This window comes from Cydia splendana, chromosome 8, assembly GCF_910591565.1.
Source record: "Cydia splendana chromosome 8, ilCydSple1.2, whole genome shotgun sequence".
Lineage (NCBI taxonomy): Eukaryota > Metazoa > Arthropoda > Insecta > Lepidoptera > Tortricidae > Cydia > Cydia splendana.
Window position 1 is genome coordinate 4341033 of NC_085967.1, and position 117191 is coordinate 4458223.

At 38.3% G+C, this 117191-nt stretch overlaps 6 protein-coding genes across 6 annotated transcripts; 2 read left to right on the forward strand and 4 right to left on the reverse strand.

Moving 5' to 3' along the window:
• Positions 1-740: 740 nt before the first annotated feature.
• On the forward strand, positions 741-8559 carry LOC134792690 (23 kDa integral membrane protein-like). Its single transcript, XM_063763958.1, has 5 exons — positions 741-1064; positions 4488-4685; positions 5870-6031; positions 6541-6798; positions 7300-8559. The coding sequence occupies exons 1-5, from the start codon at positions 939-941 to the stop codon at positions 7486-7488; spliced, it is 933 nt and encodes a 310-aa protein (XP_063620028.1). The 5' UTR covers positions 741-938; the 3' UTR covers positions 7489-8559.
• Positions 8560-8894: 335 nt separating this feature from the next.
• On the reverse strand, positions 8895-11416 carry LOC134792689 (alpha-ketoglutarate-dependent dioxygenase alkB homolog 4). Its single transcript, XM_063763957.1, has 2 exons — positions 10525-11416; positions 8895-9168 (listed from the first exon to the last, which is right to left on the reverse strand). The coding sequence occupies exons 1-2, from the start codon at positions 11277-11279 to the stop codon at positions 8958-8960; spliced, it is 966 nt and encodes a 321-aa protein (XP_063620027.1). The 5' UTR covers positions 11280-11416; the 3' UTR covers positions 8895-8957.
• Positions 11417-12353: 937 nt separating this feature from the next.
• Positions 12354-15532, reverse strand: LOC134793088 (uncharacterized). Its single transcript, XM_063764614.1, has 2 exons — positions 15518-15532; positions 12354-13148 (listed from the first exon to the last, which is right to left on the reverse strand). Exons 1-2 carry the CDS (start codon positions 15530-15532, stop codon positions 12354-12356), a joined length of 810 nt encoding a protein of 269 aa, XP_063620684.1.
• Positions 15533-24282: 8750 nt separating this feature from the next.
• LOC134793089 (uncharacterized) lies at positions 24283-25463 on the reverse strand. The gene has a single exon (XM_063764615.1). It carries the CDS (start codon positions 25441-25443, stop codon positions 24283-24285), a length of 1161 nt encoding a protein of 386 aa, XP_063620685.1. The 5' UTR covers positions 25444-25463.
• A 3963-nt stretch (positions 25464-29426) lies between these two features.
• Positions 29427-41061, forward strand: LOC134792708 (zinc finger matrin-type protein 3-like). Its single transcript, XM_063764005.1, has 11 exons — positions 29427-29502; positions 29639-29752; positions 29862-30124; positions 30311-30421; positions 32952-33040; positions 33840-33940; positions 36836-36901; positions 37625-37742; positions 38801-38897; positions 39555-39605; positions 40222-41061. Exons 2-11 carry the CDS (start codon positions 29643-29645, stop codon positions 40293-40295), a joined length of 1080 nt encoding a protein of 359 aa, XP_063620075.1. The 5' UTR covers positions 29427-29502; positions 29639-29642; the 3' UTR covers positions 40296-41061.
• Positions 41062-45761: 4700 nt separating this feature from the next.
• On the reverse strand, positions 45762-104308 carry LOC134792726 (echinoderm microtubule-associated protein-like CG42247). The gene is made up of 19 exons (XM_063764026.1): positions 103791-104308; positions 66487-66678; positions 63718-63834; positions 63374-63504; positions 62906-63036; positions 62475-62613; positions 61923-62072; positions 61442-61613; positions 60741-60836; positions 52058-52195; positions 49822-49953; positions 49078-49206; positions 48674-48802; positions 48162-48290; positions 47805-47967; positions 47313-47495; positions 46675-46770; positions 46475-46589; positions 45762-45964 (listed from the first exon to the last, which is right to left on the reverse strand). The coding sequence occupies exons 1-19, from the start codon at positions 104289-104291 to the stop codon at positions 45811-45813; spliced, it is 2997 nt and encodes a 998-aa protein (XP_063620096.1). The 5' UTR covers positions 104292-104308; the 3' UTR covers positions 45762-45810.
• Between the last annotated feature and the right edge of the window lie 12883 nt (positions 104309-117191).

Here is a 117191-nt window from a genome sequence, read left to right on the forward strand (position 1 = left end):
TTTCAAATTTGCCGCCTTTTTCTACTGACAAGATCTGCTTGACCAACTATATTTATTTACATTGGCATTTCGGAGGTGTTGCAGTTATAACGGTTTAAAAAAGAACGGCGAGGTAACTACGCTGTGTTTGACCTAATTTTAATAATGGCATACTGGCAGGCTAATCAGTAGGTACTAAGTTTTGTTTTGAGTTTGACAAATGTTATAAGTAGAACGTAGTGATTATAGGTATGCTCTTTGGTCGTTTGCAAACTAACTACAGTGGATCTGTCTATATATAAACCCAAAGCCTCGGACAGACAGACAGACATGGCGAAACTATAAGGGTTTCTAGGTGACTACGAAACCCTAAACAAGCGGTAACCTTGTTTGTTTATTGCCGCGCAGTTGAATTCAAATATCGAACGCCATTAACCGCACGTAATGAACTGGAACATTTCTCACTAAACTGTGACGAACCATAGACGCAGTTATTATAGTTTATTTAGCATTTAGCCATCGAGTTGTCTTGACCTTGAGTGTTTTGTAATTTGAATATTCTGTAGTCTAAGTGGCCATTATCTATTGTTTCTCATTTCATGCATTCGACAAAGGCGTAGGCGTTGACTAACTCTTATTACTACGGTGATAAAGTTTAATTTTGTTGAATCCACTTGCCTTCGTTAAATACTGTAGTGTCTTAGTGCTTGCAGCGGCGTAGGCAATTTAAGTGGTTGGTAAATCCAGTATTAAGTGATCTACAAATACATAACAACTGTGCGTAGTCAGAAATAGCTTTTATACTGGTTTTCTTGAGTTATCATCTCGCCTGCACTAGGCAGTCAATAGGAATAGCAACACGGCGCGCAAAGCTATCCACTTTATGCCCTTATCAGTACTGTCAGGACATTATCACCTCGATATCGTTTCCTAAAACAGGTGCCGTTCAGTTTATATTGATGCAAATGAACAGTGAAACGAAGCAACGCGTAAATATGCAAAACATGAAGTTCACGAAGACGGAGGCGGAGTATAACCTGAAGTCGATCAGGTTTCTGCTGCTCACCATCACAACTATGTTTATTGTGAGTATTTTATAAAACTCCTTTTATACAACCAGCTGGTACGTCATTTAACTTTCCATAGAGGTCGAGTTGTTTGTTAATGTTTCAATCGTGGAAGTTATGAACTTATAACCACAGGCGTTAACTATTAATTTATTTTGAAGTACCTAGTTGAAACCCCTCAACTTATTCTTGATGCATTTTTTGAATTTCACAAAAACATGTTGTAACTCTTTTAATTGACTATGGTTATGTTATGATTTAGCAGTCGTGACGTGCCTATACTATAGATATACCCAGGTAGGTACATATATAGCTAGGTCTAAAGATGTTTTTATGTATTCTCTCCAATTTTCGTAGCACCGAAACCACTGAGGACGATTGTGTGGAGACTGTAGAGTACCTATATATAGTCTGTTAAACCAATTTTGTCAGTAGAAAGCGCACAAAATCGATAGGTACCTATGAAAAATCGCCTTGTCAGATTATATTTTTCATATTTGGCCCCTTTTTCTCCTGACAAATTCGTTTACCAGACTACCTGTATTGTAAAGAAATAAGGGGTTGTGCACAAATCACGCGAGGTGTTAAACGACTACTTTTTGACCCCCCCTCCCCCTTGGTGATATTTGATAAGGTTTTTGGCTATCCCCCCTCCCCCACACAACCTCACGTGTATTTTTTTGAATTTTTTTCATTCGACTCAATTTTAAGATAAATAGTAGGTATTGTATATAGAAAATCTTGTTTATTTTTCTATTTTCGTCAAATAGACTCGCTATTTTGAAGTGCAGAGTGAAGATTTATGTTTAACGAAACCGAGAAAAAGTATCTACTCATGTGGTAGGTTTTTTTCTTAGTTTCGTTCACTGTAGAAAAATACACGTGAGGTTTCCTTATACCCCCCTCCCCCAACGTGATCTATCGTGATTTTTTCTTTATCTTTATCGTGATCTCGCGTGATTTGTGCACAAGCCCTAATAAAGAAGAATAAATAATAAATTTAATGGAGAATAACTAAGAATACAGTAGCAAGCACAAAAGGAACCAATAAATTCGTTATTATTGTGGCCCGGATGAATTATATTATTTTTTAATATTCGTTTGTCGATGTGTGTGAATATTGTCACGCGGGATTTTACTGTAGGTAAATAGGTGCAGGTTTGTGTACCTACCTTTATTGTGTTTATATGTGCACGATCTGAAACAATACCCGAGTCGACGAGTAAATAGAGGCGAAGATAACGATCATAGCGATTAACGATGGTAAATAGGTGAATTACCATGAAACTTGAATTATTTGATGGTGACATTGACGACATGCAACGCAGTAGGTACACGGCGCTAATCGTATCGTATCGGTAATCGTTACAATTTCATATCTAGTGAATGTCTAATTCATTTCCCGAATCGCGCCGACAGTCACCTGCAATAATATGTTACTCTTCGAAGGCCGCAAAAATATGTGACACGCTCTTATGGCTCTACAAATAAGAGTCACATATTTTTGCTGCCTTCGTTGTGTAACATATTATTGCAGGTGACTGTACCTACCTGATTGCTTGTTATACGAAAAAAGCAGGTACCTCTATTACTATCTAAATTTGAATAGGTTGGTATTATTCGTTTCTAATTTAATTCGAATTCATATTTAATTACTACCGCTCAATACCTAAATCAATAAAGATTCTAGGTCAGCGGAGACTGTCCTTCATGATTTGATGAGTTCAGTAGGTACCTACATATAGATGTCGTAGTCAGATCGTATAATCCGCCGTATTACATTACGGCTAGCCGTTATCAAAAACAGGGGCGTTTTGAAATGCGGCGGTTCGACGATTAGCCGGATTGTCATTGCGATACGTTCTTCAATAAGGCGGCCAACGTTTAGCCGCATCGTACTACTATTTTAGATTGTAGAGTGACCAGTTCTTTCGGTCGCCTACGTAACCGGAGTTTGACAATGTTTGCAATTTAATTTATTTTTACCATGGTCCCACCGCACTACATGTGTTTCTTTTCCAAAACATTTCCTTCACAACTTAAATCGGAGCACCGCAAGCGGGGCTCCTATTTCTGGGCGGTTTGCCCTTCGGGCATCTGAAGCTACCTAACGAACCTAACCTACTTACCTGCCTACGCTTTTTTCCCCAAAGTGTAATGTTTTCACGGACGTCTCACTAAATCAATAGGTAGGTAGGTTAGGTTCGTTAGGTAGCTTCAGATGCCCGAAGGGCAAACCGCTTAGAAATAGGAGCCCCGCGTTCGCGGGGCTCCGTCTAGTTAAGTTGCGAAAGAAATGTTTTTTGAAAAGAAACAGTCCGACGAACTCCAGATTTGATGGACACCCCAGCGTTTGTCAGGCAGCGCCACGGGTGTTAAAAATGGGAACTAAAAACTGTCAAAGCGGCGGCTAATGACTCGCTGTATTACATTACGGCTAGCCGTGTTGAAGAACGTATGGCGCCGAATACATTCCGGCGGATTCTCATTCAGCCGCATTCAATCCGGCTAATCGTTAAACCGCCGCATTTCAAAACGCCCCTGTTTTTGAAAACGGCTAGCCGTAATGTAATACGGCGGATTATACGATCCGACTGCGACATAGATATAACGTCTGGCATAATCTATAGTTCGTTTTTTTTAGCATTAGAAAGAACTTGAAAGAAGGTAAGCGATCTTATTGACATGTCTTTTAATTGAAAAACGCTTCTTAAAAATCAGTAATTTTTACTTATGAAAGCAGAAGAAATAGAAGAATATAAATTATTGTATTAGATTCATAATTGTTACATATTTGCCGTAACTTATTTTTAAAATGTGTTTTTCAATTAAAAGACACATCAAGATTGTTTACCTTATTTCTAATGCTAAAAAAAACGAACTATATGTACATAGCCTTATCTTGGATAAGATAGAATAAAACTAAACTAAGTAGAGTTAGACCAAGCTAAGTTGGCAGCGATTATGATAGCCCAGACAGTGCAAGTGTTATTTGAACGTCATAATTTCATAGAAGTTTGACGTTTATAAAATAACACTGGCACGGCCTGGGCTTACAAAATCGCTGCCAACTTAGGTTGGTCTAACTGTAGCTCGTCATACTCAGACCCCTTTTATTAGGTACATAAAATCTAGGTAATATATGTATAATATATGTCTGCGGACAGGATGTCTGACAGACCCGCCAAACATTGACATATATTTATCTGCCAGACAGATCAGCCACTCAGATCTGACCGCCACACCCGCCAAGGGCGTCGCCAGCGTGGCGAAGGCAGTTTAATCCCGCATACTGTCGCAACACATTTGTAAACCTTTAGTATGCTAGCACCGATCAGTGATCCCTACTTTCAACTTAAGCACGTCAATATTAAGTTCATGTTTTGAACAGCCAACGTTTATATTATATTAGTAGCATTACGTATCAATTTATATTTGCAGATAGTAGCAGGCCTGATGGTGGTTCTCGGCTTCTCCGTATACTCGGAGTACCACGATTTCTCCTTCTTCTACGGCGCGAAGGGCGGTCGCTTCGTCACCCTGTCGGCGCTGTCGGTTTTCATCGGCATGGTGCTGCTGGTGGTCACCTCATTCGGGTTCTTCGGCAGTCTTAAGCAGAGCACGTGCTTGGTCAATTTGGTAAGTAGGTAATACTCATACTCATCAGAGCAAAACGTGTGATTTGGCCCTTTAGCACTCACGCCACATCTATTTAAAAATAAGTACATAGGTACTTAGGCACCTATTGAACGAAAGAGATATGAGATGTGCTATCTTGTGAATTGATAAATTTAATATATGGTGCTTAGAATGACTACGGTTAGAGTTAAAACATTTGCAAAATTAGGTAGGCGTCTAGGTCAATTAAATGGTCAATACTCATCTATGACGACCGGTCTGGCCTAGTGGGTAGTGACCCTGCCTGTGAAGCCGATGGGCATTTATTTGTGTAATGAGCACAGATATTTGTTCCTGAGTCATGAATGTTTTCTATGTATTTAAGTACATGTATATTATATTTATCGTTGTCTGAGTACCCACAACACAAGCCTTCTTGAGCTTACCGTGGGACTTAGTCAATTTGTGTAAGAATGTCCTTATAATATTATTTATTTATTATATTACGATGATTCCATTGCACGACACGTATGTCGTGATCATAATAGCTTTCATTATAACATCGCCCAGTAGCGATCAGTGAAAATTAACACACTTTGCAATCTTTGCATTGGTATACAAAATGCAGTCGCTTTGCATTTGATCAGGATTTTATCTACCCAGTGGCGAATTTGCGGTCTTTGCCGCCCTAGGCCCCAGGCCCTGTAGCCGCCCCTTTCTCAGCACCCATTATTTTGACTAAATTTTGAGTGATTTCTTGTTATAATCTCTCTGCTTTGCCTTAAGGTTGACTGGTAGAGAATGCTTTTGGCATTAAGTCCGCCTTTTGTACGATAAGTTTTCTTTTGTGCAATAAGGTTTAAATAATAATCATCAGCGAATTTTTGAAGTGAAAACTTCTTTAGCGGCGCTGTGCGCTGTGCACTTTTTGGGGTGGGGAAAAAATGTTAAACTCGCGACAGCGTAAGACGTAATGTTACAATAACATTGAGTTTTCACTTCTGCCGGCACTCCCGGAGTGCAACCCGTTGTTTTTTGTCACAATTTGCCGCCCCTAATATCTTGGTGCCCTAGGCCCGGGCCTACTGGGCCTTTTACGCAAAAGTTTGATTTGACACTATGCCTAGGTACATGTTTTTGTGTGGGTACCTTCCTTATTTTAAAAATAAATAAATGTTTTTTTTTCATTATCTTGTTCAATCCAGTACGCTTTCTTCCTGAGTCTCATCCTAATCGTGATGCTGGTGGTGGTGATCCTGGCCTGCACTCTGGACTCCTCAACCGTGATGAAGTACTTCTCCATCCCCATATCCGAGTACACCGCTGATCCTGAGATCCAGGCTGAGATTGATTCGCTGCAGTATTCGGTAAGTTGAACATCTTATTGGCCCATGGGGGGTATTCTCCAGATTTGTGACTACGTCTAAACTCCATCAAATCGTACTAGACAAATGTATGGAAATTTTGACGGAGTTGAGGCTGACTGCAGTCATATAACTAATTTGATAACGACCCGGGGCTATCTTTATAGGTACCAGTGGCAGTGGTAGATGATATTGAGTACTGTCCCCCAACCCCTGGGAAACCTCTGTCTACCCTTTAGATAAGTTCCTAAATTAGTCAATAATCCTGCAATCAAAAGCGCTTGATTGCTTGAAGCAAGAGACAATTGTAATTTTCAGTAGGTTCAAGAAACTTTGTGTGGTTACAATACTCCAAAGACTAAAAAATACCATTTAAATCAGGCGAAGTAAGCACTTAACTTACAGTCGATTTACCCCAGTCTTATCGTGTTTGGTAAAACACCTTCTAAACTCATTTAATCTTCAGAGATTGTAATGTTACTGAGTTTAACAACATTTTCGAACACTTCCAGCTAAACTGCTGCGGCAGCGACTCCTACCTGGACTACCTGAACACCGAGTTCACCAGCAACCACTCCACCGTCATCACCACCAAGGAGACAGATGGCGACATCGTCACCATGGTCGTTCCTGCCTCTTGCTGCTCAAGTGCTGTGGATATTATCTGCACGAGGCTTAGAACCAATAGTTGCAAGGATGCGCTGGTCAACATGGTTATTCAGAACTCGACTGTTATTGGAGTTCTGGGTGTCTCTGTGATGTTTATCAAGGTAAGACTTAAGAATGTAGGTTGTAGGTTCTTTTAGCTACACTTTGCTAAGGACAGAGCTGGAATCATCGTGGCTATGAAGGTTCCTGCCTCTTGCTGCTCAAGTGCTGTGGATGGTACCTATATGCACGAGGCTTAGGACTACTAGTTGCAAGGATGCGCTAGTCAACATGGTTATACAGAACTCGACTGTTATTGGAGTTCTGGGTGTCTCTGTGATGTTTATCAAGGTAAGGCTGCTTTGAAAATGGCCACTTAAAATATGTCTAGGGCATAAACGCCTCTGCCTGTCTACATTCTGTCATACTTTGGCCATAATGACCATATTACCAAATGCAAACTGTATCCATAAAGTGGTCATCGTGGAAGGTAGATAAAAACTTGGCAAATTTCCTTACTCATGAATTAAATTATATGCCTCTATCTTAGCTGACCTGTCTCATTAGGTTTCCCAAGAGCTTCTGAGTTGGTATTCTTATATTAATCTACCTTCCTATTCCAGCTCCTTGGCATCATCTTCGCTCTCCTTCTGGCCCGCTGCATCCGCAAGAATAAGAGCGAGCGGGCGCTAATCCAGTGGAAGATTCGCGAGCAGATGATCCTCGCGCGCCAACACACTGATGAGTGCAAGGCTGGTCACACGGGCCTTATGATGGTGTCTTTGGAGCAACCCACTTCTAGCAACGCATAAACTGTTTTCAAAATCACAATAAACATCAAACGGCTTTTACTTTTATTACCAAATAGCGAGGTGCCCCGGCTTCGCACGGGTAACGCAAAATCTTAACAAATTATACACCTAAACCTTCCTCAAGAATCACTCTAGTTATCGATAAACTCGAAAACTACTCTACTCCGTTCAGTAGTTTTCGAGTTCAGACGCGGCGGGGGACTATGTTTTATAAGGTGTAGTGAAGTCAACCTCTAGAGTCTAGGTATTTGTGGTTCCTCCCAACCTGGGTAAAAGGTTCAAATTTCTATGATTCTAGTAAGAGGCTTATAATAATCGGAACGTAAATGTCTACTTTTTAGCCGACAATGAAATTTCCCGCTCCGCCTTGAAGGTTAAAATGAACCACTATAATACATTATCTTTACACCTACCAGAATTATGCACAATCTACTCACAACTATAGCAAAATATCTGAGGGCCTATCGCGAACCACGAAGTTTTGCCTCTCCGTCGCACTGACGTATGAATTTACAAGTGCGATAGAAAAGCAAAACTTCGTTTCTGGTTCGCGGTAAGCCCTCTCTCTTTACTAAATTCAATCAACTGTAAAAATGATAAAATAATAAAAAATATAGCGGTACAAAATGTGGAAGTGAGGGACAGTTATAAAGTAATGGAATTGTAAATATTATGGTAATTAAGTCCCATGTCTAATCCTTTATTGCGGATGTTCTTATCAAGGGACCAGCGTAACATACAGTATTTGGAAATGAGGTTGTAATTTATTGGTATTTTTATGTGTAAAATAAAATATTTGAATAAATAAGTTCCATATTAGTTTTATAATATTGTAGTCCTTGTGTATAGCATTAGGAACATTTAGATTGTATCCTGGTCATAAATATGTGAACAAGACTAAAATTATGCTAGAAATGTATTGATTGCACAAAAGTTTGTGGTTTTTTTTAAATGCAACATTTAATATGAGCACAGTACAATAAAAACACCAATAAAGAAGAGATTTTACTATTCAAGTCGAGAATGTTGCGTAGTTTATTGGTTCTAGCATCAATAAAGGGAAATAAATTACTCTGTTTTTTATGTATTTACCTATCTATTGATAAGATATTTGTTAAGGCTAACATTTCTAAGATAAGATAAGAATCATCAAATAATAACATGTGGTTTCAATTTCTCAATAAATTATATTTATTTCTTTTATATTACAACTTACAGAAGTCACTGGAATAAAATATCACTAGATGGTCTCATAATAACTGCGCACCAACTTGATAGCAAGAATGTGTGGTAGGACCATTACAAATTTCATATTTTCATAGACATTTTATGTTTGTAGTAGAGCTCTATCACTTGCTAGGTCAATGTAACAGATGGACTCTTAACCCGTGGAGCGCCCCAGTATCACAGTAGTATTGAGTTAATATTACGTTTGATAGTAGGGCGCTCCACGGGTTAAGTATTTCAACTTAAGTCTCGATTTGATACTTTAACTTGTGATCCCAAAATGACTTAGCCTGTCTGATGAGGTTGCCGGCCTCTTCATGGTAGCCATTTTGCATGTACGGCGGTGTGAACTCCCTGTACGCTATACATACCCGGCGGGATGAGATGTCCTCACGCAGCACACTGTGCTCCCAGTGGTATCTTGGCTCACCATAGAAGACTAGGAGGGATCTTCTGTAATAAGTAAATAATAAATTACTGATACAATACATGTATGCAACTAAATTTGAAATAATGATAAATTGGTCGGACATAAAGCCAAGTAATCAGCGGTGGAACTTTCAAACTGGAGATTATTTTGAACCTTTCCAACTGAAGTTTATTTAAAATGTTAAGTTCTTATAGCTCCCTGGTACTCTTGATTAACAAGATGTTTTTTAGAAATAATGTATGAAATATTACTTGATATTTATTTTACTAGTAGCTGTTTAATAAATAAAACCATAGCGAGGAAACAACAAATCCGAACAATACCTATTTCCCAATTGAATAGTGTTAAACATTCAATAAACATAAAACAATAATATAAGTATTATATTCACTAGACTTATATCGACCGGCACACGGGTAACTGATGATAGCGGGTTAGGGTGGTTCAAAAAACATTTTTTTTTATTTTCCGACGGGGCACCCCCTTATTTTGTTACACTTATTATGCTGATAAAACACACCAAGTTTCGGAATTTTATCTCACCTACAGGGGGTGCTCAACCACTTTGAATTTTTTGTATTTTGTATGAAAACCAAAAAAAAAATATTTATTATTCAAAATGTTATTTAAGTATCTGTTATCACATTATTTGCACATGTGATTTATAAGTTTTTAAGTAGAAAAACATTTTTATTTCTATTTTATATAAATTTTCAAAAGTAAGATTTTTAGAAATTCTCCTAAACAAGTCATTAAAAATAGAAATAAAAATGGTTTTTTACATAATAACTTTTAAATCACACTTTCAAATAATGTGAAAACTACTACTTACATAAAAATCTAAAAAATAATAACTTGATTTTTTTGGATTTCATACAACTTTGAAAAATTTCAAAGTGTTTGAGCACCCCCTTGTAGTTGAGATAAGATTACAAAACTTGGCATATTTAGTCAACATAACAAGTGTAACAAAATGAGAGGGTGCCACTTCTTCTAGCTAGAGTTTGAAATTTTCCCATACAAACGTGAACCACCCTATAGGGGCTATTCATAAATTACGTCATTTCAAATTAGGGGGGGGGGGGGGGGGTCTGGACATCGGATGACGGTAGCATGAAGCAGGAGGAAATGGGGTCATTTGAAGCATGATTTTTGGATGATTATAGGGGGGGGGGTCAAAAATCGTCAAAAATCGATGACGTAATTTATGGACAGCCCCATAGCGGGTGGTGTAGAACGTCCTCTGTCTACCGTCATTTGTGCGCGTCAGCTGCGTTCGCTTTCAACATTACCACCCATCCCGTCCATCAGGGTTCATATCCCGGTCAATATAAGTCTAGTAAAACTAACTGTGAATTCATCAAAAGTATTATATTTACCTAGGCATTGGTATTCTGACAACAACATCCAAATCATCTTTTGATTTACTTGCTTCAAAAGCCGTTTTATCAAGATCACTACATTCCAAATTAATACTGCCATCTGGTTTAACTATCGGACAGTATTTTTCTGCACAATGCAGATTATATTTCTTAGAATCTCCATGATATCTAGTCATAGTTAACACGGAATCAGACAAACAGTTCACAGTGATGATTCTTTCACCCCAAATCCAACAATCATCTATGTGAGGATCAATAGAAGCTCCTTTACTAGGATCATACTCTAAAGAGCACTGCTCTATCACATCATATCCTTTCAATAAAGGTACAGCTTCGAATCTATCTTGAAGAAACTTGGAGAATGCTGGGAAGCCATCAAAATTGCCAGCATTGATTTTCATCTTCTTGAAATTCGTTTTAGGACCATAGTTTTGCTTACGTCTCCCGCTCTGCGATATGTCCCAAGGTACCTCGTCTATGTTTTTCATGAACACATTTTCTTCTTCCTCTGTTATAAAGTCCAACTGAATGTAAACACCGGGATACTCGATCGGTGTTCCATCGTGATTGGGATGTTGTTTGTAGACATCGGCGTCCCAACCCGGCCAAGCTTTGTTGCAAAACGGGCAATAAACATAGCTTTTAGTCTTGTCGAACTCGAATTGAATTTTGTACTTGTCTGCCCCGTACTGGGTCTCGCAAATGAGACATGTCCTGCATCCTTTGCATCCACAGGGTCGCGGCTGTGTCATTTTACTTGTAGTTATCTACATCTACACTGGGATTTAAGATTTGCAGATTGAACTGTGCGAAATTCAATTACTTATATTCATTAAATTTAATCAAAAAACTATGATTGGTTGGCTTGATTAAATTCAATCGCTCAAAAATTCGACATGTTTATTTTATGACATTGACGTGCAGTGTCAATTTGACTGATTTTTTTTTTTTTTTTTTTTTTTAATTTATTATGAGCATTGGCAACTAGGCCATCAGCTCAAACACAAAACAAAAATAATTACAATGCATAGCTTATACCTAAAATCTAACTACTAATACACAATACAATATGATATGAATTTAAAAGTTACATTAGACATAAACTTAAAACATAAAACACAAAAAAGCACAAAAATAATTACAATGCACAGCTTGTACCTAAAATCTAACAATAATTACAAAATACAATGTGATAATATGAATCTAAAAGTTACATTAGACATAAACTTTATGGTTATTTCAATCACTTATAAAATATTTACAAACTGCCAATAGTGTGAAGAACAAATTCATAGATTACAGGATATAATTGTTTTCTCAAAAATGGACGGCAAAGTCGACTTTGCCGTTTAAAAAATAGGTTGCGAAGCGCGTAGTTTATGGTCAGTCAAAAATTAAATAGTTAAAAACATTGCAGTCTCGATTTTGGGACTGCAATGTTGCATACAAATTCCATTATTTGTCGAGTTCCAAACTTTTTAAAAGTTGAAATGGCCATATCAAATGAAGGCACAGGCCCATTAAACAGCCAAACAGATGATTAGTACCGCGACTATTTAGCTGTCTCAAATAGGTTGTCGTATTTTCGGCAGAAAAATAATCTTCTATTTTTTTATTAAAAAAATAAAAAGGCGGCAAAGCTAATTTTTTCAATTGTTTCTACTTTTTTCTGTGAAAATATATACGTAAGAAAGTTGCTTTTGTAAAATATTTCTATGATATTTATATTTCTTGCACCATTTTTGAGAAAAGCACTATATATGACTCGGCTGGAAGGCTACTTGCTGGCTTCGGATTCAACTAAACGGACTCCCAAGGTCGTCCGTTTAAAACGAATCCTCAGCCTGCAAGTAGCTACTTCCGAGCCTCGACAATAATGTACTATTATATTTCAAAAGGCCCTGTACGGACTTTGGCAGAACTTGCAAACCTGTATCCATACACATGGCAACAAACAATAGCCTTTGTAAATTAAATGCAGGACAATGGAAAAAAATATGATTGAGATCACATACATTAAAATTACAATGAGCACAAACAGCAGAATCACTTAGCTCTAATCTAAAGAGATGTGCAGGAAAACGAGCATGACCAATACGCAATCTACACATAGTTGTAATAAATGCCCTTTCTACATATTTTCTTTGGTATTCAAACCACGACTTGGTGCTAGGTGCTGGGACTATTTCAGCTAGCCATTTCCCTTTGACTTCTTTGGATTTAGACCACGCGTTGTTCCACCGTCTAACCATAAGTTCTTTTACAAAAGGCACTAAATCAGACTGAGGTACTTTTAAATCACAAACTTGGATATTTTCTGTGGATTTGGCAAGCTTGTCTACAAGTTCGTTACCAAAAATTCCTGAATGTCCCGGAACCCAGCAAAATTCAACAGTAATATTTCTATATAATAAAGAACTTAAACAACTTCTTAACTTATAAATTAAGTAATTTACAGATGCACTCACACATTTATTTTTAAGTGCTTGCAAAGCGCTCATGGAATCAGATAGAATTAAAAACTTATTCTCAGTTATATAATTATCATGAATATGTTCTAAAGCGTAAATTATGCCTAATACTTCAGCTGAAAATATTGAAAAGTATAGGTGAACCAGGATCTATTGAGGGTGCGCCATGTTACGGAAATTTGTTGGTACTAATTTCTAGCAATGGCAACAATTTTAATAATAGACAACATCTACCCTCTATGATAGTTGTCAATATTGACAATGTAAACATTGCTTTGTCTAGTTTCGTGTGAATTATTATTAGACTGCAATAATCATGCCGAAAGTTTTAGATTTTACAGAGAAAAAAGTTGTAAATAGTTATTTATTGAAAAAAAAACGTGCGGGAGAGAAATTTCTTCCATTAGAAAACATAACGAAATTACCACCTGAATTGACGGGTAAGTTTCAAACTTATGGACAAATGTCACTATAGTCAGGTCGTCACGATTTGGTTGATGTCTTGTAATAATTTGATTTGTGTATTAGGTGTATCGCATGCATCGGTATCACGGATTGCTAGCGAAGGGCGTAAGGGCGGAATTAAACGACCAAACCTAAAAAAAAGAAAACAAAAAAAGAAAATAGATTTGGATGATTTTGATTTATGTGTCATACGTCGTAAAATTCACGAATTTTATAGCGTAAAAACCGAAAAAATATCCAAACATCAAACTTCGCACTTATTAAAGTTGTCGGAATAAAATAAAACCGGGCAAGTGCGAGTCGGACTCGCGCACGAAGGGTTCCGTACCATAATGCAAATAACGGCAAAAAAACGGTCACCCATCCAAGTACTGACCCCGCCCGACGTTGCTTAACTTCGGTCAAAAATCACGTTTGTTGTATGGGAGCCCCACTTAAATCTTTATTTTATTCTGTTTTTAGTATTTGTTGTTATAGCGGCAACAGAAATACATCATCTGTAAAAATTTCAACTGTCTAGCTATCACGGTTCGTGAGATACAGCCTGGTGACAGACGGACGGACGGACGGACGGACGGACGGACGGACAGCGGAGTCTTAGTAATAGGGTCCCGTTTTACCATTTGGGTACGGAACCCTAAAAATCATCTGCCAATTTCCATTGTCCCCACTATACAAATTGTTGCTATATAAAATTCAAAACGAGCGCCCTCTTGACAATACTCCCAAAGTTCTGGTTTACCTATAACTACTACATTCGAAAACTTTTCCTATGTTCAAAAAAGAGTCGAAAAATGCAAAACTGGTCCTATCTTTAGTTTTAGAGCCGTCAGTATATAACTTAACAAAATCAGTCTTATCATCAAGATACTCCAAAAAGTCATATTTCGATTCAAATTTAACCAGTTCGACAACCACGTCTCGCATAATATCATTGTATTCATGTTCAAAACAGGGAAGCAAATTAGACCAATGCACTATATCTTGAAATTCAAAGTTCAAATAAGTTATAACATCTTTTATGGAAGAAGAATTGGGATACGGTATTAAATTATAATTTGGAATATTTACATTATTTAAGTATCTACAAGTAACTTCGTTATCACGACTAACTAACTTAAGGCCATACTTGTCAGTGATATAACATCTGCGTACAAATAAAGGAACAATGCCAGCCTCTATTTCCAAAGAATTAATTGGAGATGACATCATAGCTCCAGTAATAATTCGTAGCGCCCTATTTTGGAGAATATCTAGCTTCCTTAAAAGATGGGTATTCGCATCAGCAAAAAACATACAACCATAGTCGAAATGACTTCTAATTGTAGCAATATATATCGTTTTAAGGACCTTAGGGTCTGCTCCCCATTTTACTCCAGTTAACGACTTCAATATGTTTAAACCCAGTTCGGCTCTTTTAGAAATTGTATCAATATGAGTTTTCCAAGAAAGATCATAATCAAGAAATAGGCCAACGTATTTGACAAAAGACTGAGCAGGAATAACGTTAGAATTGTATAAAACTTGAGGATAATGTAAGCCATTTTGAGAAAAAAGAATTACAGAACTTTTGGAAACATTAACCTCGAGTTTTAGGGAATTAGTTAATATGCTATGAATATTACGCAGACAACTGTTCATAATAGATTCACCAATTTTTATTTCTTTACAATTTACATATAAAACCAAATCATCAGCGTAAAATAAGTGCTTAACAGAAGACGGAATTTGTTTCATGAAACAAACCAAACTTAGAATGAATATAAGAGGAGATAATACAGAACCTTGAGGAGTACCCTTTGTAGAAACTTTAGAACCAATTAACGTAGATCTAACTTTAAGACTTAGATAACGATTGTTAAGAAAATTGAATAACCAACGTAAAATATGACCAGGAAACCCTAATAAAGATAAACTTTTAACAAGGTATGAGTGATCTATGTTATCAAACGCCCCTTTAATGTCTAAAAAAACCGCCAAAGTATATTGATAAGAACGAAAACTATTCTTAATATCTCCAATCAAGCAACTTAAGTTATCTATTGTGCTTTTACCTTTCCGAAAACCATATTGAGTACTTGGAATGACTTTGCTATTTTCTGTAAACCACTCAAGCCTATTTTTTAACATGGTTTCAAAAACTTTCGCAAAGCAAGATGTTAAGGAAATAGGCCTATATGACTCAACACAATTTGAATCCTTATAGGGTTTTAATATCGGAACGACATGTTGCGTTTTCCACGTTGGGGGAATACAATTACTTTGCCACAAATCATTAAATATTTTACACAGTATTTCCTTGGCATGAAGAGGTAAGTTTTTAATTACTTTGTAAGAAATTAAATCAGGACCAGCGGGCTTAGCAAGGTTATATCATATTGCGCGTGGAATCTACTGTCGTCTTTTAACGATAGTCGTATTTTTATCGTTTTGCTGAACATGGTTACGGGTTACGATAAGAATACCACGTCGATATCGTATAAAGTTATCCACTATCATTCGTAAGTGACCACGATTGTCTATGCCTAGAGTTTATGAAAAATCCATTTAATGCCTGGCTTTATTAAAATGTCGGACGTGTGTCGGACGATGTTTGAAAACGAATAGTTAGTTTTATTACTACACTTCCAAATTGAAAAATGTTTAAATGAGTGACAGCTTTATACAAATTGACTTACATTATAACATGCACGGATAATCGTGTTTTCTCAACTGACAATTCACTTGACATTGACAAGCATCGCGTACGCGCATGATTCAGTGAATTTAGTGAAAATACAAACCAAGTCGAAGAAAAATACTGATTTGCTGTGTAAACTAAAGGAAATGCCACCCAAAATGTAAGTTTCTCTAATTTATTTATAGAAAAAGTTATAGTTCGTTTGATCATTAACTGGTTTTGTCATGAATATGTTTAATTTCAGTCGATGCTTCGGCGCACAAGAAAATGCTAGCCAAATATATAACTCAGCATCCCCTGTTCGCCTACACCTACAGGGAGATTCATGAGCCTCTCGGAACCCAGAGATACAAAATGCAATGCTGCACAGTGCACACAAGTTCTAAGATCTAGAAGAAAGGATTGAAGATGTAAGTACACCTTTCTTAAACTAAAATCATGAAAAGTTTCTGGTGCCTTTTAATATTATTGACACTTAATATCTATTTCTTCTCATTCTATCTATTATGTTCTACTAAGTGACAAAAGTTTGTTAAAAACCTGTTCTATCACTACTATAATTGCAGGAAGTTGATTTGGCAACAAGGATGTGTAAAAGTTACACTACAACAGTACCTATGCATAAGTACATTTATTCACACTGCATAAAAAGTGCATACTTAAGGGTTCTAACAAATATTAAAATCTTTGAAACCCGTAGACCTCACTTTAAAAACTTATATATTTTTTTACTCTGTTTGTATATTCTAGAAGCTGGTTTTGTAGCAAGAATAAAAGTTTATTGAAAAAGAAAAAGACACACTTTATGCCATAAATCTAAGACATAAAGATAAAATATTATTAATAAGTATTTAGTTTTTATGCCCGTTCCGGATGTCCCGCTCACTTAAACTTTAAGTCCTTCCTCTTCATAACCGTTTTATGTATGATTGTTTTGCCGTTCAGGCAACCTATCTATGGAATGCACTCCCTCTACCTGTAAGACAAGCCCCAAGAAAATTTGTTTTTTGAGTAGTCATGCTCGGTAGTTATCTGCTAAATGTCTCGTCTAGTGTCTATCATCCCATATACATATTAGTACATTTATTTTTATAACATATATGTATGTTTATGTTAGTATGTATATCTAAGATATACCTACTGCATTTGCTTTTTGATTGGTTTTTGCACCAACCTTTAGTGTTTATATGTGACGTCCCACGGGTAAAGGTACCTTATGGCGGTTGGCGCTTACGCTATTAACTATTAACGCCGCTCCAATATTATTGCGGCGCTATGCGACGTAAGCGCCAGCCGCCATAAGGTACCTTTTGCCGTGGAACGTCACATATTTGTTTCTATGGTTGACTAGTAGGTGATAGATAATGCCTTTTGGCATTAAGTTCGCCATTTTTACGTAATTCTATATTTTTGTGCAATAAAGTTTATAAATTAAATAAATAAAGTAGCCATACCCACAAGTAACTTACAAATTCCCTGCAAGAGTTAGGCCGGCGCCCCACTGCTGCCCACGCTATGTACACGACCCACGTTCCTATACAAAATTTCGTGGGCTTGCCCACGGTTTGTATTAAAACGTGGGCCGTGGATGTAGCGTGCGCAGCAGTGGGGCGCCGGCCTTATTCAATACAAATAAATTGTATTAGTATCTATTCTACTAAGATTATAAAAAATATAATACCTACTCGTACAATATTCTTACTTATAACATGTAGGTAATATAGGAATACTAGGAACAGTTATGTTAGCACTAAAGCTGGCCATATACATTTGACAGCTAAGTTTGACCCACTTCCCGATTTCCGATTGAGCTGAAATTTTGCATACATAACAATATGTAAATCGGATGACAATTGCAATATTATGATGACATGGAGCTGATCTGATGATGGAGACATGAGGTGGCCATGGGAACACTGTGATAAAACAACGCAAACTAATTGTGCTTGGTGTTGTTAGAATGGACTCATGGAGTATTAGTTGCCTGTTGAAAGAAAAGTACAGTCAGCGATAAAAGCTTGTACCAAAAATTATATTTTTGCCAAAAACTTATTTATATTGTTAGGGCTTGGGAGTAGAAGCTGGTTTCTTTACTGCTGGCAGCTGGAATATTTTTTTTGTGTTTGGTAAAGTGGTCTATTGTACCTATACCTGACTATGGGAATGATTTTAGCAGCCTATGTATGTGTGTGGGTATGTTTGTGTCGTATATTACCCTAGCATAGAATATCTGAGATACATTTTGATAAATAAGGTGTTGGTTGGTTTGTTTTTATGACGCAAGTGGTACAGAACTACACTTGATACATAATACAACTTTAATAACGGATAAATAATTACTAGAACAAAATTCAATTTATTTTCAATCGATAATTTGGACAACTGTAACAAAAAAATCCCCCTGGCTTAAAAACGAGAGCTTTCTAAAAGTGACATTAATTTCACATAATTTGCCAATGAACCGCTGTAAGTACTAGCCTGCGCCTGACCTCATCTAATATAATTTGTTTCTGTTTCAGTCATAACATATTGGAGGCTTGAAAGTGCACATACCCATAGATTGGACGTTAAGCTCAACGAGACCATGCGATGCATCTCAGGCACTATCCGATCTACAACCGCCACTGGCTGCCGGCATTGAGTCACATTGCCCCTCCTCACATCCGACGACTCAAGGCGTTGAAGAGGGAGGCTGAGAATATCACGAATAACCCCACAATGCCTGTCCACGAGGAATTCTGCCGCCCGACTGCCCGCCGACCCTGTGCTACAGCTGGGAGCCTGAGCAGCTTTAATATTTCGGATAGGTGGATAGCGGAATGGTCAGCTTCGGCAGCTCGGAGTTGCTGTATATCTGACCCAACTAAAAAACCAAAAGGGTTTGACCTTCCTCGGAAAATCTGGTGCCGCCTGAGAACCGGACATGGCCGCTGCAATTCAGCCACACAAATGGAGGTAGACGGCTTTCCCACTTTGCGAATGCAGAATGCAGACCACTTAGCATATCTTCCAACGCTGCCTACTCCACTCCTCCTCCACTCCTGGGCCTGTTGAGGACCTGAAGACCGTGACACCTGACTTGGTTGCTTGGCTTGGCAACCTCAAGGCTACACTCTGAATGCCCTCATCAGTTTATGATATGAAATGAAATCACTTTATTGGAGCATTCCACGAGCTGTCCCGTACAAACGCATTTTATTTCCTGTGTTGCGACTTTTTTTTTCGCCATTTAAAGCAAGCGATTAATTTTCCGTGCATGTTTGACCATTTGTCATAGAAAAGGAAACTCTTATACCTGCAAATCTCCAGAAAATCTGCATTTCTACGGGACAAACGGTAGACAATTGCATGGAATGCTCCATTGCCAAAACATGATAAGTTGATGGTAGAAAAAATATTAGGAATACAAACCATATACCTACATATAAATTCTATGATAAGTATGTACTAAGTTATTCTAGGTTAAGTACTAACTTATTGTCTACTCTATACATAGGTAATTACACTTAGCAAGACATGTTGGCCGTGGGTACCAAGCTCAGCATGTGCTAGACTGGCGTCCAGCGCTGGTTTTCAGTTTGGCCCCTTTTTGTTGGAGGTCTGAGAGGAATGTTGATCTTTTCTGCGCCGTTAAGCATTCTATTTATATTGGAAACGAAACTTATACATGAGCAGTTATGAAATAGCAATACTACAATAATATGGATATCAAATAAAAGCTAGTGAGAAGACCATTCCAAAAATATATATATGTGTCATACCTATCCACAAATAAAACAACAAACAACCTTTTCAGTTCATTAGTATTATCATTAAGCGTTTTACAACGTAAGTTAGGCCGTCGAATCAGACAGAATGGTAAGGGCCCCCGCTCAGTGGCGAAACTGAGGCAGCAGGGAAACTTTTGTCAGTCGTATTTACCACCACTGTGAAGTGTGAAATGCGGATGGTAATCTGGCCCACAGCGCAAAAGAGAAAGACGATCTTTTAGGAACTCTTTTTGCATCGAACTCGACCTTGAAAGACGACGGTAGCGCCCTACCGCCCACCATCCCGTAGTGTGAATACTCTATGCCAGAAACTTCTATCAAGCAGAGGGATATTCGGCGGGAGTTGCTATGCTTTCGTTTTATAAGGCGAGCGGGCCAAGTGCTTCAGAGTTGTGTCCAGTGTTAGCGCGTCTTACGTTAGGGGTCTCCTGTCGAAGTTACCATCTTATGGACTGTCCAATAGACTACCTATTATGCAAGTGGATCGCTAGCCCTTTGTCCGGCAGGCGCATATGAGCCGTAGTTGACGGAACCTGCTTCAATAGCTGCTGCTGCATATCTGTGACATGTTGTCTATCGACGACATTCATCGATATGTGGACTACTGAGGCTTCCTATACACTATACAGGATGGCTAAAAAATAACTACATTCCCGTTGCCAGGGAGGTTTTGGGATTATACTGAGTAACTTTTGCTACGGGACCAACCTCGAAATCGCGAAAAAAATAGTTTACCCTCCCATAGAAATTGGACCAGCCAAAATGTATGAAACAGCCAAATTTTTTTTCGCGACTTAGGGGTTGGTCCCATTTCGTTTCGGAGAGGGGGGGGGGGGGGGGGGAGGCGCAAATTTGGTGCCTGCCCCGGGCGCCATATGACGTTCCTGGTACAAAAGCTGTTCATACTTCATAGTAATCCAGCGATAAAGCTGCTGGCATGATGGGCACTTTCACACCGGGTACGGCAGCCAATGATTTGTTTGTACACCTACATTTAATGTGTAAATAAACTTTGTTTAATTTTTTGGCAATAGTTGTTTTATTTACCCATTTATAATATTCTCTCTAGCACAGAGCCGAAATTGTTAACTTATCTATAGAGTTTAGTAAACAAAAAAGACTTGACAACACCACAAGTGACGAGAATTGTCATTCTTGTATCTACCTAAATGGAATTTAACATAGTTTTTAATATTCAACATTAGTTATTGGCGTATTGAGTCTGACCGCAGTTATAGTCACTAAAGTAGACTTATTAGCATAATAGATCATTTAGGAATATTCTTATTTGACCTTTTCACCGCCAGACTCACTAGACGCGTCGTTAAGACGCGTCTTTTCATACAAACGTAGTCCACATTTTTCTCTCTGGATAATAACATTAAATATTTTGATACAATTTACATCAGCTAGCAGGTGTAACTGTTACACACCAGCAGCTGCTGCTGCTGCTGCTGGTGTAGGTGTGCTGCTGGTGTGGTGTATACTGTTAGAACCTAAAACAAATAAGTACCTAATTACAGTACCGGCCAATAATATATCACCTCCATGCTTTTACGGTATAACTTTTTTTTATATTTGTGAGTGACTTCCACAGCTTTAGGTAGTTTAGTAGTATTCCTTGTCCAGCGATGAGAAAAATTGGTCTATGTAATGATTTTTTCATAGAGGTTTTTTGTTTTAATGTATGGTCAACTTCATTATTTTTAAAGAGCTTTTTTAATAATATGCTGAGTCTCTTATTGTAGTTCACAGTATTTCAGTATTCATAATATCTTATACCTTTAAACGAGCAATTCTTGTATATTTATTTATTTATATGTATATATATTTCGGGGATATCGGAAACGGCTCCAACGATTTCGATGAAATTTGCTATATGGGGGTTTTCGGGGGCGAAAAATCAATCTAGCTAGGTCTCATCTCTGGAAAAACATGCATATTTATATAAAATGACTAGTAAAATATGAAATCTACAAACTAACCTACTACAAGTTCATACAAAAACACACAAAGGTGATATGTTATTGACCGGTACTGTAAATCTAATTTTGTCAAGTAGATTTTCCCCCTGGAGGTTAGGATATGAATGTTGAAGTAAATAGTAGCTTAAGTAACCTCTGTTAGTAGGTTAGTAGCATAAGTAAGAGATTGTACAACAGATATCTTAACATACTAACTTTTACATATAATAATGAGGCCGGTACCTAGTATTGAAGAGTTTAGTAGCATTGTCATTAAGACGTCTGTTTTACATAGAATCAATGATTTCAAATATAATAGGGTCTATGCATAGAATACATATTAACTTTATAAGAAACACTGCAATTTTATAGCTTTACCTTTGAGATGTTTTGGTAGGTAACCCATCACCGTTTTGAAGCTCGGCGTTAAATTCGGCACATAAGTAAATGCACTGCACACTCCTTACGCACTCTGTAAATATGCCGAAACTCTTCGTCCGTCATATCAAATGGGCTGCAAGTGTTTCTTAAAGCTGTTTACGATATTTTTCTTCAACAGCAGCCGCGAGTAGGAATAATAAAATTTGACTTCCCTGCGAAGAAAATATTGACAATATTATATACAGCGGAACATTGTAACTAATAACTCTCAATATAATCATAGAAAAACTGATATTTACCTGTAATTTATACCTTAAAATATGATTATTCACTACTTTTGCTTTCACGACAAGGCTTATCGTCATCTAAGAAGCACGTAGTTAAAATTAACTAAGTTGAACTGTCAAAATGGGACAATCTGTCAAATTATCCACATCTTATCCAACGACCATGTTATGCAAATTGTCTTCTATCATCTACCGCTGTCAAATGTGGATAACTCCATATATCGTCTGCAACCATAGTATGGATGATAAAACCGACGATAACGGCCGTTTTATCCACACCTATTGCGTGATAACTACCTTGTCGTACAACCTTGCTAAGCCCGCAGGTGAAGTGTCTTTTTTATTTTCTAATGCAGCTAAAAACTCACTAATAGAAAATGGTTTGACCATCCATCGAGCTTCCGGACAGCCACGACTCTCAAAGTACTCATTAAGGTCACAATTTGACATACAATTATTGTCGGAAGCAATTTTGTCTAAAAACGATGTCGCATTGTCAGGATTTTGAAAAAAATTAGGAGATGAAGAAACAGAATTAAGTTTTGCATGTTTAAATCTACGTATATAATCCCAAATAATTTTACTCGATGTCATGCGATTAAATGAGGAACAAAGATTCAACCAACTCATGCGTTTAATTTCAAATAATGTTCTTTTCTTTAAAGCATCTAGTTTTTTGTATATAATGTAATTCTCCATAGAAGGATATTGTTTGTAAGATCTTAAGGCAATTTTAGCTTGTAAAACTACACGGTCACATTCATCATTCCACCACGGGGTAGCTTTTAAGCATTTATTTTTATGATGGTAACATTTTTTAGTAAATGTCATTAATATGTCATGTAAAATACTCAAATACTTTGTATAGTTTACTAGAGGGTTATCAACAAATTGAAAAACTTCAAATTTATCATCACATAACTTGTTAAACTTAGACCAGTCTATTTTTTTTAAATTTACCTTGGCTAGCGAATTATCATCTTGTTGAAGATTAACAGCTGGACCCTTATATAAGTTATTAGAATAACATGTAGGAGTGGGCGAGTCAAAAACCATACTAATGAGCAAAGGGAAGTGATTACTACTAAGAAGGTCATCAAGAACAGATACTGAACAACTAGAACTAAGAGTTCGGGATGCGAATACCAAATCCAGAACATTACCTTGTTGGCCAAACGGAGCGAAAGTGGTGATAGTGCCATCATTTAAACATACTAAGTCAGAATTCTCCACATAAGCATGAAGAGCTTTACCCCTTCCATCATTGACTCTTGAACTCCAAGATGAGTGATGTGCGTTGAAGTCACCTATTATCAGACGATTATTACTTACAAATTTTGAACATGAATCTTTCAATGAATCTATAGTAAACTTACCATTAGGAGGTGGAGGAGCATATACACATAACAAATCTAGAGAAAAATTATGAATGTTAATATTTATTAATATATTTTGAAAATGGTACTGTGATAAAGTGTTGACAATACTGAACTTGTATTTGGAACGAATTGCAATTGCAACACCACCATGGGGATGGTTAGAGTCTCTTCTAATTACAGTTAACCCAGGCAATTTAATAATTTTGCTAGGGGTCAGCCAAGTTTCATTAAATAGTATGATGTCAACACTCTCATCACAGCCCTGCAATAAATTTATAAGTTGACCCAGTTTTGGAAATAAACTTCTGGAGTTCCAATGAAGTATTTTTAATTGTTTGATACCCAACCTGTCCATAATTTAAGTAGTAAAACTTGTTACCAGCAGCTCTTTTATAGTTTGGGAGGAGATTGCCAAAGGACCGGAGGTGGAGGAGGAAGTATTTTTGACATCTTTTCTTTTCATCAATTCTATTATTGTTTTTGTGATTGCATTCATGACAATATCTGAGTTAATAATTTCAGCAATCACAGCTCGTCCGTGAGGTGTTTTTGCTGGTGATTTTGAAATCTTACTGTTTAGATTATTACTGCTATTAGGTGTTACAGCTACTGCAGCTGCAGTTGCATAAGAGAATTTTCCATTTATCTTGTTCTTAATTTGTGCATTTTTTTCTGCCTTAACTGGACAGGTATAAGAAACTGCCGAATGGGGTCCACTACAGTTTGAGCACTTGAAGTCAGATGGTGTGGTACATTCCTTGTAAAAATGTCCCGCCGAACAAATGGAACATACTTGAGTGCTTTTGCAAGCTCCGCTGCCATGTCCAAACTTATAACACTTGAAGCACTGAAGCAGGGGTCTGATATATTCCTGTACTGGCATCCAGATATGATCGTAGATTACATGGTCGGGTCTAGACGAGGCCATAAATGTAACCAGGACGGTTGGGAGTGGTTTGTATTGCCCGTTGTCCTGTTTTTTGGTAAAGCGCTTTACACCAAGAATCTTACAACTCGCTTTCAAGTCCTCGAGCAATGTCTCTTCACTTAGATCCACAGGAGCACGAATAATTCCTTGGCACTCTATGCTGTCATATGGGATTGTTGCCTTCCAAGTATTTGCTTGTAGTACTGGTTTGTTTAGCAAAAATGCATTTGCATCCTTGGCACATCCGAAATAAACTTTGACAAAAAAGTTACCCGCCGCCTTTACATATTGCACCCCAGTAATTTCTTTTAATATTCCATTGACTTTGAGGATGTCCATGGGGACTTTATGAGTCAGATCATTAGAAGCAGATTGTAGCAGTACGGGGTACTCCTTTTTAGTCAAATCTTCATATATAGGGTTGTGGTCTCTGAAGAGACCGCGACGACTTTGTATGTATGTCATTTTTTGCTTACATGATGTGACTTCTGTATCGGAAACATCTTTATTTCTCCTTTTTGTTGTAGTTTTGGCGGTGTCTGTCTCCATGGGGGAGGGGCCGCCGCCCGCACCCCCGCGTCCTGGGCTCATTCAATGAATATAATCACAAATTCAATTACCAGCAATTATTTATAGTTAATAACGAAAAATATCTTGGTTTTATCAATAAAAAAGGACTTAAACACTATAATTGAAATATTTTCAAAAAATCCGCCTTGTCTTTTCGGTTTCCCGCCCTTTTTTTTTTCTCTGTCCTCAATTTGACTGACACTCGGATATTTTTTATTTTATTTTTGAGACATATTTGAGACAGTCGATGTCGGACGCATTTCATAAAGCCTCTACTACACGGTCAATAAAGCCTAAGGTGTTGTTAAGGTGGCTTAAGCACTGTATATTTGATAATTTGTCTTCGATTTCGATTACAATATTACTTAGATTTTATCCGCAGTAAGGCCAAGCGCGCACCACGACTTTTTGTCGCGCGATAATTTAGTCGCAGAAATGTAGCGTAATGTACAGCCTGGCAAAAAAGAGTAGAAATTAAAAAGTGGCAACACTGTATTGTCGTCCCGTTCTCTTATATATGTTGATTTGAAAGGGACGACACTACAGTGTTGTCACTTTTTAATTTCTACTCTTTTTTGCCAGGCTGTATGTGTTTATATGGCAGTGCGCGCATATGCGACAAAAAAATCGCAGCGATTTTAACATTGTGATTTGTCATATTTTTTCGCGACTGCTCGCGACGCGATTGTCGCAAAGTGAATTGCAGCATACGGAGTTGTATGGCCCTGCCAGTGTTGCCAGATGGTCACAAAAGTCACATTTTTCGTGACTTTTCGCCTTCACGTGTGACATGTGCGTGACTTACGATCTTGAGGCAATTTTGGTGACTTTTTAAGCTAGTCGAATTTTGGACAAGTTTAGTTCTGCAATTTGTATTATTTAGGAAAGCGGTGAACTCACCCAAGTTGACACTTGCACTAACATCTTGACGTTACATCCACCCTCATGTTTATTATAATAGTCGTGGCAAGATGAGACTTGTTACCTTGACATGACGGTGTCATTTAGTTTGATAGTAGTAGTTTTTTTTTTTGTGTATGATTCATTTCTTTTAGCCTCATATCTCGCATATCTGTACGAATAGCATTATAATTACTACGGACAAAAGTTTTAGAGTCGGACCAAGAAAAGTCTGCAGCGGATTTGATAGCCCACGCAGTGCAAGTGTTAAATATACGTGATAATTTCATAGAAGTTTGACGTTTAAAATAACACTTGCACTGCGTGGGCTATTAAATCCACTGCAGACTTTTCTTTGTCTGACTCTATCACAAAATTTTCTACAAATTTGGTTATGTTCATTTTTACTCTGCGATCAATACTTTAGGAGCTACAGGCTGTTAAAGTTAAATAAGAGATAAAAAATAGACGGTTTAAGAAAACGTCGTTTTTTCGTAATTGTTCATAATAAATAAAAAAAAATAGTTTAGGATAAGCAAGCTAAGCGACCTGCTGATATAATATTAAAAAAAAACCGGCCAAGAGCATGTCGGGCAATGTTCAGTGTAGGGTTCCGTAGTTACCCGTCCGTCAAAATAGACCATTAGCAAAAACTCAAAAACTGCTAAACCGATTAGGTTTGCTATATTTTTCCTTGAAAGTCTTTACTAAGGATGAATTTTTTTTCGCTTCCACCCTATAGTGTGGGATGTCGTTAGATAGGTCTTTTAAAACGAATACGGGTCTTCAAGAACCATTTTTTGATCAACTTAATATTTTCGGAAATAATCGATCTGAAAGAAAAAAAGTTGTGTTTTCCCCTTTAGTTCCCCTAACTTTTGAACCATGGGTCCAAAAAATATGAAAAAAATCATAAAAACATAGCTTAGTAAAGACTTTCAAGGAAAAATATAGCGAACCTAATCGGTATAGCTGTTTTTGAGTTTTAGCGAATAGTCTATTTTGACAGACGGGTAACTACGGAACCCTACACTGAGCATGGCCCGACTTGCTCTAAGCCGGTTTTTTTTTATATTTTATCAGCAGGTCACTTAGCTTGCTTACTCCAAACTAAATTTTTTATTTATGATGAACAATTACGAAAAAAACGACGTTTTCTTAAATCGTCTATTTTTTATCTCTAATTTAACTTTTACAGCGTGAAGCTCCTTAATTATTGATCGTAGAGTAAAAATAAACATAACCTAATTTGTAGGAAATTGTGTGATAAAACTTTTGTCCGAAGTAATTATAATGCTACTTGTACATATATTCGAGATATGAGCAAAAATAAGAAAAAAGGTACCTTTAACCCTCCCTGCACCATCAGCACACCCCCTACCCTCGAGGACTTTTAGTATGTTTATCTGGACACCACAAGGTATACCTGTACCAATTTTCAAAACTACACGAATTATTTCCGCAGATTTTTCTAATTTGCTTGGGTTATTGAAAATCTTAATTTTTTAACTTTCTCATGGACCCCCCAAAAGTAGCCCCCTTGCTTAAAATTCATTTGTTTACGTTACATGACTTACATGTCCGTCTTTGGGTCACTAATTTCCACCAATTTGTACCAAATTTCAACTTAATTGGTCCAGTAGTTTCCGTGAAAATAGGCTGTGACAGACGGACAGACAGACAGACAGACGCACGGGTGATCCTATAAGGGTTCCGTTTTTTTCCTTTTGAGGAAAAATCATAAAAGGTTAGTAGATTTTTTGTGAAATATATTATTTTCTGAATTTCTTCTAACAAAATCGATTTACCTACCCATACAATACAATAATATAAAAATGTGACTTGAGCAGCAAAAACGTGACTTTTAGGGAAACGAAACGTAACTTATGACTCCAGAGCCCTGGCAACACTGGGCCCTGCGCGCACTGCGATAATAAAATCGCACCCCGGACCTCAGTCGGCACTTCGCTCTCCAAGCCTCAACATGTCGGAACCTGCTTCTCCGATGAAGTCTCAAGATGAGACGCTAGATGTTGACCATTTAATTATGGAAATAGAAGGAGATCACCTTTGTGGTATAAATACTCAAAGTTATACGGCGATCGCATATTAAAGACACGTTTCATGACAAACGACTGGTACGAAATCCATGTTGACAATGAACAAATCGTCGACTTTTTCATCGCAATGCGCGCAGTGAATTTTCTGCGATATATTACAGCGCGATTCTAAAATCGTGTCGCAAAAATTAAAATCGTGGTGCGCGCTTGGCCTAACTCGTTTGATACACCTGATAATTTTTGTCTCATTCTAACTCACTATCAGTAAGTTTACAAATTGTAACCGTCTGTAGCAAGGGCCCAACGTTTTCTGTTCTCTTTCACGTCGCAGCAACTAGTATCATTTCTCTCTCCTCGCTCTTTTAAAAATGCCGTTTGTCAAAAAAGGACAACCATACTGTTGACAAGGTGGACTTCAAATCAAGTGTTGCCTTTCTTGATGCGCCCAGGCTGTGTATGTGTGCGTAAAAGCGTATATGTGTGCTCTTTTAGGGATGTGAAAAGTCGATTTTAATCATGTTATATATCGATAAACGCTACACAGCGGAACGAAATAGCGTTTAATTGAAGCTTCAATATCTTCGTTAAACATAAACATAATTGAAATGCTAATGGATAATGAATATATTATAATATAATAATATAATTCAATTATTGCGGAACACCTATTTTAGGACGTATTCATGTATTTTAATTAAATATCTGAACTTTCCCTTGGTTCCCTGCTGGGGCGTGACTATAAAATTGTGATCTGATAACCACAATAAAGAATAAAAGCGTTTTTGGTAATTTTAGGTATCGTTAAGCCTTTGAAGTAAAATTAAAATTGCAAGAAATGTCGATAGTTTATCGATATGACTTTATCGACATGGCTACAGCAACGTGGGCCTCATTGTTAATCGTACACTAAACAAAAGTGGCAACAGTGACAGCTCGCTGAGACACCGTCTCTATATATTATAAGTCTATGGTCTGTAGAGCCCATTTTATTGAAATTGCCTGAAAAAAAAGTGACAGACCGATTTCCTCTACGGACGCCGATTTGACGCCGACATCCCGACACGATACGCTGTCCAGTGCAATCGATCAATTAATAAATAAAAGTATTAATTTAATCCAGGTAAATACTACTTATTCTATTACAAAAATCAGTATGTAATAAATCTACAAGCACTCCGATGGCCTCAAGTCTGAAATACGTTGTATAACTATTACTTGGCGATCGCTACTTTACTCCACTTTTACTTACTTTACAGTGAAATGATGGGAGACCGTAATTTTGTGGAAGATGTAGACTTTGGTAACGACAACGGGTTCGCAATGAACAAACCAATGCGACCGATAAGGCCACCTAAACGTGGAATGCCCAAGTAAGTATACCGTTTAATTTTGAGACCTAGTTTCATAAGAATCTGTAAAATTTGTCATTAAAATATGCTAAAAACAGTTACTTCACACCTTCACAAATACTTTTTCTAGCAATGACCGCTACAACAATGCCTATGGCAGCTACCGTGGTGGCTATGGGCCTGGAGGCGGCTTTGGGTATGGACCAAGGGGCCCACCTATGGGCGGACCTATGGGTCCACCACCCATGGGCCCACCTATGGGTCCGATGGGCCTTCGTGGTCCGCGCGGTCCGCCGCCTCCCATGGTGATGTTTGGCCGGGGTTTTGGACCAGGGAGGCCACCTATGCCCCGTAATGTCGCTCCAGAGACTCAAGCTTTTAAATACCTTATACGTGAGTACACTATAACTCACACTATACTCTTTGTATGTGAACTAAGTGCTTCATAATGCGGTGTCTGTGTAGTCTGTAAATCTATGGTTGCCTGCATGTAGAAAAAAAGCAGGGAACACTGTTTATTGCAAATAAAAAAAAAATTGTATGTCAAAGGTGCTAAGACGAGTATTGTTTAAACTACAGGTTGTGGTGTTGCCCAGGAGAGCATAAAAGGTCTCCCCAAGAGGCTGCTAAAGCTCATGGAGGCTCACCACTGTGGCGTTTGCGGGTTGGACTTCGACTCCTTTACTATGTGTAAGTCTATGGTCATCCTTTTGGAAATCTTCTGCCTATTTAACATTTTAGGAGATGCTACAGATATATCTGATTGCAAAACCGCATCTTTACTAGATTGAACCAGATAGTGGCCACTATAATTTATTAAGATTATATGTCTATGGTTCTAAAGTTAATGTAATGACAATCCCATGATGAATTATCTGAATTGAATTGTCTGAGTGCCTGATTCTTTAACTTAAAACTACTATAATAACAATAATTCTTTGAACTATGATCTAGATCAGCGGTTGGCAACGTTTTAGCAGCCAAGGGCCACATAGTAGTTAAGGAAGTTGATGCGGGCCGCACTTTTTTGTTTATATGTGTGACTTTATCACACATTGTTCTTTGACAATATTAGATACAAAATAGCCAGGGGGGTTCGCGGGCCGCAAGTGAGAGGTTCGCGGGCCGCATGTGGCCCACGGGACGCTTGTTGCCGACCGCTGATCTAGATTCTAGACTTTTAGAGCTTTAGTTAGTTTTACTCAGCAGTTTTGGGAAATTAAACAGCCATTGTGCCTATTCTGTGCGAAATACGGGGTAGCGCTACCCTAACCAGTCCAAAATTTATACATAGGCTGACATTTGTTTTATATCTGACTGCCAAGTTCCAATTAGACGTGCGCGCCGGTCGAAAAAAATCAGGCGGCGGCGCGCCACGAAAAAATCCACGGCGGCGGCGTAACGCCGGCGGCGTGGGATTTTTCAACTTTTCAACATTAAGACGTATAATGAAAAGTTACGCTTAACCCTTAAGGGGCTACGCCAATGACCTTCGATCTGTATCCCTTAGTTTTCTAATGTTTTTTGTACCTTATTATATTAACAGCAAGGCTTTAAGCAATATAGTATCCCATATTTACTTCAAAGTTCATTGTCTTCGAGATATTTGGCATCTAAGTTGAACAATTTTAGGCTAAAAAACTGGTTTGCTGGCCATAACTTTTGTGTTAATTAGTTTAAAATTAAAACCCGGGACATCTTTTTCGAGACGTCAAAGACGAACCCAAATATGTAGATTTCGTACATGTAAGATCACCGCAAACTAGATACGAAAAAAGTGTTTTTTAGACAATTTTTAAAAAATTCTTAAAAAAATAAGTACTAATTCATTTTTTTCAAAATCCGGTGGACAAAACTGGAGATAAAAGATTGAAAAACCGATAACCGTTTGTCTTATAATTCTATCTGTAGTGCAAAAAAAGGAGATACGATTCAAAACTTGTCAAAAATCGATGAAAACCTCGGGTAGCCCCTCGACAAGGGAAAAAATCTCAAAAAACTGTGTTAGTATAATTTTTTTGGTGTTATTATCTTATTATGTGGTTGTTTATTGTAGGAAAATCATGAAAAAAATATATTTATAATAGTTCCGAAAAAAACATACGTATGTTAAATATGTTGGATGTTGCCAGGTTCGGTGTAAATAAAAAGATACGCCGCATAATGAAAAGACGTCCAGTATTTTGGATACATACAGTACTTTATGTGCATAAGGTTTTTTTTTTGTCAAATTCATGTTTTTAATAAATATAGAATAATTGCATTTTTTAATTACAAATACACTTACTGATAATGTCAACTTATATTATGAATTAAAGTCAAACCTATTATTTTTATATTTTTCCAAAAACTTTATAGCTCGTAGGTGGTAAAATTTTACTGTCATTTATCAAACTTAGCGGGGTATCGTAGGAGGACTAGGAGGCAGTCTGAGCAATGGTTTTTACAATAATGCATGCAATTTTATCAATATTTTCGTAAGAAATTTCTCAAATGAAATCGGGTCTGTCTCTTGATGTCTTGATGAACGCACAGGAAAAAAATCCGTAAAAATATTTTTTTATCTATTTGGTTCATTCGTTCATTACGTTGTAAACCGACAAGTAATGAATTTTTAAAACGTTTTGAAACACCTAACATACCTCTGTTTAATTTATTTACCATAAAAACTACCAGAAAATTTGATAATTTTACTCTTCGCATACTTGGCAATGTCCAACATACTGGACTTAGCAAAAGTGCCGTGTTATCGAGAACGGTTAAAACACTGGACATTATACTTTGTAAATGTGTTTTACCCATACATACAACACATTTTTATGTAAATCATACTGCCACATAAGAAATAGTTAGTATTGTGTTGGTGGGACATAAAATTGTAGAAAATAAATTATACAATAACCAAAAAAATTCCGTACTAAATTATTGCCAAGTAAGTAAGTATTTTCATAAAAAATGTGAGAGTTACGTAGGAAGTGGCGCCCGCAATAATTTTCAACTATTTCTTATTGGTCTATAACCTATTACATATTTTAACGCTGCATAATACTGTCTTATAAAAAAATATTCGGCGCGAATTTTAGACTACCGGCGGCGGCGGCGGCGCGCTGACTCTCTATGGCGGCGGCGCGCCGCGGCGGCGCGCCGCGGCGGCGCGCACGTCTAGTTCCAATTACAGAATTGTATAAAAAAAGGGAATTAATATGATTTTGTTTTGCAGCGCGTATGCATTATACTTCGCGAAATCACCAAAAGAATCAAAAGAAATGGCAGACGCAAAATGCTGAGAAGCCAACTCCCGGGAAACAGGTAACTTGTCTCTCGGTGGACTGAAAGAAATTTCGTAAGACAACATTCAGCCTTTATAAGGCAGAGGGAATATATTTCCCATCTAATTTTGAACGTTATTTCAAAGTGATAGGGTTCAATTTTATATAATTTCTGACACCCTGATGCCTTATAACTTACAAAGGGTTAAGAGATAGGAAAAATTGATTATAGAGATAGATTATAGATTACAGAGATCAGTATTTATCAAACCCATGATTTAATGAAGTAAATTATAGTTTGACATATCACCAGATAGAGTAGATTAATTTCTCTCAATTATTTAGTGTATAATAAGAAACCCCAACTAAAATGAATATTAGTTTTAGAGTAATAACATATTTTTATGGTGCAGGATGTAATACATTTCATTTTATATGTTAACTTGAGGCAATGGCTCACCAGACGCTTAGAAAACGTAGTTATTCGTTAAAATAATAAATTATAAATAAAGTCAAGTCAAGTACTGCAAAAAGTCTCATAATTATGGTGAATATTTTTCTAAATTAGTTATAAATTTCAATGTTTAACATATCTGTCCTATTTCTAATACCCCACTAACCTCTTTAAGGCCGCAAACTGGACGCATGCGGCCGACAGAGCGGCGAGCGCTAAATCAAACGTCTTTCGTACACTTGGTCGAGCGCAATGTATGAAAGGCCTTGATTTGCCGCGCCGCGCGCCGATTCGTACAGTCCGCGGGCTCAAACTGAAGAAGTTAGCAGGGTTTTAGACATAGGACAGTTTAATTAAACCTTTTCATGTACAATTATTTTTCTAGATACCGCTAAAGTCGCGCGAGTTGTACTGTGAACTGTGCGACGTTACGATAACGTCCACGGCTCACGCCGATTCGCACTATTCAGGAAAAGCGCATCGAGCGTAAGATATCCACTGTTTTCCATTTTTCGTGTTGATTGTTTGTTTGTTTCTTACTCTGCTGTGTTCACACAATGAACTACAGCTAGTATAGTATGTATGTAATAAGTGCTAGTGTACTTTGAGAGCTTAAGAATGATTAAATACTGTATAAAGTTAGACCTTGTAGAAGTTATTTGTTTACACTATTATCTTTTAATTTAATACAATATATATCATCAAATTGTTAATAAAACTGTAACCAATTTTGACAGTCGACAATTTTAGATGATCGTTATATAGGTACAGCCATGGCCCAACAAATATATATTTTTTTACCTTAGGAAGTAAAGACTACCCAAGGTAAAAATGTGTATATAATGTATACGGTCGAGACTGTCCCATATTTTATTTAAATTAAAAGTATATTAACTGTGCCCTCTCTGTAACATTCTCCAACATAAAAAAATACTTTGTATTATCGTGGCAGTGCTTACAATTATATATCATCTTTCTTTAAGCTCCAAGTTCTTAGTTAAATGTTGGACCACGCCATTCAATTCGAGTAGTCGATGCGACCGTGTTGTATGTCGAGTCCCACATTTTCTACCGGAAATGTACACTAGCACTCACCATTTCTGTACGAATATTTACATCAATAGAAATCGCCAAAGATGAAAAATTGTTGACAAATGAAACAATGATCGTTGTTAGTCAATGGTACGTACGATCTAATACACATGTATATAAATACATTAGATTGCTTTGTAATTGTTATATTACAAAGCTTTTCGGTAAAAAAGGTGCTAAATTAAAATTCTATTTTTCATATTGCTAATTCGTTTACATATTTGGCTCTTTTTATTGACGCTTAAATTTAAAATCCTAAGTGACCAGTACATATAGGTTTATGCTAGGAATAATAACTAATAAGTACCGCCTATTATGTATAAACATGACTGAGTCACTCGGGATCCGTACCGACTTGGATGTAAGCAACAAACAAATAATCACATCAATTTTACTAATTTTTGTTATATGAAATGTCAATCTGACAGTGAAGGCTATGAACATATATACATTTTTCTACCTTACTTCAATGCGGTAAGGGGCAAAATTGTATACATGTGTATAACCTTCACTTTTAGACTGAATGTGAACAGTCAAAGCTATAAACATATATACATTTTTTCACCGTATACCTGGGTGGCGTAAGGTGCAAAATTGTATACATGTTTATGGCCTTGTCTGTAAGATTTGGACAGTGAAGATCATAAACAACTATACTTTTTTTGCCTTATTTAATCAAATAAGGTACAAAATTATATACATGTTTATGACCTCGTCTGTTAAACTTGACTTGAAACAGTCACATTTATACACATACATACATTTTTTTACCTTATTCCTCTATGTGGCATAAAGTGCAAAATCGTATACATGTTTATGATTGTGACTGTTTCTTATTGATGTTAGAATAGTCACTACTATAAGAATGTTTTTCCGTGGTATAATAATTGACACACGTGAATGTGATAATATAGTTTAGCAAGCCATTTCCGTTAGTAGAAAAAGGCAGCAAATTTAAAAAATGTAGGCGCGATGGGTTGTACTTCCATAGAAAATTTGCATATTGCGCCTTTTTCTGCTGGCAAAATGGGTTGGCCAGAGTATATTTGACACAGCAAATATATTTAAGGGCCCGAGAGGCAAACCAGGGACATGGCTGAATCGGTCTCAAATATAGATATCATGTTAGGACACAGTTGCAAACCAGGAAATAATAAGTATTTCGCATAGGGAATGCTTATGTAATCGCAGGATACATATCTTGTACAGATTCCCAGATATTTGCGATATGTATCTTATATTACCTATGTTCACAACTTATCTTATCTTCATAATTAATAGTGCACGATTGGGAGCATGTTTTACATAAATATAATATAATTGTATCTTACATGTCTTTTATGTGTTAGGTTAGATAAAACGTAAAACGAAACGAAGGAAGGAGGAAGACGGTTTAATTGAATAGTATATTTACTAACGAACAACAAACACAGCTCAGTGTTGACGGAGTCGAAACAACCAGGGCCGTTTTGTTTTTAGTCAACGGTTTACTTACTTTGCTATTGCAAAGAGGGTGTGGTAATTCACATTTCAAATCTGTTTGACCTGGGTGATTATTAAAATTTGCCAAGACAACACATAAGTTGTAAATTTTATCGGAGTCATTGGTGTAGTTTATACATAGTTTATAAGAACCAATTTAGGTAAAAATATTGACTCATTGGCTTTCACGGTGTTCGTAGTTGTGTGTGTATTGACTATTGAGCTATCTCTAACAGTCTCAGATTATTTCTCACTTCCTCCTTATTTTTATTATTCCTTCTTCTCCTTATTCTTATTACACCTTCCTCCATATTTATATTAAACAAATTGTATAGTTGTTATGATAGATTTTGGGTGCGTGGATCCCAAGAATGGAGCGTCAATAAAAATAGCGAAACTCAAAATTTCCTTAGGTTAAAATTTCCGCACCGTGGATTTTCAAATTGGCCGCTTTGCTTATTATGGATAGTTTTAAAATACTATTTCATTACTTGTCTAGGGCGCGTCGAAGCACGGAGCAATGATACTTTTTATAATTATTATAAACTGATCGGCGATTGGTCCTAGTCACACCTGATGGAAAGTGAAGACAGGGCCTAAGATGGAGCTCACCGGCTCAGTAATAGCATATTCTCTCTTGCTTTAAAAATACCGAGGTCATATTGATCAGGGAATACAGATGGCAGGACCGCATTCCAATCTTTAGCCGTCCGTATATACCAAAAAAACGGAGGCAAAAAACTGCCTACTTACTATTTATTTCTTTAACCTGTTAAAATTTGTTTTATATCATAATGGATGTTTCAGGATTGTGGAAGGACGGAAGAAGCCGAAAAACCCGTATCTACTCCAAAAAGGAATGGAGGGTCGCACGTATGTATTTACAAAACCTATTTACGTTATTCCCTCAACTGTTTAACTCCTACGCTTGTCGAAGTATCTCTCTTATCATGCGGTATAAGCGTGGATCAACTATTTGTTGTTATTCTGTCCCATCAGCCAACGGACAAAAGTAGCAGTGTGTTAGAAGAAATGATTCACGTTCTACTAACATGCTCAACAGATGTACCATTTTGGGAAGAGCTTAAAACACGAATAAGAACGCATGTATGTAAAATGTTAATACTAAACGACCCAGGTTTCGGTGACCATGGATACGAGTGACAGGAAAAGTTGATTCACCCATAAACAAAATGTGGCACGACACATTCGAGCGGTGTTTTCGCATTTAACAAAACTAGCCAAGTGCGAGCTAGACTCGTGCCCCAGGGGTTAACGAAACTCAGATTACTAAGTCCCAATTTTAGAGCTATTCTATATTCTTAAATCTTATTAAATAAAACCGGACAAGTGCGAGTCGGATTCGCCCACCGAGGGTTCCGTACTTTTTAGTATTTGTTGTTGTAGCGGCAACAGAAATATAAATCATCTGTGAAAATTTCAACTGTCTAGCTATCACGGTCCATGAGATACAGCCTGGTGATAGACAAACGGACAGTGGAGTCTTAGTAATAGGGTCCCGTTTTTACCCTTTGGGTACGGAACCCTAAAACCACCGTACGCGGTAGCTCATTCAAATGGGTTTGCTTGTTCCAGTGAGCAGTTGATTAACCGCGAGAAGGAACATTTGCCGGCGATCACCGTGCCGAAGGTCACCGTGGGTGAGGGCGACGTCAAGCCTCCGCAGGCCGACCTCTACTGCGACATCTGCAAGGTATAATCACCCTTCTTGCTTAGATAGTAAAGCTGCTATTAGAATAGACTTGTCTCTCTAGTCAACCGATTAACCGCGAGAAGGAACATTTGCCGGCGATCGCCGTGCCGAAGGTCACCGTGGGTGAGGGCGACGTCAAGCCTCCGCAGGCCGAGCTCTACTGCGACATCTGCAAGGTATAATCACCCTTCTTGCTTAGATAGTAAAGCTGCTATTAGAATAGACTTGTCTCTCTAGTCAACCGATTAACCGCGAGAAGGAACATTTGCCGGCGATCGCCGTGCCGAAGGTCACCGTGGGTGAGGGCGACATCAAGCCTCCGCAGGCCGACCTCTACTGCGACATCTGCAAGGTATAATCACACTTCTTGCTTAGACAGTAAAGCTGCTATTAGAATAGACTTATCTCTCTAGTCAACTGATTAACCGCGAGAAGCAACATTTCATAATCATAATCATAAATCATTTATTCGTAAAACATAGGTACAATAATTTGGTCTTAAAATAAACATGTTGTGGAACACTATGTTTTGCCTTTAGGCGTACGAATTTCAATAATCTCATCATGCATAATTACCCAACATGCATGATTAACCGCGAGAAGCAACATTTGCTGGCGACCACCATACCGAAGGTGCTCTACTGCGACACCTGTAAGGTATAATCACCTCACAATCATATTTGTTATTGATATTTATATTTTATGCTTGAAGTGCATTGCTGGTCGTGTCATTTCAAAAATAAATCCAGTTGTGAATATTGTCTTCGGTTACTGCGATAGTTAGTCATGAAAATTAAACGGATTATGTTGCATATCACGCATTTCAAAATATATATCCCGACGTTTCGAACCCTTTGTACAGCGTTCGTGGTCTATGAGTTGGCTTAGAAAAAATGCACTGTGCAAAAATACCTATAAAATATAATCAGTGCGTGCTCCAACCTATACTAAGTTATCGACACGCGCTGATTATATTTTGCTGACCGCCATACTACCCATACCCACAGTATAAATTCAACATGAAGCAATTTGAATAAAACTAAATACTTTGTTTACAGACCTCCATGACATGCTCGGAGCAGATGACGATGCACCTCAACGGCAAGAAGCATCTGTCGAAGGAGAAGCAGCACATCATCCGCGTCATGAATGAACGTAAGTTGTTCGTATGTGGAACGGAACGCGACACACAAGCGTCTCACATTTTGCTTAATGAGAGAGTGAGACGTGCACATTTGGTCAAATATCGAACAGGTGGCATACCACCCTAAGATATGTCGAATTGTCTAAGTACAAGAATGTGATCGCAGTGAAACCAAAATAAAATCATGTTCACCTCAGCAGGTCGAACAGGGTTGCTTTTGATGTTTAAAAACAGTGAGTAAAATTCGATTTTGTGTGTGTTTGGATCTTTATCACCCCTTTGGGTGAGTGGGTGTTTAGGTAAATGGCTAAATGGGTATTCACTCATAGGAAAAAATGGGTGTATGGGTGAAGGAAAACATACACCGTTTTTCATCACTACACCTTATAAAACATAGTCCCCCGCCGCGTCTGTCTGTTTGTGTGTATGTATGTTCGCGACAAACTCAAAAACTACTGAACGGATTATCATGTGGTTTTCACCTATGACAGTGATTATTGAGGAAGGTTTTTAGGTGTATTTGTTAAGGTTTTGTGTAACCCGTGCGAAGCCGGGGCGGGTCGCTAGTTACCTATATATTCTAGTGCTGAGGTGAAAAGTTGTATGTGCCTTCGACAAGTTATTAAATCTTTAAAGGTTTTGTATTACATGATCTACTAATTTTTCAGAGTCGCAGAACAACGTCAACATTGCGGTTAAAGAGGAACCACAGACTGCAGGTAAACAACGAACTACAATATCATAACTTACGGTTCTTGTCAATTGATTTAAATAACAGTTCCATATTCTCGGTTTTTACCGGAACGTTATAACGTTCATAAATCAAAAGTCACAAAGGTATTTGAGCGTGTCTTTTATTTTTTGCCAAATTTATATATTGTGACCTTTTTTGCCACTTTTGTGTCATTTCTACTCAGAATCACGAGCTCTTTCGATCCTAATGGGACAAAAAAATGTCCCAGAGTTTTTTCCTATTGTGTTACCATTTCGCCATATACTTTGTATGGCGGTAACAAAAAGGAAAGTTGGAAAAATGTATGGAAATTTTAGGACACTTTTTCCCCTATAAGGATAAAAAGGGGCTCGCGATCCTGACTATAAATAACACAAAAGTGGCAAAAAATGTCACAATATATAATAATGGCAAAAAATTACAGACAAATGAGTGTGATCAAAGCTTGTCTATTTTTATCGATATTCTTTATTTTTGCCATAGCTATAGACGGGTAAAACTTGGCTTAGAACGCAAGGCTAGGTATATAAACTGCACAACTTCATATGAATCATATGATTTTACAATCCCATGCTTTAATTATTTGTTTTTTATTTTTATAGATGAGCAGACTGGAGGCAACGGCAACGACGACGGAGGCGATTGGGGAAACGGATCTGGTACCTGGGAAGACTAAGGGCTTTAATATTATATAGAGGAGTTATTTGATACACATTCATTGCCACTAAGTGTTACGGGTTACGCTCGTAGCGCGCAGCCACGTCTTTGCCGTATGTAGCGCGTAGTCGCTACGAACAGTGTACCCGACAGTCGGGTTCTTGGCCCTGAATGTGTTAATTTTAAAAACATGAGTTAACTGTGTAAGTTTGGGTGGTATTCCACATGTCCTATGTGTATTTGCGTCTCACATTTTGCTTAGTGAGAGAGTGAGACGCAATGCACATTGGACCTAGAAATTGGACAGGTGGAATACCAACCTTAGATCAAGTCAACAAGTTACTCCTTATCCTCCCAAGACCCACCATATAAAGTTTGAATTAATTAATTTGAACCTTATTCTGTAAGTAAATTAGAACGAATTTCGTTTGTTTTAAAAAGCAATGAAAGAAAAGAAATGCTACTTTATTTGGTTCATGAAAGGTTCAAATTAGGTTGCACGAATATGTACATTGTAATGTACATTTAGTCTCAGGAGGATAAGATGATTATGTTGTTACCCTTCGATTATGCAGTATCACACTAATTAGAAATCAGCAGTTGTCATCTTTAATCGTCTCAATTTATTGTAGTTTGTAGATTTAATTCGTTAGCAACATTGAACTTATTAATTTGTGATAGTTCTATTCATTTTAAAACTGGATTCCATTTTATTTTTTAACTCTAGAATGAAGTATTGTGTATCTTCATTTAAATGTAATATAATAAATCATTCTACGAATCAATTTGGGTTTTATTTGAGACACAAAAAATCATTTAACCCTATTCTTATTTACCAGGTGGCGCCACTAGCGCGTGAGTTCTCGAAAGTCAAAAGAAGGGTCTTGTATTGCAATAAGGACCCTTTTATCTGAAATTCCAACAGAAATTCTTATATAAAGATGGAAAGCCAAATGTGCCTATGTTTGGGTGGCGTTTTTTTTCATATCAACTGTATAATGTTTGACTTACAGGTACCTATACCTGTATCAACCTGTATCAAGTATCAAATAGAGAGTAAGAGCGATTTAAATTTTTGCGACACGATTTTATAATCGCGCTGTAATACATATTTTCTTGTCGCATGTGCGCGCACCGACATATAAACACATACGTTCCATTTCTGCGACAAAGTTATCGCACGACAAAAAATCGTAGTGCGCGCTTGGCCTGTCATGGTAAATAGGGGATATTACTGCAATGTTCTGCCGCCAGAGTGCAGCACTACCGACTCAGTAAATTCATAGACTAACTTATACATACTGTGCCTTAAACTGTTTTTTGACAAGTTTTCACAGACAATTAAATATGACATTGATGCATCAAGGCGGTTTGTTAACAAGGGCCTACCGGTAAAATCGAAATTTAGTTATCTGCCTCTTTAACGCTCGAATATGCAAGAGTGATAGAGAGATTAGATAACGAAATTTCGATTTTCTTGTTTCGCGGTAGGCCATGTGATTGACGTGACGTGTGATGTGTCAATGTGGTTTGTTTACTGTATGTGCCACAAGGGTGCCACCTACGCAGAGCTTTGCCTAATATTCCCTATTATCAGCTAGCTACAGTACATTTACTGCCATCTTTAAGAATAGGCTGAAGATTATGGCGCCATCGCTCGAAAAGATTGCACCATACCTTTGGCCTATAGTCGAGTAGATGGCGTTAATATTACTATTTAATAAGTTAACACATATCCCTGAAAGAATAAGGATCAAAGTCAAATGGCGTTCTTACTGTTTTATCGTCTGTCGTAAGATGGCTGTATGTACAGTGGCTACATAATTTTTTACTTTGTGAATCCGTCTCTATGCACTCTATTCTCTTTGCCTGTAGGTATGTATGTAAACAAAATTGGGTTATGCATTGAGTAAAATAAATGAAACACAGTGGAATGTCAAATGGTTTACTTTATTATCCACGTTTACCAATTGTTTTTCTTAAGCCTAGTGTACATTTTATGCCGATTGTTTTAATTTATAATATTTTTTAAGTGCACTTCGATTTAGAATTTTGTATGCATCTTAATCTTAGGAAATATAAAACAACCTTGTGATGTTCTCTGCGTAATCATTTGATAACCCTTTGTTGGTTTATAACTATGAAACCTTGCAAAAGTACCTACCATATATGGTACACATAATACCTATTCCGGTTCTTTTTTAGGTAAGAAAAATAATCACCAAGAGCCAAATTTTACCAAAGGCTAAATTTAAATCAGAAATATAATCTGTCATCAATTTACAATCAGAAATGTAAAATATATTATCAATTTAATATCAATATCGGTGCATCGGCTTTGGACATACGAGTACGTATATATGCGCGACAAACTTACAGCGTTTTCGTTTGGTATCGGATGTTGGATAGTTCCACAGAGTATTTTTTATTATTATTTTATTTTAAGAAGTAAAAAGTGTCTTTATAGATATTTATTCCTGATTTAAGTTCATTGTTCAAAAGATATTAATCTTAAACCAAGAAAGAATTGGACTTGATGTCATACGGCACTCTCTAAAGCCCCCTCCAGACTATGCGCGTGAATCGCGGGCGAAGCCGCGAACGCAAGTGTGGAGTCGATTTCGCTGTCTGCGAAAATCGACTCCACACTCGCGTTCGCGGCTTCGCGCCGTGATTCGCGCACGAGTGTGGAGGAGGCTTGTGAAGCTACTTTTCTCCAAGGATCATCCGATATCGGAACGTACAATGTGAAAACGCTGTTATATTGATATCAAAACATAGTATTCTGAGTATACCCCATTTAATCATATATTCTTTTGTTATTTCGTTCAAATAATTGTTATAAAGTTTACTTAAATTGACATTAACAGCTACAACTACGTAAAAATGTGTGAAATTGCTGTAAAATGTGTTTTAGTCATCGAGACATTTTATACCTACTCATGATTAGGTACTTGGATAATAATAAAATTTATTTAATTACCTACGGAAGCGAATCTTGGCCCTTAACACTTTCACTGCCAGCGGATTTTCTGTTCGTAGACGCTTTTCGCTACATACGGTTTTCCCGTGTTATCGGCTAGGTACGCTCGTAGCTCGCGCTGGCAGTGAATGCGCTAATATTTAATGGCTCCTCTTCACGTTGGGCCAACGCCAACGCCAACGAGGGACGCAGCCATGCGGTAGAATGATATAGCAATATCACTTGCTCCCTCTAACGCATAAATGCGTCCCTCGTTGGCGTTGGCGTTGGCCCAACGTGAAGAGGAGCCATAAGGCGGATGACACACGAACCTCCGCTAGCCTCGCCTCGCTCAGTCTTCTTCAGCCCGAAAATCTACGGCACTTGTAGTGATAGGTATAATACGAGTAGGTACCTACCTATGTGTGTAACCTAACACTACCTACTTCATGAGGATAGATGCGGTATCGTGTGTCAGCAACCTATAATACTAAGGGCCTATCACGAAAATTTACACTCTTGCATATTCGAGCCATAGAGAAGCAGATATTTTCGCGGTAGAGCCTTCAGGTATTTTTTTCTTGATGATTAGTAGGTAAATTATACTCGATCCCTGAGTAAAGATTGAATTTATTTTCGATTACACTACGTATTCTTTTATTCGTGATAACTCTGTGGAAAAATTCCTTTGCCTAAGTAATTTGTGTTGAAAATGTCTACTCAAGTTTTAAATAACTGTCAATAACTTTGATATTCTTAATTGAATTAACTATATTTGCGTGAAGTGTCGTTTAATCGAGCGATATGTTATTTTTTTTACAGTGAAAAGCATGATAACGTACAAAAAGTTGATCGTAATAATTTACAGTGGCCTGCCACATTTTGGAAGAAGTATTCAATCTTTCACAACGATTCATTTGGTCCGATATCTTTTCATAGCGGATTTTAGAAATAGGTAGGTAAGGTAAGATATATAGTTAATTCTTTGTATGTTTTTTTTATAGCGACTAGCGACATAGTTTGTAAACCCCAAGGAAATTCCAGATTTGTTGCACAGCAGAACTTAGATTTTTTTATTTCGACCAATACAATATTTTAAAGATAAAACCGGAGGTTTTTCTAAAATCCGCTACAGAAAAAGGCCACATGCACATAATTATATACATATTATACTGTTTTTAATATAAATATGAATAATGTACCTACCCAACAAACGTACGAAATACCTACTTAAGTTATATTTTCCTTTAAAGTATCATTTCACCACCATTTACTCGGTAATCGGTCGCTCAACAATAGGTAAAGCACACATGTATAGGTACCCATCTTTATCAAAAAGGAAGATGAAAGGTAGTAGATAATTAAATATCATATAGACATTATAGCCGTTTTCAACTTATGTACCTACCTAATACCTACTCACATCCTCATCATATCTTTAGCAGTACTCATTCAATGCCATAGAAACTTAGTAAACATACCGATTGCCAGATAGGATAGGAGTAGGATCTCCAACTTTAACATATCATTCGCTGTATGGCGCCAAATATACCAAATGTCCAAGAATCTTTTAAAGCCCAAGAGAGCAACTTGTAAGGTAAACGTACTAGTGATTGACATGCTAATGCCCACTAGATGACACCTTGCTGTCACCTCTATTGACAATGACGTAAGTTTCAAGATGACATATATGTAATGGGACCGCGTTTACCTTACTTGTAGTATTTTGAACAAAATACGAAAAAGTTACGTTTGTGTCGAAGATAACGTTCAAATTCCTAATAAATAATATTTATTCATGTAATTAACTTGCTTCATTTACCTACACGCTATTCCATAAATAGTTTAATGCACGTTAGAAATGGCAGTGACTTATTGTAGGTAAATACATTAATTTAATTAAGTAATAGATAAAAACTCTCCAATCCAACCCAATACTGGGTATGTCAAGAACTAAGTATTACAATTCATAATAATATTAAGAGTACAATTCCAGATTGCAAGTGTCTTAAAACAGTGAAAATCTATAAAGATTTATGTTCGTGTAAAATCAGGACAATTTTGGAATTCTTAAATGTCCCAAAGGTCACTAGCAAAAGGTGCCAGTGTGTTAGCGCCTTAGCTAAACGTGAATTCAGTATACAATTACTATTTTTCTAAGTTACAACGAATCTGGGCAGACGTTGGACAGGAGTAAAATGTGAACAAAAATTATCGTTCAATAAACTCCTTTACTTGGAAGAGCCAACGTCAAAAAGTTCCAGCCGAGATATGGTATCGACAACACAACTCCAAACTTTAACATAACGCTTGTCATCAAAGACTCGATGTAACTTATCAGCAGTATACTGAACTTCAGTTCCTCAAAATCCAGGATCCCGAACGTGGATCGTGATTAACAGGAGATGGCATGATCATCCATCTATAAGGTGCTCAATACTTCATTTGTTTCTACGTTGCTTCAATCGAGCTCATCAAAGTCCAGCACCCTGAAGGTGGCCCTCGCTTGGGGCGGGGAGGGGGAGGGGGTGGGGGGCGCGACCACGACGGCGGGCGGCCGGGGGGCCTCGTGCTAGTCGTCCACCAGCTCCCACAGCATCAGCGCGGCGTCGGAGCCCCCGGCGGTCACCAGGCAGCGGTCGTTGAAGAGGAAGCGCGCGCAGTACACGGAGCCGCTGTACACTTTCATCTCGTTGTATTCCGCTTTGGGACTGGCGCAGGGGTATCTGTTGGTGTAGGAATAATTGGTTAACGATGAAGCAGTTTAAGTGCCTACATATTATTCTGAAGACCTGAAGACGCAAGATATCCCACCACTGACAACACGGGACAGATTGTCCTGGCGGAGACGCACAAGAAGGCCTGACCCCAAATGAAGTTGGGGCAGGATGATGGTGATGATTATTCTGAATTCAATAAAAAAAGTCGTATTTAATTAGGACGACGCACTGGGCGTACCCCTTAGTAAATATGGTCATCAGCAGATTTTATAGTACCTATTACGGAAGGTCCTACTTTTTGACCCAAACTCGGCTTATAAAAGTTCAATGATAAGAGTTTGAAGAACTGACTTAATGTGGAAGAAGAAAAAGTCGTTACAAGGGGATTCCAAGTAGGTTTAGGTATCTGTTTCTTTGGTTTATATTGTTACATACCAAAAAATCTTTTAGTACCTAAACTATCATACTTAGAATACAAAGTTTAGTATGAAAGAGCCGAAGAACAAGCAGCAATACCTGAACAAGCGCAGATATCCGTCAGAATCTCCGCTGATCAACAGGTCGTGCGCAGCTGACCGACTAGCAGTCGATATCAGAGACGTCATTGGGTAGAATCTGTTGTTCCACATTCCTGAAACATACAACTCACTCAAGTAAACAACGATTATATTTCTCCAGATTTTAACATCTATAGACAAAATCAACGCAAATCTTACCAGAAACTAAAAATCCGACGGTAGAGTTAAACGTGGACCATTTGACATCCTTCATTGCTATCGGGCTCTTTTCTGGCGACAAGGACTTTATGTCCCCTGAAAAACCAAAATAATACCATTAGACAAGTAGTAAGATACATGAGTAATGTGTCGGACCAGAGAGCAATAGGGAAATCATTATGAAGAATAGACTACCCGGCCAAGTAGGCCCGGGCCTGGGGCGCCAAGATATTAGGGGCGGCAAATTGTGACAAAAAATTCGCTGATGATAACAATAAATAACTCAAAATGTTGTCAATATGATGGGTGCTGAGGCTATAGGGCCTGGGGCCTAGGGCGGCAAAGACTGCAAATCCGCCACTGCCACCCGGCCCGTGAGCTACCTATTTCTTTTGGCCACCTGAAAGGCAGCGCGGGAAAGCGGGAAAACTTCTTGTAGAAGTCGATGTATTAAGTTCCTGATGAGTTAAGGGTCAAAACTTACAGAGAGCCAAATCATATTCCGCCGTGACAGTCTGCAGGTAATTGCAGTCCAGGCTCCAGTCTAACTGCACGAGCAGCTGTGATTCATGACTTTCTTCTTATAGGGAAAGCAAAGGAGTCGTATCAAGAGGTTCTTGTTGAGGTTGGAAACTTACAGAAAGCCAAGTCGTAGTCAGCTGTGACGGTCTGCAGGTAGTTGCCGTCCAGACTCCAGTCTAGCTGCACCAGTGGTTGTGCTCCGCGGATCTTGTTGGACTTCTTGTAGGAGAAGCCATCGCGGGACACGCGGAATAGGTAGATGCTGCCATTTTGGGAGCCGATGGCGAGCAGGTCTCCAGCTGTAATAAAATATGGAAACATGGATTCATTTTAAAGTACCAGTTTGCTCAGCCTCCAATAACTACAACAATATTCTCATCAACCGTTTAGATATTTTTTATGATATGATATGATATGATATATGATGATTTTTTTGAGCTGAACTTTGATAAATTCAGAGAAGGTTGGGCTCTAGATCACGAATATAATTAACAGATTTCTTTGACCATTAGATTTTATCAGCGCCAATTGACGATCACGCTCTGAATTAGATTGATAGTAACGGTAGTCTTATTTATTAATTAGTACCTATTTATTAGAGATTATACCTGAATTATACATCAAGCAATTAAGCGGCGATCCACAAACACGTAGTGTGGCTACGTGTGCTCCGGCGTCAGCGTTCAACACCACCAAATGTCCCTCAGTACTGCCGGCCGCTAGCGCACCGCCGCCTGGGTGCCAAGCGAGAGACACGCATTCGTATCCAACCTACAAAATAATTTGGAATTAAGGTACCTACTCATAACTTATATTGAAAAGTTCTTTACGGTTTATCAGTAGGAATGATGATCGATAGTTTTGCTTCTTTGTCGCGATCTACTCAGTCTCAAAATTTTACGTCTGGTGGTCTGATGAAATCACAGGATAAACCACTGGAATTAGCGTAAATTGATTAAACTCACTTGAGTAGCAAACACAAGTTTGTGTCCGCGCCACAAGGCGATGTTCTTATCGTGTCCGGCTGTCGCGAACATTTCATCGTCCGGGTGGACGGCCAGGCCCATGAGCTGCTTGTGGTGACCAAAAATAACCTGCGAATGAAGGGTTAAGTTTTAGATCGTAGGATGCATGGCCAAACTAAGAATCGAGAGATCTCTGAATGGTGACGTAAAAATATTACCATACCATATTTATCTCATTCACGCGCCCAGGCCACCACCAGTGTTAGTGGTGTTCAATTATTGGTAAGGACCCTCTTAATCTATTAGGTATCCTGGTCTTAAAAAGTTTCCTACTCCAGTCTTTGTCAACGGAGTCAAGCTCATCATGCCCAACGAGGCCTAAGGGCCTACCATATCTGCATACATTTTTTGGAACCCAATGAGGTCATATTAACATACATACTCAAATTTAAAATTTCTGATTTTCTGAATTTCTGATGACTAAAAATACGTTGATATGAATAAGTAAGTACCTGATTGAATCGTCTCTGTAATGATCCTTCCATAACATTGTTGCGAGTGGTCCCAACATAGAGGTTACCGTCGTTGCGACCTGGTCTTTGAGGGTAGATGCTGCGCACTCCGCCAGCAGATTCAGGCAGCTGATAATTAAAAGTTAAAACATTGGTGATAGTTTTATGTCTGTGAAGTGAAAGTAGGAAGAGAGGAAAGCCAAGGAGAGTTTATATGTACAATGTGAAGGACAAAATTAACATCTTGTCGTATTTATTGTTTGTCAAGGTTGCTCGACCAGAATACAGCTGTTGTTTTTTTGAGAATGTAAAATTTAGAATTGTACCTAAGTATTTCTCAAAACCTTCTTTTAACTAATAAAATGCTTATGTAAGTAGGCAATAAATTCTTGATAACTAATTACCTTTGTCTCAGTTATCCTCTTATAATTTTGCAGAGAATCCCATGCCGCTATCTTTCTGTCCTTCTCTCCGCCGGAAATGAGAGTTCCTTCCGAAAGCATCACCAGGGAGCTGATGCCCTTAATGTGCGCCTAGGTAAACAAAATGTGCAGTTAATTTGTGAAAATAAACACATTAGTAGACAAAATAAAGCCGCGTAAAGGGCAAAATATGTGACATTTTCAACATAGCGGTTGTCGATAAGGTTGGTTTCAAATTGAATCTATATGGAAATAGCACCTTATTGACAACCGACAATACCCTTTTGGTTGAGAATGGCACATATTGTAGTGTAAAATTGGAGAAATATCTACCCTTTGCGTCCCTCCTTAATTAATCCTTATCACTCAAATCAGTAAGAGTTGGTAAGAGCAATAGGGTATTTGACTACTAGTCAAATCAGTTTCTTTTTTCGAACTGTCAAAACGATTTTGCTACTATGTTATTTATATAAAATACCAGCATGTGACGTCACAATCAAATGACCTACTCTCTATAGTATTATACGGGTTATAAAATAGAAACGGTGTCTAAAAATTTCTGCTATATTTCTCTATTTATCTTCGGGTGCTTTATTTCATGCCTGGTGTAAAATAATTTATTTTAAATACAGTCAAATACCCTATTGAGATGGACATAGAGTTTCTACGATTATGATCTTCGCGTCAGCCGTCAAGGCATCATAATGATCATGTTGTAACAGTTACCTCAAACTCCATCCTCACGAAATATGCACCGTCGCTGTCGACGCTATACACAGTGATGAAGCCGTCGCTATCGGCTGTGACCACGTCGCCGTCCTGCTCGAACTGTAGCGCTGTCACGTGTGTGCGAGAGGGCTGGAAGACAGAAAAGCGGATCACCTTAGTCATACGTTGAGTTAGTAACTGCACTTAGAATGGAATTGAGTTACGAAGTTTGAGTCAATGTTCTAGATTCTAGTTCTCAAACTGAACCAGCAGCACATCTTTGACTTGGTTGCCACTTTCTATCTTAATCTATATAAGTACTCTGTATCTTTAACAGTTAGGTATTTAAATAAAAGTAAACAAATAATTTGTACATTTTCGGGTAGTTATAACATTTATTGATTAACCAACCCAATACAAAAGCGCCTGGATCAGTCACTGAACGACTTGACTTTAACAAATAATTTGTACATTTTCGGGTATATGATATAACTGATAACATTTATTGGTTATCCAACCTAATACAAAAGCGCCTGGATCAGTCACTGAACGACTTGCCTACATTATTTGATCATGTAATGTTTTCATCTACCCTCAACTGGCTTAAGGAGCCTTAGCAGGTAGATTTTGTTTACTTTTATTTAAATACCTAAAGATACAGACTATAGGTAAGACTACAGTGAATTTAAAAATATGTTGTAACTTGTAAGCTCCTAAAATGATTGGATGATTTTTGGCTTATCGATAGCAAAGTCGTTTTTACAGGTGTTTTTCTTATACAGCCCAGAGTGGCTATTAAAGTCAAGTCAGACTCTCAAAGAACACATTAAAACACACTTACCGGTTTAATAATATCAGTCCGCTCGAAGAACCCATCTTTCCGCCGATTCTAGAACGTCAGATGTCCTTTCCCGTGAGTGATGAGGAGGTTGTCATCCAGAGGGTGGAAAGCGGCACCCATTAACTCTTGTAGTGTCTTTATAAAAACTAATATTTACAGGTTTAATAATATCAGTCCGCTCGAAGAACCCATCTTTCCGCCGGTTCCAGAACGCCAGATGTCCTTTCCCGTGTGTGATGAGGAGGTTGTCATCCAGGGGGTGGAAAGCGGCACCCATTAACTCTTGTAGTGTCTTTATAAAAACTAATACTTACCGGTTTAATAATATCAGTCCGCTCGAAGAACCCATCTTTCCGCCGGTTCCAGAACGCCAGATGTCCTTTCCCGTGTGTGATGAGGAGGTTGTCATCCAGGGGGTGGAAAGCGGCACCCATTAACTCTTGTAGTGTCTTTATAAAAACTAATACTTACCGGTTTAATAATATCAGTCCGCTCGAAGAACCCATCTTTCCGCCGGTTCTAGAACGCCAGATGTCCTTTCCCGTGAGTGATGAGGAGGTTGTCATCCAGGGGGTGGAAAGCGGCACCCATTAACTCTTGTAGTGTCTTTATAAAAACTAATACTTACAGGTTTAATAATATCAGTCCGCTCGAAGAACCCATCTTTTCGCCGGTTCCAGAACGCCAGATGTCCTTTCCCGTGAGTGATGAGGAGATTGTCATCCAGGGGGTGGAAAGCGGCACCCATTAACACTTGTAGTGTCTTTATAAAAACTAATACTTACAGGTTTAATAATATCAGTCCGCTCGAAGAAACCATCTTTCCGCCGGTTCCAGAACGCCAGATGTCCTTTCCCGTGAGTGATGAGGAGATTGTCATCCAGGGGGTGGAAAGCGGCACCCATTAACTCTTGTAGTGTCTTTATAAAAACTAATACTTACAGGTTTAATAATATCAGTCCGCTCGAAGAACCCATCTTTCCGCCGGTTCCAGAACGCCAGATGTCCTTTCCCGTGAGTGATGAGGAGATTGTCATCCAGGGGGTGGAAAGCGGCACCCATTAACTCTTGTAGTGTCTTTATAAAAACTAATACTTACAGGTTTAATAATATCAGTCCGCTCGAAGAACCCATCTTTCCGCCGGTTCCAGAACGCCAGATGTCCTTTCCCGTGTGTGATGAGGAGGTTGTCATCCAGGGGGTGGAAAGCGGCACCCATTAACTCTTGTAGTGTCTTTATAAAAACTAATACTTACAGGTTTAATAATATCAGTCCGCTCGAAGAACCCATCTTTCCGCCGGTTCCAGAACGCCAGATGTCCTTTCCCGTGAGTGATGAGGAGATTGTCATCCAGGGGGTGGAAAGCGGCACCCATTAACTCTTGTAGTGTCTTTATAAAAACTAATACTTACAGGTTTAATAATATCAGTCCGCTCGAAGAACCCATCTTTCCGCCGGTTCCAGAACGCCAGATGTCCTTTCCCGTGTGTGATGAGGAGGTTGTCATCCAGGGGGTGGAAGGCGGCGCCCGTCAGCTCTTCTTGTAGTGTCTTTATGAAACACGGAAGATTATTTTAATCAGTGATAAACAAAAACATTGATTTAAACTAACACGATTTTCACTCATAAGTTATATAAAATGGAATCGGGGACTTAATCACGAGTAGGTAGAGTCGCCATCAGATATATCGGAGCGGCCAAGGTGCTCACAAATATCGGAACACGCCTCTATTGTCAGGGCGTTAGAGCGCGTGTTCAGATATTGTGAACACCTTGGCCGCTCCGATATATCTGATGGCGACTGTACACGTTTATTATTTGGCCTGAAATTTCGAACGTGACATTACGTACGTCCGTGGTCAGGCAGGCTCACTAATTTAATTTCGTACGTATAAGCCCTAGGTCGAGATTTACGGACCGCATCGCCTATACCTTTTACGAGCAAGTGTGATGAATACATTACGATACAAGTGCGAAAAGTAGGAACGCACGTTTATCGCACGTGTGTTACAGTACATATGGCCTTTTAAATTTTCGACATAGGCACGTAGTGTGCTAATTACCGCACCAGGGCGGTAGAGTAGCACCATAATACTGTAAAATAATGATACATCACATTACTACAAGCCTTTTTTTTGGACAGCCACTTTAGACAGAAATCTACCCATAACATTTAAAAACACATAAGAAATAATCTCTAACTTAAATATAATTAAGTACAAAAACCCGCCTACTAAAGTCGTACAGTCGCGTTCATATTTTCCAACGGCGCCGCGTCACAAATCATTGAGTACAGTCGCGGACAGAAGGCACGGCACGCCACCGATAACGTTGACAAATACTAAGATTTATGTGCTGATACCCACTGCCACTTTTGCTTTGAAGATGATTGTGCCATAATTAAAAATATTTTATAGGTGAAATGAGAAGTTCAAAGTAGGTAGGTAAGGTACAAAATGTGCGATAAGTAATTATTTAGTTCATCATTTGATATCATTTTGATTCTTACGTTCGAATTGGCATGTAGGTCGGGCTTAGCAGGCAGCAAAAATAAGTTACAATTATTACAGTTAATCGTGTTGAAAAACTTAATGACGGATATAATAAATGATGCGTAATTATTACGGCATCACACTAATTACATATACACCACACGATACCAAAAAACGTATGCCAACAAAGAACAATTCAAATTGATCCCTATCAAGTACTCCGTAAGGACGCATTTTAATTGACTATACATTAAATTGTTTTCGTAGCGCCGCGTAGCAGGCTACGAGTTGCTACGGCGTAGCGTCGTAGAGGCGAGGTGGGCGTGGTCTCGGTGTGGGTGTGTTGAACTCACCCAATGTCGTAAATTAATGCTTTGTGAGTTGTTTCATAGATAGTAATACATATACTTTTATTTATAAGATATTATAGATTTATTTCGACATACTTAGACCACCTTTTATTTATAATTATAACAGTTACGGCGCGATTCGGGAAATGAATTAGAGATTCACTAGATATGAAATAGTAAAGGTGTGTGACGTTCCCCGGCAAAAGGTACCATTGCCTCGGCTGAATATTGGAGCGGCGTTAATAATAGCGTAAGCGCCAGCCGCCATAAGGTACCTTTTGCCGTGGAACGTCACATATCTTTACTATTTCATATCTAGTGAATCTCTAAATCATTTCCCGAATCGCGCCGTTAGTGTTCGAATAGTATGAAATGTGACCAGTATAATTTTTTGTATTTTTCTTTGAGCTTAACATAATAAATATGTATTTTGCAAGTACATACGGTGACAATTTGTCAGGTATTACAGAAGCCTCTTTAAAATAAATGTTAGAATATTATACCTAAAGCATAACTGAATAAAAAACTTATTTCCTGTTTCTATTTGTAAGGCCCGTCACCTGTCACAGACCAATTGCAATTAAACTATACATTTTATAATATAAATTTTCACTATAACTCTGTACAAAAGGCAGTTCGCTTAAAATGAATTTACTCGTATATAAAAAATATTTATATCTAATTATGAAAATAACCCAATTCACAAAAGTTTAAAAATAGTTATGCTTTCTTATCTTGAAACCATTGTTTAAACGCCAGACCCCAAAAAAGGGTACCACAATCTGATCCCAAAAAACTCGTCACTCGTATTTTTAAAGTGATACATCTGACACAGTCCACTTTATTAAAATACGTCTTTACTCAACTAGAAAACAAGTCACCAACACGAAACCCCTATCCGTCCATCTTAATGTGTCCCTTGACCTAGAAACGTTGACAACGTTCAGAACTCACAATCCAGACAAATTATATTCTGTATTATATTATGTCTAGCTCAACCGTCGACACTGACGTCTAGAGTACCTACAGGGTGTCCAGCGGCAGGTATTTGTATTCAAAATTTATTTAAAAAAACTTATAAAGCGTAAATATAAAATTTTATCAAAAGAAGATGAATGTGGATACCGTTTTTGAAAACCACATTTTCTAAATGTCGACCTTCGCTGTGTAGGTTACGCACTCCTTCCTCATATTCCTAAATTAATGCAAAAGTGTATGAAATAATGCACTAAAACTATCTATTACCCTCGAGCACTTCCAAATAGATTGATGATGATGATGATTGATGCGTTCAAAAGTATCTGCAGCAGTTAAATTATTCTATATATATATATATATATATATATCTCTTTTTGTTAAGCAATCAGTGAATGACGGGCCGATTCGAACTTTAAGATACGTCAATTAATAGATCTAAAAACGATATGGATTAAATGTGTCAGCGTCAAAAGTGACGTTTTTGTTTGAAGAAACGTCACATTTGACACTGACATATCTAATCCATATCGTTTCTAGATCTATTAATTGACGTATCTTAAAGTTCGAATCGGGCCGACACTTTTGACGCATATTCTGATACGCTACTTTTGATGTTGACTGTAATAAGTGAATATCCTTTGATATGATGCACGATACTCTGCTGGTCAGCAATCCATGATCTATTGCTACTAATCAGTCCACAACACTAGCTCACGAATCTAAAACATTCCCCCGCGTATCTCCTCGGACTTTGCGTTCGAAAATTATTTGAATTTAAAATAGAAAATCTGCCGCTGGACACCCTGTACTATTTTGTACACTATTACTGACAATTGTTAAACCTTATTCCAAACACGTAAGGTACATGGTCAGTTAAGTGTTATAAGTTCGCGTGACTAAAGTAACGTATTCGTTGGTGCTTAAATGCTTGGTTTACATGCTGTATTCATTTGTTTACGGGTGAGCTGGTTTTGTGTGCTTGGAAATATCGCGGCGTCTGGTGCTAAAAATCTGCTTTACATATTTTGATGTATAAACACTATTAGGGACAAAGAAACATTAGTAAATATTCTAAGTTACGGATTAGGTTTAATTTTACATGTTGGCTAAACTATAGTTTACAACCATTTCCAGTCGCCGTTACGACGCGGTGTTGACACATCTTGTGTCGACACCGTCTGTTTCGGTCACAATTCCAGTCGCAGAGTCGTCGCCGTGTCGACACAGTTACCAGAAATGGGGAAGGGTCGACACATGACACAAAGTGACATAAAGTGTGGTCGCCGTGTGCACACATTGTTTCGGGTTTGCGACTACTTTATGCCAAAATCATTCGTTCATTCGTTCATTTTGTTCCTGTCAAATGGAAACTGTCAGATGGAAAAATACTTAAATAAAAATAAGTGACATTAATACGCCATCTCTAAAACGGATTACAAGACGTAATTATATATTGTTTGCATTTATATTACAATATGACTTAAATTATTATGGGGAATTAAACTGCTCGAGTGATTTGATAAACTAAGTGTAATATAATCAACGCGCCACCACATTGTTTTAGTTTAGCCGGAAATGAAATTGTTTACTTCTCAGTGCCTGTGTTCATAACTATATTATTTGAAGCATTTTTAGTACTTCGATGCGTATACTATACTTAAATAACAGAAATAACGCTTTACATACTACGAAACTTGTTAATTATGATGTATAAATATGGTTCAAGGCTGAGAAATATTGCAGTCACAAAGTAGTTGCAATGTTTCGACTTTGTGTCGACTCTGTGTTGACACATGACACGCGCTGTCAAAAGTAATAACAAAGTTACTGGTATATTACTGGATTTGCAAAATGGCTCCTTGTGTTGATTTGTTTTCAGATATTCTCAAAGTGTAAAAATGCCGTGGTCAGAGATGGGCATTAATCGATTAACTGTTTATTCGACTAATTAATGGAATAAAAAAAGTTAATTCTCAAATTTTAATCGCGATTAGTTTAGTCGACCTAACATAGATTGAAATTGAATTAATCTGAATATTAATCGAATAAATTATCGATTAAATCTCGATTGAAAGTTGACAGGGGGCCATTTTTGTACGTAAAAATAATAGAAATGTCTTGCATGCAGATGGTAGCAAAACACTTTGTCATAAAAGTCGAGATGGGTGTCGATATATAGGTTTTAGGGAGTGCCGATTTCGAAAATAATGACCATTTTGGAATCCGAAATGGCGGCCATGCACTGTGTCATAAAAGTCGTCATGGATGTCGTTTTATACGTTTTAGGGGGCCCCAATTTTGAAAATGATGACCATTTTGGAATCCAAAATGGCGGCCATGCACTATGCCATAAAAGTCGTCATGGGTGTCGTTTTATAGGTTTTAGGGGGCGCAGATTTCGAAAATGATAACCAATTTGGATTCCAAGATGGCGGCCATGCACTATGTCATAAAAGTCGTCATGGATGTCGTTTTATAGGTTTTAGGGGGCCCCGATTTCGAAAATGATGACCATTTTGGATTCCAAGATGGCGGCCATGCACTATGTCATAAAAGTCGTCATGGATGTCGTTTTATAGGTTTTAGGGGGCCCCGATTTAGAAAATGATGACCATTTTGAAATCCAAAATGGCGGCCATGCACTATGTCATAAAAGTCGTCATGGGTGTCGTTTTATAGGTTTTAGGGGGCGCAGATTTCGAAAATGATGACTATTTTGGATTCCAAGATGGCGGCCATGCACTATGTCATAAAAGTCGTCATGTATGTCGTTTTATAGGTTTTAGGGGGCCCCGCTTTCGAAAATGATGACCATTTTGGAATCCAAAATGGCGGCCATGCACTATGTCATAAAAGTCGTCATGGGTGTCGTTTTATAGGTTTTGGGGGGCGCAGATTTCGAAAATGATAACATTTTCAATTTAAAAATGGCGGCAATGCACTATGTCATAAAAGTCGTCATGGATATCGTTTTATAGGTTTTAGGGGGCGCAGATTTCGAAAATGATGACTATTTTGGATTCCAAGATGGCGGCCATGCACTATGTCATAAAAGTCGTCATGGATGTCGTTTTATAGGTTTTAGGGGGCGCAGATTTCGAAAATGATGACTATTTTGGATTCCACTTTTATGACAAAATACGTAGCCGCCATCTTGGATTATAAAATGATCATCGTTTTCGAATTCTGCACTCCCTAAAACCTATAAATCGACATCCGTGACGACGCAAGTTATCTTTATTTTCAGATCTAACAAATTGCTACAGAATACAAAGGACAAAAAAGAAGCGAGGAGGTAATGAAACAAGCAAAAATACAGATGATTCCTCGACGCAATTGGGTGATTCTTAAATTGTGTCCAGATTTTTTTTGTCATAAAAGTTTATATTTTTCACATATTACTAAATCTATGGCAAAAGTTATAATATTGCAATGGATTCCATCGCATGTAGGTATAAGTGGCAATGAGACAGCTGATGCATTAGCAAAACAGGCATGCAGCGATGGCATTGAATTTCACTTGAAACATTATATGGGGGCAATAATGACTGTTTACATTTAGTCAAATTAAAGTGTCGCGAATTGTGGAAGGAATATTTCGACGAGAGATCTAGGGACAAAGGTATTTGGTATAAGACAATACAGCCACAACCCTTTAATTCTCCTTGGATTGATAATAGTGTGTTGTGTAGGCAGGATCTAGTTTTATTATTGAGATTGCGCTCTGGACACATTCCATTAAATAAGTTCGCCTACCTCATGCGTAAAGTGAATTCAGAATTATGCACCTTATGTAATCGCGTCGAGGATGTGTATCATATTTTAATGGAGTGTGTCCGAAATGAGCGACTTAGAAGACAGATATTTCATGACAATGACAGTTCCATTGGGTTATGTATAATACCTACCTTTCGAACCCCATGTCTGAGGTTGTTGAAAAGGTACTAAATATTGTTAAGTGCGGTCTGAGGGACAGAAATGTGTGATGTAATTAAACTAGATGTAGCTATTTACTTTCTTATTAAGTCTGTTTTTTATGGGGTGACATATTCGTTCAATCGAAAAAGCCCCTTAATAAAGGAAAAAAAAAAAAAGTTCCGTGACATTTCGACCTTGTAATTTTTTAAGTAAATGTTTTTGTTTATCTATGAGGATCTCACTAGAATGGTATAATCAAGGTATGTTTATATTTGATGAATGAAATAGTAACGCAAAAAAAAAATATATTTGTGTCTTATATTCCTGCCGAAGACTTTTATTTTACCTTTTCCTTCTACACAAGTTTGGCCAAGTAATAAGAATTTAGGGCACTCAATTTTATTTTGACTTCTACAACAGTAAAGCTACGAGGCCATGTTTTGGTATCGTTTTCGTATAAATTCGCAGTACCAAATTTAGTTAAGGTATCACATTGACACCATTCCGAAGTAAAAACATATAAACTTATTAAAATACTTTCTTTTAAACTCCTCTTCACGCTTAAACTGCTGAACAGTTTTAATTTAAATTTGGTACACATATATTTTGAGTCCCAAGACAGGATATAATAAGTTATCTCAAAAATCACCCTTTAAAGGTGTGAAATGAGGTGTAGGGGGGAATTCAGAATTGACTTCTTGAAGTTAATACTGTTTAAGTTTAGGTTTGAAGTCATGTTTTTTCATCATTTTTAACTAAATCAAAGATGTAGACCATCCCAAATTTCATATAAATCGGTTCAGCGGTTATTGATTTCCCGTACAAATTTCCACGCCACTTTTCACACCTTCAAAAGATGATTTTGGTTATAAGATCTATCCTATGTCCTGTTCCGGGACGCAAACTATTTCTATACTAAATTTCAACGAAATCGGTTCCGCGGTTAAGCGTCAAGAAGAGTTTCAAAAAAACCGGCCAAGTGCGAGTCGGACTCGCGTATTAAGGGTTCCGTACATTAAGTCCGACTCGCGCTTGACTGCACATTTCTAATAGGTTTTCCTGTCATCTATAGGTAAAGAACTATTTTGTGTATTCAGACGGACATACATACAGACGCACGAGTGATCCTATAAGGGTTCCGTTTTTTCCTTTTGAGGTACGGAACCCTAAAAAGATTTATTTTTATTTTGTGGAATGGTGTCAATGTGATATCTTAAATGGATTCAGCACCCCAGATTTATACGAAAACGATACCAAACACGGCCTAGCACCTTCACTGATATAGATATATCAAGATAAAATTGAGAGCCCTAAATAAACTTTCAAGAGCGGATATCTCAAAAACTATTCAACATATCGAAAAAATTGACGAAATAAACTTGTAACAAATTAAATTAACTTTCATTTTGTATAAGTGGCCATGTCGCTGAGATGCATAGTTTCCGAGATATAATCGAAAAACGGGAAAATGGGACCTTCAAAGCCCCCTCTCTCCCCCCCGCTCAAGGGCTACGGCCGGGGACTTTTGATATGTTCACCTCCTAACTTGTCGAACCGAGTTACGGAGTCAAAAATTGTGTTCCGAGCATTTCCCTCTACAACTTTTGGAGCATTCGTTGCCTGACCTAAGTAGCTTATTGAATTTCTTTAAAAACTTTTCTGTAAAAGGTTGACGGGTGTTGGGTGTTTATATGGTTTCGGTCGATTATTATGATTTGCATTGCCCATGATGACTTACTAGAATTACGAGCACACGAGACACTAATAGTAGTTTGACAAACCTTGGTTTTCAAGAGGTATTTTATATTCACATTTGCTGTCACAAATTTGCTGTCAGATTTAGTCGCAAACCGCACACAAATGTGTCGACACCTTGTTACGGAAAAGTGTAGACACGGCGACGACACTTTGTTTCGAAACAATTCTAGACACATTGTGTGGACTCTGTTACGACACATCTGACATTTAGTTACCACTTTGTGATTCTGCGACTGGAATGGTTATATGGGTAGGTATTGATTGTTGATACCTTCAACCGTATTTTTATGTAGCAGAAGTGATTTTTCTACAAAAATAGGGATTACAATGATTGTATACCTTGTGGTTTTAAAGGGCGAGGTATCCCAAATAATTTTAATACAACTTTACTGTTAAGATATTAAGAAAATTATATTATAATCACCTTGCCCGCCTCGAAAAATTCTGTTGCAGATTGAACTTTAAATATTCCTAATTCAGTAGTGTAACTTTATAGTGTGTCCCCGTTTGCTATTTACATTTTCTATAAGTTATACAATAATTAAGATTACAAAATATATTTTGAGGCGAAATTAAGAAATAATCACTAGGTTACTCACCGCAACTTTACCCAGCAGGTGTCCCCATTGCCACTGCCACACGGAGAGAATGCTCTCACGGCCGGCATCCACAGCCAGTACGTAGCTGCCTCCGTTCTGTTCAAAGACAATTCAAGTAAGAGTTTCTTAAAGAGATTCAAATCAAAATAGTTGTTAATAATAGTTGTTATACCTACTCTGTATCTTTAGGTATTTAAATAAAAGTAAACAAAATCTACCCTCAAATGGCTCCTTAAGCCAGTTGAGGGTAGATGAAAACATTACATAATCAAATAATGAAGGTTAAAGTTAGGTCGTTCAGTGACTGATCCAGGCGGGTTTGTATTTGGTTGGTTAACCAATAAATGTTATAACTACCCGAAAATGTACAAATTGTTTTTTTTACTTTTATTTAAATACCTAAAGATACAGACTATATCTACCGTAAACTTTATAGGTAATTGTGGCACACGGTTGATGTATAATGTGTCACTTTAATTAATGTTAGGTGTGTCTATTAGAAGTAGGAAACATAAAAAGCACAAATAAGTCAAAGAATGCTGCGAGAAAGCAACAGGAGACAGCTTAAAATTCCGCCATTCCAAAAACATGAAACGTCTGTATAAGAGTGTCTACTCCAGATCCAAATACAAAAAGTTATGATGCTGCCTAACTTTACGACAACGCACAAAGGCAAATCTATTGTAAGAAAGAGACGTTACCAGTTGTGAAAAAGCAACAGCAGAGACGCCAGCTTCAAACTCAGCCATTCCAAAAACGTGGAGAGTCTGCAAAGTGTCGGTGCTCCAGATACGGACGTGGGCCTGCGCGCGGCGCCCGCGACCGGCGCGCTGGCCGCTTGCTACTAGCTCGCGGGAGGGGTGCAGTTCCATGCTGAAAAGGTTTCAGGTTAGTAGAGTCGTCCTGAGTAGGTACAATCGGATAATTAGTGGCAAAAGAAGATATAAGTAACTGTAATTTGTAGATCTCATCACGGTGGAATTAATGTTTATGAATGATTAGTTAATAGGTACCTATAATGTTAGCAATCTGTCATTTTATACTTCACACACGTGCAAGTGCATTGATTAAATATTTGTATTAAAAATAGTTGTCTTTCGCACGCGTACAGTGTCACCAGATACCCAAATTAGCTATTAAATGGTCTAAACTAGCTGGTATCAAACACGAGTATGTACTCACCACTGTATGTCCTCAGTATGTCCCGTGTAATGCCGCTGTGATTCCTCGTCGCGGTCGTACATGATGGCGACGGCTGCGACGTAGTACAAGAGCTCTCCAGTGGGCAGCACCCAGAGGTTTCGTCGGCAGTCGGAGCCTCGGTAGCCGTAGCTGGTGAATGATTGATAGTGGTTTTTATCTGATCGTAATATCTAAGACAGCTTTGAGGGCGCGAGACCAAAAACAACGACGCAATAACACAGTACCTACTCATAGTGGCGGTGTTTGCTTCTATACTTCACTTCGTAGTATGAAAATTGGCTTTGCATCTTATTTGTTTTTCTATTAATAGGGAAAATGTATTGAAAATATTTTGGCGCATAAACACACAATAAGTTAAGAAAATGGTTTATACAATTAGCATAAACATAATGTGTCAGTGTGTGGGTGTCAGCGTTTATTGTCAAGGCAAAATGTAATAGTTTAGTGTTTTTGAGAGTATTTTTGTGAAGAAATAAAAGAGACACTATAATACTTGTTCCTGCCAGTTCTAAAAACTATGGAAGGACTTACACCCATTCCAGTGCGAGCTTCTTCTCTGGCGGCGCGTTGTCAACGGGAGCGTGGTGGATGGGCGGGTAGAAGGTGCGTCTGAGACCGCGGATAGTTACGCGGATCGGCTCCTCCTTTAGTACCTCCAGTAGAGTGTAATCTGGATAACATTTTGGAGTGTTAAAATAAAAACAGATGCAACGCAAATAACAGAGCAGCAGCGCTACATAATTTATTTTATGGAAAGGAAGGCTCAATGCTGAGGCCAGCCCACAAATACGGAGGCAGAGGCACATTCTCAGTCACGAGGGAACGATGAAGATGAAGAATACTTTAATTATGGTATGTTGTAGGCAAACTGGTATGTAGTAAAATGGGAACTATCTTAAAAAACCATATGAGGATACTACTTACATATCTCTTAATACTTATTTCGTTTCGTGAGTATATACCTGAATTACGAACGATTTCTCCTTCAGGTGCGTACAGCACCCTCGGTCGGCTCTTGCTGCGTGCGCGCCGCCCGCGCACTGACACCTCATCGGAGGCTGGGGCTGCGGCCACGTTACCTCGGGATCGAGACCTACAGTTTTTAAAGTATAATAAAGAATAAAATAATACGTCTCAGATATGTACTTGTCAAAAGCTCACTGAATAAATATTTAAATTTTTGTCCTGTAACTGTATTCCATTTTAAGACACATTGTAGGTTGTAAGTTACTTACGCGCGACATGTTTCGGAGAGCCTATACCAGTGAACGTGGCCTATACCTTTCCCATTAAATGACGATCCCTATGACAGTTAATTTTTATATGGAGTAAGTAGTGTCACGTAAAATTCAGTCTTTGTCCGTCACTAATATTTGTGTTTGTTACAAAAGAGCCAAAAGTTAGAAGAGGGATTTTAGATATTATTTCACCTTCTCATAGGAGATTCGACTGGCAGTGGCGCGCTGACTCCGGGGCTCAGAGCTGGTGCGACCATCATTGTGCCCAGGTAGAAGGTTTCCACGTCAGCAAACTCGTTGCGAAGCTGGGAGAAACTTCTCACCTACAAAAAAGTTGGGAGGTCAAACATTTGATATAAACCAGCAAGTAAAACATACAAACGTGTGAGATGATTCCATCATAGTTCTATACTTTTAACTACCTGTTTAAGAAATCAGAATGAAAGAAGGAATTATAAAAAAATAAGAAAATAAAAACGCGTCAGGCGTCTTGAGTTTGATTTTGTTTTTGTTGGTCACATAACAACTAGTATTACCTCTTGTCCAGTGATTGTGTACATTCGTTTGGCTCCGCTCATTTTCAGTACTTGTCCCAAATCCTCCAGGACCTCTTCGAAAGGCTGCGTGGTACGCAGGTTTAACAAGACACGGCACTGCAATAAAATATGGCATTTGACAAACCAAAACTTTGGAAAACTTAGGAGTGTTCGGAAGTCCTAAGCTATCTTTTATTTTAGGTTCATAGCTCAAAGTATGGTGGTTTATTTCGGCAGAAATCATGGCATTTGGTAGAGTCTGTTCGGAAAGTGAAGAGTCGTGAAATGTATGGGGCCCAATACATTCCAAGAGTCTTCTTTTTCCGCAGAGACTCTATGACTGCAGCTTATTTAGGTATATGAAAAAACGGAAATGAAAGCAAGACGTCAAGTGGTTGCTTTCTTGCTTTCTGTCGGAAGGATGGTCATATTGACACTGTACTTTTGTGATTTGTTATAGATGGATGGACGCGTAGACGTAGACACCGTCCCCCGGCGCAAAAACCGACGGTGGCCCGCGCGAAAGTTTCTGAGGCGCAATATCAGGTAAAAAAGTTTGGAGAAAGGGTTAAAGGAATCATAGATGATTCGCGGATGTATTTCATATGCTCTAACAGCTATTTTATTACCTATGGCAAGGTTAGATCCACTATAGTTCAACTGTATACAGTTTCTAGTAGTATTTAATAGCCCTTTAGGTAGATTACGGCCATTTACAGCGCAGTTTTACTTTATCACGGGTACTTTGGTTACACGTGCCTTGTAAGCCAAGCTATTGAAAGTAATATTATGGTATTAGCATAATGTATTGCATGCATTCAAACGCAGCGTATATCGACATTACTTATACAGCGTGGCTTTTAAACATAGGTATTATGGGTGTATGTAATAAATAAATAAATAAATAAATATTATAGGACATTCCTACACAGATTGACTAAGTCCCACAGTAAGCTCACGAAGGCTTGTGTTGTGGGTACTCAGACAACGATATATATAATATATAATATATAAATACTTAAATAGAAAACAACCATGACTCAGGAACAAATATCTGAGTCATCACACAAATAAATGCCCTTACTGGGATTCGAACCCAGGAACATCGACTTCACAGGCAGGGTCACTACCCACTCGGCCAGAGCAGTCGTCAAATGTAATGCACCTAATATTTTTTTGAATATATATTTTTTAATATTTTTTTTAGGTATTTAGCGTTTCTGTGTTTCAAATTCAATAGCACTCCTTGAGTTCATTATGGTTTACTTTAAGCTAAATGTTTAAATCTACCTTATCATCTAAACAATAAGCTTCAAATTCCACTAACAAGCTTTTGTCGTATGGTGGGCCTTACAAGACTTTACGTAGTAGAATAAAGCCCCTTAGTGAATATGAATCATAAATATCGTAGCCTCGAGCACTTACGCGATTGAATCCATGAGTTTACTTCCAAGGTCTTCGCAAAGCTACTTATTAAAGCAATCCGCGAAATAAATTGTATTTACGGTAATTATAGGCACCTTTACCCATGATGGCGGAAAACTGACTGTTTGAAGCAATCAGAGTAAGCGTTTCATTATTAAGTACTATATTATTCAGTTGATTTGTTTTTAATTAGAGGTGTGGATTAAAAATCTTTCAGAGAATGAGGCCATGGCCTGATGTGTACTGTTAGGTACATGATGTGAACTTAATTCTAAAAACATACTTAGTTTGGCGGGGCGCGTCGGTTTCGGCCATGGATTGCTTGCGTTCTACACTATAAGTCACCTGTATAGAGTGGTTCATAATGTTGCCAATTATCCGTATAACACGGCCGGAGGTCGGCTTGCCGCCGCACGGCGGTGGCGCGTCGGACTCGGCGACGGACTGCTTGCGTTCTACACTATTGTAGGCATCCTAATACTCATAATAATGTGGGTAAGCTAAACAATATATGAATAAAGTAGTCTATGCTCGATAATGGTCGTTTGTATATCTCCTGATATGGCGCAGCCGGTAGGATCACAGTAGGAGAAGTCACCTGTATAGAGTGGTCCATGTTGTTAATGCTCCGTATAACACGGCCGGAGGTCGGCTTGCCGCCGCCCGGCGGTGGCGCGTCGGACTCGGCGACGGACTGCTTGCGTTCTACACTATATGTCACCTGTATAGAGTGGTCCATGTTGTTAATGATCCGTATAACACGGGGCCGGAGGTGGGCTTGCCGCCGCCCGGCGGTGGCGCGTCGGACTCGGCGACGGACTGCTTGCGTTCTACACTATAAGTCACCTGTATATCTAGAGTGGTCCATGTTGTCAATGATCCGTTTAACACGGCCGGAGGTTGGCTTGCCGCCGCCCGGCGGGAGCGCGTCGGACTCGGCGACGGACTGCTTGCGTTCTACACTATATGTCACCTGTATAGAGTGGTCCATGTTGTTAATGATCCGTATAACACGGGGCCGGAGGTGGGCTTGCCGCCGCCCGGCGGGGGCGCGTCGGACTCGGCGACGGACTGCTTGCGTTCTACACTATATTGTCACCTGTATAGAGTGGTCCATGTTGTTAATGATCCGTATAACACGGCCGGAGGTTGGCTTGCTGCCGCCCGGCGGGGCGCGTCGGACTCGGCGACGGACTGCTAGCGTTCTACACTATATGTCACCTGTATAGAGTGGTCCATGTTGTTAATGATCCGTATAACACGGCCGGAGGTGGGCTTGCCGCCGCCCGGCGGGCGCGTGTCGGACTCGGCGACGGACTGCTTGCGTTCTACACTATAAGTCACCTGTATAGAGTGGTCCATGTTGTTAATGATCCGTATAACACGGCCGGACGTGGGCTTGCCGCCGCCCGGCGGGGGCGCGTCGGACTCGGCCACGGACTGCTTGCGGGTGCCGGCGCGCGACCAGCCGCTCGGGGCCGCCGCGGGGGTCGTGCCGCCGTACCACATGCCGTTCTTTTTGCCGTAACTTGCTGCCTGTTTGGTAAAGGTTTGATTAGTATAGATATGTTTTATTGGGATAGAATAAGCATTAACTTAGTCAAATTTAAATGCTGTATTTTAAAATAGGTAGTAGTTTTCTCGTATATAGGGAGACTTTAACTATTACGGCGTTTCTGTAAAAAAGTTGAGGAATTTTAAACGACATCTAAGATGCTTCCTATCCATGTTCTATTTGCTAAAATAATTATCACTCTTCGAATTCTTAACTATTTAACTCATAGCGATTCATTATTTGATGTTTGTAAGATGCTGAAATTAAATTTTACGAAACATCTCAAGGACTAATGTATATTTTGACACATCGACAACGACTGAGTTGCAAAGTCCGCTACCTACTTCAGCACTCAAATTTTTCTACCCTGAAATTAGCTACATTCCTTCATATTTCAACGACCTAAAACAACCAGAAACCTTTTAACCGCCGCGCATTCCAAAACAAAATGCCATTAAGTAGTCGTAATGCACAATTTCCTTCAGCACCTGCAATTTAGCCGAGCCCTGGCTAACGCCGTTCAATTGTTTCCGTGGGTGCGAGGACCCTGACCCGGTTGGCGTCTGATAAATGCACTCTAGCAAACACCGCCGAATTCATGTGCATACAATAGATTGCGATTGCAATTTGGCGTAGAGGTTAGGGGATAGGTGAAAGGGTGTTTGTTTTTAGTACCTATGTGGAGAATTTATTTTATTAGGATTTATTTATATCTGTTGTAATATACAATTTGTAACATACAATCACTATACCTTATAAAACAAAGTCCCCTGCCTCGTCTGTCTGTTTGTGTGTTTGTATTATGTTTGTTCGCGATAAACTCAAAAACTATTGAACGGATTTTCATGCGGTTTTCACCTATCCATAAAGTGATTCTTGAGGAAGGTTTAGGTGTATAATTTTCTAACCCGTGCGAAGCCGGGGCGGGTCGCTAGTAGTACATAGAAATTAAAAATGTCTCGTTAGTATACATATAAATTAAAAATGTCTGTCTCGGCAGCGCAGTCGAACTTTGAAATTGACAATCCTTTAATTGGGCTTGAACAGGTCATCTAATCTTGCACAAAAATCCTCTCCTATCATATGTACGTATTGTACGTAGGGACTTAGTGGTTCTTATTACTTCTATAGGTAGGACTCAATAACCAAGTAGTTGTAGCCACTACTTGTGTAGCACAGTTTAACGAAGGAGAATTTATTCGAGAATTCTTCGGCTTTACGAGGGAATGCTGGTCAGTTCCGACCGGTTGTTTTTTCACGTTTATATGCGAATAGCAATGCATTAACCTACTTTACATTATTGGGGGCCGGCCGGTAGCCATTTTATTGTTTAACGCAAGTAGATATGCATAAGAATTTTAATTTGAAGTTGGAATTCCTAATTCCTTGCTTTAAGAATTTATTTAATCACGTGTTTATGGATGGTTTATGGTACATAAATTTAAAATATTTTCAATATTAAATATATGCCTAATTAAACGTAATAGGGCTAAAATAAGCTTCGTCTTAAAAATAAGAAACTATACATATAACTCACTCTAACTTCAAAAAGGGGGAGTCTTTTGTGCAGAATTTGTAAATTTTAAAATTTCAAATGATATTAATAAAGTTGTAAATTTGAAAGAAATAATGCAAGTATTTATTATTTTATTTGAGAAGTTCTTACGGTGTTCTCGTGCTTTTGATCTAATCAAATGCAGGAATTATAAATTGAGTCACGTGCCAAGTAACCACCAGACCACCAGACCACCATACCAGACGATCAGTCTGGCCTAGTGGGTAGTGACCCTGCCTGTGAAGCCGGTGGTCCTGGGTTCGAATCCCAGTAAGGGCATTTATTTGTGTGATGACACAGATATTTGTTCCTGAGTCATGGTTGTTTTCTATGTATTTAAGTACATATTTATATATTATATATATCGTTGTCTGAGTACCCACAACACAAGCCTTCTTGAGCTTACTGTGGGACTTAGTCAATCTGGGTAAGAATGTCCTATAATATTTATTTATTTTATTTATTTAAGTAAATAAAAAATAAAACTTCTATTTTTTCTATGATTAACCCCCAATAATACTTGTGCTCACTGAGTCACTAACCATAACACTGATCCTCAAATCCTCAGCACTTTTCGCGTAATACCGTATCTTGATTCGCGATATTTTGCCGCGGGCGCGCGCCGCGCCACCCAACACAGTACTGTAAACACGCGCGTTTCGACCACCGAAAAGTCCTTGGCAGGTGTACTGACCGTCTATCAAGGACATCGCGGTGCGTGCAACACCAGCCAGATTGACCTTCGCGAATACTGATAAAGTTCGAAGAAGGGTGTATGAACGGTCTCGCGTGGCTTGCTCAGGTGCAGCGGGAAAACTGTGCTTTTGAAGCAATTCAATCAACTCAAGTAGGTACCCAGCTCTTTTTTAACTACGACACAATGTTTTTATTACCTAGCTATTGTAATTATTTGTAAAATCAATTTGTTTAGAGTTTTCAGTAGTAGGTAATTGAGAGCAATTACCGTAGTTTCAGGACAATTATTTGTTCTTACTATATTTACTTTGAGCAAAGATTTTGGCGGCTATGGGCCTGTAAGCTGACAGTATATTGTGCATGTCAAATAGTATTAAAATCTGGACTTCACATTTAGTACTCCTGCAGAATGCTGTTGTTTATCTTTATCTTTTTGTGTAAACTTGTATTTGAGTATTTAATTCGTGCATCTTATACAGACAGTTTTATCGTAGCGTCTTGACAGACCAACCAACTTTTGAGTTTAGTATACCTACAGTAAAGTATGTCTCTCTTCTTAATACATGAGCTCAAGTTTAGTTGGTTAACAGTATTCGGCCAGTCATCGTGTGCTAAGCGAGGTCGTCTCATGAAAATTGCTGCATAGCAAGTGGACTGCGGCGCTCGGAATTAATACGGCGAAAATGTTGGACATTTTGTATTTTGTCGTTTAGCGGGTAATTGGGGTATCGGGCGGATTTTATTCGTTAGCGAGGTGATTTTGTTCCGTGGTAAAATGTTTTAGCTGGAGTTTTGTATGCCTTGTAATGTGCTTGTAATTTACACGATGTTTAGTTTAAAGTACTATGGTCTGTCCGTTTTTATACTATCAAATTGTCGTAGCCACTGTATTACTGGAGGCACGAGAACATTAAAAATTAGATTAGGACTAGGAGGAGATCCTTAACGGCTTGGTTTAAGTTATGTTCTTGTAGAAATACCAAGGGCCCGTTTCTCAAAAGTATGTAATACAAGTGGAAGTACCTTTCTAGTAGGGAATGCAAATCGGTTATAACCGTAACCGAAATAATCGGTTATAACCGAATATTTTGTCAAAATTTCATAACTGAATATTGGAAATTGGAATAACCGGTTACGGTTATTTTCGGTTATTTATTTATGACTTAAATCCTATGTTTCTATCATCTAATGACTACAAAATCCTGCCGTTTTTGGCTGTGACGTCTGTGACTATAATTTTTGTCATTCCTGTACTTTAATAATTAAAATCTACCAAATTTACTTCCCCTATTTATGAAATATTTTTATTGAATATTGTATCACGTTCAAGGTCATATTTTACTCTTACTGTATTTTGTGTGTTTTATTAAAAAATGAAGACTTATACTCACATTCCCTAAATTTACTTTATGCTAATACTGTACTTTTATTTTCGTATTTTTTTAATTACTTCATTGTAAAATTATCATTTTTGTTGAAAATAACATTTTTTTTTTTTTTTATTAGGGGACATCTTACACAGATCAACATAGCCCCAAACTAAGCAAAGCTTGTACTATGTGTGCTAGGCGACGATATACATACTTATATAGATAAATACATACTTATATACATAGAACACACCCTTGACTCAGGAACAAATATTAGTGTTCATCACACAAATAAATGCCCTTACTGGGATTCGAACCCAGTACCATCGGCTTCGCAGGCAGGGTCACTACCCACTAGGCCAGACCGGTCGTACCTTAACCGATTATAACTGATATTCGGTTATTTTTCGGGCATAACCGTAACCGAAACCGGTTATGAAGATTGGCCGGTTATTGCATTTCCTACTTTCTAGCAAAGTCTGTCAAAAAGTGACATCCGCTTGTATTACAAGTGAGAAACGGGCCTCAAGTCACAAATAACACAAAAATCCGCCAGCCGTATTTACCTAATGTACTAATTCGCCGTGAATTCGCCTAACCATGAATTTACAGCAGAGGAAAGAAAAAAAAAAAAATATCTGGAGTCACTTTCGCCAAATTGTGGGTTGATTAGCCAATTTCACATTGCGTTTGTGAGGCATTTTACTACTTCACGCGTATTTACCTCGAAATACTGTTACCATTTACATGGTGATAAGGTAAACGTACTCGACGCGGTCCCAGTATAAAGTTATACATGTCATCTTGAAACTAAGTAATTGTCAATAGAGGTGACAGCAGGGTGTCATCTATTGGGCATTAGCATGTCGAGAACTAGTACGTTTACCTTACGCGTTAGTAAGAAGATAATCATAAACAAAATAAAGAACACGGTGCTCAAATGAATGGTCCGTAGGTACTCAGCCCACTAAAAAGACCAAAATATTACTCACGATTTTAACTGAAGGTAAATTTTCGTCGTGAATTTTAGTACGTCCGGCGTCCTGCATGTCCAGCGGAATTTTATAACGACGTGGTATTTTACGAAAACAACCCAGTGAACTGGTGAAAAACAAAGAAAAACCCATCGGCCTTCGTTTCGTTAATTTCGTTGGAGACCATTAAGAACCCTTACCTACTTTCATACTCATTACCGTATCTACCCGACGCACTCACCACTCCACACGCGAAACTCTTGAATATTTATAAGAAAAACATTTGATTACATAATTTTCCGTATAAATTACACACACAACATTTGACGTCCTTTTGTTCACGTTAATTAAACAGGAACTATAGGTATAGTAAAATCACGAGTAATAAATATGCAAACGAATGTGAATTTTATTCCGTTGACATAAAGTTGTAATATGTATATTTGGGTGTGACTGTTCAGCCTTGAGAAATGAACGGTAGTATGTGGTAAGTAACTGTCCGGAAGGATTAGGAGCCTAGATAAGGCCACGTCCTGTAAATACTGAACTTATTAACTTGCAAAAGTAAAGGGGACAAAGACGGTAAGGTTTGGCTTGAGGTTAGGGCTAGGATAATATGGTCATGGTCAAAAGGTGATGACGATTGCTATTAGGAAAATCTATCGAGGTAGAAAGCTCTTGATTTTTGTAGTGATATGGATCATATGGAAGTAGGTAGTTAGCTACAGTTCTTGATTGTTTTCTTCAAGGAACACTCTACAAGAATATATCTAAGCCAAATGGTTCGAAATTGGCTAATTTACAGCACCCGTGGTACAATCCCCACCAGTCCAGTACAACATGTTTCTGAATGTCTATGATTTTGTGTGATTTTAGACTTAAGTGCACATGGTTCATTCTGAATCAACGTATGTAGAATAGGTAAGGTCATCAAAATCTGTCCATTCAGTAAGCCAATTTGGAATAAATAAGCTTCGTTGTGTGTAGGCAAATGCCTACAGGATGATCACAGAGACAGAGACTTACAGTAGGGTCAGGCACGGAGACAGGTACAGACACAACGACGAACGGGTCCTCGTCGCTATCCAGCATCGAGTCTGCTGCCAGCCAAACACTTTGATGCCTTTCTAGAGTTAACGTCTTATTGGTGACAGAGAGACAGAGAGAGACTTACAGGAGGCTCAGGCACGGAGACAGGTACAGACACAACGACGAACGGGTCCTCATCGCTATCCAGCATCGAGTCTGCTGCCAGCCAAACACTTTGATGCTCTTCTAGAGTTAACGTCTTATTGGTGACAGAGAGACAGAGAGAGACTTACAGGAGGCTCAGGCACGGAGACAGGTACAGACACAACGACGAACGGGTCCTCATCGCTATCCAGCATCGAGTTAGCTGCCAGCCAACGGAATCTGCTTGGGCCCCACACTTTGAGGCTCTTCTAGAGTTAACGTCTTATTGGTGATAGAGAGACAGAGAGATACTTACAGGAGGCTCTGGCACGGAGACAGGGAGAGAGACAACGACGAACGCGTCCACGTCGCTATCCAGCATCGAGTTAGCTGCCTGCCAGCGGAATCTGCTTGGGCCCCACATTTCGATGCTATTCTAGAGTCTTATTGGTGACAGAGAGACAGAGAGAGACTTACAGGAGGCTCAGGCACGGAGACAGGTAGAGAAACAACGACGAACGCATCCTCGTCGCTATCCAGCAACGAGTCAGCTACCAGCCAGCGGAATCTGCTTGGGCCCCACACTTTGATGCTCTTCTAAAGTTAACGTCTTATTGGTGACAGAGAGACAGAGAGAGACTTACAGGAGGCTCGGGTACGGAGACAGGGAGAGAGACAACGACGAACGCGTCCTCGTCGCTATCCAGCATCGAGTTAGCTGCCAGCCAACGGAATCTGCTTGGGCCCCACACTTTGATGCTCTTCTAAAGTTAACGTCTTATTGGTGACAGAGAGACAGAGAGAGACTTACAGGAGGCTCAGGTACGGAGACAGGGAGAGAGACAACGACGAACGCGTCCTCGTCGCTATCCAGCATCGAGTTAGCTGCCAGCCAACGGAATCTGCTTGGGCCCCACACTTTGATGCCTACACTTTGAAGTATACGTTTAATTCTCTTACGTTGTAACCTGTAAGATTTTATGGTTTAGTGTACGGCCATGTTCGCTTATATGTATTTTAATTTGTTGTCATAAAACACGTTTAAGTAGTAATTGAATTAGGCACTGAGGCTGGGAAGAATTAAAAATGTATGACTTGATTTTATATTTTAAATACAAATAAGTGTTCCGTGAACAAAGTTTGTACGGAACACTAAAAATTACAGTCCGATTAACCCAATTGTTTAATATGTATATTTGTTAGTTTAGTGCAAAATTGGTGAAAAAGCAAATAAATACTTGGATTTGGTTATGTTTTATGTTATAAATCGAATAGTAATTTTTGGCTTTTTGATAGGTATTAAATATTATCACAACAATATAGGTGAGATCTTTATTGTTTTATACTTCGTTTATTGAGCGGGGAAATGACTAGTTTTTAGACAGTGGCAATTAATATATTTAGGTATAATTCCACATTATTGAGAAAAAAAATTAAACACACTACACACTAGAGTTCATTTTGTCTACGTTAAATGTCACTCGCGTTCACAGCCCAGCCAAGTTCAAGTACCTGACTGGCACTATCTCGGCATGCGGACCGCTTAGCATATGCCGACGTGACGTACTTCCCCTGCCCGATGCATTAGCATATGCTTAAGGCATGACCGGGTAGGTCAGTATACAAGTCTTGTACTGACGTTTTAAGGTTGATATACTAGTAATATGTTTAAGATCATAGTCGGAAGACCAACCCTCCAAAATTAAAAAAAATCAGTCGGGTGAAAAGAGGGAAAGAGGAAAAGAGGTGATGTTTTATTTAAGCTAAACGTACTGGTGCTCGACGCGGTCCCAGTACATGTCATCTTGAAATTTAAGTCATTGTCAATAGAGGTGACAGCAGGGTGTCATCTATTGGGCATTAGCATGTCGAGCACTAGTACGTTTACCTTACCAGTTAGTTTGATGTTTATAGGCTTTGGAAATTTTATCTGCAATTAGTCTTTATATATACAATAAAATATAATGTTTTTAATACTTACCTTCCATTATACCTTAAAGACAACCTCAGGGAAGTGAAAGGATTTGAAGAATGTAATGTGAAGTAAAATAGAAAGTAAAAAACAAAATACAAACGATAAAAACCCCTTAAAGGATTATAGACCTACCTAAAAGGCCTGCATTTGTAACGCTATTCACCCTTTTCAGTATATTTGTGAATCCTTGAATGAATTAAAAAATATTGAAAAGCCACAGACAAATTCAAACTGCCGTATTCGAACTTCAAGATATTCACAAGAGACGACACGTACTAGATCCATTCTAGATACGTTATAGTTTAGATATCAACTAGTTCTCTTTTGCAGCGCAATTCGGGCAACCAATCCAACCAAACCAATCACTTTTACGTTAGATAGAGATATCTATTAGATGTGAATTGGATCTCTAAGTCATATCCTGTGGAAATCGTTCAACAGTATCTCCAGAATCGCGCAAATGTCAAATTTGACAGGTTAGATCTTAAACATATCGTTATCGTATCTTGGTGATGTCTAATAGATGTCTATTTCAAAATCCGAATCGGGCCCAAAGTACATTAGCATCTTAGGTACACTTTGCGCAAAAATTGGCATACTTTTTAAGTACCTACTAGGTACACTGGTACACCCTTTACAAATCAATATTTAAATACTGTATCCTGACCCACATATGAGACCTTGAACATTGTTAACAATGTATGCTGAATATTGTTCCATATACATACATAACTCATAAAATTAGGCTAATGTGGGTTTTAAAAGTGTGTAAGTACTTACATGTAAATACAAGTGGTGTTTCATGTGATGTAATGTCAACAATCAACGATCCCACTTATACATATCATGTTTTTAGGGTTATAGTTTCGTCATGTCTGTCTGTCTGTCCGTCCGTATGTCACAGCCACTTTTTTCCGAAACTATAAGAAATACTGTTGAAACTTGGTAAGTAGATGTATTCTGTGAACCGCATTAATATTTTCACACAAAAATAGAAAAAAAACAATAAATTTTGGAGGTTTCCTATACTTAGAACTGAAACTCAAAAATTTTTTTTTTCATCAAACCCATACGTGTGGGGTATCTATAGATAGGTCTTCAAATTATGATATTGAGGTTTCTAATATCATTTTTTTCTGAACTGAATAGTTTGCGCGAGAGACACTTCCAAAGTGGTAAAATGTGTGCCCCCCCCCGTAACTTCTAAACTAAGAGAATGATAAAACTAAAAAAAAATATATGATGTACATTACCATGCAAACTTCTACCGAAAATTGGTTTGAACGAGATCTAGTAAGTAGCTTTTTTTTAATACGTCATAAATCGTAAACCGCAATTTTATTATGTTACTTGCTGCTACGGAACCCTTCATGGGCGAGTCCGACTCGCACTTGGCCGCTTTTTTTTATTCGAGTCTCAAGTACAAAAAAAATTAACCTGCCTGTAAAGTTCGGTGCAGAGTACACATTAGCTTTAGATTCTATTAATTTTGCGAAGTCTACAGGAAAGACGTGAACTAGTTAAGCATACAATAAAATGTGTGTGACCCGGCAAAGGGTTGAAAAATAGGCCGTATAAGAAAAAAATGTACTTAATTTCTAATTAATTGTAAGTGGGACGCGTTTCTTTAGCTGTCGGCAGTTACCATGCGATGTTGGCACGTATGTAATGTATATGATTAATTGTTATATGAACGATGGTAAAAGAGTGTTGGTAGTTTTATGTTAATTACTTTAATAACAAATAAATGTGAATATAACAAAGAGCTAAAGAGTTAGCGAGTCATGCCCATTCTTTTCTATGCTTAATTCATTCGCGTCCTTTATGTAGACATCGCAAAGTTAAGAAAATCAAAGGCTAATTTTTACGTTGCACCCTACCGTAATACTTTTTTTCAATAAGTACTTGAAACTCAAATAAGATAAACATGATATGTAGGTACGAGTAGGTACCTACCTAAATCGTTAACTGTATTGTTCACAGAAGTGACCTTTTTCTAAAATGTGTTTGACGCTTACGGCCCGATTCGAACTTTCACGAGAACAATTAATAAATCTGGAAACGATATGGATTAGATATGTCAGTGTCAAATGTGACATTTCTTCAAACAAAATCACATCGAATCCATATCGTTTCTAGGTCTATTAATTGACGTATTTTAAAATTCGAATCGGGTAGTTATTAAAATTTTAAATTTCTCGTCACTGTATAAATAAAATCCAATTTCACTTGAGATCTTCAATAATATATTTATATTTGTACAAGCATAAATGTTTTTTAAAGTTATATAGGTAACCTATGCTGTTATAGGTATTTTACTTACTAATTCATAAAAAAATACCATAGGTATTCCAATATTTAGTTTGATGTTGTAGACCTCTCTTCACTGCTTTATGAACGAGTGCTACGACCACGTAGCACGTAGCACTTAACTGTGGACTTTATATTGGATCATAAAACTATGAAGTTAATATGAAGCACGACAAAGTGGAGTTTTACCTAGCTATATTATATTTAAGGGGTCAATTCATGTAAATCCTATTGTATGAATGATAAATTATACAACACGCCAAACAAAAATCTGGCACCGAAGAGTTTGATCTCAGCTACTTAGTTACCAAAATAACCATGGAGTATAGAGTAAAAGCTCATGGTGGAACAGGTGTAAAAGTGTCCAGTAATCAGCTATAAATATTAGTTCCAAATCTCTCCAGAGTAGCGCTAGAGTAGCTATTAAGGACGTATGTGTTATTGACGGAGTGAAGTGCGCTGTCAATGATTTGATTTTTTAAATCAAATATTCTAGGTATTGTAGCTCCACCTACTTAAAAATTTTGACAGTCACTTTTGGATACATGGAGATTGTTTTCCTTACCTTTACCCTCCATAAAAATAACAAACCAAACGTTTCAAACATTTTTTTTCATTATTACAATATGAACTTTTCAAAGTGGAAAATGTATGACTAGTAACTCTAGTAAGTAATTGTGGCCTAAATTGTATATCGTAGTGTTCCTATTGGCCTTTAAAGAATTTAAATATGTTTCAAGCACAATGTTTCAGTTAAGGTAATTACGCTTAATAGTAACCGTATGCTAATATGCCGTGACCGTTGCTTTTCGATAAGTAAATAACCACAAATTAGCGAACATGGACGGACGCATTTACCATAACCGCAATATTAAAAATCACTTATTAAAAACACTTGGGTTTCAAAATCAGGTTTGTTTACATTAACACGGGACCGTAAGACACGTCGGTGGTCTCAGACACCAAAGCGGGTACTAGACCCCACTATTGCAACAAACAGCTGGCTAATTTGCAGCACTAGCAAAACAATAGCGTCCGGCGCCATCGCGAGCGCAACTAGAGAATCTCTGACAAGCTACAACAGCTTCTATCTCAATGCACTAAGGTTTAGAAGAGCTTGATGCACAACTCCGCTTACGACGGATGTATGTGGCAGACTACTCGAAATTTAATACGGCGGTGGAAAGCTAAGGGTGGGGCAAGGTCACTCTCGGTCCACGCAACCAAGCAACTAAATGTAACACTTTGTACGCGATATGTATCGGTCTCCGACGCACGGGCAATTATTGCTGGAGATTGGTAGGAGCAGCACGCGACCCGATTACACCTAATTTGGGATTACGCATTATGTTAAAAGCCCAATAAGGACCTTGGACCAGTTAAATCTCGTAAACGCTCGGTCCGGATTGGGCGTCAATCGTCAAGCTTAATGAAATGGAATTATTTCTAAGTGTGTCAAGTTTGGTGTTAATGTTTTAGTAATTTACAAAGTTTATTTGTTCCGTTTCATTTTCCCGCAGATTAGTTTTGTGAGTAGTTACGAAATGGATGATTGCGTAAATAAATACATAGCGTGTGAACCAAAAAGATCTAAGACGTCTGGCTCTGATAAGGTGTTCTAAAAACGTAAAGGGTCGTATCATTCGAAACCAATAAGCGAGCTAAATCTAACCTTAATCTAATTTAGTATTTAGGTGGAATGTTCTCAGTGCTTACCTCATTAGGGCTCGGACGCTAACCATTGGGTTTCTATTTAGGTACTAATTATTAAATTACCGATACTTACCTACATAAAATCCATTTAGAGGTCTAGTTTCTCCTTGACGTCAAGATTCTTAAGTTATTTAACGTTGGTTAAGAAAACAAACTCTCCAATCACACTCTTTATACTCTCAAATCAATCAAGAAGTTAATTACTGCTAACTACTTATTGAGAACAATACTTCTTTGATAACTATAATTACGAACATTAAAGTTTCCAACCTCACCTACCTACTTTATTTTTTTTACAAGTTCGTAATATTTTTTTCTTGACGTTACTTAACTTTTAGTGACTTTATATTAATGTATTATGTAGAATTTTAGCTTTAAACATATTCGTCAGAAATTATGAATCGTGGTACGCATAGCTTTTAAAATACTTAAATACAAAAAAGTGAGAACCGGTTATCAAACTAATTGTCCCCTCCTCATGCCACTTTCGCGCCCCGAATTGCCGTTTTCAAAATAAATATGCTACAAGTACCTACTTAACTATGGAAATTAATCTAGGACATACTAGACACTTCACTATGAGTATAACCTATTTAAATATAAATATCTCGTACGGCCTCGGCAGCCTCGGGTGCCGTTACATTTAAAACTAACGTCCGTTGCAATCGGCAATTTGTTGGTTGACCTAAATCCCTAATTTCGACAGCTGCTGCTTTCGATGCATTGTGTGCACGTTTGAAAAATGCATGCTTTACAAGGAATTTAACATATTGCAGTGTTGAAAGTTGGATAACATCTTTATAAAGTTTATATCTTCCGTAGTCTACGGAATATCCAGGAGAAACAAGTTTTGCAGTGGCTTTATTAAAGAAAATATTAAAACGGCCGTGAGTTCAAGTCTCACCCAAGACAGTAATTTTTCCACTTTTAAATTTATTCTAAGCTTAGTAGCATCGTTAGCAGACGTTTCTGCTTGTTAAACATTAAAATATTAATATTTCGGTAAACATAAGATTTAACATAAAATATTTTATGTTGGTTAAGTTAGCGCAGTTAGTGCAGATGTGTTGAGCAGTAGCGGCAACAGACTTTCAAAATCAAAAGCGTTTCCAAGTCAGTTTTAATTGACGGGTAGTTTCTAATTAATCCATTTAATTTTCTACCCTTATACAAAGCAAATAAAGTATGTATTTAAAACATGCCATCTAATCGTATGATGCATGTAATAATGATAAAGACTTTATGATTATTGAAATATGGTATACCTAAGATCAAGTCACAAACTAAAACTAAATACACGCATTTTATTCCTGTAAGTATTAACTAGTTTGATAAGAAAAAGCTAAAGAATAGCTTATGGAAGTTTTTTATGTTTCATGTAAAATTTTAATGTTGTATAGAGCTATGTGTATTGTACAAAGTTTATACCTACTATGCTTGTAAAAAAACACTTTTTCCTTCCATATGGTAAGCTAGAATGCATTTGCATTTAAGATTATTACATCTAACCTAGTGCATCGTGTTCTGAAGACAAAAACGGAGTAACAGAGTAACAAACGAAGCACACAAAAGTATTCAATAGAAAATCTTATCCCTTTGTGATAGGGTTTATAAAAGGGTCAGTTAACTATGTCGAATGAAAAGGGATTTTTACATACTTAATGCATTTTTCTTGAAGGGAAAAAGTCTTAGCGTGCTTGCGGTCCTAGAAATATGTCGTAAATCTAGGTATTACAAGCCGTTTGCACTTATAACGTTACACCGCACGAATGCTATGGAAATAGGCAATAGAATTACTAGAAGTACCCGAGTGAGAATATCCAAGACCAAGCGCATGTAAAACGTTAAAATACTCCCAGAAAAAGATATAACGTAAAGTAAAGAAGAGAAAAACCAAGAGCAAGCTGTATAAGGCAATTGAAAGAAAAGCCAAATATTGTCTTAAAAGAACCTAAAGACTTTGGCACTGTACTCGTAAGAGATGATGTCACTGCTCTTTTGGCCCGTCAAACTTCTATGAAATTATGACGTATAAATAACGGTTTACTAATCTTTTCTAATAGCATTTCGTTTCTGTAAGGATCACAGTTCTAATTAACCTAAACTGACCCACTTTTCTGATAGCGGTTCCGTTTTGTGAGGTTCGCAGTTCAAACCTAACCTGACCCAGTTTTCTAATAGCATTTCGTTTCTGTAAGGATCACAGTTCTAACCTAACCTAACCCACTTTTCTAATAGCATTTCGTTTCTGTAGGGATCACAGTTCTAACCTAACCTAACCCACTTTTCTGATAGCCGTTCCGTTTTGTGAGGATCGTAGTTCAAACCTAACCCAACCCACCCCAATTATTCTATTTTAACATAACAAAAAGTACAAATTTAAATAGAGATGCCTATTTGTCAAATTTTCGAAGTGACTATTTTAACCAAACATCTTTTTGGAATATAATATTAGCCAATAAAAAACGTTTGCTAAATAAGTTTTTGTCCTAATAACATTTGACAAATTAAAATCATGCCAAAAGATAATTTGACCAAATAAATTAGATGCGAAGTGTAACTTTGCTAAAGGTTCCTTTGGGAAATGAAACTATTGCGATAAGTTTGTTGGGAAGTGAAATTTGGCGAAAGGTATTTGGCCCAAACGAAAGTACACCATAAATAATACTTGCACTGCGTGTGCTATCAAAATCGTTGCAGACTTCTCTTGGTCTAACTCAGTAGATATTGGTATTAAATATGTCGGAGAATGGCTGATTTGTGCCATCTATCGCCTTCAAGAGGCGTTTTGTCATGCAAACCTTGACAAATAGAGCAAACTAAGGTGTTACGTACACGTGAGTGGCGTTCGACGCAGTTCCGCCAAGACGTCATAGAGTGCGCTGTTAAAACAATTGAAGTACAGAACAATTGAAGTTATGCTGTCAATCGACCTTCAAGGGAGCACGATGAGAACGAACGGGAGAAGATGACGTCTGTGGCGGCTCCTGGGTCTAATCCACTGGTTTGCTTAAGATAAGAAACGTAACGCGTGCTGTGATTTGTAATGAGTCTTGTGCAGTAAAGATTGTGAGTTGAACATCGTATTTCATTGAAGGCCGTCGTCATCCACGATTGAAGGTTCTGATGTGCTGCCGATAGTATGATACGCCCACAATTCCCGACATCAGAAGTGGGATAAAATAGAGAAGTCGGTTTAAACTGAAGTGAACGCAATTTTGGTACGTGTTTAATACGAGAATCGAATAAGTAAACTGTCGTAGTCCTATTCCGAAACTTAAAATTACGTGATCAATGTATCAATGAAATCAAATAAGAAAATCTATTAGTAGGAACACTAAACTTTTAGGGAATACTAAACGTTTAAGTAAAGAATAGGTGCGCAGATAATGTTCATAAAATCTGTTAAATATGGAAAACCATTTATTATCGAGAACTCAATACAAGATGTGTTTCAACTGAGGGGAATCTCTGTGGTGAGGTTCATTTAAAAGCTAGTTTGTATTGTATCTTTATGGTGATATTATTTTCACGCTGTTTGGATTATGGTGATATTATTTTCACGCTGTTGCATTTTAAGTCTCTTAATGAATTGTTCGAAATGTATCTCTACCCCATTACCGTTGAAATATGGCCTGATTGAATATCGTGATGCTACTGATGCTGAACTTGTTCATTCACAACAATGATCTATGTGCGTGTTATTGAAAGAGTTGAGTTGAGTTGCCTGTTAGTATCTAAAAGATACGGAGGAACTTACTTTGGTCAGGTAGGCCGAGCAATGAGCTTAGATACCTCAGATTGTTGTATTCTGTCCGCAGATGTATGCAGTGATGCATACAATGTCAGGATGCCGTGGTGGTGCAGATGATCTGCGCTCTACAGTCTCTTTTGGAAGAAGAAGATCTCATCTTCGCTCTAGTCTACCAGTGAAAATCATAAAGGGGGATGGATAATGTACGGAGGGACCCGTACAATGTCAGGTTGGCCGTGTCGGAGAATGGCTGATTTGTGCCATCTATCGCCTTCAAGAGGCGTTTTGTCATGCAAACCTTGACAAATAGAGCAAACTAGGGTGTTACGTACACGTGAGTGGCGTTCGACGCAGTTCCGCCAAGACGTCATAGAGTGCGCTGTTAAAACAATTGAAGTCCAGAACAATTGAAGTTATGCTGTCAATCGACCTTCAAGGGAGCACGATGAGAACGAACGGGAGAAGATGACATCTGTGGCGGCTCCTGGGTCTAATCCACTGGTTTGCTTAAGATAAGAAACGTAACGCGTGCTGTGATTTGTAATGAGTCTTGTGCAGTAAAGATTGTGAGTTGAACATCGTATTTCATTGAAGGCCCTCGTCATCCACGATTGAAGGTTCTGATGTGCTGCCGATAGTATGATACGCCCACAATTCCCGACAAATATATAATTTCCGAATATGCCCCTATATTACATTGTACATGAGTAGCTATGGCTTTCGGCGCAATTCGGGAAATGAATTAGAGATTCACTAGATATGAAATAGTCAAGATATGTGACGTCCCACGGGTAAAGGTACCTTATGGCGGTTGGCGCTTTCGCTATTATTAACGCCGCTCCAATATTATCGCGGCGCTAAGCGACGTAAGCGCCAGCCACCATAAGGTACCTTTTGCCGTGGAACGTCTCATATTTTTACTATTTCATATCTAGTGAATCTCTAATTCATTTCCCGAATCGCGCCGTTTGTGCGCGACAGTACCTATACAAAGTTAAGTACTGTTGTGCTACGAAATGATTTATGCAGTGAACAAGATAAACAAGGCATAAGTATTCATATTAACAATATTTAGTTCAAATTAATTTCAGTATGATTAGCTAGCATATGGGTTCAATATGATATTTATTTTAGTTTTAGATTTCAACTATTACACATTTGGCGAAAAGCACGGCATTATTATGATGATTATTTTATTTCGAACTGAGCAACAATCACGCAATTACTTAATCGTCAAAATCAACACTTGGACGTAAAATTATTGCATTCCGCATTTGGCACAAAACCTAATTAAAACTCTGGAACATATTGCCTCGTTTCGCGCAATTTAATATATCACACGCGACTTATGGTCATAAAAGTCAAGACGTGTTAGATAGATATACTGATGAAACACATAACATAACCTAAATAGACTTAGACCAAAAAAGTATGCAGATATTTTAACAGCACACGCAGTGACAGTGTTATTTATACGTCATAAATTCATAGAAGTTTGACGTTTACAATAACACCTGCACTATACTTGCACTGCGTGTGCTGTGAAAATCTCTGCAGACTTTTCTTGGTTTAACTCTATCAGTTTTCGCTTTACCACAGTCAGGTAAAAACCAACAGCAAAATAATAGAGTAAAACTTTTAATTTATTATCGCCAAGATGGATGACTTTCCGAAGGTCTAGCGTCTAGATTAAGTGTGTATTTTCCATAACGTCGCCTTATCTGGTTATTTATTGCTTCCGCAATTATCGGTTTTGACGTAAGGTTGAGATAGGCTGATGACTGCAGTGTTTGCGTAATAAAGGGTTGACTTTGGTCGTACGGTGAGTAGAGTTAGACCAAGAAAAGTCTGCAGAAATTTTGGCAGCACACGCAGTGCAAATATTATTTATACGTCATATTTTCATAGAAGTTTGACGTTTAAAACGTTGCGTGTACAGTCAACGGTAAAAATATGGGTGTACAAATCATTTCAAAAATATGTCCCATAACTCTTATGTCAGTGAATTAAGAACTATGGGACATATTTTTGAGTAAGTTGTCTACACCCATATTTTTACCGTTGACTGTACTGTCAAAATCTCTTGGTCTAACTCTACCTATGTAAGTAATAGTGAGTATTGTAGTCTTTGATCTTAGGTAGAATAATTGGTAATAGTGGATTGGAAATTTGTCAATTTAGACGGCAAGGAAATGGAAATAAAGCTAAAAAAGCCGGTCAAGTGCGAGTCGAACTCGCGTCCCAAGGGTTCCGTACTGCACACATTTTCGAACGAGCGAGCAAAGCGAAGTTCTTAAGTAGGTACATTCAACTGTTCAGTGTTTCACGGTGATTAGGGGCACGCCCCGGCTTTTCCGTGTTTTTTAACTGAGCTATCAGAGGATAGTTAGTTACGCAATTATTATTTATTTTTTAATTTTTGCATTGGTTAGGCGTAGTTATCTCTGTTATTTTAAGGTAACAGGGCTATAACCGCGAAAATCGAAGTTCGGCAATTGTGGGCATTCTCTCTGTCACTCTAATTACGGTTTCATTGGAGTGAAAGAGAAATATCCCCTCAATTTGCGAACTTTGGTGTTTGGTGCACCTCTCTCTGATGCTTCAGGCCTTCGGCCCAACGCAGAGCTTGGCCTAGACCTTCGCACTAGCTGTCCACACCACGTTTCACGTAAACAATTGCGGTTGTGGCCCTGATAGAGCTTATCCGCAATTTTTATTTTTAAGTCCGGCTCATGCTTAACTGCAGACTTCTTATATTACGTTTTTCCAGTAATCTATAGGTAAAAGAACTATTTATCGCGTTTTCCAAAATATACGCCCAGCAGTTTCGGAGCTAAGGCCCTCTCCTTTATCTGGTAATTTTTGCCTAATACATATTGTCTTAACCCTTATCTTGGCATTGTAACACCCGTGATACATGGAACTTTAAAAAATCTAGCAGGTCCACTTTATTACCTAACAAAATAATTTTGCCATTATTATATCAAGCTACCCTCCTTTATTATAGAAAAAAATAATGGACATAAGTGTCATTGTAAATGAATTAGTAATAATCAATATGGCGCCACGGAAACAACAGAGTTCGGTTCGCACTGGAAGTTTTGCATTTATTTCTTAGATTAGTATATATTTTTCCATAATCTACATTTTGATGGATTTACTATCTGTTAGTGCATACATATTTACAATGCGTATGAATTTAAAAACATTTAATACATAGAAGCTTAAATGAAACTGTTATGTATTATATTTGATACATTGCCAAGAACTCAGAAATGTACATATCGAAGGGAGTGTATTACATTTAATACATTGCCAAGTTATCGTCAAAATAGTTTTACATGTTTTTTAAGTTTTTTTCTATTTGTGGGGTTACAAAACATGATTCAAGTATTTAATATTAGTTGTCTTATTATTTAGTTATTCAACTTTGATTTTTTTAAAGTGCTAGATGTTATTTAACTGTATATTCGTACGTTGTAGCATTATTGCTACGCCGTAGCCCGTAGCACGGAAGAATATGTGTATGGCAAAAAATGGGCCCAAAGTAAAAAAAAAATTTTTTTTTACTATGAAGTTATTTGTTTACTTTTCATATTTTACTCAACTTATTGCTGACGACTTTTTTGAAACTTTACGGGATCAAATTTTCCGCCCATGCGATCAGGTATTCGTAGATATAATTATTTTTTACAGGTGTAATAGTCATCTGATGCTGATCAAATATGATACATATGATTTTCCGAAACTGGAAAACCCTGGATTTTTTCCCTTATTTTTTAATAGTCTGGTATGCTCAATAGGTGACGTAAAAGTAAAAAAATGTTTATATTTAAGATATTTTGAGCCTTGCCAAGATAAGGGTTAAATAACTTGTACATTAGTTATGTAAAATTAATTATGTACTTAAACCTTTTACTCAGGTTGTCTTCTAGTTTTTATCACAAGAATTATCAAAATTCCCGTTATATAGTGATTCTGCTCTGTTTTCACCTTAATAATCTAGAAATTATAACGATTCGTTTCATAATTATATTAGGTATGTACATGTAAGTAGTGCGTTTGATTTCATCGAGAGGGCCCAATCGCTTAGAAAATATAGAACAAAATCGACGATCTCCTTTGCAGGAAGCATAAACATGTCGGAGGCTCCGGGCCTTCAGGGCCTTCGACCTTCGCATTCAGACACTTGTACTATAATTGTTCTGTGTTTGAGCACTAACCTCCCGCAATTCGGCCTGCGGCCTTGCGTTTCAAAAAGCCTCTGGGGGAAGCTTCGGGCCTTCGGCCCTACGTGTAGCTCGGCCTTGGGCCTTCTCAAAAGCTGTCCACACCACGTTTCACGTAAACCATTACGGCTGTCTCCCTAAAACAGCCCAACCGCGTTTTTTTTTCTTAAGTCCGACTCACGCTTGACTGTAGATTTCTAATAGGTTTTCCTGTCATCTAGAGGTGAAGAACTATTATGTGTATTTTTTTCAAAATTCTAGACCCAGTAGTATCGGAGTTAAGGAGAGGAGATCCTCAAAATAAGCCCTTTCATTTAATATGTAACACGATGTGGTTTGCCAAACTTTGTTTTTTATTTTCTCATATTCCCCCTATGCTAAAAATTCATTTGTTTTTATTACATGTCCGTCTTTGGGTCACAGACTTCCATATGTATACCAAATTTCAACTTAATTGGTCCAGTAGTTTTGGAGCAAATAGGCTGTGACAGACGGACGGACAGACAGAGGCACGAGTGATCCTATAAGGGTTCCGTTTTTTTCCTTTTGAGTTACGGAACCCTAAAAAAGAAAATAAAAATAAAAATATCTAAAACGGACCGAGAGTAAAACGGGAATTATGATTTTCAAACTCAAATAACTGCATATTTCTCTCTCTTCTACCCCCAGAAGTATTTTCTGGCATAATAATTTACACCACGAAACAATTAAATTGTAGGTACTTACCTACTTATATTTTACATCACACCAATCTGTTATTCCGTATTTCCGTAATCTTAGGGGTCATTTAAAAAAATTGTTTCAAGTTATTTACTTGGATTTTTTCGAATGAAATATTTATTTTCGCCGTTCGCAAAGTTTATTTCAGGATTTCGTGACCCAAAACCATTTTACGTAGGTACAAACAACAAATCGAACGATATTTATTCATACATTAAACGGAGTTACATATGTCTTTGATTAAACTAAGTCGAAATAAATCCCAACATTAACCCATACAATTCTATTTTCTTTTCTTTTTTACATTAAAAGCTTTTATTTACTTTCACCTGTCCCGTTGTCTGTCAGTCTGTAATCAAATCTTGCAAATTAAATTTGATCCACTTCCCGGTTTTCGATTGAGCTGAAATTTTGCATACATACGTAAGTCGGGTGACAATGCAATATTTATGGTGTCATCGAGCTGATCTGATGGTGGAGACCGGAGGTGGCCATAGGCACTCTGTGATAAAACATCGAAACCTAATTGTGTTTGGGGGTTTTAGAATTGTCTCGATGCGTATTAGTTGCCTGCGGAAAGAAAAGTACAGTCAGCGATAAAAGCTTGTACCAAAAATGAACTTTTTGCCAAAAACTTATTTCTACTGCTACTTTTTTATCTACTGATAAAATCATTTATAAATTTACATAATTTACTATATATATACATATACATAATATACGAGTATATATTTATGTATATGTATATATATATATATATATACTTATATGTGTACAGAGGTAGGTACCACAGTACAAATACAAAACTACCTAAATGAATAACTATTTAGCTTATATATAAATACAATTAACGTTTATCTCAGATCATTTGGATTCCACTATTTAAATTCAAATTCGTATCATCTTTATCGAAAGTTTCATAAAAGCCATTCGAGCAAGTCCCTGCCCGCATACTAAGTGCAAGGTGGTGCAATGCCCCCGGGTGTCGCCGCTGACCTGCTTCGCTATTCCTATCGCTAAACAAACATTCGCTACACCCGAACCAGGCCGCGTAGCCAAGATGCCGATCGCTTACGCTCCGTAGCGATCGAAACGCAACTGTCACTGTCGCACTAATATGGAAGAGTGATAGAGAGACATAATGCTTTTCGTTGTCGAAGCTATTGCGATTGTAACCTTGGCTAGGCCGGCAGGCACCGTAGACAACATGCCAATCGCTAACGCTACCTAGCGAACGAAACGCAACTGTCACACTGCCCGATTCGAACTTTAAGATACGTCAATTAATAGATCTAGAAACTATATGGATAGATGTGTCAGTGTCAAAAGTGACTTTTTTTTTCAAGAAACGTATCGAAGAATCGTAATCCATATCGTTTCTAGATCTGACGTATCTTAAAGTTCGAATCGGGCCGACTGTCACACAAATATGGAAGAGTGATAGAGAGACACAAAGCGATTCGATGGTGAAGCGCAAGCGATCGTCACCTTGGCTAGGCCGCCTGTGTTAGTATGACCGCGAGCTATATATAAAATATGCGCAAACTCTATTTCTACATGGGGGGCTAGGCAAGATAATAATCGCACATCGGCACACGCCAAAGGAAGAGAAAATATGTGTTGGGTTGAGACGCTACAAAAAATCATGTGACTATTTCCATACACTATTTAAGTTTATTATCAACGATTGTCATTTGGCTAGGCTCTCAGTTATTAAAGTTCTGGCCAAACTCACAGTGGCTTGCTGCAGCTAAATAGTCTCGTTATATACCTAATAACTGTTACACTAAATAAGATAATGTATATAATCAAAGAGAATAGATAGTATAGAGGGGTCCTGTCATAGTAAATTTTGTAGTCACAGTAAATTTAGTGCCATCTATCGACATACGACTAAAACTCAAAATGAAAACGTATAAAACTATCGAAAAAAATTATATAAATGGATAAATGATTTTATTATTTTTATATCATTTTGACTCATGTTCATTCACTGATACCTATGTGTTAAAATTGTTAAATATGAAACGGTGTCCTCAACGCCATCTAGCCGACCATAGGCCAAAGGTGTGTGCGCCATCTATCCGAGAATGACTTTTTCTTGATTTCCGAGGCACGTTTTTTTCTTAGACTTTATTCATCTTATACGGAGTTACATATGTACTTATGTCTTTGATATAATTAATATTTTACAGCGAATGATTTTGTTACCTGCGATTATTTGCAATTAAAAAGTGCGATAATGTTATCATTAATATAAAATTTCTATGAAAAATGTGACGTTTACAATGACACTTCCTCACTTTATTATGTTGGTCGGTGCTAAGTTAGCTTATAAGTAAGTTAGTCTTAGTAAGATAGTCTAGCTTCCTAAAATAAATAATATCGAAATAAAAAGCTTGTCAAAGGGACATTACTTACATGCTATAGCCGGTCAAACAAGTTTGTCAGTAGAGAAGGCGCGAATTTCTAATTTTCTATGGGGCGATAACTCCTTGCGCCTACATTTTTTTAATTTGCCGGTCTTTTCTACTCAAGGAATAGCTTGACAGAGCCCAGCATAATTTAAAAACTGCCAGAACTCGGCAACACATGAAATATCAATTTAGTTACCCCTAGTCCATTTCCAACCGCTGCTGCACTACTGTCAATTTTACTATGGAAATTGACAGTAACAGCGACGCGTTCAGTACTAGTAGTGCAGCTGCGGTCAGAAATGGAATGTTACCCTTATTCATACAACTTTAAGGGCCTGATTTAGTTAAATGATGTTTATCCATTTCTTACAAATACATAAGTCAAAATTACAGATAAAGACGAACGGTTATTAGCTAATTGAGGTTTGTAGTGCGTTTATGAATAAGGGGGTTAGTCTCTGGAATAATATAGGAAGAATAAACAGTTTATTCGAAGATCCTTTTATACTGGCCCGGGCAAGGCGAGCTAGCGTGTTGTTGGGTGTTACAAATGACCTGTACTTACAGTATTTGTATGTGGTGTTAGGACTTGTCCGGAATTGCGTTTTTTACCCGACTGCGACGGTGCAGAAAGGTGGGGTTTTTGTTCGGTAAAGGTATTCAAGTGATTAGGCATAAGTAATGCTCGGGGCGTCTATTACGTAGCTATGTAACCTGACGTGGAAGACGAAATTTTGCAATCCGTATAGATACCAAATTCAAAAGGTTTTCATACCTGAGGGAGTCAAAAATAAGTAAGTGTAATGGATACACTTTACTTATGACGTTATTAATAAACTTTTATTGATTCTAACAAACCGTTGATAATCGTTTGTCCCGTCATCAGTCATTTTAACATTTCTGTTTGTTAGAAAGGAAATCTAACAGAGGTTTGTAACAGTAGCCAAGTTTTATGACACCAAAGGTATCATGAAACCGCTAATCTACCTTTTAATTACTAGAACAAACAATGTAGGTATCCTAGCGGTAATTAGTATTTCACCCCTCGCCTAGACTAACTAGGTCTTAATTTTTGAAAGGGGTTACTATTTGCATGTTGATGTGAAGAATCTAGAGCATATACTGAATATAAATGTAGGAACTAATTTCTTTTTAAATACTGAATACAACGTGAGTGGTCATGCGAGTTGCCGAAAATGTGAAAATGAAATATTAGACGTTTGTAAATAGAACGGAAGTCTCAAACTACCTACCTCATAAATTTGAAGTATTGTGAAAAACTAATTTCATGAAATACTTAAGTACTTGCCACCTATTACCAATGTACCACCTACGTCTACGTGTTCATTTAGATGTATTCTTACTGTCAGTTATAGGACCTCGTGCCGCCCAATGTACATTAGAATGTACACTCAGTTTCGATGGAATGTTAACCTTAATTAAAAACAATGTAGGTTTTATTAGTAGCATTTCATTTGTCTCGTAAAATTTCCGAACAAATGAAATTCTACCCAAGTGAAAATACAACAAGATTGTTAGAGTCAGTCCATGAAAAATCTGCAGCGGATTTGATAGCCCATGCAGTGCACGTGTTATTTTAAACGTCAAACTTCTATGAAATTATGACGTATAAATGACACTTGCACTGCGTGGTCTAGCAAATCCGCTGCAGACTATTCTTGGTCCGACTCTACCTACTTCCTTGGCTATAATTTTGTATGGTGGGCGGCATGAGGATAAAATAAATTAACTTATGACAATTCAATGCTTAAATGTGACGTTCCACGGCAAAAGGTACCTTATGGCGGCTGGCGCTTACGTCGCATAGCGCCGCAATAATATTGGAGCGGCGTTAATAATAGCGTAAGCGCCAACCGCCATAAGGTACCTTTACCCGTGGGACGTCACAAATAAAGATAGGTTCAATAGGTATTAGGGAATTTGTAGATCTATAGGACCACTAGCTGTACTACTGTAGGACCGAACTAATGGGTGGAGCTTCCCGATTATATATGTGGGTCAAAAATTGAAAATTACCAACGGTATTGCAGTAATTAAGTACATTCAAATATTCTTTGATAATCCCATTAATTTCCTGCCCATGCGTGCACTCAAAGTAAAAAACAAAAAATACAAAATGGAATCAAAACCTTAATTGCTACGATTTCCCGCAAACTCGCACAATGGTATTTACGTAATTTTCTTGCAATTAGCCGTCTTATCGATAAGTATGAGGTAAAACAAAAATTCGGTTACAAGTAATCAGCATGCAAATAAGAGTAGGGTGCGTGCTTATCCGTTGGCCCACATCTGTGCGAGTGGGCAAGGCCGCGGCCTCGGCGGGCGACAGCGGGCCCAACTTTATAGCAGATACCTTTATGGTAATACTCTGTTGAAAATGTTGAAATGGCAATACTGAGCTAGCTACGCTTAGTGTTCATTCAAACTTGTATTTTTTTTTTTTTTTTAAATCATAAAGTACACAACAATTTTGTAACAAGTATATTCCTCGCCAAACTGCAATTGCAGTTTGTTGGCGAGATAGCTCAATTTTACGTTTTAAACATACAATTCTGCTAAATACTAAACTTAACATAAATACATACTTATTATTACAGCCAAGAGAAATCCTTTTACTTTTTATGGAAATTTTTAAGCCCTAAAGTATAGTTTTTGCTCTAGAGTATAATAGGGATAGTATAGGAGATTTTAATCGTCCGGAGTATTTTCAATAAGATATATAAAATATAAAATGAAACTTTATGGCAAATGATTAATAATTCAGCCTATATACGTCCCACTGCTGGGCACAGGCCTCCTCTCATGCGCGAGAGGGCTTGGGCTATAGTCCCCACGCTAGCGCAATGCGGATTGGGGACTTCACATACACCTTTGAATTTCTTCGCAGATGTACCTATGCAGGTTTCCTCACGATGTTTTCCTTCACCGAAAAGCTAGTGGTAAATATTAAATGATATTTCGTACTTACATATCCGAAAAACTCATTGGTACGAGTACGAGCCAGGATTTGAACCCGCGACCTCCGGATTGAAAGTCGAACGTCATATCCACTCGGCCACCACCGCTTTTTGGCATGGCAAATGGCAAATGATTATGGCTATTTAATTAATGTAACTACTCTGTTAACTTAGAGTCACAAATTGAACCGATACCGAGGGTGTCTCTGCTTTAATAAAGGTCAAACAAGGTCTTAATGAAAGTTGAATTAGTACTAAAATAAACGCGTCCTGCGATTAACTCCGATTAATGAACCTTATAACAAAGATGATAGAGTGTATAGAGAGTTACTGTCATAGTAAATTGTGTGGTCACAGTAAATTTACTGCCATCTATCAACACAGCATTAAAACTAAAAATGAAAATGTATAAAAACATCATCATCATCATCATCATCATCATCATCAGCCTACTCTCGTCCACTGCTGGACATAGGCCTCTCCTATTGCACGCCATTGAGCACGATTTGCGGCAACTCTGATCCAGCTCTTGCCAGCCGCCTTGCGAAGGTCATCGCTCCATCTAGTCTGAGGGCGTCCTACGCTACGTTTGCCGATGCGCGGTCTCCACTCCAGAACTCGCCTACCCCAACGGTTATCGGTTCTACGGCTAATATGACCGGCCCACTGCCACTTCAGCTTGCTAATCCGGTGGGCTATGTCGACGACTTTAGTTCTCTGACGGATGACTTCATTTCGAATACGATCCCTCAGAGAGACTCCGAGCATAGCCCTTTCCATAGCTCGCTGAGCGACTTTGAATTTATGGACCAGTCCTACCGTGAGTGTCCACGTTTCGGCTCCGTATGTCATCACGGGTAGGACGCACTGATTGAAGACTTTTGTCTTCAGACTTTGTGGGATTGATGACGTGAAGACTCGACGCAGCTTCCCATATGCTGCCCAGCCCAGCTGTATCCTTCTATTCGACTCTTTCTCGAAGTTGTTCCTTCCTAACTGCAGTATTTGCCCGAGGTAGACGTATTCCTGAACAACCTCGAGAACAGCCCCTTGTACTGCAATAGGTCCCGGAGCAACACGTTCGTTGAACATAACTTTCGTTTTGTCCAAATTCATCCGGAGACCTATGCGTTGAGAAGAATCAGCTAGACCGGTCAGCATATGCTCTAAATCCTGCAACGTCTCAGCCATGATGACGATGTCGTCCGCAAATCGCAAGTGTGAGATGTATTCGCCATTAATGTTAATACCATGTTCCTTCCAGTCGAGCGTTTTAAACATATCCTCCAATGCATTTGTGAACAATTTGGGGGAAATCACATCCCCTTGTCTCACACCACGATGCATGGGGATAGCCTTAGTCTGCTGGTTTTGGACTTGGACGGCCATGGTAGCTGCGTTGTACAGACATCTCAACACTTGGATATATCGCCAGTCGACTTGGCATCGCTGCAGGGAATCCAGAACAGCCCAAACTTCAATGGAGTCAAAGGCTTTCTCATAGTCCACAAATGCTAAGCACAGGGGCCGATTATACTCTTCAGTCTTCTGTATAATCTGCCGCACTGTGAAGATGTGGTCTATGGTGCCGTATCCTCCTCGAAATCCGGCCTGCTCCGGTGGCTGAAATTCGTCGAGTCTTCGTGCTAGGCGGTTCGTGATGACCCTCGAAAACAGCTTGTAGATGTGGCTTAGTAGCGAAATGGGTCGGTAGTTCTTCAATAGGGCCTTATTTCCCTTTTTGAAGAACAGCACGACAACACTCCTACTCCACACCTCTGGAGTTCTCCCATCGAAGAGAACGGCGTTAAAGATGTTCTGGAGCTCCTTCAGTGCAGGTTTGCCTCCCGCTTTCAGAAGCTCAGTTGTAACGCCGTCCTCGCCGGGGGCTCTTCCATTTTTTAGCTGTCTGAGGGCCATCTCGATTTCGTCAGTGCTGATTTCTGGCAAGTCTTCGGTAAAGTGGCGGATCAATGTGGCTCTAGAATCCTCATTTTCGGGATCTGGTTGAGATGCATGCGAAGCGTATAGCTGGCCATAGAAGGATTCGATTTCAGAGAGAATCCCCGACCGGGACGATACAACAGCCCCACCAGTTGTGGTCAGCTTCGTCAGGTGGCTTCTTCCAAGGGACTGGACAAAAACTTTTGACCCCCGATTCTGCTCAATCGCTTGCTCAATGAAGCGTGTATTGGCGCACCGGAGGTCACGTCGTACTAGTTTGCCAATCCTCTTGTTTAGAGCCCGTCGCTCTGACGAAGTGGCAGGTGGGTCTTCCGTCGTACCTTCATGAGCCTGAGGGTTTCCTCCGAAAGCTTCGACCTCCCGGCTTTACGCTGTACTTCGCAAAATCTCGTACCTTCATCCCTGAGGATTCCAACCACATTCTTGAGGGTCTGGTTTATGTCAACGGCATTTGTGGTTTCCACGGCAGCGAATCGGTTCTCCAGGTTCGACTGGAATGCTTCAGATCCTACCATGGTTTGGAGCAGGCTAGGTCGGAGCCTGGACTTCATCAAACGGACACGTTCGAGCTTATAGTTGATATTCAGAGAGCCTCTAACAAGTCGGTGATCACTACCGGTGTTGAACCTGTTGATCACTGAGACGTCTCTGAATATATGCTTTTTGTCGGTTATGATGAAGTCGATCTCGTTTTTTGTCATAGTATCGGGGCTCCGCCATGTCCACTTCCTTTGGGGCTTTTTCTTGAAGAACGAATTCATCAAGAAAAGCCCCTCTCTCTCGAGGAAGTTGACAAGCATTTGCCCCCTATGATTCCGGCTACCAAAACCATGGGATCCTACTACCGACTCGCTGCAATTCTGTACTCCCACTTTAGCGTTGAAATCACCCATGACAACGTTGAAGTGGGCCTTGGTGGTGCGATGTAGGGCCTTCGATATGTCATCGTACATATCTTCCACTTCTTCGTCCGTGTGTGTCGAGGTCGGTGCGTAAACCTGTACCACCTTGAGGCTGTATCTCTCATTGAGCTTAATTACGAGGTACGCAACCCTGCTCGACACACTCGACATTTCTACGACGTTGTCACAGAGGGCTTTGTTTACCAGGAACCCTACGCCACCTTGGGATAGCTGGTCTCCCTCTCGAAAGTACATAAGGTGGCCCGATTCGAGGGTTACTGTGTCCTCCCCCTGTCTTCGGACTTCGCATAGTCCCAGAATGTGCCACCTTATCCTTCCGAGTTCTTCTTCGAGTTGTGCCAGGTGCTCATCCAGCCGTAGCGTGCGTCCGTTGTACGTCGCCAAGGTCAGTTGTTTGTGGCGGCCTTCCGTCACCCGGCGATTCTTCGCACCCCCTACCCTACCGATACCGAGACCGCCGCCATGGTCCCGGACGACAGGGCAACCGGGAACTGGGGGCCGTGGTCTTTGGTGTGCTTCCATGGAGGCTTTGCCCATAATCGCCACGCTGGGCAGGCGGGTTGGCGATCGCAGAGCGTAACATATCGCACCAGTGTCACTGCTGCCCGACACTGGTCTGTTGGATTTTGCTACGCTTGTTTACAAATGGTTATACCGCCATCAGTCGGTCCAGAGCCTCGTCTGTTGTCTGGCAGGATGCACCACGAGCAGGTGAGGTTGGTGGGAGCACTGAGATGATATTTGTTCTCCCTTACATCCCTATTTGTTCTCCCTTACATCCCATAAAATAATATCATCCCATAAAAACATCAAAAAAATTATATATATCATATCATATCATATCATATCATATCATATCATATCATATCATATCATTTATTCAGTAATAGTCATACATTGTCATTTATATATACAATTCACTTAATGAACTAAGGATAATATAGAATTAACTAAAAAATTTACATGTCAATTTGCATAATAAAAGATGGAATGTTCATATTTTTATATAAGTAAAAAATAAATAAATGTCAGGTCTCATTGCTCTCGTTAATAAACTCATTTAGGGAGTAATAGGCCTTCCGAACCAATAAACATTTCAAGGGCGAGTTAAAACCCGAAATGGTGTTCATGTTTTTAATGTCACATGGGATGTTATTGTAAATCTTAATGCCAACTACGTGTATACTATTGCCAGTCTTCCTAAGGCGATGAGTGGACTGGTCCAAGTCATGCTTGCGAATGTCCCGGAATCTTTTGCTGTTCCACTGTTTCTTAGGGAACGAAGACAAGTTCGCTCGGACGTACTATGCCACCTCGAGAATAAACAGGGAGGGGAGTGTTAAAATGCGGAAATTAATGAAAAGTTGGCGGGCAGGTGTATCTGGGGCAACTCTCGCCATTGTCCTAATAATCTTTTTCTGGTTGACAAATGGCCGGTCTCTGTCTGCAGCGAGGCCCCACAGCTCTAGTCCGTATGACAGGACTGAATGGACATACGCGTAGTAGGCCTTGACAATGTTTGGGCGTGACAGGTTGGGCACAAGGCGAGAAATGACGAAATGTGCAGAACTTAATTTGGCGCACACCTTATCGATTTGACACTGCCATTGAAGGCCTCGGTCAAAGATGAAACCAACAAAACATGCGCTATCAGTTGTCGGCAGGGGCACATTTTGTACATTTACCTGCATAGGCTGTTTACCTATATTATCGGTAGAAGTAGCTACAGGTTGTTTAAGATCGAACTCTAACAGCTTTGTCTTATCCAGATTTAGGATCATTCCGTTTGCCCGAAACCACCCTAAAAGTAGTGTCCGACCGAAGGTTCGGTTTCGGTTTCGGCCAGTTTCGGCCAAAAAATCATGTTTCGGCTGTAGTTTCGGTTTCGGCCAAAAAACGGCCGAACCTTTCGGCCGGGCCGAAACTTACGAAATGGTACTTCGGACAAACACCAAAAGTTGGGGAATAAGTAGGACAACAATATTAATACATACCTACATATACTGATTCATGTATAGGTACAGAAATTAATTGGTTTATTATAAAACACAATTCCACTAATGAGAGCGCCACTGGACGGTCGACGCAGTCTTAAGAGGCTGTCAATACCTATAACGCGCACACTGTCTAATTGTATCGGAGTGAATGAGATAGCACTGTCGCACGTAGCCGTTGGCCGAGTATCAGCTCGGCACGAGTCGAACGATGTCTTTTTCGCTCTTATTCACTCATTTTTCTATCTACCTCTAATGGCAAATTTTAAGCGAGGCTAAAGGCTACGCTCAACTAGTGCCGCAAAGTTGATTTTCTCAATAGTTAATATTTTGCGAAGCTGAACAGCTGACTATTGATTAAAACGAAGAAAAAACCCTTAAAAGTGTCCCCAGTACAGTTTTTCATACGAATGCTCGACCTTAGCCTCACTTTTTACCTCAATTTACAATTGGTTTGTGTTCCACATGTCCTCTACTTCAGCTTAGCCTTTGGTCTCGCTGCGCCATGCTCGGCCTGCGGTCTCGCTTTTTAATACAATGGACATTGGTTGGAGTCTGTGCTTAACTACTTATCCTGAAGCCTGAAGCACGGCTTTGACTTCGCATGAAAGTTCGCCTCACGGGGGCACTTCGGACTTTTAGGCCCAGGGCTATAACCGCGAAAATCGCAGTTCGCAAATTGCGGGCATTTTTCTCTGTCACTCTAATTACGCCTTCATTGGAGTAAAAGAGAAAGATCCCCGCAATTTGCGAATTTCGGTTTTCGCGGTAGCCCCTCAGGTGAAGATCGGTACCCGGCCTTGCGATATTGTTAACAAAAAATTTCGCGCTCGCTGCGCTCGCGTTTTTGGTTGACCCTGTATCTACATGTTAGCTTGACTGGTGAATGAATAGAGTTAGACCAAGAAAATTCTGCAATGATTTTGATAGCATACGCAGTGCTACTAGTGCAAATGTTATTTATACGTCATAATTTCATGGAAGTTTTGACGTTTAAAGTAACACTTGCACTGCATGTGTTATCAAAATCGTTGCAGAATTATCTTGGTCTAACTCTAGTAATTTTCTTAAAAAACTGCTTAAGTAACATCAATTTCAAGGACATTGGGTGTTGTCAGCCCCATAATATGTGTGTAAAAGCGGTTTTATGACATTTTTTCAACGATTTTAACAAGTCTACAAAAGTTTCGGTTTCGGTTTCGGTTTCGGCCGAAACTAGAGGCAAAGCCGAACATTCGGTTTCGGTTTCGGTTTCGGCAAAAAAACATGTTTCGGTCGGACACTACCTAAAAGTCTACAGGTGACAGATTGGACGTTCTCGCACAGTTGTGCCCTATTTTCCGCGTTTACTATAGCGCAAATATCGTCGGCATACATGACAAAATCAACCGTAGGTGAGTCATAGGGGAGATCGTTCATAAGTAGAACAAACAGGTTATTGCCTACGTTAGACCCCTGGGGAACTGATCTATCACCGATCGGCTCAGCTACTGACCTCTCACTATTCACCTCCACAGCCTGATATCGATTCGCTAAGAAGGAAGTAATAATCGCGAGTGGTATACCACGGACACCATAATGCTCGAGTTTGTTTGCGATAAGTCCATGGTCTACCAGGTCAAAAGCGCGCGATAAGTCAAAAAATACGGCAGCCACCCGCCTCCTGCCTTCTAAGTGACATAAAACGGTACGTAACAAATGGTGAGCCGCACCCGTCGTCGACCCACCGGCCTGGTAGGCGTATTGCTGACTGCAGAGGCTGTCCCTTTTTCTCAAAAAACCCATAAGGCGATCACAAACCCCCAACTCGAACACCTTTGAGACTACAGGGACCAGCGAAATAGGCCTATAATTTTTTAGTTCCGTTTTACTAGCTTTCCCTTTGTATACCGGTGTGACCTTTATTTTTTTAAGGGATTCAGGGTAGGTGCCGCGTTGTGTGCGGAGTTATTAAATTGGTGGCAGAGTGCTTGCAAGGCACAAGCCGGTAGAACGCGTAAGGTATGAGCTGGCAGGCCATAGATGTCTTTCGTATCCTTAGGTTTAATCCGCATTATCAATTTCACCAGTTCCTCTACGGTAAAGGGTACGAAAAACATACGTTCCGTTATATTTGGATAAATGTTTTTTTTTATTTTTGTTTTCCTTTTTTTTTGAACGTCATATGACATTGACCCATGTTCTTTCACTGTATGAGTTAAAATTGTTTAATTTAATATCAAACGGTGTCGCCAACGCCATCTACCCGAGCATAGGCCAAAGGTGTGGCGCCATCTATTCGAGAATAACTTTTTCTTGATTTTTGTGCCATACATTTAAATTTATGTATGTGTTTAAGCTTTTTAACCCGCACAGCACATACAATCATTAGAAGTAAATGCTAAGGGGACCCATATGTGTGGGATGTGTAAAATAAGTACCTAGTATACGTAAACATCAAAGACTAGATCCTAATTGAATTTTATATGAATGTTTTAATTAATTATTATTTGTAATTTAATATGTGAATTTAATGTTAGTGTGTAAGATATTTGCTATGCCCTACCAGGGTATCATCAGTGCCTCTTACTTTGCAAATACCATCTGTGTAATGTAATGTACATTATTATGCAAATAAATAAATACAAATACATCCTGCGCGCTCAGCAGTTACTTCTGCTGCTGACTGTACAGATGTATTACAAAAGTGCTATAAGTCACACTTTTCATAAAAGTATTAAATATCTAGGAAAAGTGCACTGGTGTATAAAAAGACGAACACGCGACAGCTTTGCCACGCAAAAACAAACGAAGTTCCATCCTTTTCACACGCTATCACTAAGCATATAGTAGAGCGAGACGCGACAAATATGCATGTGGCACGCAGCCATGAGTGAATTCAGAATCGTGGAATATGATACCAATTTGATATAGATCAGAGCTTTGCGCTAGAACATTAAAATTTAGATTTAGCTAGAGTAAAATAATGCGTAATGGTGTAAACGTAATATTGTCTTGATATATGCATTTAATCATAATCCTTTATTCAATGCATCCATGGTATTTTACAAATGTGTTTAAGTTTAATTGAGTACAGCATGGACCCTGCACGGGCGTGGTAACATATTATAGGTACATTAAGGTACACACTTTTCTATGGCACATAATAAATAGGATATAGTACAAATAGAAAAAAAAAATATTAATTCATACATTAAAAATAACTATGTATAATTTAATGCAGGTAGGTATATATTTAACAACTGCTTTTTTAATATTAACGTTTATAAACATGCTTCTATCATGAAATTTCCATTTTTCTGTAAAAATATGACAATATTTGTAAACATTTTAGTTTTAATATTTATTTGTAAGCTTTAGTTGTAATTTAATTTGTAATCTGTATCCTTTTTGTAGTTTAAATAAAAAAAAAATGACTAAAATAAATATGACGTTAATTTTATTTCAATTTCCTTCTGACACCCTCACCCAAATAAACGTGTAAGCACAGAGCTTGATTAAAATTTATTTGATATTTTAGCTTCTAGGGCCTCATGAATAACACGATTCAGATTTCACAATTTGATACGGTTTTGATATTACTTTGACACGACCTTTAAGATCGATCACGATAATTTGTCCAGCTAAAAATTGTTCACCATTAGATTTTTTTGTCGTTGCAACATCTATTGTAAAGTAGCAGCACTGATAATTCCGCTACTCGATGCTAGATGTCGACTACGAAAATAATAGCCGTTTTGGTACTAAAACTGATGTATGGAGTGAGCACTCTATATATTTTTTTCTCTATGCCAAGACGATCGTCAAAATCATATCAAAACCAGTTCAAAGCCGTAACAAGTTAGTAAATCAGAATTGCGCTCCATGTCTGCGCTGTATCGCCTGGTCACTCTTGCCCTACATTATTTCACCGTTGCCGTTTCATATTCTATTTGGTCCTTTCATATTTCACTGGGTCACGCAACACTTCACTAACCTTACTTAACCTAACTTTATAATGTCGGATTATGTTTATAAGATTAAGCTATTTTTCTTTTAAGATTGTTTAAATGCATGCACAGAATCATTAAAGTATAATTTCTTACTAATGCCAAGTAATGCCGACTTGTTCATAGTTTAAAGGCAAATATTTAAATTGTATCTGCTTTAGTTCGTTTATGTATGAAAAGAAAACTTTGTTTAAGAATACCTATGTGTTATTAAAGGTTCATGTCATGACATACGGTTATGCGATACGGTGGTAAAAAGACTTTATCCCTATAAATATAAATTATTGTAATAGAAACAAATCTGCTATTATATAAACACTTTAAATTGTCGTAATAAGGCGTTGATTGGATCTTGTAACCCAAGTAACAATTTGTGGTTCTATAGTAGACGATAGAACGTTTCCCAAATACCACCTAAGGTCCTATAAAAGACCAAAGAAGATTGTATAAAGCCGAAATGGCGCATCTTATGTGCCATTCAGTGATATAGTAGACCTGTAGCAGTGTCAGTCGTGACGTTTTAGGTCTATAAAAGTGATGTGATGATCACTTTTGTGCTAATTTGTTGTCAGTAACGCCATTATAGTGTTAATTTATACTATAGTGGCATTTGAGATTCCATTATAGTGCTTGTTTTATACTATAGTAGTATTTGAAATTGTATTATAGTGCTTTTTTATACTATTGTAGAATTCATAGTTCCTTTACTACGAAATTTGCTGTCAAGTTTTCCATCAACTGTTGTGAGTGGTTTTGTTGTGTGTTTACTTCACAAAAACGGTACTAAGTAAAATGGTGATATGTAAAGACTTTATATTAATATGCGCCATTTAGATGTCGAATAATTCGGTCCTTAGTGCAAAAAGTATATGGGACGGAAGTTTTACCGTTAGAATAGTATTAGTTTAATGAGGAATTTTAAATGCCCCCTCGATTTATTTATGTTTTTAATAAAATAATTTAATAAAATATTACGATATTCACCATAGTTACTACTATACAGCCAAGAAGTAAATCCGACGCTTTTATAGGCTACCTATAGAACTTACGACGAAATATTCACCGCCATCATGATTAAAATTAGGGTTCCAAAAGAATTTTGCTGTGACCCAGTTACACCTACAAACTCTTTAGAAAGATATAGGATTTTTTTTAATTTAGATATAGTCATCACTGTTGTTTCCTTTTTCAGTGTGATTGGTAAAAAAAATGTGCTAATAATGGATGTCGATAAATATCTAAACCGTCACGATTTTATGCTTGTATTAAATCATTGATGATAAATCTCACCTACAGTCACTAATATCACTGGGGTCTTTTTTATCAATTCATTAAAATATAAAAATATTTTGTACGGAACCACATTATGTGGCTTAGGCCTGAACTTATATAAGCAAGATATAAGTAGCCATTACAGATCAAATTTATCATTTACAAGTAGTCGTTTTCTACCTTTATGTATCTAACTCGGTTTATAAAAGACATAAAAGCTCAGCTATAACGCTGTTGTCTTTTAAAAGAAAAAACAAAACCACTATACAACAGTTTTGTGATATAAAAGAGTCATTGTGACGTTTACAGCGATGAGATATAATAGGGATTTAAAAACTACTAAAGCGCTTTTTAACACTATAAATATGTCCCAAAAACGCTACTATAGAGCAAAACAGTTCTATAATAGTGTTCATATGACTACTAAAGTATTATGTACTATAGCAGTGATCTCTAAAGCCACTATATCCTAAAATCGTTGTATAGTTGGGTTTTTGTCACTGTTAAAACACAAAACTATAGCGGCTTGCAGGGAACCTTAATAGCGCAAACTACTAAAGTATTATGTACTATAGCAGTGATCTCTAAAGCCACTATATCCTAAAATCGTTGTATAGTTGGGTTTTTGTCACTGTATAAACACAAAACTATAGCGGCTTGGCAGGGAACCTTAATAGCGCAAATTAGTTGCATAAAAGTGATTCCAAATACTATTATACAGTAATATTGCTCTATAGTAGTTATATTTGAACCTGTTATAGTACACGCCTATAACGGCTCTATAAAATGATGAAATAAACCTTTACATCAATTGCTTATAGAATATATTAGCTGTATAAGCCTATAGAGCAAAAAGGTGTTGCCAAGCGCTTTTATACGACAGGTGGTCACCTCTGAAACTTTAATACGACGTCTATACAAGCTTTTAGCGATAAAAACTAAAATTATAGGACTAAAATGTTACTTGGGAAGTAAAACTTTTTCACAGCGAAAATCTTGAGAAGGAACGTAAAAGTTGTATCTGCGTCAGGTTGAAGCTGAAGGATTATACATACAACAAGTTCTGAAGACAAATAAATATCTTACCTTAAAAGTTTTGTATGAAGACACCACATACGAAGCGCCATCTTCAAGCTCTTCCAGTCTATACTTCCTATCGCCATCCATACCGAATATGAACCTCGCTCCTCTCGGCAGTTCCAATCTCTCCGATAATCTGTCCAGCAAAGCATCCATCGACGCCAGATCTCTGCCCGGTTTAAATCGGAACTCCACACCTGGATGGAACGGGTCGCCATTTCTGTAGAAGGTCACTCGTCTAGCTTTCCAGAAGTTAAGGTTGGCGTAACGGCTAGCAGGCTCGTTCCTAGGACGCGCTGTCGCTTCGGAAGCTTCAGAGACGTCGTCAGGACGCTGCGGCGGGGACGCCGGACGTGACGACCGCCAGTCCCCCGGTTCCCTCTCGTCGTCGGACGGCGGCTGGGGCTCCGGCTCGGGCGCCGGCGGGGGCTCTGCTACAGGCGCGGGCTCCGCTGCCGCCTGCGAACGAGAATGTCTCTGACGCGGCCGGAGCAACCGACGCGACATACCGCGCGACCGCCGCTCACAGACTGCCGCGCGCCCCCTCACACACTTTCAATCAACTACTTATCTATATCAAGATGACCCGTTCATGAATGAGATACACGTGTGTAGCACACGAGGGGTTGTCGACGCTCGAGCCTAGCAGTCAATTTGCGTTACGAGCGAAACGTTTACCGTCTGAAGGCTTAGACATAAATGGCTCTACGCTGAAACGCTACAATGACTTCATAGTTTCGTAAATGAGGTAAGTATAATTTTGTTATGATTTGTCATACGAAAACTGGCTAGTCATCGACGTACTTTTTTGATAAGGTCTAACGACATGACTAAGTATACAGTCATGTCACGAAAACTGATTTTTTTTCAGGTACCCAAGTTATGGTTGATTGTAAAAGTTCTTAAGACTGCATTACATTCATTATGCGCTAGGTTTGAAGTAATTCGAAACATGCTAAAATTACTCATATATGTACCTACACTGATATTATATACGTGCAAAGAGCGTCAAAGGCTTAAGAAACAGTCATTTGATTGACAAAAATCAGCTCTGTGAATCTATGTTTTAAAGTTGTATTTTGTAAAATTTTAACAAGAAAAACTTTATTCATCAAAACTTTATGGGGGAAAATAAAGCTTCATAAAAATGCCTTTATAGCTTTACGAATGTAGTTCGGCGTTTTAAACTGTTAGCCCACACCTAAGGGGGATAAATGGTTTAGCTATATGTTTGTGTATATTGGATCTTTTAGGTAGGTAGGTATAAATTGTAATAATTTGGTGCTAAATTCAATAAACGTGCAAAATGTAAGGACCATATTACTACAATTAATGTACTCGATATGCTGGTTACTTTTAGGGTCACACATATAACTACATAGGTATATATGATTATATATTTAGGTATGAAATGTATAGGTAACTATCTGTCGGGAGTTTAAAACTAAACAGCCGCAACAATAAATGTGAAATAATGAAAGGCTTGAAACAATGCACATTGTGATTATCTTATTTGAAAAAAAAAACCGTAAAATGGGGTGAGTAGGGACAAAACTGACATTCAAACCTCGATAACATTTTATTTTTACATTTTATGCAAACTCAAATTTATTAATAAATGATCCGGCCGTTTGTATTTTAGTTTTTTAGGGTTCCGTACCCAAAGGGTAAAACGGGACCCTATTACTAAGACTTCGCTGTCCATCCGTCCGTCCGTCCGTCCGTCCGTCCGTCTGTCACCAGGCTGTATCTCACGAACCGTGATAGCTAGACAGTTGAAATTTTCACAGATGATGTATTTCTGTTGCCGCTATAACAACAAATACTAAAAACAGAATAAAATAAAGATTTAAATGGGGCACAACAAACGTGATTTTTGACCAAAGTTAAGCAACGTCGGGAGTGGTCAGTATTTGGATGGGTGACCGTTTTTTTTTGCTTTTTTTTTTCGTATTTTTTTTTGCATTATGGTACGGAACCCTTCGTGCGCGAGTCCGACTCAACAAAATCCCTCCTCACCCCGTAGTCCCTCGTAGTTGGGGTAAGATGGGATTTCATACAAAAGGTGATTTTGAAACGTTGTTGAATCAATTTTTTTAAATTATGAATATTACTATAGCTCCATTTGTAATAGGAATACATTACTTAATAGGTAGCAGTAGCCTTTAAAAACCATCTCACCCCCCTGTCATCCCTTCTCTCCCCATTCATAATCCGACTCTCCTCGCAATCCCTACTCACCCCATTTTACGGTACTGATTAACTTAGCTTAGCTTAGAACCTTTCACTTATATTCATAGGTACGTCTATTTAAAGCATATATTTTAAACAACAATAGTCTCGAAAACTATGCATTAATTTCATAAAAAATCGTACTCACAACAACAGCAGCAGCCATATTCTCCTCCGATGTCATCAATCACCGCATGAGCACACACAATAACAAATGACAACCGCGATTCGAAATTCAAATTATCAAAAATAAAAACGCGCGAAAACCGGCACGCAGCGCGGCGCGACTGTAGCAAAACGTCAGTTTCCGGCGCGTTTTATACTGTGATTAGTTTTAGTTTTAGTGAATTAAATATGTAAATGATAAAGATGGAGTCGACCGGTTATGTTTTGTGAACGGAACCGAGTGAGGAGCGCAAAGGACGCGGGGTAGCGGCCAGCGCTCCCGACCGCGTCACGCTAGCAAGGCTAGTTGGGGGTGAAGTTTCAAGAAATGTGTCAGTTAAAATGTTCGGTTGGGCTATGATCGAATGTGGGAGAAAAAATTAGCTTGGTTACTTAGGAAACAATTGAAATCGAAAACTATTAATTGTTGAAAATAATAGTCTTTTTAATTTGTTATTTAATTAGGTATAGGTACACATCATCAACATTTGGGAAAAAGATACCTAGATAGATAAAGATAAGATTAAGATAAAGATCTCGCCAACAATAAGACACCTTGGTTCGTTAGTTAAAACCAAAGCTACAACAGACTACGGCGTAGAGCTTGTAGGATTGTATCAGTGATTTTTTGATTATTTTGTATGATTTTTACGTTTTGTTCTAAATCTAAAGTGTTTGAGTCCAGCGAGTTGTAGATATCGACGCAAGATGAAATAGGCCAACATTTAGCAGTGGACTATGTGTGACGACTAAACAAGGAATATACTACAACAAGTTCCCCGCCTACACTAAAAAGCGGTATTTGCATTCAATTTCCATTGAAAATACGTCCTTTTAGCTTAGGAGAGAAGGACGTATTTTCAATGAGAATTGAATGCAAATACCGCTTTTTAGCTTAGGAGGGCATAACAGTTTATTTTCTAGGTACGCAAGTTAATAATATAATCAAAAATACCTACTGCTCAATCTGCTATTGCTGCATTAACGTACGCCAGGCGTTCACCGGTCAACAAAGCATAGTTGGCATGACTATGTAAACTATGTAATAGATGTAGATGTAGGCTAAGGCTGTATTTTTTCGCTCTCGCTCGTGTTTGCCTTTTTACTGCTTCCAATTACCACGCGGGGTTTATGCTGGGGAAATGGGGTTTTGTAAAATAATAAGAGGGTCGTATATTTTGTAGATAAATGGTTTGTATGTAAAAAAGTTGATTTTACTAAATTATTAATCGTGATGTCATGATGTCCTGAGCTAGCAAGTAGGAGTACCTTAACTCGATTTTTATTTGTAAATAATAAATATATTTACAAAAAATAAACAGATAAAACGTAGTACAGTCAGAATCAAAAGTAACGGATCCGACTACGCGTCCGCTTTTTTTCATGCTAACTGTACCGGCTCACAGCAACAAGATTTCAAACTCGAATATATGTATTTGTGTAGGTACCTCTATTCTTACCAATACAAAATCGATATTCCGGTGCTCCACACAAGTTTCCGTGCTAACTGTAATAAAGCGATGGGCTGTAAATCCTGGCTCGACGGTGAAAAGTAGACCTTAGATACCCCCCAGCGGGCAGTTCAAGATACATCTAATTATTCGCAGTTTTTAGGCACTTTTGTGGTAGAAGCCTATAGGTCTTGCTGCATTGACGCACGCCATTTTATGAAAAATAATTATTGTTTTCTTATGGGGCAAAGCTGTTGTTTTACGCCTGGTGCTAATATTGATACCCGAGCGAAATTTGAAAATAGAACCACAAGCGCAGCCGGTGGTTCGAAAAGTGGAATCTAGAGCGTTCCGAGGGTTAAACAAACTGCTCCCGAGTGAAACACAAATAATTTTGGTATTCAAAAAATTAGATTTTAGGTTCACACCAAATTTCAGTTTATAATAAAGCGATAACAATCATTCTGCATTTAAATATTAGGTACTTACTTACGTAAGTAAGTCTTAAAACTGACGTGATTTATGTATAGGTACGTACCTATACATAAATCACGTCAGTTTTAAGATATGAAATCACTGATTACTGAGCATGGTAGCATGGTACCTACCTTTTTTGTGCTACATAATAGTGACATACATTTGTATGCAACATATTTTTAAAGGCACATAATAAACTGAATTTACCGCATTAGGGCTTAACGAGAACATTAATACCCATTAAGTGTACCTACACTTATACCTTGGTCAAAGTACAATGAGTGGCATTTCATAAAAATCCTTAATACCACGGCATAAAGTCCATAAGTTTTTAAGATTCATAAACTCAACGCTGTATTTTGTATTAAATACTAACCTCCATACGTGGTAAGTTTTTGCAATGCTTTGGTGAATTATATGGTCATTGGGAATTATGCGAGAATGTACGGGCTTATAAAGAAAGTAGCATTATTAAGAGAAAAATATTACATACTAGCACAGAATTAATAATAGTACTAGGTACAGAAGACTCACTCTCTAACAAAACGCGTCTGTTACGATCAGGACAGATATGGCCGCTAGGTGGCGACAGCGCCACGCGCGGCTTATGGTTAGCCACCAAAATTGGTGTGGAACGGATGTACTTTTACCTACCTGTAACAAAGCGACGAAATCGCGGAGTGAGCCACGCCTGATACTAGTACTTTTCGTAGATACAGTCAAGTTTAAAAATATGGGTGCAATGGTGCATACAACTTACTCAAAAATATGTCCCATAGTTCTTAATTCACCGACATTAGAGCTATGGGACATATTTTTGAGTAAGATGTGGGCACCCATATTTTTACACTTGACTGTACCAGAGAAACCATACGACTAATAATAGTTATATTATGTGCGATTCATCACGTAGGTACCTATGATGAACCGTTCAACTCGTTTGTTTAAGTATAGACTTTTTTTTAATCTTATATGTACTTAGTCATTCTCCGAAATATGCACATGTACAGTCACCTGCAATAATATGTTACGCAACGAAGGCCGCAAAAATATCTGACACGATCTTATTTGTAGAGTCATAAGAGTGTGTCACATATTTTTACGGTCTTCGAAGCGTCGCATATTATTGCAGGTGACTGTACACTTGTACAGTAGGTACTGACTGATTTTATACAATTATTTTTAATTTTTAACATGCAGAAACGTCTGCGGACGCCTCTACTAACTGGAGTGCCATATATGTCCATGCAGATAGCAAAAAAGATGTCTTGTGTGTAACTCTAGTTAACCTTTTGAACGCCACAGACAGCAATTGACGTCAACGCAAAATCGTGACAACGACGCCAAAGACGGCATTTGACGTCGATCGTTTTTTGATGAAAATCTACCGAAAAACACCCCACTTTTGGTGGTTGGCATTATTTATTCACAAAACTAAATTTTACCCCCGTGGCGTCAGTGGCACGGCAAATGGATGCGCCGTTTGGCGTTCAAAAGGTTAATAAATATAATAATGTAAAATATGGAAGATACTTCGATTAGTTTAAATTATCCCGCAATCTAAATTACCCGCCTGCACCTTATATGTTTTCCGAGCAAAGCTCGGTCTCCCAGGTATTATGTAGGTACTTATGTCACAGAATAAATAATAGTACTAGGTACAAAAGACTCACTCTCTAAGAAAACGCGTCTGTTACGATCAGGACAGATATGGCCGCTAGGTGGCGACAGCGCCACGCGCGGCTTATGGCTAGCCACCAAAATTGGTGTTGGACGGATGTACTTTAGCTACCTGTAGCAAAGCGACGAAATCGCGGAGTGAGCCACGCCTGCTTATGTGAGCTAATTGAATAATACCTCTGAAGCTTAGCCGTAAACGGTCGCGTGAAATGTCGCCTTCACAGACGCTAGTTAAGTGATTAGACTGATTTACATTTTTCAAGAAAACTGCTCAAATCAAATATGATTCAAGCTAGTTATTAATTTCGTTTAGTAGTACCACTGTATATATATTGTATGTAAATAAATGATTAAAAAAGTTTGACACTTGCAAAAAAAAAATATGATTCATGGCAACAATTTTATGCAGCATGCCGTGCCCTGAAAAGTGGAGTCCAGACGGGGTGATCAAATCGACCGATTTGATCAGAAATGAAATTGGCGTCAATTTCCAATTCAATCACCAATTTTAGATTTATGGTGATATTAGAGCCCTCTAAATTGAAATAATGCCCCAAAACGAAAATACTGGCGTGACAAATTGGTATTCTTGCGTCCGCACCCCATTTTATCGGTAATATCGGTCATAATCGGCGGTTGAATTCGGCGAGCCAAATTGGCGTTTGCGTCCGCACGGCCTGATTCGATCGATCAGTTTAATCAGATTGGCGAAAAATTGACTCGTCTGGACATGCCTCAAGAACACATATTAAATCACAAATAAAAATATACAATATTATATGCCTTAAGAAACTGACAGCCGATACAGATTCAGCATTTTGTTATGGTTTTGATATGACCTTGGTGCATGCTAAATGAAGTTAAACTCGTACGTGAGATGCGCGCCAATCACCAACATAGAGTTAGACCAAGAAAAGTCTGCAACGATTTTGATAGCACACGCAGTTATTTATGGCACGAGGCGCGAGGAGCCGGGGTCCGCCTTCCGACTCCTTCGTGTCCACTTTGCCCGATCTTCGGCGTCCCTGGTGGTGAGTCCGTTGGCACGCATGTCCTCCTTAACGACATCAAGCCATCGCTTCTTGGGCCGGCCTCTTCTTCCCGTACCGGGAGGAGGCGGCATGGCCAGGCATTTGTTACCCACGTAACTTGCCGGTTTGCGCGAGACGTGGCCATACCAACGAAGGCGGCACTCTTGCAGTTTGTCTGCGATGTCACGGACGCCAAGACTATGGACGCCCGAATGTGGGCGTTTCGGACGCGATTCTTGCGTGAAACTCCGCACATCCACCGTAGCATCTTCATTTCCGTGACACGCAGTTCCTGCTTGTGCCGCTCTAGTAAAGGCCAAGTCTCGCTGCCGTACAGAAGGGCAGGTCTAATGATGGTCTTATAGACCTGTCCCTTCAATTTAATCGGTATTTTGGGGATATACCATAACTGTGTGAACACGTAAATAAATAATATAATTAGTACTTCAGATTTTCAATGGGTCACCACCTAGTCTCCTAGACCTTGAGCGTGCGACATCAAGACATCAAGTCGCACAACATCATAGAAGTTTGACGTTTAAAATAACACTTGCTCTACGTGTGCTATCAAAATCGTTGCAGTCTTTTCTTGGTCTAACTCTAATCGCCAAGGTCGTATCAAAACCTGTTCAAATCCAAAACTAATTGTTACCTCTTAATCGGGTTTTTACTCTGGCGGTTATGGCCAGAGTTATGGCAGGTTATGGCCACAATTTATTTTTAGCTTAATTTATTTAATAACCAATCTGGCGTTTCTTTCAAACTTAGGGGTCATCCATTAATTACATCACACGTTTAGGGGGAGGGCGGGGGTCAAGATAATGTGACATGTTGTGACAAGGGGGACCCCCGAGTCACAAACTTTGTGACGTCACTTCAACTTCATCAGTAACCGAAATTTATTTAGATTACTTTGGAACGATAATCGTTTTTATTCATATAATTTTCTTACCTTATCAGTTTTCCGTTATAAAATTACTAATATTTAGTTCGTCAAAAATATTTTTATAAAATATTAATGGTAACACTTAATTCGATTTGCCGATTTCGTTGAGAAAATGTGACGTCACACCAGGGGGGAGGGGTTTGCCAAATGTGACCAAGCGTGACAAGGAGGGGGGGGAGGGGTCTAAAAACTTAGAAATTCGTGTGACGTAATTAATGGATGACCCCTTAACAACGATTAAGCACTTTGAGATTTTTTGTTTTTCTACAAACTTTATTCAGAATTTCGAAATATTAAATACTTAATGCTTACAGTCAAATCACATAACCTTTTTTTAGATTTATGACACTAATCACCACAATTTTCTCTACTTACCTTGAGCACCCTTGAGGTTTATGTCAGAGCTGCCTTTTATACATAAAAGTTGAAATTATGATAACAAGCACATAAGTGCATCATATAAATAACCCCTAGCCGCCCATACGCCAAACCTTGCCAAGCAATATGAAATTTTATTTTGTCAACACAAAGTTAAAATTAGAATGGAACAGGAGACCTTTTTATAGGTCTCTGGGCGGCTAGGGGATTTATACTATACCTAAATATCATTTTCCTTACATAAAGTTATTTCATGTAAACCTTAATTTATTTTTAATAACCCAATAATTAAGAAAATAAAAACTGCGATACGCTTACGCCGATATCACTAATTACCATATACAGCAACGAAGTACCTAAAGTAAACCGAGCAAAGCATTCTCCGACTTAGTGCTAAATCTCAACCTAGATCTAAAGTCGGCTAAATTGGCAACAACTATGTGGCTAACTTTACAATTCACTTACAATGTGACGTAGCAATTCGTAGACCCTCTACGAAGTGCTACGGCGTAGAACTGTACATTCAATTAAATGGCGGGTAATCGTTTAAAATGAACAAATTTTTTTTATTAACTTTTTTTATAAAGACCCGGCTTGTCTGTCAGTAGAAAAAAGCGGCAAATTCAAAAAATGTAGGCGCGAAGGGCAAGAGTCCCACAGAAAATTTTAATTTCGCGCCTTTTGCTACTGACAAACTTGTTAGGCTATGTACATATCAGGGATGCTGCGAATATCCGCATCCGCAACCGCGGAACTTCCGCAGTATTTTCAAAATCCGCATCCGCATCCGCATAAAATCGATGCGGAAGATACCTACATCTGGATCCCGACGTCATTAGCCCTTTATTTAGCATGTAGGTATAACTATCCATAATTTTGCTATATTATAATGGGGTAAGTAATATAAGACATAAGAACTTATACTATAATATTCATATTATATACGCTCATATTGTATAAGTTTGTTTTGTATACCGTTCAAGGTGTATAACGAACGTTAGATATAACATCAAAATATCTATTTTTGTTAAGTATAACGTTATTTAAGTATAATATCATTGTATATAACGATCATTATGTATAACGTTCATAATATCTCAGATTTATAATGTATATTACTCAATACATCTAACACCAAAATGCATAATGCTCGTATAGAATAACCTAACCTAACCTACTTTTCTGGCAGCAGTTTGTTTTCTGCAGGGGTCGCAGTTCTAACCTAACCTACTTTTCTGGCAGCAGTTTGTTTTCTGTAGGGGTCGCAGTTCTAACCTAACCTAACCTACTTTTGTGGCAGCAGTTTGTTTTCTGTAGAGGTCGCAGTTCTAACCTAACCTAACCTACTTTTCTGGCAACAGCTTGTTTTGTATAGGGGCAGCAGTTATACCTATTTAGTATATCATACGCTATTATATTTTATAATCATTATACTAAAAGATAGTATATACTATGATCGATATACGTTATGTATGTTATACAAACTGAATTTATAGTATTTGAGTGTTATATAAAAAATCATTATACAAAATGAGTATTATGTTAAATGACCGTTATTCCTAATAAAAATATTGATTTTGATGTTATAGCAAACGTTCATTATATCTTGTGATCGTTATTAATATGAAATTATATATTAAGTAGTTATATCTCGTGGGACGCACCCATTATAATGTGTATTTTTCCTCAGTATGCCTTTGACCACGAGCGGTGTAAAGGGCTAGAAATGTTGAGATGTAGGTACTTTAAATTTATCATACGCGATATAATCCGTTTTATTTCATGAATATTTATCGCGGTAACAGTAAAGTTAACAATGTCGAGAACCGACTATCGGCGCTATTCGGGAAATGAATTAGAGAACTAGATACGATATAGTAAAGATATGTGACGTCCCACGGGTAAAGGTACCTTATGGCGGTTGGCGCTTACGCTATTATTAACGCCGCTCCAATATTATTGCGGCGCTATACGACGTAAGCGCCAGCCGCCATAAGGTACCTTATTCCGTGGAACGTCACATATCTTTACTACTTATTTCATATCTAGTGAATCTCTAATTCATTCCCCGAATCGCGCCGTAAGTTTCTGAAGGAACAATTGTTAAATAAATATTTAAAATCATGTTTGGTAACAGGTAGAATGGCTTTACTTTCTTTTGTTTGTTCAGACCATCAATTAATTAATTTATTCAAATTTTAAATTTATTTCTTGATAAGAAAACTAGCCTTTTCGATTTAACAAGGTTGCCACGCAACGCACATCTCTGGGCGTGCCCCGCTGGGCGTTCATCCCTAATTCCAACCAATCACGAACCGGATGCGTTTGTTATGACAACGTGTCACCGCCGTGTCATCGCGACAACACGCTGTTATTCGATATTGAAGCTTAAATCGAAGGGAAAAGGTCGAGGTTTGAGTGGGGGAGGAGATAGTAGGGTTTCCGCTATTGGCTGTTAATGATGACGTGATGAGTATATTGCGACCAATCACGTAGTGTTGAGATTAGTTTGTTTATATTGTCGTTAGGTGCTATGTATACATAGATACATATAACTACAGGAAGTGTAGCAAATATATCTACTTATACTCTGTATCTGTAGGTATTTAAATAAAAGTAAACAAAATCTACCCTCGAATGGCTCCTTAACCCAGTTGAGGGTAGATGAAAACATTACACGATCAAATAATGTAGGTTAAAGTCAGGTCGTTCCTTGACAGATCCAGGCGGTTTTGTATTTGGTTGGTTAACCAATAAATGTTATAACTACCCGAAAATGTACAATTTGTTTGTTTACTTTTATTTAAATACCTAAATATACAGAATATAAATCTAAAGATCCTCCTACCCTCAGGGTACCCCTAATGAATTTAATTAATTGAATGAAATTAATTTTGTATCGACTTGTATGGACTTCAGACGGGCGATATTTTAAGTAATTTTTTGGAGCCAAAATTTAGCTGACCAAATATGAATTAAACACGATATAAAAATATTACAAAAATATTATCCAAACTTACTAAACGTTGTAGGGCGGAAGCACGCACTACTTCTTATTTTATCGCCAACCTTGGTCCGATTAGAAACAGCCCGGTTGATCCGTATGCCCATTCGTTACGCCATAGAGAAATATAGTAAGACAAGAGAACTCACTCCATACATCAGTTTTGTTACCAAATGATTAGTATTTTCATAGTCGACATCTAGCATCGAGTAGCGGAATTATCAGTACTTTAAGTAGTAGTAGTAGTACCTACTGTCAAATGACAATAGACGTAGCACCGACCGGAAAGTCTAATGCTCAACAACATAAGACTTTCCGGTCGGTGCTACATCTATTGTCATTTGACAGTAGGTACTACTACTACTACTTAGGGCCAGTTGCACCAACCACATTTGACAGACTGATCAACGTCAGCCGGCGCGCCCCGGCGCTTTACTATAAAACTTTCCATACATAAAAGTTTTGGGAACTCTTTAACGATACGAACAGTTTGGTGCAACCGATCCTTAAAGTACTGATAATTCCGCTACTCGATGCTAGATGTCGACTATGAAAATACTAATATTTTGGTACCAAAACTGAGATGTATGGTGTGAGCACTCTTGTCTTACTATATTTCTCTATGGTTACGCTTAAAAATAAGCTTTCTAAAAAGGTAACAAGTATATCACTATTCAAAGACACTTAAACCCTTTCTCTTCCGAGCATCAATATCGAATAGTAGTAGAATGACCGCATTCAAAGTTTGCCCTTTATCTATTTCTAAAGCATTCGATTTTGTACCTTGTTGCAAACGCAATGTGGTTCTCTTTCGCTGTGCTTTTAAGATGGAATTTGAACGAATTTCACTACGGGAATTTGGAATATTGCGTCGCCTAATGTAATAGTTAAGGGTAAAATTGGTCTGAAAACTGTGTCAATGGCTCTTAGTACCGTGAAGGGAATTGCAGGGACACATGCGAGAGCCGTAAGAATGTGAATTGCCGATAAATACATCGTAAAAATAAATGATAAAATAGCGCCCTGTTCCAAAAAAAAAAAACTATTTTGCCTTTGGTATAAGTTGGTATAAGTAACATTGCGCATGAAAAGTCAAGACTAAACCTAATACGTCTAAGATGGGCAATGTTACGATATTAACTCAATGTTTTTTTTTAGTTTTTTCTCCATTTGAATATTATGTTATCCTATAGGTAATACAGTCGACGCCAAAAATATGTTTACACTTATGCACCTTACTTCTTTGTAATAAGGCGAAAAATGTAAACCTATTTTTGACGTCGACTGTACATACCTATATAACATTTACACTACTAAATCATTAAGGATGTCACCGGCAAAGGTCCGATATGAATAATTTTACAATGGCATATTCCTAAGTTAGGTGCCTAGCAAAAGTATCAAGTAATAGCGTTAGGCGTAGCCCGCTGCAAGTACCTACTTAGACTTAGACTACATTCATAATCTAGGTACTTAATAGTTATGGCCCGTACCAAATGTTTCTTTCTATTTGCAAATAAAAATTCTGCCAAAACCTAATTTCCCATCGACCCCTCAGACTAAATTCCACGTGGTAAAAATATGAACGCACGAACTTCGTGACACAATGGCGTGTAAGGTACGCTACGACAACTCTTTATCCGATAACACCATCAACCGATCTTACTGTCTTACAAATTAAGTTCAAAATCCAATGGCAAATTTATTAGCCGAGTAAAATCTATAATGAACTTACTGTGATTGTTTTAAGGTTGAAATTGGTTTGGTTTGCTTATGTTAAAAGTTATAGTGTCAAAGTATATCAGGTTCTAAGAAAGGCTAGACGAATTAAGTGTCGTTTGCGATATTTGCCCTACTTGTGTTAAGGATTTATGGCTGAGCGGCGATTGGTTGTTGAGGTTTGGGTTTTTAATTTTGTAATTAATCAAATTAAAGAACTCCTAAAGAAGACAGTGTCATTCTGTGGAACTTGCTATGTAAACAGAAGTCACTAGTAAATTATCATTCAGAGACAATTTCAATATGGCGGTTTGTTTAAGGCCG

Coding starts and splice junctions, on each gene's coding strand:
- LOC134792690 (XM_063763958.1), top strand. CDS start 939: ATGCAAATGAACAGTGAAACGAAGCAACGCGTAAATATGCAAAACATG. Junction 4,686..5,869: donor GCACGTGCTTGGTCAATTTG/GTAAGTAGGTAA, acceptor TGTTCAATCCAG/TACGCTTTCTTCCTGAGTCT. Junction 6,799..7,299: donor TCTCTGTGATGTTTATCAAG/GTAAGACTTAAG, acceptor TTCCTATTCCAG/CTCCTTGGCATCATCTTCGC.
- LOC134792689 (XM_063763957.1), bottom strand. CDS start 11,279: ATGACACAGCCGCGACCCTGTGGATGCAAAGGATGCAGGACATGTCTC. Junction 9,169..10,524: donor GTCAGAATACCAATGCCTAG/GTAAATATAATA, acceptor TACTTATTACAG/AAGATCCCTCCTAGTCTTCT.
- LOC134793089 (XM_063764615.1), bottom strand. CDS start 25,443: ATGAGCCCAGGACGCGGGGGTGCGGGCGGCGGCCCCTCCCCCATGGAG.
- LOC134792708 (XM_063764005.1), top strand. CDS start 29,643: ATGATGGGAGACCGTAATTTTGTGGAAGATGTAGACTTTGGTAACGAC. Junction 33,941..36,835: donor TCAGGAAAAGCGCATCGAGC/GTAAGATATCCA, acceptor TGGATGTTTCAG/GATTGTGGAAGGACGGAAGA. Junction 37,743..38,800: donor TCTACTGCGACATCTGCAAG/GTATAATCACCC, acceptor CTTTGTTTACAG/ACCTCCATGACATGCTCGGA.
- LOC134792726 (XM_063764026.1), bottom strand. CDS start 104,291: ATGTCGCGTCGGTTGCTCCGGCCGCGTCAGAGACATTCTCGTTCGCAG. Junction 61,614..61,922: donor CATACTGAGGACATACAGTG/GTGAGTACATAC, acceptor AAACCTTTTCAG/CATGGAACTGCACCCCTCCC. Junction 60,837..61,441: donor CTGTTGCTTTTTCACAACTG/GTAACGTCTCTT, acceptor GTCTTTGAACAG/AACGGAGGCAGCTACGTACT.